The sequence below is a fragment of the Parasteatoda tepidariorum genome, chromosome 11, assembly GCF_982258835.1.
Source record: "Parasteatoda tepidariorum strain Cologne lab strain chromosome 11, Ptep-v5.0, whole genome shotgun sequence".
Taxonomy (NCBI): Eukaryota; Metazoa; Arthropoda; class Arachnida; order Araneae; family Theridiidae; genus Parasteatoda; species Parasteatoda tepidariorum.
In genome coordinates, this window is record NC_141765.1 from 72,639,246 (window position 1) to 72,783,424 (window position 144,179).

General features: G+C 27.2%; 2 protein-coding genes and 1 long non-coding RNA gene across 7 annotated transcripts; 1 reads left to right on the forward strand and 2 right to left on the reverse strand.

The window, feature by feature from the left end:
- Positions 1-19,118: 19,118 nt before the first annotated feature.
- Positions 19,119-26,990, reverse strand: LOC107455469 (thioredoxin). The gene is made up of 5 exons (XM_016073043.4): positions 26,679-26,990; positions 24,351-24,455; positions 24,210-24,269; positions 23,450-23,515; positions 19,119-22,211 (listed from the first exon to the last, which is right to left on the reverse strand). Exons 1-5 carry the CDS (start codon positions 26,700-26,702, stop codon positions 22,149-22,151), a joined length of 318 nt encoding a protein of 105 aa, XP_015928529.1. The 5' UTR covers positions 26,703-26,990; the 3' UTR covers positions 19,119-22,148.
- Positions 26,991-31,270: 4,280 nt separating this feature from the next.
- Positions 31,271-61,191, forward strand: LOC107455470 (tetraspanin-13). 5 transcript variants are annotated; one of them, XM_016073045.5, is made up of 8 exons: positions 31,271-31,410; positions 39,288-39,354; positions 39,454-39,575; positions 43,258-43,425; positions 45,685-45,906; positions 49,575-49,694; positions 52,514-52,604; positions 60,751-61,191. In XM_016073045.5, exons 3-7 carry the CDS (start codon positions 39,516-39,518, stop codon positions 52,586-52,588), a joined length of 645 nt encoding a protein of 214 aa, XP_015928531.1. In that variant the 5' UTR covers positions 31,271-31,410; positions 39,288-39,354; positions 39,454-39,515; the 3' UTR covers positions 52,589-52,604; positions 60,751-61,191. The 5 variants fall into 5 exon arrangements, with proteins under 5 accessions (XP_015928531.1, XP_015928530.1, XP_071043753.1 ...); XM_071187652.2 differs by having other exon boundaries at positions 31,279-31,413; XM_016073044.5 differs by lacking the exon at positions 52,514-52,604.
- A 14,464-nt stretch (positions 61,192-75,655) lies between these two features.
- Positions 75,656-80,052, reverse strand: LOC147801830 (uncharacterized). The gene is made up of 2 exons (XR_015430437.1): positions 79,825-80,052; positions 75,656-76,462 (listed from the first exon to the last, which is right to left on the reverse strand). It is a non-coding gene; the product is annotated as an uncharacterized LOC147801830 (long non-coding RNA).
- Between the last annotated feature and the right edge of the window lie 64,127 nt (positions 80,053-144,179).

Here is a 144,179-nt window from a genome sequence, read left to right on the forward strand (position 1 = left end):
TTATTTTTATAGTAAATCATAACAAGAAAATTTCATTTTTCAAAATAATCATACATTCTTGAAATTCAATCTTCAGTATTTTTTCTAATTTTGTGCAATTACAATTTAGTGTAGCTAATTTAAATAATCTTATATAATGAACCCTCTGCTGTATTTTATTTCTCAATACTTTGATGGTTCTTTATAACTGAGTTTATTTGTAAACTAATCGTGATGTACAATACATGTGGCCCTGTTATTCACATTGATAATAGATTTAAATGTCATACAAATTCTATTATGCATAAATTAATAACGTTTTTAAACAATGCAATTTAAAGCACTTCATTGTATAAAAATTTACTTCTAGGGTTAATACACATGATAACATTAATATTAAAAAAATATTAAATTCATATTGAAGGGCTAATATTAATAAAAATAAAATTTTTTCCTAGAAAGCCCGGATTTTTTTTCCATTAGAAAAGTACAACTAAGTGCCCTTTTGCTGACTTTAATTTTATTTATAGATTTCTGCGATCCCTACCGTTTGTAAAATTAGAATCTTTGTTAAAAATGAAATGGAAAAGAGGGCTAATCTGGGCTTAGAACTAATGTGAAGAGATACAAAAAAAATTCTGTTATTTATTAACACTAGAGAGACTGAAATACATATGTTGCCCAAAAGCAGTCAAAATGACTGTATTGTGAAAGAATAACTAAGGCATAAAAAAATTTGTTTAAAATTACTTTTTAATATTTTTGATATTATTTTCAGTTATAAAACAAGTTATTAGTAAATATTAACAATAAAAAAAATTATATGTTGAATAAGAAGCCACAAAATCCTAAGAAATTGTGTCATTGTTTTTCTAATTGAAATTAAAAAGCAGTCAAAATGACTTCCTTAGGCAATCTAGTGTTAATCAAAATTTCTCTAAAAAGTTTGACAGATTCATAAAAATGATTCACATTTACCTGCTCAATTTTAGTACAACACATTTAGTTCTTAACTAGTTAATAATGAAGCAAAGTTTTTATGGTGGAATGAAAATTCCTAATTTGGTCTTGAAAGCTACTTCAGATTATTCTTATTCATTGATTTAAATAATAGAATGATATGATATTCAAGATAATGGTTATTACATATTTAAATAATCTCTCTAGTCTTTGATTTTTTTAATTAATTCATAATAGGTTAAATCGAACTTTTTAGGGAGAATTCTGACTCGTGAGGATCATATATCTAAACTGATGCCACCTCTTTAACATTTTCACTTATATTTAATTTAATGGGGAAAGATTTTTATTTATTTTATTTGAGTTGAGAAAAAAAAAATACATGAAAACCCCTTTATTATTTATTTACTTAAAAAATCCCATTTCATAGCCTCATTTTTTTATAAATAAACTAAAAAATTAAAAAAATATATAAATATATTTTTTATTGAATCTACTAAAAAGCATAAAACTTGATTTTGCATGTTACATCGCCCATAAACTGTGGTCCCCAAAATATTTTCAGATGACCTGTTAAAAATTTCGTGGTACTTTTAGAAATATTATTACCTATTTCTAATTTTTATCATCGAAATCACTTATATACTAAGGTAAAACCACGGTGAAATTGATTAAATGCACTCTACTTAACAAAGCATTTACTTAAAATAGATGTTAGAGATAGTTCGTAATTTATCAAGAGGTTGGTAACAAATTGTGGCTTTAAACCAATTACTGGGTTGATATCCATTATAAGATTCATGCAAATTCATGGTTCATGTACCTTTATGAAGGAAATATAATATCAAAATATAATATCACGTTCATAATGTAATCCCAATTCAAGTTTAAATAATTAAAATTATAATTTTCACAATTATTTAAAATTATTTTGTGTATGTATATATATATATATATATATATATATATATATATATATATATATATATATATATATATATATATATATATATATATATATATATATATATATATATATATATATATATATATATATATATATATATATATATATATATATATATATATATATATATATATATATATATATATATATATATATATATATATATATATATATACATATAGTATTTTGGCGAATGATTTTTTGATTTTTTCCACTGGAAAGAAAAATATATATTCCTCAAAATTACGCCAAAATGAATTTTTCTGAACAAATCAGTATTTTTTATTCAATTACAGTAATTTTCGTTAGATGAGCCAGAATTCGGTAGATGCGGTAGAATTGGGTCCAAATAATATAAGCCTGAAACAAATTAAAATAAAATACAGATTTAACCCCGCTAAATAATTTAATGGGGGGAAAAATTAATCTTAAAAAATTGTTAAGATTTGCATTTGGCGAAAAGTTTAAGGAATTAAATATCTCGTATATATATATATACACCGAAGAGCCATTACATTATGACCACCCTGCTAATAACAAGTAGGGCCACCTTTAACCCTCAAAACTGCTAACACCCACCGTGGCATTGATTCCACAAGGTGCTGATGGGTAGTCTGAGGTATCCGGTACCAAGCGCTCACCAACTGGTCCTGCAAATCCCTCACATTGCGAGGGCGTAGCGTGGCAGCACGAATTTGGTTTTCCAAGTAGGACCACAAATGCTCTATTGTATTAAGGTCAGGTGAATTTGGGGGTCAAGACATGACATGAAAGTCTCTGGAATGTTCCTCGACGATTCGACCCTTATGACATGGTGCATTATCCTGTTGGTAAACACCATCCCCCGCAGGAAAAACTGTTGCCATGAATGGGTAAACCTGGTCTGCAACTATGTTCAAGTAGCTTACAGACGTCAGGGATTGTTCTATGAGGATTATGGGTCCTAATGTACCCCATGAAAACATTGTTCCTTGGCGAGAAACCATGAAAACCTGGGCGAGTCCATTGTTCTAGATGGACTCGCCCAGGGAAGGTCATAATGTAATGGCTCTTCGGTGTATATATACGAGATATAATAATAAAAATAGAAATAACAAGAAACCGGAAAAAAATCCGAAAAATAGGAAAAAAATTAATAAAAATCCGGAAAAAAAATTTCTAATCTTTTCATCGGCTTACACAATTATATCCGCCAAAAGGAGTGCTTTTTGCTGACACCCAATACCCAATAATTTATATTTTATAAAACGATCTTGCTTTTTGATGTAACAGATTAAATTTTTTTAATTTTTTTCACAGGAATTGTATTTGCGAAGAAATAAAAATATTTTATTAATGAACCAATCACAAAAAATAACGTAACATTTTAAGACCATGTTTTATTGGAACGCTATTTTGAAGAATTAATTCTATTTAACTTTTATTGTAAGAAAACATAACCTGTTTTATTTTAGAGATATTCTCTATTAAATCAATCTTGATAAAAGAATAATGTAAACTTTTTTATGAAGATTGTTTTTAGAAATTAACAAAGACATTATTTACTAGAAAAAAATTAGATTATTCAAAAATGTTATCACGCTTAAATTATCACGCAAAAATTAGATTATTCAAAAATGTTATCACGCTAAATTAATAATTTCTTGCAAATGAAATAATCAATATTTTTAAAATTTAAATGTAATCGGAAATTCGCTAGTGCCAAAAGAAGTATATGTGCAATTGATTTCAAGAGGGAAGAAATGTACAAATGAAAGGATTTTTATTTAATGACCTATGTCACTAGTTTTAAACTCTAAATGATATTTATTTATCTTAAACTTAATCTGAATTTATCAAAATATCTGATTTCATATAAATGATATCTAATTTTATCTGATTTAATGAGAATTGATTAAAAGTAAATTAAGAAATCAATTGTAAATTATTATGTGAGTTTTGACTGTGTTTTTTATTTTATCTGTTCAGACTGAAAACCTGGAGTTTATCTGAGTCTTAAAAAATATTTTTTAAAAATATTTATTAAATTACCTTTTTTGCAATGAGATGAGATCTTAAACTTCGTGAAATTTTGATTCAGTTCCTTAATATATATAAAAGTCCGCAAATACTTCATTTATTATGGAGGTCATAGATACCTCTTTCAATATTAGAATAATAAATGCAATTAATAAAAAATGCACAGTTTTAAAAATATATTTTATTTACATATATTGCGTACAGATTATTCTGCAACAATCATACGTAATATATATTTATAGATTCCTAAATACTGTTAAATGAATTAAGTAATTAAAAACATAATTAATATATATATATATATATATATATATATATATAAGCTAAAAAATTGAGAAAATATGGAAAAAAATAAAAAATAATGACAAGAGAAGAAAATTATAAACAATAATTTTTTAAAAGTATTTAAAAAACATAATTTTCAATACCTTAAAAAAAATTTTTTTTTTAAATATTTAATTAAAATTTGGAAAACAAAACTAAGAAAAGATATAATCTCTTCATCAGCTCACACGATTATATCCGCAAAAGGAGTGCTTTCTAATATTGTATTAATATAGCCAAAGCAAAATATATCAATACAACAGTGTGAGGAGCACTCAAAAAAATTTAAACGAAATTAGAACACATTAAGTAAAAAATATGTACGGAAAAACAAACAAATATATAAAGCAAAAAACTGAAAATAAAATGTCAAGAGATTAGAGAACAGTACACGAAAAGAAATCTACATAGTGAGGAGCGAATTAAATGAACTTACGCGTACCGGAATCTTTCAAGAATGATTTATAATATTTTCGTAATAAGATTGCCAGATTACAATATATGAAAACAGAAGCATAAATAAAGTGATATCTTATGGCACGTTCTTACTGCAAAACTGAAGAGCGTCTAATTTGTTAGTTACCTTGGGTGGGCCCGAAAATGGATGCACGCACGCAAGGTAATATAATACAGGATAATTTAAAGTTTGTAATTAAAAAGTTTGATAATTAAAACAATTATTTAAAAAAAAAAACAGGATTTACTCGTTTTGAATTGATTTTCAGCAGGAGCCAAATTATTATTGCTGCTGAAATCCAAAAATTAGGCTCAAAGAGCAATGTCCTAAACACACGAAATTAGAAGACGAACTAAAAACGGAAACGGAAGTAAGGTAATAGTAGATAATATTATATATATATATATATATATATATATATATATATATATATATATATATATATATATATATATATATATATATATATATATATATATATATATATATATATAAGATGCGATGTTGCGTTACCTTGATTTTTTCTCGCATTTTCAGTGAGATTTCTTTTTCTTTTTTTCCTTGAGTGTTTCTCATGAACTGGTGGACGCCCAGAGGGTAACCTCTTGCTGCCCCTGGTAATTCAAACTCTTATTCTGCTTATTAAAGAAGGTTGGACTTTAATTTTACCTAGAAACAAATACGCAGGTTCATATATGTTATCAGAAATTGAAAAACTACTGTATTTAACTGTCATATGCAATTTTAAACGTAAGTATTCTCATTTTTATTCGTCCAAACGGCATTTCAATCTCGAAACTTTTTAAGTTAACACTAATAACGAACCTTATTGTTGTCAAATATTAATAATAATTATAATTTTTAACAACTTTTTTAAACACATATTTTTAATTCGCGAACTTTATACTCTCCTTCATATGAAAATATCAGAAAATTTATTTAAAAAAAACTATATTTCAAAATTGAGCTATTGGCGAACAGAGGCTAGATGTATGTACTGAACTTGAATAAATTATATGTTACAGAACTCACATTTAAGACTCAGATCAATTTAATTTCAACTACTGTGTCTAAACATTAAGAAAAGAAAAACTTTTTTAATTACAATAAATCCTTTGTCTAAGCATTAAAATAGTTAAACAAACCTAATTGATAATTATAAGTAAACATTTTAATTACCAATAAAACATAGCTGTGAAAACTGATTTTTACTTTTTAAAGTAGATATTTATTTTACTTGGTAATTTTGTTTCTAAATTCTTCAACAATGCAAAGCAAATGATTATTATCAGCAAGATAAATTATTATTATTTGATTAATAATGTTATTATCAACAATTATGATTATTATCAACAAGTTAAATGATTATTATTATTATTTGATTAAATGTTTTAGATCCAAGTGTTCTCTTAACATTGCATCGCTTTCCTGGCCAAACTATTGGGACAAAATTTCCCTAATTGCGGCTATCCCTATATACTGGGAATCAAAAATCCGAATCCGCCGAAAAAAAAGTTTCTCAGAGTAAGCGCGTTTTAGTGTCTAATTTCATAACTTAAAATATATTGTCTGCTATAATTAATTGGCATATTTGAGGTCACCCTCTCGAAAAATTAAGATTGAGTCCTAGCACGTAAGTATCTGATCATTAGATCAAAAGTTAGTTTTAGACTTTTTGTTTACTGTTCACTGTACACTAAAACTTGATTTTTTTTTTCTTTTAAAATTTCGATTTTAATGCCATTACTTCAACCTCCTTCGGGTTGCGCGTAATTTATAAATTTACTACGTATAAATTTACTACTTTATTTTTCTCTTCACTCTTAAACTGTAAAAGACTTTTTCTCCATTTGTAAATTATGAAAAAAGTTATTAATCTGATGACGCAAACAGTTAATTCATAAAAATTGGACATTCTCAATTAATTTCTTTTAATAGTCATTTATATAATTATTAATGATTATTTACACAAAATAATAATAAGGGAAAGCTTGATTAGAAATTTAAAAGTTTTTGCTGCAATAATTAGGGAATTTCTATTGACAAAATCCAAAAACATGACAGAATTCAAGTAATTTTTTTTTTCGGAGCAAAAAGCATTTTCATATAAAAGGGAACAATATTGACCTAATATTTATAAGATGAAAGACTCTCTAATCGCTAACACCAATGACAGGAAAAAATTTCTTTTTTTTTTTTCTCTTCCACAAAAAGTTTAAAACTTAAATTGTTGTTCTTTCATTATAAAGCAATCGCATAATATTCTCGTATCATGTAAAACTTTATGACGAAGTAACTTATCTACCATTTTACAATTATAAAATGAAATAATTATTAAATTCCACTTGCATTTTAAAATGTAATACTCAATTGTTCAATGAATTTTACGATTATTATTATAAAACTGTGTGTAATGAACATTTCAACTAAAATAATTAGTGTAAAATAGCTGCTAAAAATTCTCTTAAACATTTATAAATATTATACATTTATAAATTTCAGCTTTTCACATTATTGCTAAATAATCTCTACGTCGAAAAATATGTAAAAAATTTCATAATAACTGAAAATTAATAAAATTTTTAAAAAATTGTAAGTGGTTATCGAGCAGAATCATTAAGTTTAATTAATGAATATGGAATTGGAAACAAAGTCTCCGCTAAACAATAAAAAAAAATTTGAAATCTTTTAAGTGAACAAACTTTATTGTAATAATCATTTCATTATTAAGGATTAAAAGTTATTGCGAAATTATAAATTTTAATTAGTGGGGGAGTAGGAAAAGAAGTTCACTACTTGAAATACATTTGATGAAAGTTATGAAAATATAGAAGTGGTTATGGAGGTAATAATATATAATTTTTTTATCTCAGTTTTATCACGACCTTTTAAAAAACGCTTATAAACACAATTTAGTTAACAGATACAAACGATTATGTCGGAGCTATAACAAAAAAATAAGCTTTATATTTCATTTAATGCAAAATTTGACATTAAATCAGAAATAATGAATGAATTAATAAAAATTTACCTTCACAAATTTATCTTTGCTTTTTGTAGTTGCAGTTGATTGCTTGATGGCTATATAAATGCATACAGAGCACTGGCCGTCTTTGGTCTTTCTAATAGCAGGGAAACTTTTATTACGACTGCTGTGATGGTACACATAGTCTTTTCTAAGAGGATAAGAAAAGCATAATTTAGTAACAAATTATTCAAATATGTATATTAAAAATTATAATACAGTTAAAGAACACGTACCTGCAAATAAGTTTTTTTTTTTTTGTCTCATTTGGTCGAGATCTGCGTGAAATCCTTGAAGTGCAGATATTAACGCTGAATGCGTCAACCCAAGCTTAGATGTCATTATATAACTTAATAGAAAAGCGGATTTCCATTATTTTCCCACCATTTTTGGTAATGACATTCGAAAATTTTTTAGGAAGATCCGCTTCATTGAAACTATGAAATGCCTCATCCATAACTAACATGGTGAATGATAGTTACGCGATACCGAAAACAAAACAAAAACATAAGCGCACATCTGTTTGGCGATTGTCGAGAACGCTCCTTTAACGCCAATAGAAATTTCCGCCAACCGTTTCCAATCCGTGGTATGGTCTGCTTTTACGCTTCCGGTAAAGATCTGGTCGAAATTGCCAAATATTTGGTTACGGGAATCTTCAACGACGGTTTCATGGGAATTGCTAGCATGATGGATGCCTTGAGTATTCGAATCGGCGATACGACGATCGAGTTTTGCAAAAAGCGTAACGCAGATATGTCTCATACTTTCAGAGCACCGTGCGTCTATCACCAGCAAAGAAGAAAGATCTGCTGCTCGGGAGGAAGCAATGTACGACAACGATATGTATTCGAGGTTCGAGGACAACATACTGTTGATCCAGACATTGCCGATTGCAAAGTCCCACGAAACTGACGAAAAACGCTATAAATACTTTAAACTCGATTTCACAAAAAATCTTTCTTTTTTTTTCGTGAGGGAGCTGTTTGGATTGTAGAAAAACTGCTCAATCGGTTTTGATGTCGCTTTGACTGTCTTGCTCCCCACCTCCACCGCATTGGTATTTTCACGAGTCTGAATTGCCCACGCTGTAGGAAATTCGAAGTAATGGATAAGAAGCACTTGATGGGAAGTTCGGCTGTACACGGAAACTCCAAAGTGAAAAGATATTGATCTGCTAATGAGTCATTGACTTTTTTCTCTTATCTATTTCATTTGCATACATTCTTCTTGTTAAGAGTTTATCAATTTCTGCAAAATTGGAAATAAAATTAAAATAAAATAAAAAAAGTTTTGATGTGACTTTGGAAATTTGTAAACAATTGATATGGCATTAATTACAACCAACAGAAATCGAAAATTTTCAAAAATTTAAATTTTTTATGTACGCTATAATGCCAACAAGAAAAAAAAAAATTTTCAAATGACCACCATTTTATGAAAAAATGGCATGTTTTCAGATATTTTTTTTTTCTTTTTTTGGTTCTAACTATAGATACACTCATACATAATAATTAACTTTTGGTATTGTCTGTTTCGAATTATACTGTATGGAGATCAAGCAATGCCTGATCATCCGTGCTCGGCGTGCACTGCCATCTTTTATATGTTAATCTATAATTATCTCGAGCTAGAAAAAAAATTTAAATTTGGCTGAAATTAGCCAAAATAAAACCATGAAATCATTATATAACTTACCTTCAATTTCACTCAAAAAAAATTTAAAAATGGCTTAAATCGGACCTTAATTAGAGCAGAAAACTCCCCCTTCAGTATACCACTCGATATGGAATTTACTGCTCTTAAATTTTGATGTTTTCAAAATTTTTGTGTCCGAAGCATCATTTAACTGTTATAAGGCAAAAACTGAAGAAAAAAAATGTCTTAAATTTCCAAGTTTTTCAGCCCTCAAGAGTTTAACTCACCCCAGAAACCGTCGCAAACTCATAATTTTTTTTCTTCTTTTTTTGAGATAACCTAAGCTAAGTGAAATAAAATTATTTCCAGCTCTCAGGGAATTAGTTCGAGAATAGGAGCTTTTTAACAGAGCTAACGTGACAACCACACAAAATGATGAAACTTCTTTATTTGTGCAGGTGAATGAGTAGAGAGGTCCACTCTTTTAAAAATTAACAGAATTTGTAGAAATGGAGCATAAAATAAAAAATAGATTACCTTAACAACTTTAGTACTAATGATCAATTTTTTATTAACTAAGATGCAGTCTTAATGGCTAGAAGAGCCAATTTTAAATATGCTAATTTTTTTTGCGCAAACGATAGTTTTGGTTACAAAATACGACACAAAATTTCCTTATAAATTTATTTAGTTAATTATTTATATTTCTTTTTTATTTTTATTTATTTATTTATTTGACGAATTTGGATTTTTAAATCTCAAAATATTGGGTCTGAAAATAAGGTCCTGGTAGCTTATAATGGATCTTGAAAATTTTAGTCCTCTTAAATTCGTTTTTTGTGAACTTCGCCATATTTCTTTAGCCGTTAATACAAGTCCAAACACGTTTGTATACAATTAAACTAGTTGATCAAAATATAACAATTAAACTAGTTGATCAAAATAAGATTTTATTATAATTTTTTAACTTTTAATTCAATAATAATGTAAAAAATTTTCGGTTGTTACTTATACAAATTTTTACGTCATTTTAAACGGTGTTATTTTAAATGACACAATTCACCTTTTAAAGCAGAATCGGTAAGATAATTTCTGGAAAATAAAAATTTATTAAAATACAATTTTTCGAAATTTTACTACTAAAAAACTGTTTAATCGATTTCGTCCAATTTTAGTATTTTATAGAGCTACGATATTCTTTTCATCGTTTATTAAAACTACATAGTAAAAAATGAGTTAAAAGTTTGTACGTATTACAATTCAAGATTTTTCGACGATTATTAAACTAAATACTAAAAAATAATAAATATTACAAAAAAATATATTTTGCATGAATTTATCTTTGCAAAAAAGTGTTTCATAATTATATTCAAATATTTTTTTGACTCATTTAAAAAGTTACTGAGAAAAGCAAAATATGTAAGAAGTACATGTGGTCAATTTTTTTTTTTTAATTTATCATTTAAAACTATAGTTAAAAATGATGTTAAAATTTGTAATCATTGCAACTCAATTCAGTTCAATGTTTTTTTTTTTAACGCTTACTAAACTAAATACAGTAGATTGCTGTTTATTCGATTATTAACGAGCCGATCTGGACAATGAAAAATCCAGATAATTGGACAATTTTTAAAAAACAAATAGGCAAATTATCTCTGACAAGTGATCTGTCTATCTAAAGAACTTCAGCAAAGTCTTCTATGAGGCTCACTCTCTCTAACCCAGTGGTGGATCCAGGGGGGGGGCATAGGGGTCATGACCCCTCCCCAAAGTGAAGAAAAAATAATAATAATTTTTTTAATAGTTTTCAAAAGAAATAAATATTTTTAAAAATTATTTAAGGGAGCATATACACCTAGGTAGGTCGAAAAATCGCTTTTTTCCCCCCATCTAATTATGCTCTTCACTGTTTCAGGAATCATAATCCAAAAGATTAAAACGAAATTCGTCATAGTTTCATTGTAAACATTAATAATGTTGAAGTGCGCCGAGCGCTCCAAGCGTCATTCATTGACAGATTTGCCAAAGTTTCTAAAAAACGCACTACATTTATTATTTAAAGATGTTGAATATTTGAATTATTTATGTATTGTTCTATTGCTCATTATGAAAAAAATAAATGAGAAGACTTGCATTAAAAACCAAAGTTTTTTTTTCAATAAAAAATATTTAAAAAAAATTTTTTTGTTATTAAAAAAAATTTATTGTGGGGGGGGGATCTGAGTCTATGACCCCCCCCCCCCCGGAAAAATTTCTGGATCCGCCCCTGCTCTAACCTCTTATTTACACTACTTGAAATAATTATCGTAACCATGGACTGGTCTCCGACAAGCTTCAATCAAACGAGGGAAGTTCTTTACATAGACCAACGTTTTTCTTGGAATATTGAACTCGAAATTTTTGGATTCGATCAAATTTCCGAAGTGGATTTCACACCTTCGACCCTCTCTTCAAGGGACAGATGGAGTAATCTTTTTTCGCCCTTTAGAAAATAAGGACTGAATGAGAAGTCCTCAATCGATTTGATTTAAGATTGAATCTTAGTTCATAAAAAACTGACAAAAAATTTTACTTTTTATATGAACAAAAAATTTATTTTCTCTCAGACAGTTAAGAAAATTGATCATTCGCAGATATCCATAAGAGTAAGCTTTTTGAATACTTCGTTATAGTGTTGACAATAGCAACATTACAGCTTTTAAATGAAAAGAGTTTATGAATTGAATCTGTTGATGGGGAGGGGCCATTACAAAATATAATTTAAGCCCTGTTGTTCTTTAACATGAAAAGAGTTTTCTTTACATGGGGGTATGTACAGTGAGCAAAAAAGAAATAAAAAAGACCACCTTGAATAACTTTTGATCCTAATGATCGGATTTTCACGTTCTGGAACTCAATCTCAATGACTTCAAGGGGTGACTTCAAATATTCCTTGCAATAAGAGCAAACGATATTTTAAGTTACGAAATCAGACACAAAAACGTACTTTCTCTGAATAAACATACCTTTTTTTTATCTGATTTGGATTTCTGACCCCCAAAATATAGGGGGTAGCCGCAATCTGGGAAATATGGTTCCAACAGCTTGGATTAATGCTGATTTTACCTTTTGCGTATTTCTATATATCTCGAGAACATATTAAGCAGATTGAAAAATTTTGCACACGATTAATAAAGCCGTTTATCCATAGACAATTCCGTGCAAAAAAATAACTTTTAATAAATATTTATTATTCTTTATTATTTTACTTAAATTATAAAGAATAATAAATATTTATTAAAAGCTACTTTTTAAATTATTAAAAGTTTATTAAAAGTCAAAAAAATTTTTAATTGTACGATATACTATTTTTTGTATTATTTAAAAGAATGTAATTTGATATAACAAAATTTGATGGAAATCGGTCGAATAATTTCTGAGAAATTGAATTTCAAAGAAGTCAGATACTTAAAATTCGATTTCTCAGTAACTATCCGACCGATTTGGATCCCATTTTGTATTTTGCCATGGAAAATTACATTCTTTAAAATGATTCAAATAATTGTATACCTTACAATTCAAAAAAATTTTTGACCATTCTTAAATAAATTAATAAAAAATTATAAATATTTACTAAAAGTTTATTTTACATTGAATTACCTTTGGATAAACGATTTTTATAATTGTATGCAAAAAAAAAAATTTTTAATTCGCTTAAAATGTTCTCGAGATATAACGAAATGCGCAAAAAATAAAACTAACATTAAGGGGTCCACACTGGAGGTACTCTCCTGACCAAACTGTTGAAACCATATTTTGGGGGTAAAAAATTTGAAGGTATTTTTATTCAAAAAAAAGTACGTTTTTGTGTCTGATTTCGTAACTTAAAATACTGTCTGCACTTATCAATTATCATATTTGAGATAAGATTGAGTCCTAAAAAGTGAAAATCTGATCATTAGACCAAAAGTTATTCAAGGTGGCCGTTTTTTTTTTTTTTTTTTTTTTTGCGCACTGTACATGGACATGAGGGTGAATGTAAAGAGGCATGTTTTCCTGAAATATGACCACCCATACTGATCCATTGCTCAATATAAGTAGTCATCATTTCTCCCACATTCATAGATTTTTCAAAGAATTTAATATTGCTGAAGACGTGTTTAGCTAAAATGTTTCTCAAATTTCACTAGCGAATACTTTTATTCATTTTCCTGAGATGGACGCTTACGAAATAATTTAAACTCTGTTCATTCTTTTATAATATGAAATAAAAATTCGAATCCCTTTTTCGGATACAGTTGAAGACTTTTGAAAAGCATGTGCAAATAAGAAACCAAAACAGAGAGCTATCACCGATTTTTTTTGTCAGTAATAGTCTTTAATTTGAGTAATAAATCAGTTTACACCTATTAGTTAATTTCTTAGCAGTAACTTTTTATTTGTTTCTACAGAATTTTTTTTAAAAAATAAAGCAACGAAAGTAAGTATACTTTTTGATTTTCGCCTAAACTATAATATTTTAAAGTAATTGGTTGTATTTATTATCAGATGTATAAATTTTAATTATTTAATATGAAATGCGAAATAAAAACATTTATTGAAATGTACAATTTAAATATTATATTAATTTATTAAATTAAATAATATATTAATTTAAATATTCATAATGTAAATTTAATATTAGAAAACACAAATAGATAACAGAAAAGATAAAAGAATATTATAGATTGTTATCGATGCCGATAAGATAATAAAACATGTCAGCGTATTGCACGATTTTCATCAAAAAAATTTCTGAACCAATAACATGAACAAATTTTCCACCCTCCTTCCAGTTAACGTTTGACTGTATACCGTTTTCCATTTTGCGACTTGCACGTTGCTTGTTTTGTACATTTTCCTCAAAAAATAAATAAAAACTTAAAATTCATTATTTGTATCTTCCAGACGCCTACACTCATAAAAGGATATCAGATGTAACATAAAGCAGTTTCTCATTTTTCTTGATTGATTTCCCAATATTTGATTGCATCGGAACACAGTAATGTGAAAAATTGTTATAAATATATCTAACGATGCTTTTTAAAAATTTTCATTAAGTAATGATTGTTAAAAGTTTATGTAATGTGTTATGGCAGTAAATATCATTTATGATATGTTTTGGGGTTTTTTTTATAATTATTTTATAATAATTATTTTTAAATACGGACTAATATTTTTTGATAATTTTTAAGTTTATTTTTAATATGTTATTGGATTATAAAACAACTTTCCAATACCACAATTAAAAATCTAACGTAACAAAATATCGTTCAGTCTTTGTGAATAATTTCAATTTATTATATTTATTTATATAAAAAATAAATATAATTTATTATATATATTTTTTTTCATTATTGATTTCACATAGTTTTATTGAACTGAAACACAAGTAATGGTAACAAATTATATTAAATACAGAGAGAAATACTTTAAAAAATTTTTATCAAAAAAGGATTTTTTTTTTAGTATGTGTAATGCTTGGAGGCAATACATCTCATTTTAATATGCTACGCGTTCTTTATATCAATTATAATATATTTTTAAATATGCTTTATTATTATTTTTATCTTTAATATGTTACTAGATAATAAAACAACTTTTAGGATTTAAATTTTCAAATAACGGAGTCAAAATTTTTTAGCAGGAAAACATCGTTCAGATTTTATAAATAATTTTGATTATTTAATTCTCTTTTATACATTTCCTTTCATTAACTACTGTTATTTTAATTATTTATTAGAATGATAAAAAGAAAAAAAGTCGAAAAATCATAAATTTAATTTGTTAAGATGTTTTTTGTACTGTCGGCATATTTTTATATTCGTATATGCTTTAAACCTTCTAGAAAATTGAGTAATTTTATCAGCCACTTTCCTCTCGAATAAAGATAACTGTTTATTTCTACACTAGATGACAGCACCAATTTCATTTAGGTTTTCTGTATTTAAACTTCTTATCAGTAGTTAGTGTTCGGAATTGTTGTTTTTTCACAATCTAATTATATTAACTATATAATTTTACTATTTCAAATTTTCTAAAAAATTATGAATTATAATTTCTTGAAGTATCTTGTGTTGTAAAGTAGGAAGCAAATAATAGTTACAAAATGAAAATACAATAGCTTGTTAAAATATAACCAATGTAAATACATTTATTTATCAAAAGAATAAATTAAAATCATGGTACACGCTGTGACATCCTTTTTAGTGTTGCAAAAATATGTAAATATTTTCCTTGTTTTTGATATTTAAATATTAGAGATAAAGATTTTGCTTAGACCAGAGGTCGCCAAAGTGGTCTATATAGACCCCCAAGGGTCTATTTAACGAAAGCAGGGGTCGATCTGAGACAGGGGGCCGAATGGGGGTCGATCCGAATCGGAAGGGTCAATTGTGGGTTGAAAAAAGAAACAGTTCTCAATACGCAAATCACACATACCTAATTAAGTATGTAAAATTTGTGAATTTTTTTTAATAATTTACTCAATATCCAGTTTCTTTATAAAACATAAATTAATAAACGTATATTTATTGGGGTGAAACAAGTATGTACGTACCACCGCGCAGTGGCACGAACTCAGCGCAGTTTATAAGTCATATGCATACGTGCGCTTGTCCAAATGTCACGTGTGACGAGCATTGACGTTACAAATGCAAATATCATACGCAGTTTCAACTATCTTTGCAAAATGTGTTGAATATTTGCAGTGTCATTATTAAAACTTTTATAGTTTTGGATAATTAGTTATTGTTTCGATAAAACCATTCGTTTGGTTTAGATATCAATTTTAATTATCAGTGCACAAAAAAGAAGGTAAGCATTAATGATATGGATTAGTACAGCCCGCGACAAAACTATAGCACACTTTGTATTTTTTTTACGAAAATTACAAAATTGACCAATTTTGACGAAAATTAAAATTGACCAATTTTGAACCCAATATAGCGAACCTTGCAAAAAAACACCAGGCCCACCCATCTTATTGATCAAGAAGCAGTAAATCTTTAGTTACTTTACTTATTATATCTACTTATGCATAATTACTTATTAATAATATTATTAATAATACTAATAATATTAATAATAAGGTATTTAAATTTCAATATTAATATATTTTTCATAAAACTATTGTTACATAATGTACTATTACTTTAATAAATGTTTAAAATCATAAAATAAATGTACAAACACAGTATCTAATAAGAGTTTTATTTTAATTAACAGAAAATTACTTTTGCGGGGGTCGATGGAGATTTCGAAAAATTATATAGGGGTCGATAATCAAAAAAGTTTGGCGACCCCTGGCTTAGACGGACATTTATGGGAACTTCGTGCTCCCATTTCCTCAATCCAGTTGGAACAGAAAATAGACCATTTCTTAAAAATATGTTAATTGAAAAAAATTATATTTAGTATGGGATTTTATAAGCAGTTAGTTCAAGAACTAACTGCTAACGTCACTTTTTTTCTATCTTCAATGTTTCTTTATTGTTTTTCAAAGAATTAGAGCGCGGAAAATAAGTTTTTTTTTTCCATTGTAGTAATAAAAACAAGCTACTATATTTTACGGAAATAAAGAATTGGTTTTTTAAATTTTTCACGTAATATAAATTAGCTCTTAATTTTTAAAAATTCCACTGAATTACTGAGCAATATTTCTATACTTTAAAACATCATCTGAGTTTCGAACCCATGACCTTTCTGGTAAGGTCAGCTCCCTGACCACTACAAAGTGTGATCGGCAATATGGTTAACTCATCTAAATGAAATTGTAGATCAAATTAGGCTTTAAATTTTTCACTTAATTGAATTTGCTTGTATAGTTCGTTCACCAGGAGTTGGCACTTGGCTCCACCTATTCGGTAGAAGAGTTCATATCGGTGCGGCAGAGGGGAGAAAATTATCCGCGCTTGAAATTGAGACAACCCTTAATGCGCGCCTAACGCAAACAGTGAATTCTATTATACCTTTCGTTACTCAAGTTGATTAAATACATTTTTAATTTAAAACTGCTGTTTCCTCTGAAAAATGTCTTAAAAACGACAAACTATTCACTCAAAAGAGAGAAATATCAGCAAATTTATAAAATATTTAATGTTAACAACTGCTAGTGAACGAAGAATAATCGAACACTATATAGTTATTTATTCATTTTTTTAATTTCCTAATAGAAAATAGTTTGGTTAGACAGATGTTGATTGCAAACATCTCAAAAATATAGTGTTAACTATTTAAAAAAAGTAGATTTGGGTTATAGGTAATTACAGCATGATTTTTCTATGTGATTTAATGAGCTAAAGATATCGTAACTTACTTTAAAGTACAGAGACTAGTTAATAAAATATCGGTTCTTGAAATTATCAGTTAATATTGTGTCATCAACTAAATTGCTGAAAGTTGAAAAAATTACTTAATTTTCAATGATAATTTTTTACTCAAAATTCGTGAAATTTTTATTTGATTTGATAACTTTAGGTGAAAAACGCCCCCCCCCCCCGCAAAATCCTTTTTCTTAAGCTTTAGAAACAAAAAGAGGAAATTAAAATAATGCTGACCTGGCCACAAACAAACAGTATCCTCAGACAGAAATTTTGATGAGAATAATTTTATTTTGATACAAGATAACGGACGGAAAACGACCTGCAAAACATTATATAACTTTCAAAACCAAGTTTTTTTGGGGGAAAGAAAATTTCATTTCAACCAGCATAAAAAAAATTAAAAGAAAAAAAAAAAAAAAAACAGAAATGGTTTTGCCAAAATAAAGACAACAAAATAAATTAACAATAGGTATAAACAGGGGTGATTATGTTTAGCCCTGGTGATTGTGAGCCCAAGTCAAAATTCAGGAAAATTTCTTAAGTTACAAAAAAAAAGTTTAAATTTAAAAAAAATTTAAACAGGGTTTTTTTTCCTTTTTCTCAATATTTCTTAGTTTACTTAAAATATATTTAAAATTTTACACATACCTATGATAACCTGGAGAAGTAATTAAATTTTACAAATATGTCCTTTCTTGAGTTTATGATTATAACAACTATTTGCTGATAAAAAATGAATATTAATCATGAATATAAGCTTATTAAGTATCTCTCTGGCTCTCCCTTACAAACAAATAAAGTAAATTGTGTTTTTAAGTTCCACCTTTGAAAATTTGATTTCCGGAAACTTCTGTGATCAATGATTTTTTAAAACTTCCGGATCACTGTTAGCGAAAAATCCGGAATTTTTCCGGAGCGCAATCAGCCCTGTATAAATAAGTCAAAGCAACAAATTTATCCTCATCAAACAAATTAGCACTAGATAAATGATAAAAAAAGAAGAGATTTGAGTTAAATTATCACTTCAACCAAATTGAAAAATACCATCAAGCATAGACATAATTAATTCCTGGCTATCACAGTTGCAAATTCTGTGGTTTGCTACAACAGAAGAACCTTTAGCCAATAATCATCCTTTCTATTTTTTTTTTTTTTTTTTTTAACTATACATGTTTGTGGAATGATGGGGAAGGGAACATTCACCTAAAAACTTGGCTTAGTATGCTAGTTTTGGGAGGAAACAATTGTTGCAATTGTTTTGCTGGAAATTGAATCATCTTACTATTTTTCAGCAACCAGGGTTTAATATACCAGCCTTTGGTATGGGATCTAGGTATCTGCATAATTAACATGAGATGAGTTCAAATATCACTGTGTTAGGAAATTCATAAAATAAAAACAATCAACTCAGCATGTATGCACAGTTTTATTGCTCAAAAACTTTGAAATGAGTGTGTAGCTTATTAAAGTCAATATTGTTAATCTGGTTTAAAAAACATTGTGAAGATTTATTCAAAAGTCACAGAAAAATAAGTAGCAAAATATTAAAGAACAAATTAAAATTAACTTCTATAACACTTAAGTTTAACAACTAAATAATTACAGTAAAACAAGAATTTAGCATCACCTGTAAATAACTATTTCCTACTTTTAACGTCTTTTCAGCTTAGTATTCTTTCCTATATATCGATATTTTAAAAAATCTCTGTATTTAGAGCATCCTCAAATATTATTTTCTGGAAATACCAATGAGTTAGTCTTGTATAACTTCCAATACACAAAAAAAACAGCTTTTGAATTTTTAAATTTATTATAGTCTGCTTGAAAAAAAAATGTGTTTCAAGACTATCATAAATGGTTTCAGAAAAGGTAGTCCTACACCAGTATATTTCAAAATCATATTGATAGCATTTCAGGAGTGATGAAGACTGCATCTTCAGATCCACAATAATTTATTAAAACAGCAGTTATGTTGCACAGACTGAAAAGTTTCTTTTAAGGACATGAATAACAAGAGAAAAAAATTGATGCCTTGGAATGGTTCAAAAATTTATTAAGTACTTAAAGACAACAAAAAAAGATTTATCAAGCAAAAATGTTAGATTTTTATTTTCTTTAAAATAATTATTTTTCTCTTTACTAAATAAATTACATTCAAGTTTCTAATTGTATTTAGGTTTTAACAAAAAATAAACTTTCATTTATATTTTATTTTTCATGGAAATTTTCCCGCCCTTTTATTTACGACATTTTTGTCCAGTCTAGGGAGAGTCGTTAAATTGAGGTTCGGCTATATTAGCATAAAATATATGGTCCCTAAAAATAATTATGAATAAAATTAAACAATCAAAATATCTAATTGAATATTTAATTTCTATCCATATAAAATTTTCAAAAAGGGAGAAAAAAAAATAAGCAGCCTAATTACACACACAAATCAACATAACTAGCCATTCATAAATGAAATGAAAAATCTTTCTAGAAATAATAAATTTTAAGTTGATGTTGTCTAATTCAAAAATTGGAGTATTGCTGAATTTTCAACCCCTTAACGAATTTGGTGTCTTGACGTGGGCAAAAATTGCCCGCAAATTTGCACATGCTCGTGTCTCACACGGACAATCTTACTTTATTTCTAATGCCCGTCTGAGATTTGTTTTACTAAAAATAAATAGGCTAGATTATAACTAAATTTATTTACCATAGATGACACCATTATGCAGCACTTTTCTTGTGTAAGCCACGTGGTGCATTTTGATAAGCTATAAGGTTGTTAGAAATTCTGTTATAAGGCAGTTATTTAGTGTGGAAAAGGTAATATACCCATTTTTATTGCGTTAAATATCATAAAAGAAACCATAAGTTGATGTTTACTAAGAGTTTATTAACTTGTTTTGAAAAAATGAATGTGCCAATTTATCAGAAAGTCTGAGCAATGAAAATGATGATCCCTTGAGTTGATTTAATTTTATTTTAATATATTGAAATTCAAAATAAACTTGTAATAAAATTGTTTAAACTTTGTTTGTACAGTAATTTTTTTATAGCTTTTACACCAACACCCGCTCCCTAGTTACCAACACAACTGAAATTGCAAAAAATAACACACTATACCTATATATTTATTTTCCGTTAAAAAAAAAATTTAAAAACTATCACGTTTTTACCAGTATTTCCGGGGAAAAAAACTCTTGCTTTAAGGGGTTAAACTAATAAAGTTTATATGCAGTCATGATATAATACAACTACTAATGACAGACTGGGGGGGGGGAACGCTCTAAAGCATGTCATTAAATTGCTGAAGCAGAAAATCTATTAAAGCATTTTACTATAGAATGAACTTATATTAACTTCTTTTAAAATTCACATTAATGCAGGAAATATTGCTATTTCAACAGTTCACAATTATTATATATGCTACATCAACAATGTTCTATTTATCAAAAACTGCAAGCTTTACAAGAAAACAGTTTAATTTACTCAATTAAGACAGAATTACTCAAGGCACATAAAGGCAAATATTAAAGCTGGAAATCAATAAAGGCACTGAAATGCATAAATCATAAAAGCATGAAATAACCTAAGGAACAAATTCTTATGTAATTAAAATTAATCCAGATAACCATTATTAAACAGAAAATAATTCAGAAAATATCACATGAAAACTATAAAAACATAGCAATTTGAGAAATTAGGAATCGTCAATGTGCATTCTCAATTCATTAACAGTAAGATAAATTTGCATTGACTTAATAACCAAACTTATGATTGATTTCAAAACATTAATAATATCCAACTCAACTGTTATTTTACGATAAAATTCATGCTACGGAAAGATGTACATATATTTACAAAAAACTAAGCTGTAAATAGGATATCTACCTGCAACATGATCATTGTTTTTAAAAACTTCAATTGAAAATATGAAATAATTTTTTGATTATAAGTCGAAAACGTGTAAAAAAGTTAACAATTTAAGTGCTTTTTAATGTTAAGATATTAATTTTAAAAAAGAACTTAAAATTAATAAATAAAATTCTTTAAAAATTAAGAAATACTATCCTTCTAATCACTCATTCACATGTTAGTTTCAAAAGGTCAAGTAGACTACTGCATGGCTATTAATAGAGAAAAATTTACATTTTAAACTGAATTAAAAAAAAAAAAAAAGTTAAACAAAGCACCACATTACTAGAAGACAGTTGTCACACTGGAATAACTATAACCACAGCAATAACATATTATATATTTTTTAAGCAACTTTAAACATTTCATGTCTCTATATAGAAATAGTAGCAAGAATATATATAAAATCTTTACTAGAATTATGTGCAAAAATATAAACTTACAATATGAAACAAATTTTAAAAAATAAATAGTAATGAAGGCTTTTAGTTGTGCATAAAGCCTAAGCATACATAAGACCAGCAGTAAAAATTATTTATGCTGTGTAACCAAGGCTTTTAATTTGTCTTGATTAGCTCCCAACATTTCATCAACCTAAAAAGAAAAATATAATCACAGATTGTCATCAGAAAACAATGGTATAAACTAATAAAAGAATGATATACAGAGTTTAAAAAAAAGTTAGAAAACTCAAATATCTCAAAAAATATACATTGAATCAGAAAAGTGAAAATAAACATACTAAATATATTTTTTAAAAGCTATCCAATGATACTAAATCGATACTAGATATTAAAATCTTGTGAATAAGAATTGGTCCAGTTCCAAATATTCGAAATGGCGAAATTCCACCAAATCAAAATAATCAAATTGGTAGAATAATATGTATGCCAACTTCGTGTTAACAAAATTTAGCAAGAATTTTAAAATTTCGTTGAATTATAAGCTTATGATTCGTGGAAGTGTGCAATTTCTAATACAAAATCCTCAGCTGCTGATGTATCATTACTCAGTTTTTGGCATTTGAGAATTATTTGGTAAATATTCTACTTCAGTATGAATCACCATAACCATCCACTTGAAGCATTGAAAATGCGGGTTAGTTCTATCAAAAAGCCAAATTTTTCTCAACATTTGATCCAGCAGTTTCCTTGTCTTCTGATTGGGTTCAAAATTACAAGGGTATGGAATTGAACATCATAAAATAGTTCAAATGTATCCTGGTATTATGCATATTAGTTTAAATGCTCAAGATTTTCGTAGACAATGATTTTAAAACTTAAAACAAATTAATAGTAAGATAAGTTTTCTGTAAAATTATGTTAATTTATACTTACAAAATTGTTTGTTGCTTTAAAATTGAATAACTGTTAGAGAATTACACTTATATATTTACACATTAGTCTAATAAACTAATTATTCAATGAAATTTATAACTTAAAACAAAGAAAAAACAGAATTTTGATTAAAATTTACTTTAACTTACTATTACATGAAACGTTCACTCCAAAAGTTTCCTTAAAATTAAAAATACTATTTTTAAATAATTTTCAAATTCTAGATAAAAATAGAGAAACATTTTTGATGAGTATAAAAAATAACAGAAAAATTAGAGGTATTCTTTTAAAACTTAAAACTAATTATTAAACATTCTTTAGAAGGAGAAAAAATATTTATAACATTTGATAGAACAAATATTCTCACACTCAACTCCTAAACATTGACATCCTAAAGCCATACAAAATTAAATAAAAACCAGCAAAATAAGAAAATTGCTGAAATAAGAAAATTCAATATCAAAATAAATATGCAACAAATTTTTGAAAGTTTACTTTTTCTTTGTTTTTCAGAAATACAAATTTAGGAATGCTTGACACATCATATAAGGTAGCAACATCCTGCAAGTTAGAAATTCAAACAGATTATTAGATAATGTAATAACAATATACTATCTAATATACATATAAAAAATTCCTCACAGCTATATTCTATCATGTAAGCATTATTAGTGACAGAAATGAAGAATACATATCACATTCATTCTCTCAAAAAGTAGAAACAAAAATGGCTTAACTCAATTAAATATTTTATATTTATTGCAAAAACTTCATGGCAGAATTTCTTTTTTTATAAAAATTAAACCTTGTTTCCTAGCTTAATCACTCATCCCATTTAAAATAAATATTTTTGATAGCTTCATTGAAAGCAAATTTTGAGTTTAAGAAACAATGCTTCAAGCACAAAATCAAAAATTGTTGCAAAAGTGTAAATTCATTTACAATAAAAGCACATGTGACCAACTTTAAACAAGACTTTATCATTGACCCTCTACAGGCTTTAAAAATTAAATTTAAATTTTAACTTCAAATAATTAATCAAAATTCTCATTAAATGCATAATTGCATCTTTAGAAATTATTTGATTTATTAGTAAATAAAACTTCAATATTATGATTAAAAATTTGTAGGAAGTTGTTTTAGCAAAAAAAAAATTTTTGGTTCATGAAATTATTACTTGAATATTAAGTAATTAATGTTTGTATATTTAATTATTTGGTTTTTTGAATATTTGAAGAGAAAAAAAAATACTCACTTCTACTTCATCTACATCAACTTTTAAAAATACAACATCTGTGAATTCCTCAGCCAACCCCTGAAATAAATATAAAAATAAAGTCAAAGAGAAAAAAATTAAATTTATAAGATTGTATTCTAATTTATAAAAAAAATTTACAGCAAAAAATGGAGCTATTTGCTTGCAAGGCCCACACCATGTAGCATGGAAATCAACAACAACCAATTTATCACCGGCTGCAGAGAGTTTGGTGTCAAAATCATCCTAAAAGGAAAGTAATACACAAAAGTTAATGCTTTAAATGAAAACTCTGATGTCAACACTTTACTTAAAAACTACTATATAAGGACGTGCTTAGGGTTTTAGTGGCCATGGATGAAACATCGAAGCATTTTATCATGGTTTATAAAAATCAGGTTTTATTAAATAAAGTATATAATATACATATGCATTTTTTTTATTTCAATTATTATTTATTCTTTTAAATTGTTTTTGCATGTAACATTCAAAACTCTAACTAGATGTATAAATACTTAATATTATTTAACAATAGAAGTGCAACTAAAATTCTTAATATCACAAATGATAAAAAAGGTTAATATTATTCAATCATTACAAACTAATTACTGAATAAATTAGTTTACTCAAAGAACCAACAGAACACAGAGAACCAACTTGTTGAATGAAAAGTAACTTAATTTAGATGGAAAAACATTTTTAAAAATAAAATATTCTTGGCAGAACAAGTCTTTATTCTTTATTTAGAAGTAGATACCATAACTACATATTCAATAATAAAGTTTAAAATAACTTGAATTTAAATAAATGTAAAATTAAATGGGCATAAAATATATTTATTGCTAATAAAACAGCAAATTATTTTACATGCTACAATGAGTACTTTGAAATATGAAAATTATACATAAAATTAGTAATGAAAATTTATTATCTAAAAGTTGCATTCTTATTTACATTTACGCTCATGCTCCTAAACAAGAAAAAAAAAATTCTTATTTTATTTAACTTATACCTTAATTTTAGGAATGAGACATTTATTAATGAGATTTAATAGGAATGATTTCTTATCACAGTCTTTAGGCACGCAAATACCCTTATATGAATGTCCGTCCTTTTTCTAGACACTATTTAACAATCAAAATTAACACTCTTCCCTTTTCAAAAAAAATAAATTCTTTTACATTTGAGAATTGTAAAAAAAAAGTATGCAGGGATGAGAATCCTCTGCTGTACTGCTTCTTATGATTTTTTACCAGATTTTTTTTTATTTTTACAAAAGGTCTTTTCGAGCAGGAAAATTAATAATTTAATAACGTTATTTATTACCAGCATAAAATTAAACAATCGTTTTGTACGGTTCTCACAATTTATTGTATTTGATGTTTCAAAGCAAAGGATATTAATCAATATAACTTTTACTTGCATTTAGTGGTAAAGCTAGAGGGGACCAAGAAAATGCATGCCTCCCCCCCTCCATATAGATGAAAAATAATTTAAAATGGATTCCTGAAAAAAAAAATCTCTTCTTTTAATACTCCCTTTAGTTCCATTTGCCAATTACAGGCCCCAAAAACTACTAATAACTTCTATCCCATTTACCGAAAATTAAACAGGATGTATATAATATTTATAGTTTGCTATGCATGTAAGTTAATTATTTTTAAAATTTTTTGCAAATTGGTGAAACAGTAAGGCACAATAAACACTAATCTTTCAATCATAAAGCTAACATCGAATGTAATAGAATCTACATACTTTAGTAACGTATTCTGTTCAATTTTAACCAAAATTGAATTAATGTTTTTACAATGAGTTGCGTTTATTTTAAGTTTCAAAATCTAATTCAATGTAAAATCTAATTAATGAATTTAGTTTTACAGAATCTAAACTTATAACAGTACTAAATATAGTTCCTTTAAGTTTAAGTCTAACATGTAGGTATGTAATCACATATCAGGGTGTGCAAAAACTGAGTTCATATGATACTTTATAGCTGTTTAAAAACATTTTCTTCGATTCTTTTTTAATTGACTAAATGGCGAACTGTTTCCTTTTTCCATAGTTGTATGAGTCAGAAAAAAAAAGTTAAGAAATATTTGCAGTCTGTTCAGCTCCACGTGAGATTGATGCCGCCAAGTGACGTATCTTTGTTTACATCTAGTCTATCTTTCCGCTAAACGGACTATAGTTTCCTTTAAAAGTTTGAAACCCCCGCCCCTCCCCAAAATGTGCTAAAAACCAGGCAGCAAAATTTTCAACCCACCCATTATGTTGGGGATGCGTAAAAGAATCAGCGTAAAAGAAGGGGTAATTTTGCCGCTACTTTCAAAAACGAATCATACTTAGAACAGTAATAAGAAAGCATTTATACATATGATAAGAATAAACACCCTCAAAGAAAATATTTTGTAAGTGCTTGGGAAAGAAAAAATTTCGTACATTAATCTAAAACTAAGTTAATACACATACCTTATCTTCAACAGCGTGAACCATTTTATAAGAAAGGTATGTTCGAGTTAAAAAAAACAGTAAAAAAATTTACATAGGCAAAAACGACCACTTGTGACCGGTGAAGAAATTGTTATCAGATTGTCTGATATATATTTGTGTTATTAGATAACGTTTGTTATGATGTCAAGGTGACGCGTTTTCTCTATGAATGCCTGATAATTTGTATAAAAAATCTGCAACCTGTAACCGCAGACTAATGTCTCCACTCACAACGGCTGCGAAAAATGCGCATGCGCTAACGACGAAAGGCAAGTTCAAATAACACTTGGCGATCGAAATGGTCAAGATTTGGCGTAAAACAAAACTCTCTAACTATGGCAACAATTCACCAGAGTTGCCATACGTAGAATTTTTAATACTACAGTACTTTTTCACCAAAAAATAGGGATGTGGTATTTTTCGTAGTATTTTTTTTAAAAGTGGTATTATTATGTTTTTTTTTCCTTTTATCAATTTTAAAATGAAAGAGAAGTGTCACTCTAGTTTCTTAAAGTAAAAAGCAACAATTCTTATCAACAATTACTAAGCCAACCAGATACATCTTAAACTAAATACGAATTATTCTGGCTTGGCGTTACTCTTGGCTTCGTTTCAAATGGTAATAGCCATGGAAATCAAGATGCATAAGCAGCTGCATAAAGAGGCTGATAATGTTGAAAAAAATTACAATATAAACTTGAAATCGGGTTTTATTTAATTCTGATAATATTCTAAGAAGTAAAAACAATCTGCTTAGTAAATAATTAACATGGGTAAATTACAAAATAATAACATTCAGTGAAAAATTACAGCTCTGTGATCAAACATGAAAAAGTGAGCTAGTACAGTTATCAGTTTTCAATTATCAAATATCAAGCAAACTATTGTTATCAACAATTACATAAATTCAGTAGTTTATTATATGTGAAATTACTTTTTTCTTCTGTCCAAACGCTCAGACGGCGCTGTTGTTTTCTATATCTCTTGTTATTTTTTAATTAAATTTGTTTGTTACAAAAAGCGTAGTCATGCTTATGATTCATCTTATACCTAACGCCAACCTCCACACACACACACTCACATGTATATATATATATATATATACCAAAAGGAAAATTAAAAAAAATCAATGAAACCTTAATCAGGACCTTAGTCAACCAAACCTTCCTCAACGAAAACCTCAATAAAGAACTCTGCGTATGGAAGGGTTGTAAATACTTCCTTTCGTTCCCTCACCTTGATGGAACACGAGATCACTGTCCGCTGATCAGCTCCTAAAATCTAGATGTACTAATTGCCAGACTCATAACTAAATCTCTTCTGGCAAATGCGATTTCACACAAGTGCAAACTGATACAAAACCCAAACTGACTGTACTGCGCTGAAGTGTCGACACGAACAATCATCCTCCTGGAATGTCTGTCATTCCAGAATGCTCATAAAGAACTTAATCTGTCCTTATCTCTTCAAAATTCAGTATTTACCGATATCGTTAACTTGTTTTTCGATCCTCGGACATAACTCCAATACCTCTCTGAATTCTTCTCAGCCACAAACAGTTTCTGACTTTTTACTGCAACCTCATGTTATAGATCATCCCGTAGTGGACTGATAGCAAAGGCACGGTTCCCAATAGAAGACCGAAGTCAAGCATCAGTGACTCTTGTTAGTGAGCTGGTGGTGATTACTTTGATTAACCTGCGTAGGAACCGAGGGCGTACGGTATCGGTCTTTGTTAAACTGCTCTACGGTGAAAAGCTTGACTTCGCGAGCAGGTTGTTGGACAACCAAAGCATGGGAGCCATCCCCTCTGCAGAGAATCAAAATCGCTATGGCATGTCTTCGGATCATCCTTAGGAATGTTTCCCTCACAGTCGATAATTCGCGATCGCAACTCTTGAGTATGCCCTCTAGCGGATAGATATTTTCATGCTTTTATTTATTAAGTTTTGATTAAGTCTATCAGAATCGTTAGCAGAATAGGACGCCACTTTTTTTTAGCACCAAATAAAAAGCAGAATTTCCCTAAGGAAGAGGTAGAAGAATTTGAAAAAACTACCCAGAACATTGATAAATCTTTCTGAAATAGAGCGCACTCAACATGTGAAGAGTTTCTCATAGTTTTTACCTTTCTATTATCAACAACATAACTTCCGATTTCGTGATCGCATGCTGTTACAGATGGGTGTAAAACGATAAAATAAATTTCTTTTGTCTATAATGCATTACAAATTAAAGTGAAGTCAACATTGCTCATTTTATTCCGCTGAATGAATATGATTTCAGAGCGTAGAGAACTGTAATAGTTATAGAATATTCTTCTTCTTTATAGAATAGTATATATTTCTGAATCTATATAATTCGGAAAACAACAATAAACAATCATCCGAATTACTTGAAATAATATCATTTTTGTTGATTATTAATACTAGAATTCAGCTATTCTGTTTCTAAGTTACATACTAAAATTCATATTGAGATCTTGCAATAATAATAAAATTTTATTACGATAATAATAAAATTTATTTATATTTCCATCTTAAAGTAATGAATGGATAATCTATGTATACATAATTTGAGAATAAAGTTTTCAAACGAAGAACATATCATTTTGGAATTCTCCAGATTATTAAAGCAAGTAAGTGTTATGATTTTTATAATAAAAAATTTCACTTGTAAATAATTTCTCTTCTTATTTGATGATAATTTTCTATAGAATGGTTTTCTATAGAAAATTATCATCAATTATTAGAATTAAGAAAAAAAGGAAAAACATGAATGTTCTTTATTTTAATGTGAGGAGTTTTCAGAATCGCTTTTTTTTTTCGTAAGCATTCTTTATTTTACATTTTTTAGTTTATAAATAATAATTTTTATTGAAACTTAAAAATTTTTTGATAAAAATTGTTCTCAAAAAACCTTTTTTTGCAAAATTAAATTATATAAAATTATGAGCTTATGTATACTTTTTGCATATTTTAATGTTTGAAGTAATATGATTCTTAAAACTATGGAATGTAAAGTAAATAGGCCTTTCATAATTTATCATTAAATTTAGTAAAACGATTTCGCAGGCATTAGATTTTAGCTCGAATATGGTGTGTTTTGGATGTTTCTTCTCTAAAAAAAAGATATACCATTTTGTTTTTGCTTGCTGTTGTTGCACCCTCGCTTGGATAGCCCGACGACCTGCGCGCGAAGTCGAGCACTTTACGGTTACACAGTTTAACGAGGACCAATACCGGACACCCTCGGACCCTACGCAGACTGATCCAAGTGGTCACCCACCCGCACACTGACCGCTGCCAGTGATGCTTGACTTCGGTGATCTGCTGTTTTCGCTTGCATAAGAAAGAATATCAAACAATTTTCTCTCTTAACTTTAGTAAGCCACGATAAAGAAGGAACGTTACAATGCTACACGATACATTAAAGACGTCTCCAGAGCAACTGAATGACTGTTCATATGGAAATCGCAGGAATTCGTCTCATACAACAGCGCCTCCTATAGTTCGTTGCGATCGCGAGTAGCCCATTGTGCAGCTCTAGTACGACGTAAATAAAGCCCCGCAGTGGACTGATCGGTTCCCAGCCGAAATCAAGCACCACTGGCTGTGGTCAGTGTGCTAGATTTCGGTGATCCTACGCAGACTAATCCAAGTGGATGACCACTTGGATTAGTCTGCGTAGGAACCGAAGATGTGCAGTATTGGTTCTCGTTAAACTGTTCTACCGTAAAGTGCGAGACTTCGGGTGAAGGTTATCGGGCTACTGAAGCGGGGTGCCACCCCCTCTGCAGAGGATTAAAATTGTGATGGAATGTCTTCGGATCATCCTCAGAGATGTTTCCCAGACCGTCGCCAATAGCCCATTGTGCAGCTCTAGTGCGACGTAAATGAACATGGATCCTTTTGTTTATTTCCTTTTGTAAATCAACAACAACGACCATCAACAACAAGTATCAAGCATGCATTAATGGATATGGATGGGTGATCTAATGTAAACAATAACAAGCGTCCTTAAACCGGAAGAAATTTAGAAAATTTCCGGTGTATCCCTCCGCTTATGTTATGACTACGAGGCGATGTGTGAACAAGCCTAATATTCTATGCAGTTTTGTTATTGTAATTTGGGTTCAAATCTGAACATAATTGTACCATTCATAAGAGCTTTCAGAAATGTATTGATTCTCAGAGGTCGTAAGGCAAAAAAAATTTTTGGAAAGTTAACATCTCATTGTGAATAATTCTTAAGGCTACATTTGAATAAAATGTCGCCAAAAATATCTTTAAAAATATCTTTTTAAGTTAGCCTAATTAGAAAATATTCTAATGATTATAATATTAATATGTTGAAGTTTAAAGGCTGAAAGAAGGATCTCGGTACAGGTGAAATACTGCAAAAGATATGATGCAATAATATGATGGCGCGTTTTTTCAATCTGCGGCGTAAAAATATATCGGAAGCAGTAACCCGGAAGTCATGAAAGAGCAATTTTACCACTAGCGCCACCACCCTTAGCTTTACACGATCACCCATCCATACAGAGCTATAAGCTAATGCAAAAAACTCGTCGCACTCTCCTTTAGTCTACAATCTACAAATCAGCATCTGGAAATTTTTCGAATGTGTATTCATTGTTAATAATTGAAATAAAATAAGAAATAAGTTATAAAATTATGTTAAGTGCCATGATTGTTGTTTTAATCAGGTAGTTTGTATTTTGGCCCCTGTATGACACAATCTTTTTATGTACTTAACATGTTAGACGTATATACAACAAGCAATGCTCTGAATGAAATGCTTACTTTTAAAAGGTTTTATGGTCCAGGTTTTATTGTTTTTATTTTAATAGACCTGTGAATAGGCATTCAGGGAATATTTTAGTTGACTCAGCTCTTTATTAAGGATATTTTTGCGGGGCCTAGGGAATGTAAAAGATCATGTATAAATGTATATTTATTATATATAAATATATTATATAAATTGTATACTATACATATATATATATATATATGTAATTTATATATGTATTATATATATTATGTATTATATATATGTTACATATATTACATATGTTATATATCTATTACATATGTTATATATATATTATATATATTATCCATGTTATATATGTTATATATATTATATATATTATATATGTTGTCGTTGGCCATTAAGGCAAGGTGTGCAATTGTAGTTTTCCAGTGGCACCATATATGGCCAAGAATTTGACTTCTGCCACACCCATACATCAGACCTGTTTATAGGATGGACCCATTTATTCATCAACAGATCATAATTTTTTGTATTGAACCAGAGAATGATCTATCTCCAGTTCAGTACCCCCAGAAGTATTATTTGTTTTGGGAACATAGAGGACTTAGTGACCCGACAGATTTAATGTGTACCAGTCACCATTTACTACATGGGGAGTCTTAGGCCGGCTGGATTCAAACTCCCGTTTTCACGAATGCAAGTCTAGCACCCTGCCAACCAAGTCCTTCCCAGCCCCCTTATATAATATACGTATATATATAAATTTTTTGTTTATTTTCCTTTATAATGGCTTAAGTAACTAGTAAAAGTTATGAAATAAGTAAAAATGCGTATAATGCTAACAGAATTTAATCTATAAGGAAAGGAAGAAAAAATTCAAAGATGTGACTAAAACATTGTTTTTCAAAAAATAAATGTTTCAATTATAATCACATTTAAGTTTAAATTTGCATGGTTAAATTATTGGAACTAAGATGTTCTATTGATTCTTTTTTTTTTTTCATGTTTGTTAGTCTGAAATAAAACAAAAGTTTTAAAATTAAAGAAATAATTTAAAACCGAAGCTTTAAAAAAAATTAAAATTAATTGCACTTAAAAACATTTGAGAAAGACATAATTAAGAAAAGATAACTGTTCTCCTTAAGTATTTTTAAAAGGACGAACCACCCTATCTGCCCTTTGATCCCTTTAAAGCGCTCTCTTTGCCATTTCATATAAATACTGTCTTTTTACTCACATTCCATTAAAAAAAATAATAAATTTCTCACTGTTTAAATAATAATTACACACTGGCAAAACTATCAGTGCTTATAAATTAAATTCTGATTTTCTATTAAAAAATATTTACGTTGTTAAGATTATTCTCTACTGGTTAAATTCTTATAAGTTTTTCTTTTTTACAGGAAGGAGGATATGTTAGTGAATTTTTGAAATGATTTTAATTTTTTAAATAAATACCATTTTTTTAAAAAATGTACCGTTAAATGTATATTTTTTCACAATTTTCTATTTAAATTATTCAAAAAAAGCTGTCAAGTTTATCAGCTAATAATTTTTTGTTAGTTTACTTTTTTTCGAAAAAAAAAATTATGTTAAGAAATTGTCTTTTAGCTTGCCTTTAATATATTTTTTTATTAACTACAAATATTTCTCTTGTTTCGATAATGTGTTAAGAATTACTTTTTGAAATATATGCATGAAATGTAATGAAAGGGTTATTTAAAAAATGTTGATCAAATTCAGTTATTACATAATATTACTCAATTTGATGAATTTCTATATTGTTGAGTGCCTTTTTCTGTGAGGAAGTGCCCTGCCCTTTTTTATTCCTAGGAAGAGTTCTGCAGATAATAACAGCTAGAGAAATGATTTTATTGCTGATCAATGTATTTCAGAAAATATTAAAATGTTTTATAAAAGAAAATATTTCTTAAAAGGACATCTTCTCTACTTTTAAAACTTAAACAAAAACATTACAAAAATATATTTTTAATTTGTTGTTTATTTGTAAATTAATTATAATTTTATTTAAGTGACCTTTGAAAATGATTAATAAATGATATTATTTCTTATTAATAAATTTGGAAAACTTACTGCTTTACTTGGAAGACAGATTGATTAAAAATTAAACTATATACACTAACTTTCCAGTTAACTAGGCAAGCTCTTTATCTTTAAGCTGCTTTGAGTAAGGAAGAAAATGATGTAAATTCTAGTTGCTTGGATTTTAGTTATCACAATCTCTTGTTTTTTTAGAACGGGATAACACCATCAGTGCTCACTGAGATCAAACTTTGGTATTCAGATTCGGGACTAAGAAATATCAATGTATATGCCTTATCCCACCTCCAGCGGTATTCTTAACTTTCTTTTCAATTTACGTCTGTCAATGTACGTCTCCAAATTACTCAGTCCATGAAGATTACTTAAATGTTTTCTTTCTATGTTTTCCAATTTGATGAATTTAGTAACTTTATCTATAAATTTCACAATTGCATGACGAAAAAATGAAAGAACTATAATTCAACAATTTTAAGAACAAGATCTAAAGTTAAAGAGTATCTTCGCTCTATCCATGCTAAATTCAAACCTTCATATACCTTAGTGGTTGCCATTAAAGAATGGTGTGATGATTCAGTTTCCAAACTAAAGTTCTTTTAGAAAATATGTACTATTAGCTTTGCCAACTTTAGTAAATCCTTTAGAAGAGTTTTTGGTTTAAATTGTAATCGCAGAAAATAGCACCTTTAGAAATCGACAGCGTTTTGAAGTGAATTCTAATAACGAGCTTCAGTCTAAAGTTGACAATCAACTTAGCAAATGTCAGGCGGGAACAGCCCTCAAAAAATTCTCTATACAAAGTTGATGATCAGAAGTACCAGCTAAATCCAAGTTAATGCACACTTGAAATTCATGACAATGGTAATAAATTTTGGCTATTTCTAAGACGCGACCCACAACCTTGACAGCTGAAAAAGTCACAAGAATGTCACTGCAAATAAATATTAATTTTATTAAAACAAAAACAAGGTTTCCATGGAAAAACTATTTATTTTAAAACATGTTAAACTTGAAATAAACAGACACATTGCACTCTGGACACATTGCATTCTCATGAACAAAGTAACAGAGCAGCAAAAAGAATGGAATACAACATAACCATATTCTAAAATACAGTGTCATGTCTTTGTTAAAGCAAGCCAATGGGATGTTTGAAGCAGCCAGATGTTTTATATGTCTCTTATCCTATAGCATTCCATTCTCCTTCTTTAAAAAAACTATTAAAAAAATTATACAGTAACAGGTCATGCAGGATTAGTGTGGTTAAAAAATTTATGAGGAAGATTATTCCACTGGTTTTTACAATTTAGTATATTTGATTATAGCATATAATATAGAAAAGGCTCCTCAAACATATCATTACCAATGTTATTATCAAACATGTTATTACCAATATTAGAATATACCAAGATAACTTGTTGACATGTTATCTTGGTATATTCTAAAAACAATTACAATTATAGCAATATAAATATTGAAATGGAAACCATTTTTCACATCTTTTGCAATTCATAATTGCATCCATTTAACTTTAATAATTGATCATTACATTCCATATATGTGGTCTTTTGCTTCTAAATCAATAACAAAAACTTATGAACTTTTTACACCAAATTTTTCTAATTCCCAAAAGTATTTTGAGTGATCGAAATGCAGCATTTACTTCTTATTTTATAAAATTTCTAAAACATTGTAAAATTTAACAATTGTTAACTGCGGCCCTGAGACTAGAAACTAACGTAAAAGTTGAACATTTGTTGCTATATATTTGAAACAGGGTTGGGTTTTTGATGTCAAAAAGTGGTTTTTGACATGACAAGGGTATAATACTGGTTTAAACCGTCAAAAACTGAAGTTTGCCAAGAAAATATATAAACTTCAAAACTACCAACAGTTGCCATGCATTATATTGAAATTTAATTATACTATAGGTAATCAGCAGGTTTTAAAATATTTTTTAATTAAAATTAAGGTAAAATAACAGATTTAAAATCTCAGAAATTTATATTCAAATGCATGTGCAGAAAAATTTTCCACAAAAATTTTTAAATATTTATATTTAAAAAATTTTTTTTTTCTTTTTGACTTACTTACTTAAGAAAATTAAAAGTTTATTACTATGCATTTTTGACATATAAGGAACATATAACTAATATTTATAAGGAGCTTACAAGTTATGTTGTATAAATACAAACTTGATACAAGATACAAGTGTATAAAAAATTTTTCTTAATGTTATACCGAACATCTTTATTATCCAATATGTTAATTTGAATTTAAAAGTAGTTATATTTATGAATAATGATAAATATGATTCATATTGTTTATTATATTTATTTATAATTATTACACTTATCATTTTAAAACAATTTTTATCTCTTAATTTTTTTTTCTCCACTTGTATTAAGAATATAAATAATGCATATCTTGAAAGCAAGAAGTAAATATTCAACAGCTGAATATTTAGATATTCAACAAAACTATATCGTATTCAGCAAAATGAAATTCACAAGTATTTAGATAAACTAAATTTTCAGCATAGTAAATGAATAGGCTGAATATACTGTAAATCGACACTAACTACTCTGTGTATTTAACAGAAAGCACTTAAATTTGTATTGTCTTATGTTAAAAAGATTATTAAGAAGATTTAAAAGAATATTAAAAAAAAAAAATTTCTTTAAAAGAAGATGTCTAATGTTCAAAACTGCTAATGTTTATCTTTAAAAATGTCTAATTTTTAGTATAATCTATACTATACACTAAATTTGGTTATAAATAAATTTCTTAATAATATCACTGCAGATTTTCAATAACACATGAAAATGAATACATAGTATTACAAAAGATGCGAGTTTTCAAAAGTACAAGATTTTGGTTACTATTCAAAATATAAGTGTTTCTTCAAAATTTTAAATTTATTTTTTCTAGAGCATATTTAGAAACACTATCCTTTAAAAAATATATAAATTTTATGTATTAATTAAATTTCACATATGAATATAGGTTTTTGACATTTTCGACATTTTTGACAAAGAGGTTTTTGACGTGACGGTTTAAACCATGGTTTAAACTGTCAAAAACTGTCACATGTCAAAAACCTGCCAACCCTGATTTGAAATGTAAAATTCATGATTCTTCTAAAAAAAAATTTATGTTTAAATTATTAAGGGAAGTAACTGAAGAATGTAGTTTTACTCCACACTCTGTAACTAAATTTCCACCAGCCTATTTAATGTTTGGCACTCTCCCGTTTGCACACCCTTTATCAGAAGAAATTTACCCACTAATGGTAGAAGCTAGAAAATTGCTGTTAGGAACCAAAGAATAATATGATGCTAGATTCATTTATATCGAATTTTACCCTAACGATACAATTAATGTATGAAGATTTAAAATACCCCAAAGCTAGAAAACCTACTCCTAATTTTAGTGGACCATACATAATTTTTGATAAAATTTCTGATGTTTTTTATAAAAAGATTACTCATAATAATAATAATAATAAAAAACAAACAAATAGTTCATGCATTGAATTTGCAAAGATACCACTTACCTGAAAAAAATCAAATGTCATGAATAATAATAATGAGTGTTATCATTTAAATATTTATATGGTTTAATAATATCTATGGTAGAATTAATTTGAAACTTATTTTAACTTAAATATTAAATTTAATTCTTTAATTTTTGATTGTCATTTGAAAAATTTAGATAACTTTCAAAAATAATACAAAACATGACCTATCATAACATGGCTCCTATGAACAAGTTGTCCCCTTTTTCTGGAACATCCGACTCTAAGAATATTTTAAGAGTACAGCGTTTACCCATATCTGATTGAGATATGTAGGTGAAGTTTTTTCTTTGTTAGTGGTCAACAACGTAAATAAATATATTTTTTTTATAATATTTGTCTGATATTTGAAACTAGGATCTCACAGCTTAAGATAGTTGAAATTAGAGATTGTTTTCCTCCTTTTGAGAATTACAGCCACTTATCAAATATGACCCTAAAAAATACTGAATTCCTAAACTTCAGAATAAAGACCAATGTGCAAATTTTTTTTTTTTTTAAATAAAATAATACTGAAGTCTTTAACTTCAGATTGAAACTTTTTTTCATAAAAGAAGTGTGAACTGTTTTTTTTTTTTTTTAATATAATAATTAATATTTTTTTAATATTTTCATGTGTTTGAATATTTATATTTTTAAAGTAAAATTTTTTTCATTCAAAATGAAAAATTTGTTTGAAAGGAGTAATATTAGAATAAAATAAAATTAGAAAAGAATAAAATAAAATATTTCTTGGTAAAAACATTGATGCACTTTAAGAAAACGGCTTGAATAATTTAGAAAATTATAAATACTACTGTAAAAAAAGAATTTGAAAACTTTAATTGAAAAGTGGGCCTAAAAATATTTGTCTGCAACATTTCTATTGTGTTAAATTTTTATCATTTTTACAAAAGTCAGGTTTTTTTTTTTTTTTACATTCTATATTACTTTTATATATTGCTTGTCTGTTAAAATTTCAAATTTTTAGTCTTTTCATGTTACTTGTGCTTGGAAAATTTTGCAAGTAAATTAAAAATTTTTAAATTTCTTAGAAGGTAATACACTACTTTTTGGGGAGGGAGATGCAATATAAAAAGCTTAAAATTTTTTTAAACATTATTTCTTTGTTTAAATTCTCTTTCAGAATTCATTATTCAATATGAAACTGATTCACCTAATTAATAATTCACATCCTCTTCTAAAAATCGATTGAAGAATGCAGTAATTATCATTTGAAGTTTTTCCCTTAAGCAAGTGTGAATAATCCCTTGTTATATTTTATAAAGGAATTACAATTGATAATTTTTCTCCTTTTTTTTTTTTATGTCATAACAATGGGGAATGCTTGCAAGGCTTTTCTGTAACATTAATAGTGAACCATATCAGTTTTTTAGATAAGTTGATCCACAAAATAATATAACCTCTCTTAATATAAACTTCCCGCCCTGCCTGATTTTTTGCATACCAGAATGTTGGACTTTGATTACCTTGATATATGTGTATATGTACTGCATGATTACAAACGATCTTGCTGAAATATGATCCCTTGGCAAGCATACTTTTTTTAAGTGAAAGAATGAAATTTTGTATGATGGTATCAGGTACATGCTCAAGATTTAAAAAATTATTTTCAAGCTCTCATTGTTACAAATGAGTACAAATTTCACTCTTACAATAATTGATGGAATTACAAATTTTTAAATGGCAATGCTTGCTTACTTTCTTTCATTAAAGCTGGGTCCTCAAGGTAAAAAACTTAAAATGAAGTTGGAATGCTAGTTTTGATTAGGTAGAGATGAGGAAAATAACAAGAACGCAATACGCCTCTCGCAAATTACTGTACCTTCATCTTCCATCAGAAAGTATTCAATTGTGCTTAATAGCAAAAACTTATAAAATACTTCTTTTTTTATCTCTGCTGAGAGCTGCTATCATTCATGTTAGAAATATTGAACCAGCATCATTTTATGCCATAATGAAAAAAAAAAAAAAGGTTTTTCTGTTTGAAATTCTGCTCCTTCTGTTGATAACCTAACTTCTGATAACTGGAATTTTAAATATTTCCAATTCTTCTCTCCCTTCAAGTTTAAGACATTAAGGGTTGATTGTATATATTTTCATTTTATCACCATTTTGCAATAAGTAAACTCTATTAACTGTTAAAAATATTCTGAATTAATTTATTTCAGGTACAATCTATCGCTGAACTAATATCTAAAGATGGAGACTGGTACTTTTTAAAGAAGAAGTTTAATTGTAAATATATATATATTTTTTTTATAGTGTTAAGTTTTCCTTCTCTTATTGTTACATGTATTCTGCAAATATGTATGTTTACCAATTGTTTAATTTTAGGATCGCTGTTAATTTTCATATTACATCCTGTGTAAAGATTTGTACCATTTGATTTTTGCATCATGTGTGGAAGTTTTACTTGCTCAAAAAATGCTCTTATTGCATTGAATCTGATTTACATTGTAAGTATAATTATCTATGTAGCTAATGTGTAGACTGTTCTCATCTTCCCCTTCAATTTAAGACTGTGAGAAATATAAAGGAAAGCAATTGAAGTTTTAAAGAATCTTTTCCTCTTTTTTTTTATTTTTGATTATTATTTTTGCAATTATTATTTCCAGTGACGTTTCTAAGGTATTACAACTGGGACTTTTGCCATTGGTGCATAATCTGGAATAAAAAAGGCCAAATTGACAGTTTTTATTAATTGGTTTTTGTTATTTTTTTTCTTCTGAAAATCAAAATAAATCTAAATTTTGTGATGATGATTTTTGTTATTTATTTTATGACATAAAGATTGCAGTTTTACATACAGCTGTTCAACGTTTTTTTTGTTGTTGCTTATATTGCACGTAGTTAAAAGGATTATAACTTTTTTATTATTTTTTTACCATTTAAGTTTATATAATGTTAAAAATTTAAACTTCATGTTAAGGAAATTGATTGAAAATTTCCTGAAATTGAATTAAAATGAATTGATTTGAATTAAGGAATTGATTGGAAATTGATTGAATATAATTGAAAATTTCCAATAACACGTATAAAAATACTTTTTGAATTAAAAAAATAAATAAATAAAAATTGATTTTTTAAACATTTTTAAGATTTTCTTTCATTTGCATGTTTGCACCCCCCTCTGAAAAAAATTTCTGAGGATACTAGTACATTATCTATGTTGTGATTTTAATCATTAATTTAGCTTAAAAATTTTATCCCAACAAGCCATTAGTTTTATGACAAATTAAATTATTAGATTTGAACAAATCAAGAGTTAATAATTTGTAAGTAAATAATAGTCATTGTATTATCATTAAAATTAATAACATAAAAAAACAAGTACAGTAGAGAACCGATTATCCGGAACGATCGGGACCATCGCGATTCCGGATAACTGATTTTTCCGGTTTTCTGAATCGCTACAAAATGCCGTTTTTTTAATGTTTATAAAACGAAATTAAAAAATTATTTTGAAAGTTTTAGAAATAATAAAAAATGATAAATAATAATACACTTAAGTTTAAATAAGGAAAGAAATTATGAAATGAAAATTATATACAGGCTTATATATGTTATTAATGTTATTATTAACATTAATAACATATATAAGCTATTTGTGCTTATTTGAGATTCGTCTACAAACGGCTTTTGATCCGTCCTCTAAATCAGTTCTTTCGTCAACTCAATACGCCGTACACTCTAAATAACAAAATGGGCTCAAAATCTTGCAAGAAAAAAAATTTTTTTTAATGGAAGAAAATTAATTTCCGGTTCCGAATTTCATTCCGGTTATCTGGTTTTCCGGTTTTCTGATTTCCGGATAAGAGGTTCTGCACTGTATTAAAATTTCAAATGTTGAGGACCAAGCTGTGAAATTTCTTGAGAGAAAATTGTAATTGGTAGTTTTCTATTGTTTACATGGAGTGCTAAAAGGTGCTATTAATAGTGCTAACAAAAAGTTTTCTTTCCATTAATTAAAATATAAAAATCAAAATTGCGAGTAATCAAAAACCAAAACATCTTTCAAAGTTTCATGAGAATTAACTTTCAAATCCATGTAGTTAATCCTATATAATTCTATAAGCCTTTGTAATTTCCTTTTTTTGTAAGTTTACACTCTACCAACATTTTATTTTAATCTTTTAAAATATTTGCCAGCCAATTAAAAAATTTAAATAATGTGATTTAAAATGTTTGTTTTTGAAACATAAGCTTTCTTCAGTTTAATTTCTTAATGAGAGATATTTATTTCTAAAGTGTGCTCAACTCAAATAACCACTTTCTAACTATAACATCTTTGTAAAATTTTAAAATTTATTTGTGCTTAGTTAAATTAGTTGTTTTTACTTTTGTTTAAAATCATCTGTTGAAGAAGTTTTCAAATCTGGTCATTAGTTAATTTTTAAAAAATTAAAAACCACTATGAGCAGAAGACACCTTGAAAAACGAGTTACTATGCATTAACGTCATTTATGTGTTAGCAAGTTTCGCTGGAAAAGCAAAAGAAAGCCTTGCCCATTCATTTCTGCATGAAGATTTTAGTATTGCATTGAATAGTAAAGAAAATAAGATATTGCATCTGTATCGCATTGTTAATTATTAACAATAATGTGTAAGCATTTCTGTAAAATGTTTAATATTCCTAAAAAAAAGGATGAGCTTTAGAAAATTTCAATTTTCGTCTGAAGAAGAAAGTCCATACTGCTTATTTATTGCTGCATTTCATTCTTCTTCCTCTACAGTTTTATAATTTAAATTTTTTTTTTTTTTTGAGGAGAAAGCATTTTTTTAGGTGATAAAGCTTTTCATACGCTGTACATTTGAAGCAACTAAATAAAGAATACATTTTCACGAAAAGGTAGATGTGAGGAAAAGAGTTTTTCATGTGATTCTGAAACTGAAAATGCTTTTATAATACTCTTGTACTTCTCTGATAATATTCAAGTCCCCTCAAAATTCTTTCCTTATCTTCTAGAAAGGAGAAAATAGGCTGTTCAGACTAACTGCAGTCAAATTTAAAAATTGAACATGTTGATGACTGAAAAAAATGATTCAACTGTTTCTAAATGACGCTTAAACTCATTTCATAATAATTATATACCAAACTGTCTTTAATCATTTTTAAATAATTGATAATATGCAGTGCATTTCTTATAGTTTTTCATTATTTCCAAAATTTGCTTTCTGAAAGAGGTGTGAGAAAAAGCAAAAAAATTGGTTGCTAAAAGCACATTCTAATAAATTTTTGTACCAAGCAAAATATTCCAGATTTTGTACGTTAAATCCGAAATCTTGTTAAATGTGAGCTTGTTATAAGTGGGTCTGTATGTCTATATATATTAGTTTCTGTTTACAGGTAATATTCAAAACAACATTGGGTAATTTAGCATGAATCTGAGCCCTAAAATGGGGCTTAAATCAACACATACTTCTCACCATCTCAATTACACTCAACTACAGCTTTTCCCTGTACCTAAATCATACTTTTCATTTTGAATGGCCACCTAATGTTAAATTAACTTTGAATAATTAAATTTCTCATAAAATAAAGAATACATGCAAATTAATTTTGCACTCAAGTATTATAATGACCAATACATGAAGTCCTGTTTACTGTGACATGGACACCATGTCATTTTAACACACTAGAACTTCCAAAGTGAACTATTAATTCCAAAAAAGCAACCCTAATTTTTTTCTCTTTTAATTCTTAGAGAATCACTCCAAAAACAAGTGTGAAACATTTTTCCATTGACAGTGAATCAATGGGTAACAAAAGTCTACAGGAAATTATTCAAACCTATATTTCTTTGGCTGTAACTGCTCAATAAACGTAAATTTCTATGAATGAAGAAAGAGTGACAGGATCACCTATTTTTATTTTAGGAGAACCTGGTCATATTCAGTAAAAAAGATAGTGATATGTATTAAGAGATTAATTACTGTAGTTCTGTATTTAAATGTTTATATTATCATGACGAAGGTCTAAATATTTTGGCTGGTATACTTTTAAATTTATGCTGCATTTTTTTTTTTTATGCTTCCATTTTAAATACTGTTTTATGAAAAAACTTTTAAAATTACATTTACTATAAGACTAAGTGATAATTTATTTTTGAACTGATTATTATTCTTTTTATTTTACAGCTTGTTTCTTTTATTCTGATTGGTGTTGCAGCTTATAGTAGGGTCGCCAGTATCATCACAAATTTAGCAATTGTTGGTGGCATTATAGCATGTGGTGTATTTTTATTTCTGCTATCGCTGATGGGCCTTATTGGTGCTGTGAAACATCACCAAGTTTTATTATTTTTTGTATCCTTTTAGAAGTATTCAATTTATTATTAATCTAGATGTAGCATTGCACTTTTGTGAAAGTGTACGAGGCAGAGTAGCAAAAAAATGTGTTTACAAACTTCATAAATAAAATTCATTTCAGTGTTTTTACAAAAAACTGGCTTAATTGTGCTTTATTTTTTTAAAATTCACTTTTGTTTCTCAATTTTCGTTATCCTTGATGTCTGATTGTTTTATAATATCAGATAATGCGTTAATTTATTATGAACAAAACGTTTTTCAATCGTCTGCTATGTTTATTTTATATCAATTAAAGAAAAAATATTTTAAATTTATTTCTGATTATTCAAAGGTGCTGCATTCTACATCTTGCCAGATGTAGAATCACATCTGCTTTTGTTAAAAATTGTCTTTTATATTTTTTTTTTGTGTAAAAGAAATAAAAGCAGAACGTACTTTGTACATAAATATTCTAATAACATTATTTATTACTAAAAGCGGATGATTTTTCATGAAACAGATCGCAGCTTTACTATCGTTTTTATTTGCTAATTTTTAGGCGTTTTTATTAAACTTTCCTTGTATTTTATTATTTTCTGTCCCTTAAAATTAGGTATGAAATATGTTGCGTTTTTTAACCATTAATTTTATTTTATGTTAGTTAAATTGATGATGTAATAAATCCTTAGTTTATTATAATTTGGTTTTATTTAATTTATTATAATTTGGTACATTATAATAATTGAATTAAATGAATGACATCAATTAACTTATATATTTATTAGTTTCTGTTTGTGTTGGTTAAGTATTTATCTTTAAAATAAGTTTTTTTGTAATTTCCCTATTTCACCATCGTTGTTTTTATTTTCTCTCATATTTTTCCATCTTATTTATAATTCTTTTTTTTTTAAATAGAAAATTTTAATATATTGCAATTTTATAGTTTTTACTTCTTTTTTTTCCCTTACCGTTAAAAACGTTAGTCAGTTGCTTGAATATGATTTATTTTCAATTAAATACGGAATTTTTTGTTTAATATTTTTATTTATAATTTTTTTAAGATGACTTAGTTGTTGAGCAGTTGTTCTTTCATTTTGTTGATTAATAAGTTAAACTTCTATTTTTTGTTCTCTTGCTGCTTTGTTTCATATTTTCAGATAATTGAATTACTAATTAATTCACAACTAAGGATTATGAATATTACATTTTTATCACTGATTTATATACTTTTTGCTTGTGTGTTGATTAAGAGCATTGTTTAATTTTTATTTTATTTGATTTAATGAATATGGATTAATTTATTAAATATAAATTTTGTTGAAATTTTTTTTTTAAAATCTTGAAAGTTTACGTAAATCTACCTTGAAAAGTCAGGAAAAAAATTTCTTTTTAAGTATGAAGCCTGTTTAACCTTTTATGTTAATGCATTATCCGCCTCTGTATCAAATTATTTTTTTTAAAACCCTTTTTAGAATTATTGAGTTAATTAATATGCATCGAAAGCAAAACAAAACATTTTGTATAAAAGACAGTAATTGTATTTTTATGGCTTGTTCTTGAAATGGGTGATTTGGTGACGAGCGCTTGATAAACAGAGAAGCACCTAACCTTTCCGACTCTTCAACTGAGGATCAAAATCCTCCTACCTTTTTCTAACATTAGACATTTCAATATTTAAACTATTGTTCAATATTGTTCTATATTGTTGACATTTCAAATATTTTGTATACATAGAGTTAAATTACCATAAGCTTTAATTTAATAAAAAGCTCTAATCCAAGTTCTATTCTGAATATAGTTCCAAAGCAATATGTAAACCATTCAGCAAGTTTAAATTTATTCAGCATAGTACAAGAAGTCCCATATATGCAAATGTCCATTTTCTGATATTTTTTTATTTTCCAGACACTTTTCAATGATCAGAAAAGAGAATTCTCTTTTCCTCCCTCCTCCCTTAAGAATCCATTTTTCTTTTATTCTTGAGATTTGTATATATTGAGACCTTATGTATTGGAAAATCTTTATAAAATAATCTTATGTAAATCTTATATATTATTTTGCTTCATTTAGAACAGGATAGCTTTGCTTCTATCTTAAGTCCTTAAAAGTAAAAATAATTTGGAGAACTTAAATTAATTAAGATAGATAATTAAAAGTAATGACACGTTTTTAAATTTCTCTGGTTTTTAATTCTTTCAAATGTTTTGTTATCTTTATTATATAGTGTTCTAAGATGCTTTTTCAATTTGTGTATATTAATCCTTGATAATTTTTCAGTACATGCTGATACTCTTTTTATTGTTCATAATTCAGTTCAGTATAGCATGCGCCTGCTTAGCTGTTAGTGCAGAACAACAGCACCAAATCGCCATGGAAGGCTGGCGCAAAGCAAAGCTACCTATAAAGATTAAAGCGCAAACCTTTTTCCGCTGCTATGGATTTGAGAATCAAAGCTTGCCACCAGATGCACCACTTGGTGGAGGAGTATATTATCAAAATGTATAAATTTTTTTTTATTACTTTGACATTTTTACTGTTGGTTCTTTTTTAGTTAGAAATATTGAGTAATTAATTCATATTAACATTGATTCTCTTAGGCTTCCCTATTGACTACAATTTGAAAGTTTTATTAATCAGTTTTCCGAATTTTTTCCCATTTTTTGATTATTTCAAAATAAAATGTTGAGGAAATCCTGATTTCTGAACTTAAGATTGAGATAGTGACATATTAAAGCGGTTGAAATAAGATATAACTTTTCACCTACCTTCATCAGGATTACAATAACTGATAATAGGGCTATTTTAGTCTATTTTTTTAAAAATAATTTTTTATAAAATTCGGCCTGTGAAAAAATGTTTTTAATAGACCTTTTAGATTATTATTAGTCATAAATGTGGGTTAAAGTAACTCTTGCTAGGGACTATAATACTCATGCCTTAAACAAAGGTTATTATGTTCAATGATAAAATCATGTTCAATATATTGTTTCAAAATTTTCGTTTTTATTAGTACTGTTTGATGTGCCCCCCCCCCCCCAGAATTTTTTCAGGGTTCCATTATAAAAGAGTTAACTTTTCCTGTTGTGTTACCAATTAAATTCAGTGGTAAAAGTGAATAATTAATATTTTTTAAAATTTATTTAACCAATAGAAAGAAAGCTATTAATTTTAAATTGAATTATGAATGTTTTATTGCATGTAAAAAATTTCCTGTTACTTAAATTTGAAATAATGTTTCTCCGAATTGAAATAAATTTTAAAACATTTTAAAATGTTTTTTTTTTCTACTTAATTATGCAAATGCATAATTAAATAAATTTTGAAATTAATGATTCAATATAATCATTTTTTATTTTATTTAATTATTAGTAAAAATATTGTCCTAACAGGCTAAGAATCTTTAGAACTAAAACATTGTTACAAAAATTTTGCAAAAAGTGGGGAAATATTGTAATTACGTAATAACTCTATGGTTTAAAAAAAGTGGTATCAATTTTATCATAGACCAATTACAAATTTACTATTATAATAGCCTTCTCATTTATATTAAAATCTCAAAACCAGAAATAATTTTGACAAGCTCAATATTCAGTTCAGACAAACAATGACTAAGTTACTTCAAAATTCTATTATTTTGATTCTTTTTATTTGTGTTTTCATTTAGAAATTATTAAAAATAATAATTTGATTTAATATGTACTGAACTGAATTCAAAATTCGGACTACTTTCTAAGTTGCTCAAATTTTATTTAGAGCTCTATGCCGGATGACAATACAAGTTTCAATCGTTTTTTCACATCCACAACCAGAATTTATAATGATATTAATGCCGAAAGTATTTATTGTCAATCAAAATTCTGACTACTTTTCAAGTAGTTAGAGCACCCTAATTTTACTCAAAATTCAGCATCGGTTGATAAACCAAGTTTCAATAATTTGTTTCAACCAAAATTTTGACCACTTTCCGACTAACTATAGTTTTATAACTTCAGCTGGAGCTCTGCTATTAGTTGACAATGCAAGTTAGAATTGTTTCCTTAGTGTTTAATGCAAAATTTATCTTCAGTCAAAACCACTTTCAGACAAACAAATTTGAAAAATTGCAAAACTAAAAGAACTGTCTGAAAAACTTAGCAATGCACTTAGCTAAGCAAAAACTTATTAAGGTTAAAAACTCTTTAATATATTAGTGGCTAAAAGTTTTGAGTTAATTTTTGGAATTGAACAAAGTTATAAACAAATGCATTTAATATTTTTTTAAATGTGTGTGTTTAATATGCTTCATGAATTTCTTATTACAAAGCAATTGTCACTTTGGTTATGTTTTGATTTAATCTCATTAATCATGTTGCATTTTTATTTTAGCTAAGTATTTTGTAAAGCTCATATTAAAAATCATATACTTGATTAAATTGAATTTTTTTTTCTGACTCTTCTATTTTTTCCTCTTTTTGTTTCCTTAACCCTCCTAATTTTGTTACTATTTTCTGAAAAATTTGGCTGTTAACCCTAAAAATGTTATTTTTGTACATGTATAATTAATTATAATAATATTTCTAAGATAGTTAAAAATTTATTTGTTTTCTCTACAGTCATCTTAAATAAAATAAAATCTCTAATAAACTTATATTTTAATTTCACTGAATCAATGTTTTGCTTTTATTATCATTATGTTTGATTTAAAATTATTTTAAAAATAATAGATAATCGAAATTGTTTATGACTTGATCACTGTAAGAAAACTTTATAGGTTAAATAGAAAGTTTTTTTTTATTAATACTTGCTCCTTTAATATATTTCTTTATATTTTACCTTATGTTACCTTAGGATGTTTGTTTTTGTTTTTTCCTTTTCACCCCCTCTGCATGCTTATTGTCAAAAGTAAAAAGAGCAATTGTTAAATTGAAAAATAAAATAGTAAAGCATGCACCTAGGAATCATGAAGGTTAAAGTTTTTCAATTTCGTGACCAATGAAGTTTTATTGTATTTTCCTTTATCATTAATAAATAAGCAATTGTCTTTTAACAGTATAAATTGAACTATGCTTTATGAAGAATTAATTAAATTAGAGAATCTATCCCATTTTATGAGATAGTGTGTGTCTAACATTTTAATATCAAGAGTATTTCTAGTAGCTAAAACAATATAATTTTTTGTGAATTATTATTTTTAGCTGATGTTTTCTAAAAACATGACCACTCAGTAAATTAAGTTAAAACTAATAAAACATAAAATTTATATTAATTTAATGTGCCTGCTTGAAGTGTCATATAAATTAAAATATTATAATGAAATGGTGACTTTTTCTCTTAAAAAATTGGTGTAATTTGGTTTAAAACTTGCAAGGGAAAAAAACTTTAACAAAGCTATCAATGGCTACCTTGTAAGACCCTTAACAAAGCTACCTTGTTCACGCTAAAATTTGATGTGTTTCCAATAATGCCTGATGAAGTTTAATCTAAAATGAATTGCAAATTCTTCATAAAGTGTGATTGCCAGTTTGAAAACATACTTTATAAGAAATGTCTAAGTCCTAATACAAGAATTTTTTTTTGAAAGTACAGTACAGAACCCGTTATCCGGAAATCAGAAAACCGGAAAACCAAAAAACCGGAACAAAATTCTATAATTTTTCCCGCCATTTTTTAAAAAATTTTTTTTTTCCTCATAAGATTTTAGGATTTTTCTTTCTTCTTTTTAAGATGTTTACCTTACCATCATTTTGGAAATAATCATTAGTGTATTACTTCATCGTTTTTTCTTCCTTTTAAGATTATTTTCAAATATTTTTTTTTTTTTAGTTGGGTTTAACAATAAAAAAACGGCTTTTTGTAGTGATTCAGAAAACCGGAAAAATCAGTTATCCGCAATAGTGATGGTCCCGATCGTTACGGATAATCGGTTCCCTACTGTATTACTCTAAAGACTGCTTCATGCATCAAGTTCTGAAAGTTTTATCAAACGTCATAAATATACTAAGAGTTCATAATGGAGTAAATAGACTTAATTGGTTTCTTGGTCCTTTGAATGTAAAATATAAAAAATTGATAACTTACTACTTAGTATTTAAAACATAGATATGGTCTCTACTTATCCAGAACTCTATGACTAGCTTGGTTATATTTTTCAGGTATTTAATTATTTTTAATTACTTTGAATGTTTTAGATCTCTTCGTGTGCTGGGGAAGTTAACCGGTGTCCTCCTTGTTGGAAAATACTTAGGAATGCAATTAATAACAGCTTGAAAATCTGTGGAGGGATCGGACTGTTTTTTAGCTTCACTGAGGTAAAATATTTTGTTATTCAGCCCCTTTATTTTCAGATGGTTATAGTCAAGCTCTTTTATTGTAAATACTATTTAGTGGTAAAAAGCTTACATTTATTCAGTAATTTATACTTTTAATGAAATTTGGAATTATTGTATTATTTTTGAGAATTACTTTTAATTAAAAGTTATTCTTTATAATAAAACCATGATGTACAGTGTCCCTCCCCCTAAAAAAAGCAAAACACATGGAATAACCTTTTGACACTTGTTGGAACTTGATAGTTTTAAAGGATGACCTCACATATGCTAATTAATTAGTGTAGATGATATCTACAGGTACAGAATCAGACATAAAAACGTGTTTTATCTGAATAAACATTTTTTTACCAATTATGATTTCTGAACCCAAAATATTGTCCCTGTAATTTGATCAGGAGAACAGTTGAAAGTTTGGATCCCTTAATGCAAAAACTAAAATCTAATAAACTAAATCTAATAATTTAATAATCTAATAAACTCCATAGCAAAAACTTTTTTCAGCAAATTGTGAAAATTTTTGCGCGCAAGTATAAAGTTTATTAAAAAATAATTCTATGCCAAAAACAATTTTTAACAATTATAATTTTTTATTATTTTATTTAAAAATAAAGAAATTTAAATTGCTAGGTATACCAATTTTTACATGATTTTAAAGAATATAATTTTATATGGAGAAATACAAAATTTGAACAAAATCGGTCAAATAGTTCCTGAGAAATTGCATTTTAATCATCTGATTTCTTTTAAAATTTGATTTCTCAGGAACAATTAGACTGATTTTGTTCACATTTTTATTTTGTGATATAAAATTGCCTTTAAAATGATAAAATTTCTGTACCTTACAGTTCAAAATTTTTGACTATTGCTAAATAAAATAGTAGAAAAAGAATTTTTTTTTTGCTATCTTTTGACAAACTAATTTTATATCTGTGTGCAAAAAAAATTATGTTCACTGAAAAAGCTATTAAGATATGGTGAAATATGCAAAGTAAAATTAAGATTTAGGGGCTCAAAATTTCGACCATATTTCCTAGATTGCGGCTACTCTTATATTTTGGGGGTTCAGAAATTCAAATCCGTGGGAAAAAAAGTATGTTATAGAGAGAAACTGCCTTCTTGTGTCTGATTTTGTAACTTTAAATATAGTCTGAATTAATATATTAGAGGTTACCCCCTCAAACCATTAAAATTGAGTCCTAGTATGTGAAAATCCAACCTTTAAATCGAAAAGTTTTTATAGTGTATTGTTTATTTTTTGCTCACTGTACAAAGATTACAGCATAAAAGTAAAGGAATTCAACCTTATTTCCTAAATTTTAGTAAAAATACTGCTATTATTATATGGGTCATTCTCACAAAAACAGTCATTTTCATGTCCCCAGTATATTTTATGTTTGTTTTACAACTTACGAGAAAAAAATTTTCAGGGAAAGTGTCCTTCAGAATGCAAGCTAACAAAGGAATAAAAATAAAATTATCAATTTTTATTTTTTATTAATTTTAGGTAATAAAAATATACCAATATGTCATTCCCTCACTTGTCCCCACTGCTGATTTAAAAAAAGAAAAAAAAAATTTATGAAATAAAAAATTATTTTTTACAAATTTGTGTTTTTTATTTGAGAATATTGAAATATAGAATTCAGAAAATAAATTTTAAATTTAATTTCTGATAAAAATATTAACACAGCACTATTTTAAACTTTGTCCCCAGTGTTTCGCGTCATTCCCTCACAACAATGTTCTTATCACCTGCAATCATCTTAGAATAAAAATATTTTAATAAAAACTTCAGAAGTTAACAACTGGCATCATAGAACAAAATTGCAGTATGTTTCCATCTTCAACTTAAAGAAGCTTTGCTGTGGAATAAATTTGAATGAATCAAACCAGGTAAAATTTTTTACATTTGTCATTCCCTCATGTCGTTTTTTAGAGTAAAATAAAATACAACTTCATCGAGAAAGTGGATAATTATATGTTGCTTTCTTGTATGAATATAATTGTATGTGATTGACTTCAGAAATTAATAAAGCCTAACTGTTATTTTTAAATTTTATTGAATTCGTCATTCCCTCACTAGTGTATAAAGTGAGGGAATGATTCAAGATGAGTATATTATTAAATTTTTTTTTTGTTCAATCGTGCCAGCCAATTTTATTTCCCAAACCTGTAAAAACTATTAAATATATAAGACTAAATTATAATAAATATTAGATATACTTAGTATGTTATCATTTTCAAACTTTAGGTAGATGTAACTTAGATAAAAACATGTATTAAAATAAAATATCATTCCCTCACTATTAGTGTCAGTCCCTCACTTTTTAAATAGTGAAAATAATTAATTTACTTATTAATTAAGTTGAAAAACAAATTAAAAAATTAATAAATTGATTTATTAAACTAATTAATTTATTTATTAAATTAATTATTAATTATTATAAATTAATTATTATAAATTAATAATTATAAATTAATTATTAATTATTATAAATTAATTATTATAAATTAATAATTATAAATTAATTATTTAAAAAATTAATTAATTTAAATATTAAGTATAATTTATAGGATATATACTTTCTTTATAATGCCATTACATATTTCTATTAATATAGAAAGTTTCAGAGCTTTTTATTCACTTTACTTTTTTGGGATTTTATGAACTGAAAAATGACAGTTTTCGTGAGAATGACCCATATACTTTAATGAATCAAATGTTTTGTTACTGGGGAAAATGTAAGTTAAGATTTGAGTACTAATTAAAACCTGTTTAATTCATGTACTTTCTTTAGTTTGTGGGAGTATGGCTGACTGTTCGCTATCGTAACCAGAGAGATCCTCGAGCTAACCCTAGTGCTTTTCTCTAATACTAATATATTACAGGTATTATGCATGTGAACTAACTATTTTATTAATACCTTTGCTAACAACTATTTCTTTTCCTTTTCATTCTTTATAAAATTCTTAACAACACTTTTAACAAAATATTTTTATTTTCAATAGCATATTTTTACATTTTATTGTCAATCATATTTGATACATAGAATAAAACAATTTTATTTATCTCTAAATAAACTTCTTTAATTTAAGGCAAAATAAGTAATGTTTTTTTAAGCTCTAAAGTATTCATTATGCACAACTAAAAAAAAATAATATGTAAAAGCACTAAAATGGTAAAGGGTAAAGTTAGAAATGGTAAAGGGGTGAGGTCTATATAGAATTCTATTGGTGAACCGAAAACAAAAACTTCGAATTTTTTCAAACTCCATACTATGGCATATGCTTCTCTCTCTGTAGTAGACCATGCTTGCTGACTATCACTTAGTTTCTGGCTAGCATATGCAATAGGGTGTATCTTGTTGTCCACTTTTTTGTGACAAACACACAGCCACCACAATCTGGGATGCATCGGCATGAATAATGGAAGGTAAGTTACTAATTGGCATGTGTAAAGAAAAAGCTTTGACCAAAGATCTTTTTAGTTTAAGAAAAGCCACGTCATGTTCTTGTGACCAAGGAATATTGTCTGCCTCTCTCTTTATAAGTTAAGTTAATGGAAACACAAGAACTAGGAATGTAGTCAGGATAATAGTTGCACAAACCAAGAACACTATGTCGATCTTTTTTAGTTTTAGGACATGAGATAGTAGGTTCAGGCTGATATCAGCCTGAACCTACTATAATATTTAATTTCAGTCTTTGCAAAAGACCACTTTTCGAAATTCATAGTGAAGTTTTGTTCTAGCTTGGATAAAAGGATTCTTAAATGAATTGTTTGTTCCTGAAGTGTTTGTTCATATTTCCCAAAAATATGGCAATATTATTGATGTAGGCGTGTGAAAAAGCTCAGTACTGCAACAGGATGTTTTCTTCTCTCTGAAAAGTTACTGATGCATTTTTTCAGACCAAAACTCATGACCTTAAACTGACACTGTTGTTGAGGAGATTTAAAAACGGTCAGTTCTGTGCACTTTGGTTCCATGGGTACTGCATAATAACTCTTCAGTAGGTCTAGAGTACATATTATATTTGCCCTACCCATGATGTTAATTCTGCTGCTTCTTCCATTAGGAAATTGTCTGAAACAATCACTGCATTTAGAGTTTTATAATTGACACATAGCTGCAGACCAACATCCTTCTTATCAACACACACTATTGGATATGCTATCTCTGCATTAATTTCTTCGATGAAACCCTGTTACACCAGCTCTTCTATTTGTTTGTCTACTTTGCATTTTAGCGCTTCTGGAATCCGACAAACGAATGGTTTCTTTCTCACCGAATTGGGTTTGAGTCGTATATGGTGAGGTCCTTCTTTAGCGATTTTCATTTTGCCAGTGAATAGCTGTTCATATTCAATTCACAGCTGTTTAAGTTCTCCTTTTTCCTGGTCTAAATTGGTCAATCAACACTGTTAAAGGATTCATTGAGTTTTATATTCAGTGTAGCTGGACACGAATGAATCTCGCCAAAGTGACTGTCTTAAAAAATCACTCCCACAGCAAGAGATCGAGAATTATACTTCCGAATTTTATCCACGTGGACATGTTTTACGTTTCTGTCAGGCAATTTTCACTTTGATTGAGTAGGGAGGATGTTGCCGAACTATCATTCTTGGACCCGTTCATCTTGCATATATCTTGTTATTGGAATCCGAAATTCAAAGACAACTTGATCTCCTATGTTGAATTTTCTAATTGGAGATCTTTTGTTAAATTAGTCGTTGTAGGATTTTTGCTTATCAGCTACTACTAATGAAGCATTTTCAGTTGTAAGTTCTAATTTTATTTTCATCTCTTGCAAGTAGTCATCTCACCTGCCCAAGAAAATTTAAGAATGGAAAATGGCCCTTTTGCTTCTTTGCCATACAGTGACTTGGAACAGCAACTTGGAACGTTGTGTTTGAGACTTCCTATTAGCAAAAAGTAAAAATAGGAGCTGTTGATCCTATGCAGAGCCATGGTCGCTCAGGGGATAGAGCGCTTGCCCACCAATGAGGTGACCCACCTCGAATCCTTGCGATTGCTGGTTGATACGAATTCCGCATTGACCAACCGCAGTGCTGACGTAAAATATCCTCAGTGGTAAGCAGATCATGGGTTAGTCTCCTTGCCGTTAGATTAACTGTGAGAAATTCTCATGGTTTTCCTGTCCATGTAATGCTAATGCAGGTTAGTTCCATCAAAAAGTCCTCCACAATGACAAATTTCTCACAATACTTGATAAAAGAGTTTCCTTGTCTTCCGGATTAAGTTCAAAATTATAAGGCTATGGACTTGAACGTTGGAAGTTGTAAACTCATAAATTGATACACTGTTCAACGGCGGTTATAAAGTAAAACAAAAATATAATGTAGCATATCTTTTAAAACTTAATTTCAGCTTTCTACCAAACCGTTGCTAGAAAGATATCTAGGACTAGATTCAATTCTTTTTATAAACTCCTGCATCAGCGATGTTGTAAAATTAGTACCTTGATCTCTAGCTATGATATTTGGAATCCCCATCCTTGAAAATATCTTTAAAATCACCTTAGTATAAAGTGACCACATGTCCCGATTTTGGTGGGACAGTCTCGCTTTTTGGTGGACTGTCCCGCGTCCCGCCGATTTTTAAAAATGTCCCGCTTTTTAGAAAATATCTGCATTTCTTATTTTAAATGTACTGTAAAAATATATTCCTATTATTTATTAAGTATTATGGTGAATATAAAGAAATAAAAAATACATAAAAAACACATAAAATGCGTGCAGAGTAAACTAAATTAGGCAATGTACCAAGTTAGATTTACTCGGTGGTGTGCTATCATTGTCTTTACGTCTCGGCTTAATTCAGATAAGTGCGGACTACCGTTAGACAGTGCGGTTTGTTGTTTTCAATTTGACGTTCGGTTTGACTCATTATTTGATTGACAAAGGTTGAGCAATAGTCGCCACAAAGTAACAGTCAGTTAGGTAAAATTTAATACTCTTTTTTAGCCTTTGTAGTAATTTTTTTATTTATTTCTAGTATTTACCCACAAAATAAAAGATGAGTAAAAAAAGAGGATGCAAATTTTATGAAGAGCTAAGCAGAGAATTTCCATTTATTAAAAGTACCAAAATAGACTATATGGTACGGTGTGATAAACGCAATGCTGAATTTTCGGTCTCACATGGTGGAAAAAACGATATTACTAAACATCTAGCGACAAAGAGGCACAGAAGATTTTTTAATAATGCCGCTTCCTCATCTAAAATGAAATTTTCGCAGTGCTAGCTTTAGCAACACGGAAAAACAGCTAGCATTAGCGGAAGGGCTATTTGCTTTCTGCCCCATAAACCACAATCAAAGTTTCAGATCAATGGATTGTACGTCGCAAGTGATTAAAACATTATACGACAAAAAATATGCATGTGCAGGGACAAAAACCGAAGCAATTATTTGTAATGTTTTTTCACCATATTCGTTTTCACAATTGCAGAAAGAATTAGAAAAATGCGCATTTATATCCATATATTCTGATGCTTCCAACCACAAAGATTTAAAATTATTTCCCACAGGTTTTAGATTTTTTGATCCAGAAGCAGGAATTAAAATTAGAATATTAGATTTTGTTTCATTGCCTGATGAAACTTCACAAATAATTTTTGATTTAATAAGTACTATTTTAAAAAAGAATAATTTAAACAATAAAATTATTGCCCATTGTGCTGATAACACTAACGTAAATTTTGGTGGAAAAGCTAGAAGAGGCATCAATAACGTTTTTACGAAACTTAACGAACATTTGAAGCAAAAAAATATTGGAGTTGGTTGTGCAGCGCATATTCTATACCTATACTATTCAAACAGCATCTGACTTACTTCCAGTTGATGTTGAAAATATTTTTGCAAACATTTATTCATATTTATATATATATATATATACACAGTCCAGTCACATTAATGTGACCACCTGTCAAAATCCAGAATAACCACCTTTGGCACTGCGAGACGTGCAGGAAGAGAGTCAATTAGGTTTCTGAAGATGTTCACTGGGATGTTGAGCCATGCCGACTCTAGTGCCGTGACCAGCTGCGCTAGATTACGCGGTTGAGGATCCATGGCGTGAACAACCCGATCGAGGTGGTCCCACAGATTCTCGATTGGGTTTGAATCCGGTGAGTTTGCTGGCCAGGGGAGTATGGTAAATTCATCCTGGTGCTCTTCGAACCACGCACATACACTGCGAGCTGTATGACACCTCGCATTGTCCTGCTGGTAGATGCCATCATTCTGAGGAAAAATCATTCGCATGTAGGGGTGGACATGGTCCGCAAGGACAGATGCGTACTTGTGCTGATCCATCGTGCCCTCCACAATGATGAATGCACCCAGTGAATACCAGGAAAAATTTCCCCAAACCTTAATGCTCCCTCCTCCAGCCTGCAGCTTTCCGACAATTGTTACAGGATGTTTGCTTTCAGACGTTTCATGCCATATACTCCAACGTCCATCTGTGCGATGGAGCATAAAACGTGATTCATTGGAAAAAACCACCTGTTGCCACTCTGTGGGCGTCCAGTTGTGGTACTGGCTTGCTATTTCCAGCCTTCGTCGCCGATGAACAGTAGTCAGTATAGGTGCATTAACCAGGCGTCTGCTACGGAGGCCCATGCGCAACAACGTTCGCTGAACAGTGGTTGAAGATACACTCTTGTTAGCCCCTTGATTCATCTGGGTGGTCAGTTGCTCAACAGTTGCACGTCTATTCGCCTGAATGCATCTCCGTAGCCTTCGTTCGCCTCTGTCCTCTATGGCTCGCGGTGCACCACATGTGCCACGCCACTTGTTTTGTATAGTGCCATTTTGCCATGCACGGTATACTTTTACCACCGAAATGCTTTCACCCTTGGCCCGAAAGCCAATAATCAAGCCCTTTTAGACATCGGATAAATCGCTATGTTTCTGCATTACGCCAACGATTGAAATGCTTTTAGATGCCTTAGGACATCCTACATATACAGTCCACTGTAATGTGCTGCCACCTGCCTTCTGTGATTGGTTATTTCGCGTTGACATCGAAAGTAGGTAGTGGTCACATTAATGTGACTGGACTGTGTATATTGTGCGTGTTGAAAGTTTGACTAAATTGTAATTCTCATTTCATCCCATTTGTCCCGCTTTGTCTCAATAAAAATGTGGTCACTTTACCTTAGTAGTCAATTGCAGAGAGTAACCAAAGGGGTACTGCTTCGGGTCAACGAGTCATTTGGTCCATTAAACAAAAGGTATTTATGCCCACCACCAAGGGTTCCAGATCAAGCTTAGCCTTTTTTGAATCTAGTTTCGTCTTTTCTGATACTTGAAGTAGCTTTTCGTAATTATAACTCTGTATTTTCTTTTCATTCCCATTCATTTTCTTTTCATTTCCATTCTTCATTTTCTTTATGCCTTCCAATTAATAAATTTAACATTTCTCTCACAAAATTTTCTTTATAATTAGTGTTTTCAGCAATTGCTGTTTTTAATTCATGTAGTTTTCAGTCTTGGATGTTCTCAACACCTAATTCAGCGGCATAAAATTGCAAGTCTTCTTTCCTATCTTTAACAGCCATTTTCCACAATAATATGAAAAGAGTTACATGATTTTTCCATGGAAGTAAGTGCGTATTTTGGCGCTTACTGCTCTGATGTGACGAGCATTACTATGTTTGAAATAAATCCAAGAATAATAACAGCTACAAAAGGTTTATTAATTAACATTTAAAAACAATAAACAAAACAATTGGCAAAATTAAAAGGCCTTCAGTGGCCAAAATGCAGAAATATAAGAAAAATATGCAATAATAGAGGAAAAACCACCCTACTTTTTCATCTACTTCTCCTTCCTTAATTAATTAATTAGGTGGGGGATAAACTTGTCCTCTACTATCACTACAGTTATATTTTAGAAGCTCAACCTGCTAATGAATGTTAAGGATTGGGATACTATTTGTTAATTAGATATGTAATGAAGATTAGATTAGTTTAGATATGAAAACATTGAAAAAAAAACTATTTTAAATTACTTTGGTTTGAATAGACTTGATGTACGTGAGCTACATGTAAAAACTGCATTTAAATAAGCATAAAACTAAATGGGTATAATTGAAATATGTTTTTTGTCTACAAGCTATTTTATATACATTTAATGGAAAATTATGATACAAAAGTTTAGTGGCACTCTTGCATTTAGTCTAGATTTTTAAAGCCTATTTTAAAATATAATAATTTACTTGCATATCCCTTTCATTATTTTTTAGTAAATAGCCATTAGCAATGAATAAAATTTTAGAAAAATCAGACCCTAAATAATGTATTTATTAATTATATTGTTAAAACTATTTTATACTTGAAATAATAATATTTCTTAAAAAAATCAATTCATTAATGTATGGATCTTCTTTTAAATTCACTTTTTATTTAAATCAATGTTTTTATTAAAAAAAATAATGAAAGGAACTTGCATGTTAATACAGAAATTTGCGTGCATATTCTTCTTATTATTTCTTGGTGAAAACCTTCATAATCAATGAAATTGAGCATTAAAAAATGTCACACCTTAAAATTTAGTTCATTAATTATATTGTTTAAAATTAATTTATACTTAAATTAAAGATAGGTTTCTTTTTAAAAAAAATATCTTGATTTATATCAATGTTTTTTTCCAATGAAAAAATGGAATGGACTGGCATGTGAATATAATAATTTACATGCATATCCCTTCTATTATTTTGTAGTGAAATACCGTCATTATCACTGAAATGAGATATTTAAAAAAAATCATATCCTAAAGAATTCATTTTTTAATTAAATGATTGTATGTATGCAAATATTTTTACAATTAAATTTAAAAAAAAAAAAAAATTCCGTTTGTTTTAATTAACAGCTTTTGAAAAACCACAGTGGTTTCTTTATATATATCAAAACAAACAAACAGTGATTTAAATCTTAATTTTAATCATGATTTAAATCGTGCCAACCTTAATGAATTCTGAATATTTTTCGTTAGAAGTGCTTTTATATGAATACGCAATGAATAAAATCATAATACATTACAAATTTGTTTACATTGATAACAGAATTTCTTTTTAAACATGAACCGAAGAGTAATGTATAAAATTTAAACATTTCATTTCCATTTATGCTTTTGAGTGTAACAAGCATAAAGTGTCTTTAACAAGATAAAAAATAAGTTTCTCTAACTCTATTTTAATTTGTTCAATTATTACATTATTTAACTTATTTTAAAAGGAATCAGAAAATGAATTTAGTAATGCTGTATTTTTTATTAACCATTTTGCTCACATAAATTTATTTTTCCAGATATATTTGCAGGAAACCTATATCTAAACATTTCAAAATTATATATTTATGTTTATATAAAGAAATACAGATTCCCATTAAACTTAAAAGTGGAAAATTTTTTATGAAAAAATACTTTTGCATTTGGTTTTATGCAAACTAAAACTATTTATATAAATAATAAAAATTGAACTTTTATAAAGATTATTTTTTAAAAAAAACAGGTTTGGTTTTTTTGAAAATACCATTTGGTTTAAACCAACCCACCCTGGTTATGACTAACTTAAGTGCTGCACTATGTTCCTCCCACTAGGATCGCTGGAAGCTTATTGAATCACGACTTGCATGATATGATGACTGCACTCACCCTCATACCCCACCATGTCAGAGATTAAGTTCCTGATCATTGTGTCATTCCATAAGAAATATATTGTTTCATTCCATACAAAAGTTATGAGATTTTCTTACTGATTTAATTATGTAAAAATATAACTTAATGTTGCATGTTTAAATTAATACTTAATTACATTGATTCAATATGAAACTAGTTTCTTTTTTTTTTTTTTTTTTTAAATAATAAAGTGTGAGACAAGCTAATACAAAAACTAAGCAATTCAAAAAGTTTTTTCACATTCCCTTCTAATTGCTTGTAACTTAAGAAATTGGATATTTTTTATGCATTTAATATTTTATTCATTATATTTTTCTTTTCTTTTTCAGCTTTTAGCTGTGTTTTTGACCCACAGATATCGTCAGTTATGGTTGCCCTTTAAAGAGAGATTATTCTTTTTATGAATACAGAAAATTCATTTTATGCTCTATTTTATGTATCTCATGTTATTTATTTCATTATCACTTCATTTTATTTTATTTTGCCATTGTGATACATACATGTGCCATAAAATGTATTATTAATGCAAATTGTACTATGCAGGTATTTTTATTGTTATTATTAATAATTTAAAAACCCTTAATTATTGCTTTTTATTATTTAAATTAAGAATTTGCTTATTTAAAAATGTGAAACTTATTCAAATGATAAAAAGGATACTAATATTTTTTTCTTTAAATATTTTTTTTTGTTTGTTACTATGCAGTTTATTACTTATTGTATTCAGGGGTCTGTCCAGACATTTTGTGAAAGGTCCTGTTTTTGTAAAATTGTGAAAAAAACTATTTATAATTTGTGAATATAAAATAAGTGTTAAGTCACATTCTTTTAACCAGGATCCTGTTTTTCTGAATTTGTGCAAATAGGGTCCTGTTATTGCAAAAATTGCTAAAAACCTTTTCAAAATGTTTTTAAATTGTAAATAGATAAAGGATTCTGCTCAACAATTGTTGCTACTAAATTAGAGATGCAACATACCTATATTTGGCATTTAGCCTAAACTGCCCAGCATAGAATATTCATTTCGGACGAATAATCAATACATAATTACTCACATTTTTAATAATTTCAATTGACGTATTTTAAATAACACAACTTAGTAATGTATCACTTTTAATGTGTTACGCATTAGATAAACTTAAGCAATTCTTAAATTTGGAATATTTTGTTTAAAAAATTGCCAGAAATTAATTGTTATTTACATAATATTCTATTAATTAATTTTATGAATAAATATAAATTGATCAATTAATTATTTACAAAAAAATATGGTTTAATATTAATAAGAATGTGCACATGATGTTTTATAAAAGTAGAAATATTTTCTTAGAATACTATATTTGAAATTTAAACTTAGGGAAACTTAGTTTGTCTCAAACCGTCTTTTCCCCCACCCTCTGGAAGGGTTTATTCCATTAACAAAACAATAATGAAGATAAGCAAATTTGTGAAGGGTCCGATTAAAAGATAAATTATTATGTGAAGGATCCGTATTTATGAAAAGATATTTTGTTAAGGATCCGTTAACGGACTCAAATTTCTTCTAAACAGACCCCTGGTATTATATACAGTATATTTCATAAGTAAGCTGCGAGTTTTATCAATTAAAGTGTTTAATTTTCCGTTGCTAGTAAGTATAAGCCAATTTTAATCTCTATTAGTAAAATATTATATTAGTTATGTTTTTAGAAATTTTTTTCTAAGTGTGTGCGCAATATATATATATATAGTCTATGCTCTTTAATAACACCTCCTCCTCCTGTTAGTGTAGCCCTTTCATCATAACCATTGCTACCTGAAGTACCGTTTGCTGTTCTATAAATGCAATGTTATTTTAATACTCATTAGAGTGTCCTTACTGAACTGTTAAAATTTTATTTAATTCCCTGAAAAATAACTCCAAATACAGGCGTTAGACATTTTTGCTCTTTTCAAACTGAAATTTTTCCAATGACAATGAATCAATCGATAACAAAAGTCTCGAGAATGTAATTCAAACCACAATTTATTTTGATCTCACCGCTCAATATACATGAAACATCTTGAATTCTCTAAACATGAAAAAAAGAGTGATAGGACCACCTATTATCAATCTAGGATATCTTGGACGAAATCTATGTCAAAAGAACTGTGAAATATCGATTGCTCACCATGATTGATGATTAGAAATGTGTATTGCACTATCATTTAGAGATAGTAGTTTCCCGCATAATCATAATGTTTCAAAATTTATTTTGAAAGGGTTCAATATATTTATCAATCATATTTTTCTTGTTTGAAAATTAAAATAAATGTTGCACAATTAAATAAAAATTCAAATTCTTCCCTAAGAAGAGCCTTCTTTCCTATTCATGTATAGTAAAAAATTTCTTTTTCCATAAGACTTGGTTACCAAAAGGTTTATGCATTTAATTATTGAAATAAATTTAATTAGTAATTCTATGTGTATAATTAGTGAAAATATATATATATATATATATGTATGATTTTAATAATAGTGTTTGTTTTCACAGGGTTCCCATGGTCATTGAAAGTCCTTAAATTTTATTTTAGAAAATTAAGGCCCTTAAAGGATACTTATTTTTGTTAGAAGGTTTTTAAAAGTTCTAAATTTCAAGCATCACTAGTTGATTAAGACAATTTTTTAGTCTTACAAAAATGTTTAAAACTAAGATTTCAGTTCTCCTTTGTCTAAAATGAGATTCTGCATTTAGGGTAGAGCATTTTAAGAGACAAGAATACAGGCAAAGGTAAGAAAACATGCCCTTGTTGTAGTTCTTTTATTAAAATATTCTTCCTTTTGCCTAGAATGAGGCCCCATGTGGAGCTTTCTGAAAGAATAGAATAGGGTGTGGGTGAGCGAGATATTGCATGCGAAAAAGAAATTGTACCTTTTTTTTGTCAGTATCGAGGTACCCACATTGATCTACCATATCGACAGAGTCCAAAAAATTCAATTCTATTGGTAGTGCATGCGTTTATAGAAAAGAAGTAACCAAAATTTTTGAACTACAGTTCGTAAAGGAAGCAATTATTTCTAAAAAATTTGACGAATTAAATGTGTATGATATTTTAAAGTGTAATAAGTAGCTGCAAATTTTTTAAAAGCAGAAATATTTTTAAAATGCCCAACTGTACTGAAAAATAAACAGTTCCATAATAAATACAATTTTATCAGTACTTGCAATATAATGAAATTTTTTTTAAAAAGGTAGATAACTGTTACTGTGGGTATATGTATATTTGATAATAAATAATTATTATATTATTGTTACGTCTTTTAAAAAAGTACTTAATTTTTTTCAACAGAAAAGTTTCTAAAACTCATTAAGTTTGGCTTTGATAAAAGAGTGGGAACCCTGTTTCAGTATTATAAACATTTAGATGTTAAAATTAATTTTACTTTGTGGATATGCTCCTATATACATTGGAACAGCATTAAATACTCGCAGCTACTAATACCCACTAATTCCCTGATATCCCCATTAATTGTTTTTATCTTAAATAAAAAGGTAAAATTTGGAAAATTAGTTTTTAATATGTAATAGTTTGAATTTATGCTAATATATTAGGATGAGTAAAAAGTCATAGCGTTTCTAAATAAAGGTTAAAGGTCAATCAATCATGTATGTTCTCTTATGTTCAAATACCTTTTGCCATCCTTCGGTGAGCTTCATAATTCCTGGTTCATTGAAAGACCTGTCTTTATTTGCTAAAACTGAACAAAGTGCTGATTTACAGCCTCATCTTAATTTAAGGTTATTCCACTCAAGGAGTTTTGATCAAATCAAAACTAGTGGAAGTCTGACAGCCCAATGTCTAGTGAGTATGCTGGGTGGAACAATACATCCCACCCAAGCTCCTATATTTTTTGACGGGTCACAAAAGACGTGAGTTGGTCTCGCGTTGTTGTGAAGGAATACTACTCCTTTATGTTTGACTAGTTCCGGACATTTCTGGATGATAGCTATGTTCAAACTGCTCAATTGTCTACAGTACATATCGGAAACTATTACACCGTTTTTTTCTTGCAGCTCATAAAAAACACTACAAATTCCACCAAATTGAGAGCATAACATTCTTTTAATGAAGTTCTGCTGTTGAATTCATTGAGGATGATTTATCACTTCCAGACAAAAACAGTTTGCACGCCATATTGTAAACAATCTACTTCTAACCACCAGTTATCACTCTCTTCAAAAAATGATATTTTCTTCACGTTTCATGAACCTATCACTGATCTTTATTTGAGTCACCAATTAAACTTCTTTGAGTTCATGATGAATCCAAATATCGAGCTTGCTTGCGTATTCCAGTTTCCTTAGATTGACACAAAAACTTTTTTGATGAATCTTCAATATCTGTGCAATCTCTTGTGTCGTGTAATGTGGGCTTGACTGAACCAATGTCTTTAATATGTCATCAATCTTGGTAAACCTTCCTGATTGAAGAAAATCTTTCAAATCAAAATCATCAGCATGGAATTTCCTGAACCAATTTTGGCCTTGACGTTCTTGTAGAGCATTGTTGCTGTAAACTTTATGAATTTCTCACAAGTTTGAAGCACGTTTTTCCCCTTTTTGAAACAAATCAGAAAAATAGGGTAAAAATGAACAGTTAGATCATAATGATATAGCAGCAAATATATCAAATGCTTTAATAATTTCAGAAACTGCATTATTGTAATCTGTTGCCAAAAAAAAAGAAATGCAATGATTTTTTACTCAACCCAATATATATATATATATATATATATATATATATATATATATATATATATATATATATATATATATATATATATATATATATATATATATATATATGACGTAATTGTATTTCTTAGTGAAAAATTCTATCATTAAAAAGATATCGTGTCTGATGAATTTAAAAAACTATGCTCCTAGAACCAAAAAGTTTCTGATAAACAGAGGAAAATTAGAAATAGTTTTGTATTTGTTTCCCTAATATAGAATTCATATAGAAATAAAAAAATTATTGCTACCTGAAATGTATTTTGTAAAAGCTATTGCTGAAAATTTATTTTTTACATTACTCTTTTTAAAAAAATATCTCTTCATTTCAGACACATAATTCTTACAACTTATATTTCTCATTAATAGGAATATTAAAATTATAATGTTTTGATTTTTATCTGTAAAATGGGTGTTTTTTATAAAAACCAATTTTAATTTTGTTCTTATCTTTTTCTCCAAAATGTATAAATTTTTTTTTATTTAATATATGTGAATATTTTTTTTCTTTACTGTTTAATGGGAATTGAAATAAATTCAAAATCATTTTTTTTCATTTAATTTTTAGTGATTATAATTTTCTTACATCTGTTAAATACTTAGATATTTTTGCTGTAATGAGCAGTTTTTTAATTAAGGTTACATATTTTTGATTGTACCAGTTAGTTATTAGCTGTATTTATTTCTTACTGAGTTCAGGAATTATAATGAGATTTTTATTTACTTGATTAAAATTAGTTACAGTTTTAACTTCTTGATGCTGAACAATATCAATTAAGAACAAATAATTTTTCAAAACTGAATCTTAAAAATGTTTATCGTTTCTATTCTCTAAAATTTATGCTAATTATTATTATTTTTTTTTTAGCAAAAAATTATTTTGAAAACGTAAAGGTTTTTAAGGAGTAGCTGGTGTTCATGGTTATGTATCCTATTTTTTTAAAAATTTTAAACCTATTGATTTCAAATTTTTATCTAGTTTTTTTCTCATAAAAATGTTTTAAATCACTTAATTTGTATTTAAAATAAAGCTTTTCATTGACTTCCAAGTGTTTATCTTATTTAAAATATTACAATGTTTTTTTTAAGTAAGGGCTGCTTTGCTGTGTAAACAAATAGGTGACACGCGCGCGTACGTGACGTGCTTGTGTCTTGTTCCAGAATTCCTTAATAACAACTGTGCTCAGCGACATGGAATTTTGCTACTCTATGACAGCGACACTGAGTGATTTTCATCTTTTCTGATATTTCAAACATCATTTTGACTTCATTCACTACAATGATGACAAATACGAAAAAACCAATGTGACCTCTAGGTTAACAGAGCCGGCGATAAGTTTTCATGAAGAGGGTATTCTAAATCTAGTTGTAAGGTATGGTAAGTGTTTAAACAAACTTGGCAAATATGCTGAAAAAAAAAGAGATACGTAAATAGAATCTGAAAACAAATTTGCTTCTTGAAAATTTTCTTTCATTTCGTTTTTATTTCCTAGTGGAATTTAATTAAAAAACTACCCTCATAGTTTTTTGATGTCTCACCTACTCAAATGTTAAAACAAAAAAAATGAATCCTTTATGGCCCTTAATGAAATTTGAACACCTAAATACAGACACTTCACATTCCCTTTTTTGTTTTTACAACTCTATAGATAATTTTTTTAAAGTAAAATTAATTATTTTTGTTTAAATGAATGACAAAAACATGTTTAAGACAGTTGGACCAGAGGAGTATGGTCATATTCTAGCAATAAAGGAATTAGATAATAAGCAGTGTATAGCATTTGCAACAGTTAAATACATTTCGATGATATGGCTAGTAATATTTTTATGTTTTGTTTTTATATTTGTCCATTTGTTTTTATATGGTCCATGAGCGCCAAAAATCTAAATTTTTAATATCCTATTTTTTGGGCAAATAATTCAATGCCATGATAAAAAAAAAAAAATTATGGCTTATGAAAATAATTATGATTAGAGAAAAATTAAGTAGCTGTCTATAAAAATTATTATGGATAAAGAAAAAGAACAAAAAAATCTTAGTTTATTATCATCTCTTTTATCAACTTGTATATTTATATATTTTTTATCAGTTGCCAATATAATACTGAAATTCCTGCTACTTTATATTATTGATTTTACCAGGCAAAGATGTGATAAAAACGAAAATTAATAATAACAATAATAAAAAAAAAAAAAAAAAAAAAAAATGCCACAAAGAAAAAATATATCAGAATCTTTGATTATAGAAAATAATGATATATAAATAAAAAGACTTATTAATAGCTACTAAAAAAAGAATTAAAACAAAGCTAAACTGAAGAACTCATTTTTCTATATTGTATTTTTAGGATAAAGTGACAATAAAAAGAAATCATCAGAAGTTCTCTTAAAATTGCAGTGCCATTAAAAAGAAATTGAAAAATACTGTTTTTAATTGTTAAAACTAAACTTTAAGCAGATGATCTTATTACTGTATTTTCAGAAAAAAAAATTGACTATAAAGACTATCAGAAACACTCCTAAAAAGTGAGTCATAATAAAAACAGTTTATATATATACAATCATTCTATATTAATTTAAAACAAAACTAATGCTGAAAATCTTAGTTCGTCATATTTTTACATATTTCGGAAAAAAGGATTTTCTTTTACAGAAACCGTCTGCATTTAATCCAAATCTACTTAATATTCATTATTCCTGCTCTTGTTTTATTTTTCTAATATATATCAAAGATTGTATAAGTTTAATTCAAAGAAACTAAAAAGGCACAAATCAAAAAACCATTAAATACAATCCTCTCAATTTCTCCTTTTCTTTATTTTCCCATTATCTTACGTTTATAAAGACAAAAGAATTTCCGAACCCCTGAAATTTACTGGTATTATACAGTGGATTTTGAGCACTTAATTGATCTTTTGAAAAAAAAAAAATGAAGCAAGTGTTTTTGCATAAATTTCCAAAAATTCTGGTTATTTGAAGTTTTAGGTTAGTCAGGATTTTACTGTATTACAAAATATATGTAGCTGCTTTTTTAAAAATTTCATTGTTATAAATTAGAAGAAAAAATAAATTTCCTGCTTCATTTTGTGACTAAATCCATTTTTACGAAATACAACATTGAAATTGGTTACTTACACATAATTTGTTTTTGATATATATATATATATATATATATAAAAAAAAACCGAGACAGACAAAAGTTTTTTTAATGGGAACAAAACATTAATCAATATTTTATTAATTAAATTTAAACTCAGTTAAGTCACACTTGACAATTTATAAATGCAACTACATTCCTATCATAAAATGCAAGGCATTTAAGTATTATGAAAATTTCAATTTTGCATTTTCTATACTCCTTTCAACTAACTTTATAAAATTATACATATTGTTAAAATAAATGTACTAGAACCTTTTATAATGAAAAAATATTTATTGAAAAAAATTCATGCTTAACATAGGTAAAAGTTTCAATCACATCATCAAACAAAAGAGTCTGCTTTATTGATTTTAAGGCAAAATTACTAAGCCTTTCTTTTAAAATTATTAATCTCCAAAATAATCTGACTAATTTAGGTTATAAAAAGGATCTTGTCAGATCAACAGTTTGTTATTGATAATACAAGTCTAAAAATTGGTGTTTATAATAAGTAATTTTCAAACATGTATTCGATAATTTATAAAATCATTAAATACAATAACTTAACTTTATAAATGTGGTCCCATATACATACCTGTTAACTTTAAAAATTTTATATCTGTATTTAAAGCGGTAGTAAAATTTATGCTTTCTATATATTCCTTGCATTTATATAAACTTAATTTATAATCTTTTTGATTAACCACAATTTTTTAAAAAAAATAAGCATATAAATTAATATGTAATGCTGTTGTGATAGTCCGCATAAGCTTGTTCAAAATACAGCGTATGTTTCAGCCTGAAATTGTAATTTAAATTCCATTTTACTACCACTGGGAAAAATCATCCTTGAAAGGATTAAATGTTGGCAGGTATGCATATAGTTAGACCTAATCTGAAACAAGCTAATTAGGTACAGCATCTTTAGTAAAGTATTTTTATAATGGAATGAGTATAAGATTGAACCTAGTTGCTTTGCACCTTCTCTCGACAAATTTTTTTCCCCAAGTAGCTTGCTAATTAAAGGGTTTAACAGTTACACTAGAACATTTATTTCAAAATTGTTAAATTATCTTTGATATTTTTAAAATCGGAAGCAGATTTTTTTTTAAAAATCTTAATGAAGAATTTTGTCAAATTTATACAGTAATTTTCAAATAAACCTTGTCCTGAGAAATGCTAATTTTTTCTAAAGTTATAAATAGGTATGTTATAAATAAATTGAACAGCTTATACATTATGAAAATTTTCAGAGTGTTATGATAAATATCAATTGATTGCAATAAGTTTAAATGTCACTTGCATCATAACGCAAAATACTGCTAAAATTATTTTAAAAATAAACAAAATTTAAATCCATGAATTGTAAAATAAAATAAGTTAAAACTAATAGCTTATTATGTTCTTGGTTATTTCAGAACTTCTATTATAAATTATATTTATATCGTTTATATATATCAGAATCTTCAATATAATTGATAAATTATAAGATACATAAAGTTTTAAGTTGTCTCACGGAAATGTTCAATGTTTCATTAATTATGTTAAAAGTTATTGAAATTGCAAAGTTGGCTAAATAAAATTATTGAAATGCTTGATCAAAGCATAGTACTAGAATAAAATGTTAAAAAAAACACACAAAAAAGAAAACAAAAGCTTTATAAAAATGGAAGCAAGGAAAAAAATACAATATGAAATTATTACTTCTAATGCAAATAAACTGCAATAGATTAAGAATTACTAAACAATTTAATATAAATTTCATAGATAAAATGATTTAAATTACTAGAAGTACTCATTTATTACAGGTTTTAAAAAGTACATAAAATGAAATCAAGATACATTGATTATGCAATAAATAACTGCAACAAGACTGCTAAAATACAGTTTCAGAAAAATGAAAAATTTTAGTTAATTTAACGCTTTAGTAACCTTGTTTAGTCATTCTATGTTAGGCATATTTAAAACTTTATTTGAATTTCAAACATCAAATATTTTTCCTATTGAATAAAAGAAAACAAGTTATGTATTTATTTTTACAGAAACATTCAGTTAAAATATCCATTTTTTTATAAGAAAAGTAACCCTTATAACGCAATTTTTTTTTTCTATATGCTCATCAGTTTAAAAAATATCCCTTTTAAAAAACTTAAGGACAATTTAGAAAACTTATAGATCAATTCACCTAATGCTCTCTTTTGTACTCTTTGGAACTTGGAATGCAAAAAAATTTACTTCATTTAATGAAGTGGTATATCAAATAAAAAAAATGTGTAAAACAAATTATTAGAATGTTGTTGACTTTTGTAACAGTTCAACAAAAATAATTTCAGAACTTTTAAAACTTCTGTTATACTTACAGTATTTTAAAATAAGTTTTTTTAAATGATTTTTACGAAACTGAACAATTACAACTCCTGAAAAATAAATTATACAAAATTATTCCTAGACAAATTTTTTAAAATTAAAACAGTATCGACATTGCACACGAATTTCATGTTATAAAATCTGAGATATACAGTACCAGACATGTAGAAGACAATCTTCATGCCACAAGTTTTAAATTAATAGTACAATGTGTACACAGTAATAAGGATTTTCTACACAACAGAGCTTAAAAAGAATCATACATAAGATATATGAAATCGAACATTTATAAACATTACGATATTAACAGGAAGCAAGTAATGTTTGTATAAGTACAAGATTTTGATTGGTTAGCATAATTTTAATTATATTTCTTGCAAGCAAAAAGATTATTCTTAGCGTAATGTTGGGTTTAAAATTAGAGGCATTATTTAAAAACAAACATTGAATCTTTAGAAAGATTCAAGAAATGAAAACAAAACTTTTTTAGTCATTCAAATTTCAAGGCGCAAAATATATATTATCTTTCATACAAAAAAAAAGCTGCCACCATAAAAGTGACTGAAATGAAAGTAATTCAAACATCTTTATTTTTTTTAATTGGGTGTTCTTTTTATACATGTTTTGTTTCAACAATTCGTATCAGTTTGTTTTAATAATTCAGGGAGCATTTAGTTTTTATTAGGGATATAGAGGATTCCTACATTCATGCATGCAATTTTGCTGCATTTTAGAGACTCCGGATTTCAGGCTTTATCTTTCGCCTTTTGAAATCAATCCAAAAACCTGACTTATTTTTTGCTGATCACAAAGACAAACTAAACATTAGTTAATATTTCCTCAATAACAAAAATAAATTTTGTTTTAGTTCTCGATAATTTCTTTGCTGATGTAATGCCATAGTTTACATTAAAACCAACAGCATTCTCTCTCTGGTCTACTTGTAGAACAGTACCAAAATCCTTGAACTTAACTTGAGGATTGTTCACTAATTTACTAATTACATATGGTTCCAGTGCTTCATCAATTCAAATTTTTTTTTCTCTCCATTTAATTCAATAAAGAATTAATTACGGTTTTATAATCTTGGGAGTTCATATCTGAGAGACTGTTCTCCAATTGTATAAAGTATTTAGGTTTTATATTGTAATCTTATTTCGCTGGATTTGTTCTTACTCTAGTTATTGATAAAATTTCAATAATTTCTAAAGACAGGATTTCAGATAAGTAAGATTTTAGGTTTTGTTTTTACTTTTTTTAAACATTTATAGCAAATGCAGTAAGGAATCTTATGTGATTCAGATTTGTCATTTCTAAAATATTTAATTAATCTCTTTATCATCTGATTTAAAAATAACTAAAATTAACTATAAATGTATCTCAGATTTGTTAAATAATATTGAATATAAGGATCTTCGGACAAAAATGCTTAGCTACAATACTCACTATATTTTAATTTCAAAATTATTGAAACTATTTTTTTATCATTTGATTAAAGAAGTATTAAACAATATTAAAATTTTTTATAAAAGTATAATAGGGGTACAGTCACTTAATTTACATTAGTAATTAGAATTTATTTCGATTTTTTTTAGTTTACTTTATTCTCTACACATCTTTATTAATTCGGCATGATTAATTAATCTTATGAGTATTTTTTTTAACATATATTTTATAAATTTTTTTTTATTTAAATATTTAAAAAAAAACATTCCCAATATTTTTTTTAAATGAAGTGTAACTAATTGTAATTTAAAATTATTTTTTTTACATAATTGAATAAAGTAGTTATTATTTTAAAGAATAGAATAAGCAATAGCATATTGAATAAATTTATAACTATGCATTTAAGTTTTAATGGTGGCTAAAAAATTTCAGAACAGTTTTCAGCTAGAAACAACTTATTTTATCATGATTATTTAAACATGCTTTTACTTCTTTTTCTTTTTTTACAAAAAATTGCTTCTAAGTATTTCTTTTAGTGCTTTAAAAATGCTTTTTTTTTTTAAAAATTTTTTTAGCTATATATATACTCCATATGTGGCTTATACCAAGATTCAAATTAATACAATTTTGTGTCGAATTCTAAAAGTTTCACATTGGTTGACCTAGCTGTTAAAAGTCAGAAATGATTAATTCATTGCATTATCTATCACCAAGTATTGATATTTGTTGTTTTTAATATTAAACCACAGCATTGAGTTTCTGTAAAATATTATTAAGAAAACATTTTCTTATTTCTAAGAAGAAAAATGATGTAGAAATATTATTTATATTTTATATGCTTGGTAAAAACATGATGCATAGGATACAATTCATAAGATTTAACTTTTTCTATAAAGTTTCAAAGTGAATTATATATTTTTTTCAATTATAATTCAATTTAATTTATTTTCAATACTGATTCAATTTCAAATAAATTTAACAATAATTCAATTCAGGACTACCATTGTAACCTTTTCTAATATTTCAGTTCTCTTTTTTAACATTCATTATTTTTAAAATAAAAATCTGAAAAAGGTAAGATTTTTTGATGAAAGATTAATTCCAAATTTAGTTAAAGCATAATTTTAATGAGAAAAATTATAACCACTTAATCAATAAACTTTTAATTAAAGTTTTTATAATGATTATATTTTTGAATATAATTTTTTATAGTTTTAGCTATTTGCCCTTTGATACCGGTTATTGTACTGCATACCACAAAATAAATAATTGCATTTTATAGCATGCCAAAAGTAAATTATTAAGTAGATATGTAAAAAAGATCTTCAAGCAATTCAAATATGAAGAATATGTTGAATATTGTTTCTTTTTATTTAAAAAACTCATTTTTAAAAAATGTCAAGAACACAAAGTTCTTAACAAAAATTTTACAATGCTGAAATATTTTTATATGAAAACATGGCAGAATAAATTAGCTGATACAACAATATGCTTTCACATAGGCAGGGTTGATTGTGAGCCCAAGTCAAAATTCCGGAAAATTTCTTAAGTAAAAAAAAAAAAAAAGTTGAAATCGAATAACTAGAAAAAAAATTTAAACAAGGTTTTTTCTTTTTTCTCAATATTTCTTAGTTTACTTAAAATATATTTAAAATTTTTTACATACCTATGAAAGACCAGGAGAAGTAATTGAAATTTACAAATATGTCTTTCTTTCTTGAGTTTATGATTGTAACTATTTACTGATAAGAAATAAATATTAATTTTGAATATAAGCTTATAAAGCATCTGGCTCTCCCTTAAAAAATAAAATAAACTGTGTTTTGAAGTTCCACCTTTGAAAATTTGATTTCTGGAAACTTTTGTGATCAATGATTTTTTGAAATGTTTGAACCTTCGACCTCCGGATCACGGTTAGCGAAAAACCCGGAAATCCGGATTTTTTCCGGAGCACAATCAGTCCTGCATAGGTGCAATGAATATATTAAAAATGGTTATTGGTTAATGCTTTATACTTACAGCTGTGCTCTTAAAATTTAGATGTTTTTTAAAATGCCACTTAACTGAATGCCCTAACTGTTTGCAAATCACACTGGTTTTTCTATATGTTATTTAAGGAAAAACAGATACACAAGGAGAAGATTTCTATACTATAATACAGTGTTTAGAGGGTTAATGTGTTCTTTCACTAAGCTCTTCTTTTTATCCTACCATTCCTAGTTGGGTATAAAAACTAAAAAAATGCCATGGCATGCTTAACATAATAAAAATATATGAATCACAGCATAAATTTGTAGAGTCTTTAAAGATCAGACCCACCTCCCAAATTATGGTTGAAGACTATAAAGAAGCATATTACTTCCTTTGACTGACTGAGCATTTGCAATGCAAAAAGATGTCCTTTTCACTATTTGTTTTTTCCTGCTGTAAAACTAGATTTCTTTGACATTACTTTATGAGAAAAACCTGTATATACAAACTCACTTTTTTTGTTTTGACAAAAAACGGTTGATCAATCGAATAGAATTAAAAAAAAAAACAAAAAAAAAAAAACATAAAAATATATATAAACCTAAAAATAATCAGCATCAAAAGCGCATTTAATTTGTAATTAAATTATTTATCTAAAATAAGCTCATTAGGCAATGATTAATGCATATATGATGGCTAGTAGATGAATTAAAAATAATAGCAATTATTAAAAGTAAAAAAAAAGTTAAATAAATTAAAGATTTTAAGAAATTTTAATAATAAATAACTTCAATAATTACAAAGAAAATGTAAACAATATATTTTTTTAAAGAAAAAATAGTAATTTTATTAACTTAATTATCAAGCACAAATTTACTTGAAAATGTTATTTGGAAATTGGTGTTGATATTTTTTTTTTTTCATTTTATGAACATTGCATACATTTATTAATATTAAAATTATAATTCATTTGCTAGGTAGCTAAACATTTTAGAGTAAAAAATGAGAAAAAAAAAATCTTACTTATTCTAATCTTTGTTGTATGATTTTTTTTTTTTATCAGTATGCTGGAAAATAATTTAAAACAATCTCCTTTTGCTAATTTTATAGAAACAAAAATGTTCAACACAAAAGTGTAATAAAAGTCTAATAAAATTAATAAACCTTATACCATGCATATATATATATATATATATATATATATATATATATATATATATATATATATATATATATATATATATAACTAAATTAGCTACACTTTTATGTAAGGGAATTGAAAAGACAAGTCTATTTTTAGAAATGAATATTCAATTTGCATTAGCATAATAAAAAATAGACAATCAGAAATAATCAAAGTTTGTAATAACTAATGAAACGAACTAAACTAAACTTTTTTCTAAACATAAAATTAATATAAAATTATAGCTTTGAAAAATAATTACATAAACCCTTAATGACATAAAACATCACTGCTAACTAGTTATTTCACTTGTATTAACAACCATAAGTTATAAACATATTTTTATCCATTACAAAATATATATTAATACATTGTTAAGCATTCATAAAATTTTATTGATTAAAGAATCACAATACAAAAATAAATTACACAATAAAATTGATTAAGAAGTGTATGATAAATTCTATCAATTCATTTTCTCTCTAAAAATCCATAGATACTGGATTTGCTTTTAATAGTCAAATACAAACATAATTGAGTAAGCTGTAATAAAAAAAATTATATAATAAAATAATGCATTTATCGCTTGAAAAAACTTGATTTAATTTTTAATTTAAGCAAATAAGCTTTCAAATGAATTTTTAAATGTGAATGTTTTTGAATTGTGAATTTTGTATAGTATAAAAATTTTATTTTAAACTTGATATTGAGACTAAAGTATTGGAAGTTATTCATGACTTATACATACATTACGACTAAAAAATGCAGTTCTTGCACATTACGCATATTTGATGCACATATTATATTAAATAATGAAAATAAATAAAACTGCATCATAAAACTTCTAAGATTACAAACTTAATCATCATTTTCACTCATCAACATATAAACATTTTGAAAAATAAATACATCAATTTATATAAATGTAATATCAAAAAAATTCCTCAATCATTTTTTGCACGTCTTATTTCAGCCATGTTAGCATTTTTCTTCGATTTTTTTATTTTTCTTCGTTCTTCTGCTTCAATATGTTTAGCTAATCTCCATGACAAAATTGTGCTGGCAAGGAAGAAAGGTGATAGTCCAAGCAGAACATAGTAAATAAACTCCCAGGGATTTTCGGCAGCCCATTTCATAATTTCATCTACCCATTCTTTCCAACTTGACATAGTGGCAGATATCTACAAAAGATATAAAATTATTTTAAAAATTGTTTTGGCAACAAATTAGAATTTAATTTACATATATAACTGTATTTTTTCAAAATATTATAGAACAAACTCAAATATATAACAAAACTGAGACACAGTTCTACAATTTTAAACTTATTAGAATTATTTTATAAGTCGTTATAAAAAACCAAAACCAATGTTATGTGCAACAAAGCAGTAATCTACACTGGCAGATTTATATATATATATATATATATAAGCTTTACCCTGACCCGCAGGGTAAAGCTTATATTCATATATATATCAGGGATTAAAATTATTGAAGGTCCACTTGTCTAGGACCACTAAAATTTGATATAGACCACCACCATAAAATAATTATTACTGTTTCTCTGCACCAGCAATCAATGTGAAGGAATAGCATGCTTTTTTTCAGTTTTGGTTTGTGCTATTGTCATAAAATAGCATATTTCATCTTAACTCAGCAAACTTCTTTGTAATGTAATTTTTCATTTAAACTAGTAACTTCTAAAAAATACAAGTAAAAAAGTCTAAAAAAATGTGTAAAAAGACCAGTAAAAATGCGAGCCGCAAGTTATTTCCTTTAGTTACTAGTTCTGTTAATCAGTGAAAAATTTTTATTAATTTTGACTCCTATATGCATATATAATCAGAAAGTTTCTTAAAGAAATTTTTCCCAGTTATAGAAGTTTATGCTTTAATTAATTTGTCTTAAAATCAAAAATTAAAAAAAAAAAAAAAATTTTATTACCCATCAAGCACCAAGATAAATCATAGGCATTGGTGAAAAAGCTTAATTTTTAAAAATATCTAATTTTATTATTACTTGTTAAAATCTTTCCCAATGATCATTCAAGTTGGTAGCAATATATTATTCTTATATTTCTTAGAAAAATTTACGGTTATAAACCTAATATTGTTATCTAAATGTAAAGTGTAAATACTTTAAAAAATAAAAAATATATTTTACAAACCCTGTTTTAAAGTCAGTTTAAGAATGTTTTAGTTTTACTGAAACAGTTACAATTGTTACAGGGATCTCCCAGGTCTTATAAAATTATAATAGTGGTAGAATTTTTTTTTAAAAAACTAAGAAGAATTTCCTTCTTTAAAAAACCACTTGCAGCACACCTTTCTAAATTGGTACAATTGCTTGATGCTTGTTCAATCCAAAAACATGAAAATACAGAATTGAGAACGCACTGACTGTAGAGAAGCATGCCTGAATAGTGCTGCTGGAGGTCGGTTTAACTATGCAAATCAAAGCTTCAGACACTTACGTTAACTGGAATATTATTTTCTATTTCACTCAAATGATGAATAGGACACAGAGCATAAGGATCATGATGATATCAAAACCACTCTTAAACTCAGAATGACAATCACAGTGAAGACACATATTAGCATAAAACAATAAGTAGGTAACTAAAACAAAAGTATACTATACTGCCGTCCTTAGCATAAAAGGAGAATATCAAAAAACAGAAACTTTCGATATAACATTTTGGAAATGTTGATTGCGCATCTGCTGATTACTGTAGGAATTAATGTTTTTAAATTTTTTATTCACTATTTAATTATTATTTATTAGTTTAACAGGTTGCTACAGCAAAATTATTTAATACATATAATTTGACATTCAACTGAAATATGCTCTTTCTGCTGCCTAGCAAAAGTTATAAGATGTCAATTGGCAAAAGGTCGTATCTTAACAACATTACCAGACATAAATAATTCTTGTAATTAATATCCATTAATGGCATGAAATTGTAAAAAATACATTACCAACGTAATTTAAACTCGGAAAAGACATTGTTAAATACTGGCATTAATTGCAAAATAAGTATTATTAGATAAATAACAATATGAGCATTTGTGTTAAACGATAGCCCTCATTTATATGCAGCATGAAATTTAATAATGAATAACAAAGAGATTTAATAGTTAATTACAATATCAACATTCAAGAATTTACACCCAAAATTGCAATAGATTTTTTTCAAAGAGGTTGTCTAGGTTCTTGAGAATAATTTTTTATTAGCAGAAATTCCATTGGTTTTTCATGGCTTCCAGGACCTAGTAGATGGCATTCTTGGATACTTAGGAGTTTATAAAATTTAGCTTGATGAACTCATCAGTCCTTTATTCCAAGTTTAGAATAATTTTCTCATAAAAAAAAGTGTTTTAAGTATATGGCTTTAATGGGAAATTAAAAACAAAAATTTTGCAAAAAGGAATGATTTTATGTAGTTCAGAGAGTTGACTTAATTTTTCTTGTTCTATTTTAAGCATAAATATCTAAAAAAAAAACATAATATGTGAGCTTCAATCATTTTAATTTATGAATGATATATTTCTAAAAATCTCACCTTGAAGGAGTTCATGATTATTTTCAGATAAAAAGTATATAAGTTTCATGTTCTAGTGATCATCCCCCCCCCTTTTTTTTTTACCTCACTTCTTCTCCTTTCTGTTTTAAAGCGAGACATAGTTTCTAATACTGTTTAGTTTTGTTTTTTTGAGTAAATAATAACAAACGGTTAGTCTAAAGAGTCTTTATTTTCTTTCATAATTTATTTTTAATCACAAAAAAAGCAACTTGTAATTGAAAGATAAGATTTGCCCAAATAAATGCTTGAAATCCAAAATATTTACCATACAAAATAGATAAATAATAATGAAAAAAAAAAATAAACAACTGAAAGGAATGCAGTCAAACAAAAGCTTCCCACCATCTAACCACCCTTGGGCAAACCTTTTCATGCTTTCTTTGAAACATTTACAAGTTAAAAATTCCCTTGGCACTTAAGCATTGTAGTCTGGGAGAACAGATACCAATACCAGAATATCCACAAAATAAATGTACAATAAAACATTAATAGAACAATAAAATAAAACAAATCTCAGTGAAGTGACAAAAGAGATAAAGGAATTAAGACAGTCACAGCATGAAACATCTGGAAAATAATTAGGGACCAATTAAGACTGTGAAGTATGAATCATGTAGAAAATAGACAGACAGAAAACAGACAAAATATATGCAAAAATAAAAAACATTGTCATTTTTCAAATGAATATAGTAAGTTGAATAAAATGAAAAGTCATCGAAATAAAAATATCCCAATTCTGTAAAATGCATATTTCATTACCTTATATAAAATGTATTGTATATGAGTGAAAATTTTAAAAATAATCAACGCTAAGCTTCACTTGTATTCAATAACAAAACAATTACAAAAGTAATAATCTTTGTACGGACACCTATAGTAAAATTGTTTTAAAGCGTCTAAAATAAAATCAGTAAAGAATTAAGTAATATACAAACAAGAATAATATAACAATATAAAAACCTTAAAAATATGTAGTAGTTACAAAATGTACATAATTGTTTAACCGCTTAAAAATACAATTTTTCTTAAAAAAAGAAAAAAAAACTGTCCCAACTTATTATCTTATCATAACTTTTAAATTTTTGTTTACAATCTTTTGTAATAACAACATCCGTTAGAGTCTATTCGAATTGATAATAGCTTTAGATTAACGGAATGAAAAGCCTGTTCTTTTAAGATGGCAACGTTAAAGGGGTTACACACTTCAATAGATAGCGTCAAAAGATAAAAGGAACCCCTTAAAAGGAAGTGAAGATCCTATTTTTTCGGTGGCAGCAAATAAGTAGTTTTAGAGTTTACCTCATTTTGTCGTTTATCTTACTATTAGCGTAAAAGAGTTATATTTTTATTAATTATTTTATAGTAAGTGTTTAGTTATAACTGTTCTGAAATAGAATAAAACAATATAATAATATATAAAGATAAATATAAATTTTATTTTTACTTTTAAAACTAAGTAAACTGTTTACTTAATTTAGAAACATGTTTTAGCATGTAGAGCTGCCATCTGGTGATAGAATTAGTAAATCCTTACAGAAACAGAATATCAAAATATAATAAAATAAAAATGGAAAAGGAGCATATTAAAAATAATAATTATAATATTAATAATAATTCAGAGGGGATGTTATCTTCTACCATTTAAAAATGAGTAGTTTAGGAATTTGTACATTTAAAACATAGCTTGTCAACATAAATTTACCTGAGATTTCCACGAATTATAAAAAAATAAAATCAACTTATAAAGGTTAAAAAACAATTGCTAATATATTCGGAAGAGCAAATATTTCTGATTTTTGTGAAACAAGAAAGACTTGAATAAAGTGAAACTTTTACAATTTAAATATACATGTTGCTTTTTTTTTTGGTATTAAAATTCAAGACGAGGATCATTTTTACAAAATGGTTTATATTGAATAACAATATCTTAATGTTCGCTTACCTTTAAAAGTATTTAATTACGAAATACTATGCTTACGATTTTACTATGTTTAAAAGTTTATTTATTCCTTTTTATTTATTTAATCTTTTTCATATAAAATGAAATATTTAAATCATATTGAACTAATCGTATGATCATTATAGGTATTTTAATTTTCAATATAATTTGTCCTTTTCTACAGAAGAACGGAATTATTTCTTTTTCTACGACAACGAATTTCTTTCATCTCATAAAAATAAAAAAACAACATCCAAAGCCGTTTTTATGTTTATGGGGGCCCTGTCATTATCTGGGGGCCCTTTATGAGTAAATTTAGAGAAAAAAAATTAATTTTGAATAATTTTTAAAAATATTTTTCTTTTAAGAGTAAAAAAACATATAAATTAATTATTAAAGCTTATATACATTATTTTTATCAAAAATTTAAGGTAACAATACTTTTCGCGCTTTTTGAGAGGGGAATCTTCTATCACATCATCAAAATCAATTTCCTGTAAGACATCATGTTCAATGCTCATAATTGACAAATTACTCAATCTCTCTTGAGTAATACTGTTTCTTAACTCATTTTTTTATTAATTTTAGTCTGGAGAATGAAAGTTCACTACTACAATTAGTTATCATGAGTGACAAAAAATTCGAAGTGAAATGTCAATGTTTGCAAATGTATCTTCGAGATTATTGTTTCTCACTATTTTATACATGTCATTCATACCTAATTGTCCTAACCTATTCTCCTGGGCCAAATAATGCTTGAATTTTGTAATATTTAAATTTTGAATATGTGTTTATATTATTTGCAATTTTAAATGATTTTTTTGCAAACCTTCTTTTCGATTTTTTTTTTTTTTACATTACATTTTGCTTTGTAGCTCAAAATCTGTAAGACTTAGAAACATCAAATTATGAAGGTGTGTCGAAAATATGCAAGGAGTTAGAAAGAATACAAGAAAATACAATTTGATTATAAGTTTTTTTTAATAATCGCCGTTGAAAAACTGACTCAAAAATGATTAACTACTTAGCCTTGAAATTTTAAAACCTATCCAGAAGACAAGGAAACTCCTGGATCAGTACCCAGAGGTATTGAATTGTTATGAGAACTTGGAGGAGTTTATGACCCCGACAAATTTAACATGCACCAGTCACCATTTTATACATGGGTATTATTCGGACTCCCATTCTCACCAAGCTATCGTGGCCAAATTATTAGTTTATTTTATAACAGTCATTGAACAGCCCACCCAATTTCGAGTTTACGACTATTAATGTTCAACTCCGTAGCCTTGTAATTTTGAACCCAATCCGTTCAACCCAATTTGAACAGTTATCCTGACGGCAAAGGGACTCCGACCCATGATCCGCCTACCACTGAGGACATTTCACGTCAGCACTGTGGTCGGTAAAAGCCGGATGTGGAATTCATATCGACCAGCCATCACTGGGATTCGAACTAGGTCCATCTCATTCGGAGGAGAATGCTCTATCCCTTGAGCCCATCTTCATTGAATTATAATTCTGTGGTAGGTACCAATTTTCCAATTTAATTGATTGGTACCAATTTTATTGATTTGCCTAAATTTAGTCATCTTCAAAAAGAAAGTGGTAATTCAATCGTAATTTTTGTTGAAAAAAAAATGGAAATAAACCGGATGCAAGATATATATGTATAATATATAACTCTTAATCTACAATGAATGCAAAAGCAATCACGAGGGTTAGTGAACAAAATGAACAGGGAGCGGAGCCTTCTAGTTTTTTAAATAATTGTTAAATTATTAGTTTTTAACATGAATACTTAAAAAAAACAAGAAAAAAAATTTTCAGTATTAAGAAATAATAATTAAAAACTGTCATCAGCTGGAATAGAACCCACGACCCCAGTTTTGTGTTAGATTTCATAATCATCAGCCCCAAATATACCTGCCTTGCGGATATTTTTTAAAATTTTTTTAAAAAATTTAATGAATTAAGTCATTTGGATACTTGGCATTCTTGAAAAATGCTTTCCAAATTTCCATTTTTAACGTTTATAACAAGTATCTTCAGTTCATTTAGAAGCAAACCGTAATTCGACTGATCTTATTCATTTTCAGCTTATGTACATACACCAAAAATAAATTCAAAACTAGACTAGATATAGCACAAGGACTGCAAATTTAACTGTCGGATATAAAACTTTATTTAAGATTGATAATGATAAAACTATGAAAAATCTACATTCCTCTAATTAAATATTTTAAAAATAGTTTGTTTTTAGGTTCATAATTACATTAATAATGTTCATAATTACCTTAATAAACTTTAATCATAATGTCTGGGTTCAGCCGATGGAAGACATTTAATATATCAATGGAACACACTGAAGCTTTATATCAATTAGCAATAAAATTAGCAATAAATAATAATAATTTATCCATTGTTGCAGAAAAGTTTATCTTTCACGCAATTTTCATTTTATAAGCATTTTCGCGCTTTACTTGATGTCAAAAAAAAGGAAAACAAAATAAAAAAAGATAAAAAATAAGAGAGAATTTAAATATTGCCAGATATAAATGTTAACATTTACATCGAAATTTCTTAAAATACAACACTGAAGAGAGATTACCGACGAAAACTATTTTCAATGCGAACTATTAAGTCTTTGTTTGATATTGTTAACAAGCAAAATTACTTCTCATTTATTATGCATTCCCAAGTACAATTATTCTTCAAGTACTTTTGATTATTTATGAAGTTCAGCAATTATGAAAAAAATCAGCATCATATTACCAACAAATTATGGAGAGAAAAAATAGCATTTATAAAATATTGCATTAGTATTTCTTATCTCTTCTTTCAAATCAAATTAAAATATTTAAATTCTTTTTTAAAAAAATGCTTTCCAAATTATCATTCTTAACGCTCATGAAAGTTCTCTTAAATTCATTTCGAAGTGAACCATAATTCGGCTTATCTTATTAATTTTCAGCCTATGTATATACACCAAAAATAAATTCAAAGCTGGATTAGATATAGCACAAGGACTGCAAATTTAACTGTCGGATATAAAACCTTATTTAAGATTGATAATGATAAAACTATGAAAAATCTACATTCCTCTAATTAAATATTTTAAAAATAGTTTGTTTTTGGGTTCATAATTACATTAATAATGTTCATAATTACCTTAATAAACTTTAATCATAATGTCTGGGTTCAGCCGATGGAAGACATTTAATATATCAATGGAACACACTGAAGCTTTATATCAATTAGCAATAAAATTAGCAATAAATAATAATAATTTATCCATTGTTGTAGAAAAGTTTATCTTTCACGCAATTTTCATTTTAGAAGCATTTTCGCGCTTTACTTGATGTCAAAAAAAAAAATAAAAAATAAAAAAAAAGATAAAAAATAAGAGAGAATTTAAATATTGCCAGATATAAATGTTAACATTTACATCGAAATTTCTTAAAATACAACACTGAAGAGAGATTACCGACGAAAACTATTTTCAATGCGAACTATTAAGTTTTTGTTTGATATTGTTAACAAGCAAAATTACTTCTCATTTATTATGCATTCCCAAGTACAATTATTCTTCAAGTACTTTTGATTATTTATGAAGTTCAGCAATTATGAAAAAAATCAGCATCATATTACCAACAAATTATGGAGAAAAAAAATAGCATTTATAAAATATTGCATTAGTATTTCTTATCTCTCCTTTCAAATCAAATTAAAATATTTAAATTCTTTTTTTAAAAAATGCTTTCCAAATTATCATTCTTAACGCTCATGAAAGTTCTCTTAAATTCATTTCGAAGTGAACCATAATTCGGCTTATCTTATTAATTTTCAGCCTATGTATATACACCAAAAATAAATTCAAAGCTGGACTAGATATAGCACAAGGACTGCAAATTTAACTGTCGGTTATAAAACCTTATTTAAGATTGATAATGATAAAACGATGAAAAATCTATATTCCTGTAATCAAATATTTTGAAAATGGTTTGTTTTTAGGTTATAATGTTCGTAATTACCTTAATAAACTTTAATCGTAATGTCGGGGTTCGCCGCCGGTAGAAGTCGGTATCGGTCGGGCCGCCGATAGAAGACATTTAATGTATCAATGGAACACACTGAAGCTTTATATTAATTAGCAATTAGTTTTAGAATTACAATTATTGAATAATTATTTTTACTATAGAATGAAAGGTTTTAAAAGACAAATATTTGTTAATGTTTAATATTTAATCAAAGAAAAAACGTAACCCATATTGAAATCTAACTAATAGCTAAATTTTGTGACAAAAAAAAAAAAATTATTGATTTCCGGATTTTAGAAACACATTCAAGTTTTACTATTCAATCAAATTGGTTTCGATGTCTTTTTTCTCACCTGTCTCACTAGTGATTCAGCATATTTTGATATCATTTTTGTTTCGTTCTTACTTAATATTAATTTGCTTGCGACAATTATTTTATTACTACATTTTTGCGAGAAGTTTAAAAATATAATATTGAGGGCATTAACTGAAATGTTTTTTTTTGTATGTTTCTTTTATACTTATAACATCCAAACACACAAGCAACTGTCTGCTATAAATACTGCGATAATATAAAATGAGATAGCAAAACAAAACGCATGGAGTTATTTAAATTCATGTTCAAAAGTATTAATTGTTTTTTGAATTGACAATTTCAGTCATCCTTTAGGTATTTAAAATTGCAGCATATCACATGAAAGTATTAAATATATCATTTTTACAATATTAAAGTAAAATAAAAAAGAATTCTGATCCTTAGGAATAGATATTAAATAGTCGCATGATCGAATGATGGAGCATAATTACCTCTTAAGCAAATAAATTTTTTTTTAACCTTTTAAACTAAAAATTTGCTTATTTTTTAAATAATTTATTAATACTCAAATTGTTTAAAAGATGATATGACAACGAAGCTTTTTATTTTATTCAGTCATTTATTTATATTTTTTTCATTTTTAGATTTATTTTTATTTTATTAACTTAAATGCGCACATTTAAAATAAGAACAAAGCTGTCAAAATTTCATATATAGTTTCGATTTACAATTTTAAGAAATAGTTTCGACTTTGATTTGGAAATTTAAAAGCCTTATTAATTAAAAAATTGAGAATCCTTATTAACTTTAAACACAAAATAACAACAAAAATCAAGGAGTTAAAAATAGAAACAAATATGATCAATAAACAATAAAATCATAAGCTAACTAAATAAATTAATTTTGTGTACGAAATCTAATATTACAAATTAAACATATTTCCTATTTAGGGGAAACATGGAAAATTTGGTCATGCAGGAGGTTTAAACAATTTTTTCCTTATGTTTAAACATTTGTTTAGCTGATGATCATTTGATTTCAATGCTCTATTAAACCAAATCATATGTTGTTTCTGTCTATTAGCAGTAAGTAAAATTAAAATAAAATTACATTTGTTATCTCAATTTCACCCAGAACAGACCAAATCAAGAGTTTTGGCAGACCGGCCAGTCAAAGAGGGAATTGAATAGTGGCCAGCCATTTAAATAAATAAACAAAAAACCGTTACGTTAACACTTCGTACGCCAAAACGAAAGAGTTTGCCACTCGCCTTCCTTAACTCTTCACTTCAATATCTCATCCATCAAATATTCAGCTTCTTCGAGGGGTGAAATCTAGGTGCCTCTAAAATTGGATGAAACTACCAAGATACTTTCGGCGTGGGTATGATATTTAGCTCGAAAAGCGACACTGTGCCGCTTTCGATTCAGATTGGCTGTCGCTGATGACATGGGAAAACATTCGCCATTTTGGGTAATAGTTTTGATGGTGAAGTGCTCGATCTATTATTTCGATTTCCACTTTTTTTTAAATTTTGTTTTATTTGTGTTTTTAAAAGTGATAATTTTGGTTTTGTAGTTCTCAAAAGGGCTCATTTTTCTATTAAAAGAAATTGATGCGTTTACGAAGGAAATTTTATTCATTCAGTATAATTACGTATTATCAATAATGTTTATTACATTTTTTTATCATAACAAAATCTTATTTCTTAATTTTAAAAAAAATCACACCTTACTTATGTCCTTGTTATAATTCATTTATACGGAGTTAATTATGATTAAATATGTTTTTTTATGTACTTTACAATGTCCTTTTTATTTACTTAATACTATACATTCCATTTTTAGAGACGTATTTTTTTTCTATCTAATTGTCTCTATTTCAAATTGTTCATTATTTTGCTTCTTTTTGTGCAATTTTGCTGTTTCAGTTTTAAAGAAATGTCTCAATAACAAAATTGAGAATTAATTTGGTTTGTTTTATTGTATTTTGTGAAAGAATAATGTGTATATTTCCATAAACTAACAATTATGGCAAGTATTTTCCTCTTTAAAAATATGTAATTAACATTATAACTCATTAATAAGTAAAAATATTTATGTGCAATGTTTTTTGTTTCATTTGAATTTATAATTATTAGATAATCAAATTGAATGCAATTTAAATACTTTTGTAACAATTTAGTAGAATATATATTTATTTCTTCCTCTTACATGCCCAGCAGTTTTATTGTTTTACTTAAGTTTTAAATTTAAAGTGTATATTTGAAATATTTCAATGTTATAACTGAAAAAAGTGAATAAAATTGAAATGTTTTCCTGAAATTATTAAGAATCATTTATTAAAATAAAATATTTACCATATTGACAAATATTATAAATATCCAACTATTTTGTCTCAATCATAGTGAATTCATATGAATTAAATAGATTTAATTCTTATTTTTGTAATGGTAATAAGGTGATGATAAGACTAAATACTGGATTATGGTATCTTCACAAAATGTAAAATTAAAGATAATTAAAGACAAGATTATGGTATCTTGACAGAAAGTAAAATTCTTACAGAAAGATTATTATCGTTACTTGGGTTTATATTTATAACATATTTTATATAGCTTAAAAACACAGTTTTTAAATTTACTTTAGTATTTCAAAAATTAAGCAGTAATTTTAAAATATTTTTCAGCTTTGTTAATTGCACCTAAAATTTTTATTAACGTTTCTTTTTAAATTTAGCTAATTGTATCAAAGTTTCAGCATTCGTTTATTATGAAAGACTAAATAACAGTTGGTATTGATTAAGAAGAAAAATATTAGATTCTTTTCTTAAATCATTGTTAATAATGTCCATAATGATTTAAATCTTACCCTTACCACCTTTTGAGCCTCATAAAAAAAACTGACTGCAAAAAAATTCGAGGAATTTGTTAATAAAGGAAAAAAGTTTTAGCAGATTATAAAAGACGAATTGAGAAAGTTTTAATTTTTAGATAAGGTACTATTTTCACTGAACAGAATAAAAATAAAATATACAATTAATTTCAGTGAAAGGAAAAATAATTAAAGGAATAAATATACTAAATAGTAAAGATTTAAGTTATCTTCAAAAATATTAAACAATAAAATGTGGCTTTTAAAAAATAGAAACTTTGTATTTCTTTATAGCAGACATAAGAGAGCTGCAGTTTTCCCCAAAATGGCGGAGTGTCGTTATTTAAAAAGCCCTTCCTCTCCTGACTGCATTAAACAATCCTTACTACTACACGAACTGAAAAGAGTTTCGAAATTTAGAAGAGTGCAAAAAATGGGTAAAGGAATTTGATTAAAGCTAAATTATTTAAAAAGTTAAAATTATTTTGAAACGGAAAAATATCAAACAACTAATACTTTTCAAAAATGAATTATTTCCTTCTTATCAAAAAACAAATTTCTTGAAAAAAATATAAAGAAGGGAGCAAATTGATGGTTTTTTTAATCATATCACGTTATACGAAAGTTTATTTTAAAACAAATTAACTCTAATGTTCGTAAATGAAAGTAAAAAAAAAAGAAAAATATTTTATTGGACAAATGCAAATTTTATTTTAATTAAGGAAATTGTATGGGTTCTAAAATGACTTTAAATATAACTATCGCATTATAGCTCTAAATAAGATTCAACTTTCAGTTGGAATTCATTACATTATATTTATAGCTATCAGGACATTTATATTTAGTGAATTGTAAGAGAATTTATGAACGTTAAATCTTAAAACGGTTTTTTAAGCTCTTTTTTAAGTTACACAAAATTAGAAACGAAGTTCAAAAGCAGTAAACATTTTAAAAAACTCATGTTTGAGTTTCGCGTGTTACAATAATATTGTATTAAAAACATTTGCATTAAAAAAAAAAAAATGCGGAAATATCTAGTAGCAACTAAAAAAAAAAACGATTGGAAATTACGTGGATTGACGATGAAATTGGCACAAATAAAGCGCGTCAAAAATGAGAATTAAAATGCCTGATTCTAAAATTGCAAGTCGTTATAGTACTAATTTAAAAATATGAAGATTTTCGAAATCCCATGCAAAAACGTAGCAATAACTGTTGAAAAAAATATTTAAAAAAGAAATCTTAAATTTGTGAAACCTCTTAGACTTGTGTGCCCTTTATTTGCGAAACAAACAAAGGCCATATTTAAATGGGCGATTCCAGTATCGTATTTATATATATTGAAAATATAGGGATTTACAAAATCATATCGAAATCCGTAGCAATAAGTGCTGAAAAAACAATAGAAAAAAAAAAAAGACTTAAGGATACGATGCTTAGAAAAGCGAGTACAAGTCAAAACTTTGTTACGAGTTAACTTAGATAAACGTACTTAGAGAAACAATACAGAAATAGTACCTAGAGAAATAGAGTGCTTAGACAAAGAGAGTACTTAGAAAATAGTACGATAATATTGACACTACCAAAGCACATTAAAATCGATTACTATTTGCACAGTTCGAAACTCGCGAGTGATTATAATGTATAAATTAAAAAGATCGGGATTTTAAAAAACATGTGGATAATTACCTCCTAAAACACGACTGAAAAGTCACTTAGATTAATTATTAACTGCACACAAATAAAGACCTTTAAAACTGATTGCTGAAATTCAAAATTCATGTATAATTTTGTCGCAATAAAAATAGTGGAATTCATAAAACTTTGGAAATATGTTATGATAACCATCGAAAAAAGCAAATGAAAAACTACATTGATTTAGATTTGGTTCGTTAAAATATGCGCAATTCAAAATTTCTATTTTTTATTTTTTGAAAAATTTTTCCAATTTTTTTTATTACACTCAGGAGTAGGACTGGGCGATATAAGAAACTTTATATCGTGATGCATCGTCAGTTTTGCATCGCGATATAGTGATGTATCGCGATATAGTATTTTTGAAATTCATTTACTTGTAAGGCGGAGAAAGTCGGATTTCTATCAAAACTTCATACTCAGATTGATTTAAATCAATTTATGAATTTGATGTATATGTTTTGCTTAAGAAAGATATTAATGTTATATTTTCTAAAAATGATCGCGCAAATAACGAAAGATTTCTTAGTTTAAAAATAAATAATAAAAAAATAAATGAAATTGAAATTTATCGATATAATTACCTAACAAAGAGAATTGAAAAATTAGTTCGTTAAAAATTATTTGTATGCTTAAAACAAAGTGCTAAATAAATTAAACAAAAAAAAAAAAGCACTTTTAAAACAACACTATTTTTTATCATTATTATTTCACATAAATAATAAATTTAAATTGAATAATTACCGAATCCTGAACGAAAAAACAAAGTAAGGTTTAATTTCTTAAAAATAAAAATAAAAGAATTATGATATTCGATAATATATTCAACTGACAATATCGAAAGAAAATTAAAAAACACGATTATACTCTTTAATAAAACGAAGTGCTAAATGATTTTAAAAAAAGAAGTCGCAATCACAAACATTACTAATTTTTTTGAATAAACAAAGTTGATTGACTTATGTCCAAATCCAAAAGAGAAAAAATAAGTTTTGTTATAATTTTATTTATAAAAATGAAAACAACTAAAGATTTATAAATTTAAAATCAGTAATAAAAACCCATTAAATTATTATTTTATCCAAAAAGTTTTTAATAAATTAAAATAAAGTAAAAAATAGCCTAACAAATTTAATCACTTTTTAATTTTATTCTTTATGGGCACCTTAAACTAAATTTCCGTTTGTAATAAATTCAATAATGTAAAATAATACTTAAACATATAATATCAAAATTAATTTTCACATTTAAAAATAAAAAAGAAAGTTTTGTTTCAAAAAAATTTACCTAATCAATTAAGAAACACTTCTTTATATATTCTTTTCAATAATAGATTACGTTCAGAACAAGGTAACGACGGCGATCACAAAGTCAGTCCCACTGAAAATAATCTACAAGAAACGATATCAAGTTGCGACAAAGAAGAAAAAAAAAATAAGATGTGCGGAAACGAACATGCCAGATCACGATATGTGTTCTCAAAACTGATTCAGATTCTACCTCTCATCAATCAAGGCCGTTTCAATATAACGATATGTACATCGTCTACCCCAGCGCGAGTTGGCATCGGAACGTAAGAGATCCTTGCGTGTCTTGTATCGCTATATCGTTCGTCTTCTTTACTCGACGGCTTTAATCAGATTTCTGATGCATCGCCTGGAACGAAAGTCGCTATATCGGCCTGCCGATACAGGCGTTAAATCGATATGTCGCGATATATTGATTTATAGCCCAGTCCTACTCAAGAGCTGTAAGACTGGGTGATTTGAATTTTCTAGAAAATAATAATTTAAAAAAAAGTTGTGACTATATGACTTCTAAGGAATATGCACAACTAAACAATGAATATCAATGATTAAATTTGAAAGTTTCTGAACAAAACAGTTTAGCTGAAACATACCTCCGAATCTTAGCTACCTGGTCTTACCCCAATTTCCCCTATCTTTTGTTCATCTGAAGCAAATATTCCAAAAAATAATTTTATTATGAAGGAAATAATTGCAATTAAAGAATGAACGTGGATTTCTCAAAGTTCCTTAAAATCGAGTTCTAGTTGTGATATACTAATTCTGAAAAGCGAAATAATTGTCTGCTTCTCTATTTCTAGAAGTCTTATGATGTTAATAATAATAATAATAAATCAATTGTTTGTATATATAAGATAAAGAAAACAGAGTTTATTTCCAAGGCGTGAGGTATTAAATATTGGAAATTTTCTCTCGATTTGTGTACATATTTGAACATTTAGAAACAATTGATTAAAATACTGCACGTTTACCTTCTGTTGGACGAAATTCTCTTTTCTGGTAAGTTTAATTTTTCTGTTATGGAATTATATGAACGAATTTGATGACTTTCAAAAATAACTTAAAAGTATAATTATTTAAACTGAGCCTGACTGATTTTGTATTTTAAATTTTTAATAAAAAAAAAACAGAATAATAAAAAAACATTTTTGTTACGCATAAGTTCAATATATTTATCAGCTTATAGCATATATTTTCAACTTTCATCAGTACTTTTCATCACAATTTTATAATTAAAGAGTTTTTTTCCTTTAATCTTTGACGTAACTAAAATTATTATGCTATAACAAACATAATTGATTTTGAGTATAAATATCCATCTTTTTAATATCTATTTAATTTTATTTATCTTAAGCATTATTTACTTATATTTTGTCAACATAACTGTTTTTAAATCATTTATACGATAATAACGCATACAATGAATACAAGAGTGGAAAATTTTGGATCTACCAAGAAACGAATAAACGTTAAACAATATATTGATAGTCAAGAAGTAAATTTTCTCCAAATATCCCCACATTAATCTTATTTCTCGTTAAAAATCTACGAACGAGTTGTTTTAGATTTTAAATTCAAAGTTGAAAAAGATCTGTTTCATTTCATGACAGGCTTTCTTTAAGAAGTCCTTTTGGAACATTTTTATTTGAGCTAAGAAAAACGTCGTTCCACGGTTCCAATCTCCCACGTTTCCAGGTTCTCAACTCAAGAAAATTAGATTGTTCATAACACCCATTTCAAGGGACATTTGCATGCGTACTTTACAGCACCAAAACCTGATGAATGGATATCACGTCGTTTGCGTAAAAATTCCGGTGTCGTTATACACTTTCGTGTCGACTTCGTATTACCAAGTAGCATAAATTTTGATACGGCAAACTATTTTATAGCCTTTCCAATAGATTATGTTCATGAATGGAATGTGACTGAGATTTTAATTTCTTCTATCACTTCTCTTAAAAGAGAAATTTAAATTAACGTAAATGTTATAAACTGGGATCAATTAACGATATTATGTTTAATGGTGACTTTCTATGAATTAATTTTCCTTTTTTTATTAATTTTTTATTTTTTTATTATTTCTTTTTCGAAAACAAACTTTATTATTGGGAACAAAAAACAAACGCATAACTACAAAGAATATATATTCATCGCCAAGAGGAAAATCCTGTCCAGGCGACAAAGAAAGGTAATAAAATAAATTTAAAATAGAAATTAAGCAAAAAAAAAAAAAAAAGAAAAAAAAGGAGGGGGATATTACAATCATAAATTGTTTTGCTCATCATAAGACATCATATATTTTTGAACACTGTAATAATTAGGAAAAAAAATACATGCTACTATATAAAGAAAATAAAGGTTACATAAGAAATTCATTTGGATTGGTACAAGACTGGTATAAAAAATCAAATGCTTCCTTTAAAGAGAAAAATCGAGCTCTAAATCATCAATGTTCATCACAAATTGAAATAAAGCATGCTTAAAAGAAGAATATATTTGGATATTTTTTGCAACTGAAATGGTAATTTATTATATAATTTAGGTGCTAAGTAAAAAAACTGTTTTCGTGAAATTTCTTTTGCAAAGCGGGGAATCTCATATATTTCAGTTGGTCTCCTTTCAGACACGTTAGTTTTTAATTTGCATATTAATTTATTGTTGTGTAAATAAAGTAAAATACGAAAAAATACATTATGGAGAAATGGTAATAGATTATATATTGGTATTCTTGTATATATATTAGTTGTAGTTATACATGAATTACTTACATTTAGAGAATTAATAATCTTGAAGCATTTATTCTGAACTGAGATTAAAGGAAGTATATTAGTTTTACATTCACCGCTATATATTATTGCACCATAATTAATTAAGGAATAACACTAAGAGTAATAGAGTGCTTTTGCAAAATTGAAATGAATTTTATTCTTAAGGTGATAATATTTAACTGAAACAAAACGCAATTTTTTTAACTAAATTGTTAATATGTGCTTTCCATTTCAAATTAGAATCGATATACAGTCCTAAATATTTGATATTATTTACAGACTGTAGAATGTAGCATTGACAATTTTCTTTAGTACTTTTACAGGAGAGAGAGAGAGTGAAATTTTAAATTTAAGTTAAATTCTGATTTTCTTAAACTGAAATAAATATATTTAGCTTCATTTAGATTTAAATTTAAGTCATTTATTGTAAACCATTTTGAAATTACCCGTAAATCAGATTCAATTTGAAAAATTGTTGATTTAAATCAGTGCAAGAATACAAAATTACGGAATCATCAGCATATGTAATTATCTTACCAAAAAGTTTGAGTTGACAAAAGTCATTGATGAATATAATAAACAATAAGGGTCCCAGAATAGATCCTTGAGGAACACCACGGTTTAAAAAAATGTAATTACTAAAATGACTTCGGATTTTAACTCTATCTTCTTTGTTTGAAAGATGTGAAATAAACCAATTTAAAATAATTCTTCTGGAACCAGCAAACTCTAATTTATTTGATGAAAAGATTGTAATTGATATTATCGAAAGGTTTTTGATATATCAAGAAATATAGCTACTGTTATCTTATTTTCAGCAATACTATTATGAATAAATTTTGAAAATTCCAAAGGAGCTTCTTCTGTACTTTTGCCTTAAATAAATCCATGTTGATTTTCAGAGAAAAAATATTTATAGTTTATTATTTATATTTTATTATTAGTATTATTTATAGTTTTCGATATTGAAACTAATTTGGTTTCTTTTTTCTTTTCTGAAGTTTGCATATTTAGGTAGAGATTTATATGTATTTGATTATATCATTAAATATGAAACGTTATCTTATGTAAATTTATAAAACATGTAAGAGTATAATGCTTCATTTGAGGTTTTAAAGTAAGTTAAGTCTTTAATGCCGTAAACGGCGTAAATGTAAACAATCGAAAACAGGCAGCTGTTTCATTGCTATAATTAAAAATAAATCTTCAAACTGTGGGTATGCTGGGAAAAAGTGATTTTTTTTTAAAAAAAAGGAGTTAATGTGCCTGAGCCATGTAATCTCCATCAACTTTGTTTTAGAAAAAAAAGGTTAAGTTAATTTATATAGCTAAGGTATACTGCCAAAAGCTACTTGGGGCTTTTTCTCCTCAAATAGGTATACACTCGATATATATTAAATATTGGTACATATTGAAGATATACGTATTGATACTTTACATATTGCAGAGAAATACAGAAGTATTCTAAAATTAATCCAAAAGTGGGGAAAATTGGTCAATGACAAGTCAAATTCTTATTTCAGTTGTTTTGATATTTTCTCTTTATGTGTTTTGGCAATGATACTGCTACTTGTTTATAATACTGAAACAACTATATTTGTCCTGTTTATGCTGTGTTAAATCACTTATTCCAACAAAAGAATGTGATAGATGTTTAGTTTTGTAAAATTTAAGCAATATTTATTTGCAAAGATTTCTTTAAAACGTATCTTACTTAAGGTATCCGACTAGTTTCGACTACTTTTTTTGAAATATTAATTTACAATTTAAAAAAAAAATAGTTTATTTGTTTTATTATTTGAAAAATTTATGAAACCAGAAGAAAAATTACCTTTATTATCATTTTCTTTTGATAGGGCAATATTTAGGTAAAAATAAGGCATTTTTTGCATATACGCTGAACTCTGTAAAAACATTTCTAGTCCGCCTAAACCAAAAAAGCCTTTGAGGATAGAAGGCTATTAGCCATGTTTTTAACTATTATCTTAAACGCAAGTGCATATACTACTGAATTAAGGGATCTCAATGTAGTTAAGGAAACAAAGTTTTAAAAATTTCACCACTTGTCTTCGCGAAAAAACAGGCATGAAAAATGAAAATTCTACTCTTTTTTTTTCTCTTAGTCTATAGTTTAAAACAAGTGTGCTATAATCATAAACACTTACGAAAAATTGCAAACAATTATTTTAAAATCGTGTTTAAGGTGGTGTAAAATGGAAAAAAAATTTGATTTTGATAAACGCATTTAAAGACTTAAATTCTTTAGTCTATCCACTGCTATCACCTTGCACAAAAACTGCTACACCTTTGTAAATAATTGTTGTACAAGCAAAAGTAAAGCTTTTTTAGAAAGCTTTGCGTACAGGGATTCTAAATTTACAATAAACTCTTTTTCTAAAATTTTGCCAAAAATCATGTTTTTGCACTAGTCATTCAAACATCACACAGACCCAATAAGCGGACTTTTAGTACCAGTGAAAATGTAACAGTAACGATGATCTAGTTATCCACGAAGGACCAATTTCTTTGATGGTCATCAGCATAAAATTAATAAAACTCATAAAGTTATTTCTTTACCTATAACTAAAAGGTATTTACTTTTGATTATAATTATTCTTCTAAATGAAAAAATCTAAAGTGATGTTTCTTTAAAGTAATCATATGATATTCGTCTCACTAAGCAACATCTTAGGACAAGCATATTTAAATTAGGTTATAATTCAATAACCGTTTTATAATTATTAAACAGAAGATAAGTTACAATTACTTTTTTTATAAACTTTGTGCAAAACCTTGTCCAATCAACAAATAATGCACTTGAGATATTGAATACAAAATTATAAAACATTACTGGGGAAAAACTTTTTGCATTATTTCTAAATACTTACTTTGGCGAAAAACTTTAACAAGCTTTGATAGTAATAAAAAACTAAATCGGAATAAAAAAGCAAAACAAAATTATAGATGAAAATGAAATTGCAAAAATCGCGCAAACTTGTTCTGAAAACAAAGTTTTAATTTGAAATGTTGTCTTAACAAAGTGAATACGAAGCAAAATTCCAAAATATGTCTTAACATAAGAGAAATGTTTGGACGTGGGAAGCATTAGCGTAATTAAACATAATTATTTTTAGCATTTAAAGTGAATAATTTTTACTTTTGGAGAAAAAAATATTTTGTGTCAAGAAACAAAAATTATTACGAAGCCAATTGGAGACAACAGGCGCTTTTTCATTTAGTTTTACAAAAAACTTTCATTAAACCACGCATTTGTTGTTTTTGCTTGTATATCTATAAAATAAGGTTCTTTTATGAAATGTCATTTAAGATAAACTGGTTAATTTCATATCTCCGCAATATTTGCATCACATAGAAAGGACAAGAAAATAGAATAGGAAAATCTGGACAAATTTATAGAACTGTCATTGAGGTTAACATATTTTAAACATAAAAGAAGAATATGAACAATGCAAAACAGAATGTAAAGTACAGAAAAGTAGAATATTTCTTTTAAAATGTTTGACACAACCTAAACGGACATATTTTCAGAAATTTTTGGACGTCAAAAAATAGTGTAGGTTGCCTAATGCGTTCTGATACGATTATCGAAGGAAAGCCTGCTGTTGGCGATGAAATCCGCATTTGGAAACCTTCGTTTGCATAATGTCCGTCCATGTGTTTCTCAAGGATTCGAAGGATAATTGATTTTTGTTGCTTCGATTCTTGAGAACATAGATTCTTTTCGACGTCTTTCTTTGCACCGATTTTAGGAGACTTTTCTTTATACCAATTTAATATAGATAAGATGCAATAAAGTGTATGTTAATATTAATTAAAAATTTATTATTTCCCATTATTTTCATTTTAAAATGTGGAATTTTTAAGTAGTTTTTTTTAAACATTTTAGTAAAAAATAATACGAACTATTATTTTTTTATTTATTACTTTTAGTTAAAAAAAGAAGATAATAAAAAAATGTTCAGCAATATTTTTTAACTTTTCATTTTATTGTTTTAATATCTCATTTCCAATTCTTGACTTTAATAACGAAGTATAATTTAAAAAAAACTCTCTTATTATTCGTATATTATATGCGCTTAATGTATTATTAAAAAGATTCTTTTATTTTGTATTCGTAACCTTTACTGTGTAGGCTTATCTTTATTGTATGTCAGCCATTAATCTTGATACTACTGTTTCTCAAAACTGATTTGAGCTCTAAGTTGACCATAAGGAAAGTAGTAAACCAAAAAGTAATGTTATCACGTTAGTTACAATTAATAAAAAATCTGACTTAAATCTAAAATGCAATTTAAGAAAAACTCTGAAAATAGAGTTTCGTAGAAGTTACATTAGGTTAAAAGAATAGTTAAATATATATCCATATATTTATCTTGTTATATTTTATTTTAATGCTCTGCCATCAAAAGAAGGGTTCCAATCATGACTAACATTTTTTTTGTATTAGCACTTATTTTTTCGGAAGTCACACAAATCTGTAACTTTTTTATAAAAACACGTCACTTGGCTACAATAGAATTCACCAAAAATAAACTTGATGTATTATTAAAAAGATTCTTTTTTTTGTATTCATAACCTTTACTGTGTAGGCTTATCTTCATTGTATGTCACCCATTAATCTTGATACTACTGTTTCTCAAAACTGATTTGAGCGCTAAGTTGACCATAAGGAAAGTAGTAACGAAAAAGTAATGTTATCATGCTAGTTACAATTAATAAAAAATCGGACCTAAATCTAAAATGTAATTTAAGAAAAACTCTGAAAATAAAGTTTCGTAGAAGTTACACTAGGTTAAAAGGATAGTTAAATATATATCTATATATTTATCTTGTTATATTTTATTTTTATGCTCTGTCATCAAAAGAAAAGCTCTAATCATGACTAAAATTTTTTTGTGTTAGTACTTATTTCTTCGGAAGTCACACAAATCTGTAATGTTTTTTTTTATAAAAACACGTCACTTGGCTACAATAAAATTCACCAAAAATTAACAGTTTCTGTAACTTGAACCGTATTGTTCGAATTTCTCAGCTGAACAGTAAAATATGCTTTAAACTGTTTCCTAACACCAAAAATAGAGACTATTATTTTACACCAAAGTGATTGAGTGTAATGCCCTCACTATAAAAAAAAGTAGTCACAAATTTTAGTGTTGAAATAAACAAAATTGCACGTAGTCACAGTTTTTGTTTACTCTTTCTCCAATTATAGTTCTTAAAAAAATTATTTATTTATTTTGTGCGTGTTTGCTTATTGACAACACATATTTTAATGCGCATTAGAATCAACAATTTTAGTAATATATTCGCACTAAATTTGTTAAACAATTGTTTTTTTTGCAATTTTATTTAACTTATTGAGTGATGACAACGGTTGGGCATTGTGGATTGGATTCGAAACAATGATTTTTTTATCTTCCTTTTCATGTTTCAAGGTTTCATAAAGATTTTGAAAATTGATTTCAATGTAAATTATTCATTTCCAAAATCTAAAATTATTAAATGCTATGTTTGTACTTATCTACAATGAACTAATGAATTTTTATTGTAGAACAATTACTTAACTGAAATTAACTTACTATAACTTACAAACTATGCTTAAATTTCAAACTATTGAAACAACAAATAATTTTGTAGTTATTTTTATTTATCTATTTTCCGACTAGTACATTGTTATGTTTCAATTTGATTATGTTCAAAATATTGTTATGTTAAAAAAAGCAAGCTGAAAAATCTTTACTTAGCAAAACAGCCTTATGTTTTCATTAGAGAGCAGTCTTATATACATCTTTTAAGAGATTTATGTATCTTTTTAAAGTAATAGGTATAAACAGCTACAGTCTGAAATAATTAATTGAAATATATTGACCAGATCACGTCACTGTGATTATTTTTATTTATCTTTTTTTACTACTAAAACCATTTATTGAATACTTTATTCAACTACAAATAAATATTTTTTTAGTAAGAACAGATGAGTAAAAATAGTTAGGAAAATATAAAATATTTTTGCAATCATTTTCATTCATCTGCTTTTTTCAATAATATCATTTATTGAGATTTACCACCATTTATACTTAAATACGTTATTCAAGTATAAATAAAGATTCTTATTAGAAAGAACAACTATTTTAACATAGTTATAATAATATTAAATTATTTTAGAATTATTTTTATTCATCTGCTTTTTCAAATAAAACTATTTATTGAATATTTTATTTTTAAGTATAAATAAACTGATTTATTTTAAAGAACTGGTAATTAAAAAATAATTATAAAAATACAAAATATTACTTACAATTATTTTAATTAACCTGCATCTTTTAATAAAACCAATTATTAAATTCTTTTATTCAAGTGTAAATAAATAGTTTTATTAATAAGAACAATTCCCTATAATTAATTATAAAAATTACTTACAAAAATATATTTTTTGAAGTATAAATTAATGGGTATTATTAAAAATAACAAATTAATGAAAATTATTACAAAAATATAAAATATTTTTATGATTATAAATCATTTGGATAGCTTTTTTTGCTTGAATTACTTATTGAATACTTTATTTAAAAATAAATAAATAAAAGGTTTTATTAGTAGCAAGGGATTAATAAAAATAATTATAAATTAATAATTAATAAAATCAATTAATATTTAATAAAACCAATTATTAATTACTTTTATTCCAGTGAAAATAAATAGTTTTATTAATAGGTAGAAATTCCTATAATTAATCATAAAAATTAATAATAAAATATTTTTATTATTATTTTTATTCATCTACTTTTGCTAATAAAACTATTTAGTAAATATTATATTCAAATACAAATAAATTTTTTATTCGTAAGAGCAGACTAATATAGGTAATTTTTAAAAGTACAAATTATTTTATAACTTTTTTTATTTTTCAGTTCTTACTAAAAACACCATCTTGTTAAGCATTTTTGAGCCGGATATATAATCTAAATACAATTGGCTTTGATGAATCAGCATTTTGAAAATTAAATTAAAAGAGGGAGCGTCCTTAAAACATCGGAAGCATTAATTAATGATAGAATTGAAGGTTGGAGATCAATTCTTTGAGGGTAAAAATAAAAAGGGGAATCTTTCCCGCAAACACACTTTATCACGTTCCGACAAACAACTTCCAAAATTCCACAGTCGAAATAGAAAAGTGTACTTAACGCCTTTCTTGACCTTATCTCAAAACACGTTATTAATATTCGCAATTAATTTCTACTCATTCGAAAAATGCAAATTAATTGCACCACTAAAGAATGGTCGCCTAACGATTGTCGAAAGGCGAGAATTTTCAACGCAATTGTACAATACAATAAATGCCTAAAATGCAATATAAAAAAAGAATCCTGCTTGGAGAAGCTACTAATCAGCAAAGTCCTCCGGGTTCGAACCTCCTTGCATTCTCGAGTGAATTTTCGATTCAAACTAAGTGATAATTAAGTTCTTCCGCTAGCTTATTGCTGAATTGCACTTTAATTAAACCTCTACATTCTAAGTGCTGAATGTTCTCTTAGCTCCTGTTTATCTAAAAATATATCAATTCCTTATTCCAATAATTTAATTAAAATTTTGAAATGTTATTAATGCAACTTATGTAGGGTTATAAGAATTATACAATTTTGCTTATCGATTGAAATATCTTTAAATAAAATAGTGCAAACTTTTCAAACTGTTTTTAAGCCGAAATTCGACGACCCAAAGGTTTATTTTATAATTAACAATGCGCAATAAATTTTGCATCAATGAGTAAAATTAACGAAAGGTTATATTTTTTGAGTGAGAGAACTAATGGATAAGCAAATAATTAAGAAGAAAAGTGTGAAACACGTGTAGGAATTGTCTCTAATAGTAGAATTTGTAAGCGAAATAATAATAGCATAATATACTAAATCTAAATGTCCCCATTTTAATTAAAATTTTGAATAATTATCAATGGAAGATAGATGGTGCAACAAAAATCATCAATGTTTGTTTATTGATTAAGAAATTATACAAAAATAAATAGAACAAAGTTTCTAAATTGTATTTAAGCGTGACTTGAAATTTAACGACCTGATCAATTTCACGACTCAATGATTTATTTTAAGATCAAAAGTGAGAAATAAATATTTTTTTAATGCGTAAATTTTAAGAAAGGTTTTCTGAATAAGAAAATAAAAAAATAGTTAAGATAGAAGATGTGAAACGCGTAGATTTTCAATATTAGGATTGATTGAATAAGATTGCAGATCTGGTCCAAAATAATTTATTTTGTTTTATAGTCATACATTTAAATTTCACTTTAATTGATTCTCTACATTCTTAGTGTTAAATATTCTCTTAGTTACCAAACTTAATCGTTAATCTAAAAATATACAAATCTCTTACGTAATCCTCTAATATTTTAATTAAAATTTTGAAATAAGAGTTAGGTAGTGCATGTACTGTCGTATAACTGAAAGAAAAATAACGCAAGTGCTTTACGGTAGATTTCGAGGAAAGCGGCTCGATTTGCTTTATCATGCTTTTGAAATTAACACAAAAATAAAATTTCAGATAACTGATAAAAAAAAATGATTTTTGAAATTTTTTTCCTTTGCAATATGTAACTTGTCATACAAAAATTACAAATGTCTAAAAATCTCAATTTGAATTTTTTGTCTCTTACGATGTCCCTTAAGTTTGAATTTTTTGTCGCTTATATATATAAACAAATAAACTGGTTTGCTTATTTTGTCTTAAATTTATTTTTCTTTGGTTTTCTGTTGGCATATCAGAAAACTAGAAAACGCTTCTACAGGTATAAAATCTGCTCCTTCAATTTGACCATGGGATAATATATTAAAGAATTACGAATAAGAGAATAATGACTATTCCACTGAAATGCCTCTCTCGGTATTTCACGGGAAAATAATTCATTGGAGTTTGACATTTAATAAACTTTGTTTTTCTTTAGATCCGAGGATTCATTTCAAAATGAATACTGTTTGATAATTATTTTTTATTGCGTAAAATGCAACCAAAGATTAGTTTTTGGAAAAGAGAAATATTGTGGATAATGGCACGGTCACATCATTACGTCGAAGATTGTTTGGAATGTAAAGATATTCACCGATGGTATTCACCGCATCAACACGAGTTACACTATAAAGAAAAAAATTTTTATTCGGACTTTCTCCATACATTTGACGGTATAAATCTCTTCTGTTGAAAAAGAAAAAAAAAAGTTTTTTTCATTGCTTTTCATTCAAATGATTAACGGATTATAACTGTTAGTTCAAATTATAGTTTTCTTTACTCAGTTTTGCTTACAGTTAGATAAATTTAACTTTTTTCAAATCAAATCAATTATTAATAATTTTCTATAGTTGCTCTTATTTTCATAAGGGTTGGCCACTATAGTTTTGAGCAATTTTAAATCCAAATAAGATTTCAATATGTAAGACTTTTAATGCGAAGACATTTCAATTTTTTCCCCTCAAAATGAAACACTAGAGCCGTGATGGCTCAGGGTACAAAGAGATAGTTTCCCATGAGGTGTCCTAAGTTCGAATCACAGCGATGACTGAATTCTACGCTCGGCTCGAACCAACTACAGCGCTGACAAAAAATTTCTATATCTGGTGCGAGGACATATTTACTTTCTGACTTTCTCAGAGAAAACTTGTTCCCATATGGTAAAAAAGCTGCTGTGAATACAAATTTATTTTGTAACTTTCACGGTTTGGAAAAGTTGATTTTGTATGCTAAAAACCGCTGTGATTACTGATTTTCTTCGTAACTTTTACAGAAAAACTTGCATTGGTATGACAAAAAAACTATCTTTCTGACTACAGATTTTCTTTGTAATTGTTACGGAGAAAGCTTGTTCTCTCATTAAAAAAGCCGTTATTACAATGGATTCATTTTGTAACTTTTACGGAAAAAACTTGATCTTGTATGGTTAAAAACAGTTGAGGATTTGCTTCTTAAGTCTTAAGGTTTTGCACAATCAACAAAATGTCATCTTTCAATATCAAAATGAGCATCTTTCAGCAAAATGTCTCGTTTCCATTTCATTCATTTTCAGATCAGATTCTGAAAAATGGTTGTGCCTTAATTTTTTGAGGCTGCAATTCAAACATAATTCCATGAAATTTACTACAACCTTAATTGCGTGTCAAGTTTAATCATATTGCTATACTAACTAATCCTTCCTTATTAGCATTTTTTAAAGAAAAAACTTAGACTATTTGAGATATTTAGTTTCAAAAATAGTTCGAACTACAAAAAAAGTCATGTATACATAAAAATACGGGATTGTTCTGAGAGAAATGAGCCCTTAAAAATGATAAGTGTACTATGTTTAAAATGAAATCAATCATTTAATATGGAGATAGGCATTTTTTTTTTGTTATAAATATAAAAGCTTATACATTGTCATTAGTTTTGGAACACGTTGTAGCATAATTTCATTCAATGTTGAAGAAACCTTAATACGGTGTCTTGTTGAACCATATTTTGGTACTAATTAATTTTTCTTGAACTTGATTTTATGATATTAATTTTATTAAGTTTGCAGAAACGTTGCGCGACATTGGTTTTAGATACTCATATTATGGTTCAGGATAATTTTTGCGAGAGTATTTTTATCATGTATATAAACAAAAGGGTTTTTAAAATTATAATAACTTGTTGAACTTTGCCACAAATACACCAGAATCAAAGAGTTTCAGTTAAATTCTTTTCAAAATACATTCGTATTAATATTCGAAGTATCACGTACAGTTTTTTACCTAGAGAAATTCAATCAGTTCTGAGTAGTTTTTATGTTGAAATGACGCAAATAGTTTATTTAAATAAATGTGCTATTTTTTGTAAAATTGATTATTCTTATTAGAAATGTATTGAAATATATAAAATTGTTGCTAATAAACGTTTTTTGAATTAAAGTAAATAAAAATTATTATTAATAACCGCTCTAAATTCTTTTTTCTAGGTTACAAACGTACAAACCGAGATTGTTGCAATCAATATCAGAAAGATAGTTTAGAAGCATTTGATGTCTTTGAAAATATTCCTTTGGCAAAGGATTTCGTAGAATGGTGTCACGCAAATCTCTGTGAACCCAAGCAAATAATTTTCCATTTGTCATTAATTCGGGACAGTTTTCCGAGTTCTCCTATTTCTGGAAGATTTTCCAACTGCTTTCACATCTGGTAACTTCACGCGGGACATCAATGCCCGCAAAATTCTAAAACAGGATCATCACGAACTTCTATCGACGTCAAAAGCGAAGAAATCAAACTTTTCATAAGACATTTTGAGTAAAAGTGTTTATTCTGAAACACAACCACAGCAGGTTTCATTCGGAAAGACAAGTTGGACAAGTTTGCCGGCTGTGATTTTGGCACTGACGTAAATATCATCGATTGTGGCTCTGTTTTCAATGTTCTGTAATTAGAAACAGTAAAAATTGGTAGCGGATTTGTTTTGAAAAATTTAGAATTCGTTCAAATATTCTAAATAATAAACAATTATCTACTTAATTTAAAATACTGAACAGTATTTTATAAGAGTTGAACGGTATACTTCCGTTAGTAAAATGGTAGTAAACAAAAATAATAGACAATAATGCGAAACTAAAAGTTCATAAATAGCTTACTAACTATATATATATATATATATATATATATATATAGGTATATATATATATATATATATATATATATATATATATATATATATATATATATATATATATATATATATATATATATATATATAGGTATATATATATATATATATATATATATATATATATATATATATATATATATATATATATATATATATATATATATATATATATATATATATATATATATATAGAATACAGAAATAAAAAAATACGTGTTTTACATGAAGCTCATATCCTGAAAATTTCAACAAAATCAAAAATGTCGCGTATTCAAGCCTGTCTGATTCTTAAAATCAAAATAATGTTACATTTGAAAAACACTTTTAAAAATTTTAGAAATTATACATGTGTTCGCATGAAAGGTTTTTTTTTATGACTTTTTATAGAATAAGTACAATACTGGAGAATTCAATAACGCCTAAAATACTTTAATATACTAAAAACGTCGTGTCTATTAAGACGGAATAGATCCATATTAACAACTAAAACACCTGCTTCTTCAAGAAAGAACTCAAGAAAATAAAGATCTTTAACAAAAGTAACTTTAATCTTTTAAAAGCTTCTTAGCTTATCTCGAGAGAATGATATTGAAAAAATCCACTCAAGAAGAAAATTTAACTATCCAAGTGAAAAATGAATAAGATCTTTTTAATAAATATTATGTTCCATCCGATGATTTCGATTATATTCTTAAACGAAATAATAAAGTTTATAACAGGTGGCTCTTAGTGGTCACTTTTCACATATTTATAAACCATCTTTTCCTAGTATTGTTTCAGAGTCTGTTTTTATAAGTTTTATCAAAAGTTATTTTGATACTTTATTTAATTCTTATTCTGTGAATCAAAGGGATTAATCTTGTTTCTTCAATATAGAGAGTTGCATTACTAGTGTTTATTTTCGGCATCTAACATTAAACATTTTTTTAATTTTTGGTAATACACATTAACCCTTTTCAGTCAGAATAATTTTTGCGATAAAAAAGCATTTGTGTTTACTCTTCCTGTTTTGTTTTGATAATAAATAATATATAAATGCAAATTTAAATAATTAAATAAATAATTCATTTACTTTTCAATTTTGCCTTTCATTTTTTTATAAGCAAAAGTTTTTTGCAGGAACAAAATTTCAAATTTTTCCTTAGGAAAATAAAAAATAAAAACATAAAATAAAATAGTAATGGGAAAAATCGATAAAAGCCTTAACTTCTGTTTAACCACCATTCAATCTCACTTTCTCTAAAATGGTGTAAAAAATGGAATAAAAAACGTATTTCAATTTTAAAATATAAATAATTCCTTTAAAGTTAAAAGTGGAATTAAGATACTTAGATATTTTGTTAAAAAGCAGTTAAATGGAAAAATATTAAATAATTCTTTCTTAAATTTTGTTTGCTTGCTTTGTTTGAAAATGTTGAAAAGTTTCCCCAATTTAGAGATGTTTATCTCCAGAAGTTTAAATTCTTAAATGATATGAATTTTTTTTTAAAAAATTCTTTCGTATATTATCATTAACTTAAATATTTCTTGAACACAAGTAAGCTAATTAAAAAAATGTTTTATTATTTCGACCTACCGATTTCGAGATTTTTGACGAAACTCTAATTATTAAATACTTGGCAGAATTATTCCCTCACTCGTGTGCATTCTGGGAGTTAATGTTGTTTTTTACTAGGTTCATCTCGTCTGTAAGGTAACTGTGAATTTTAATTTCACCAGTAGCTATTGATTTTTACAGTAAATTATACGGGAAAATTTTCCAAGATTAATGCCAATAGAAGGTTCTATCAGCTATCTTTTCAATCACTATGACACCATAACTGGTTTTTCAAGATTTTTTCTTATATGATTTAAAAATCTGTCTCCTGTGTTTCTCTTAGTCTAAATATATTAAAAATCGAACTAAAATTTTAATTTTCTATTTTGTGTAACAAAAATCATAAAATCCCCCCCCCCATATGCTCAATTCTGCATAATTATGCGAATTTTAAATTTTTAAGCAAATGTGCTCAAAGTCAATAAATACACAAAATTGTTTTAATGCAATAAATTTGTTTAATTGCATTAAAATATATTTATTTTTATGTTATATAAAACATTTTATTTCAATAAAAGTATATTTGCAATAATACCCAACTTTCACTTAATTTTTATCAGTTCTATACATTTTAATGAAGTCAGATTCTTTGAAAGTAAGTTCATTTGATAAATTCCTGTTGATTTGCATTTTACGATACAAAACTTGCGTTCTAAAGCACAATAATTTAATGATTTGATAGTCCTATGAGAGACCATGCATGCAATTGGTATCTAAACTATTCACTAGAGAGGATTTTCGTTTGGGGGAAAGTTATCTGGATTTCATAGGGGAGAAGCCTTCATTTTTAGCTTTTGTCTATTTATTTTACATAAAGAGTTGATAAAGGGGTTCCTTATCGCTTCTTTCACAGTAATCGGCGTTAACTCTAATAGCTGTAAGGAGATAAACGTTTCAATTCTCATGATCTATGCTTCATTTGGCACTTTTATGAAGGATATAACGAGATTTACGTGCTCAATACACCATCCAAGAAATGTAGAAAGAACAATTTAAATGTGTTCATCATATTAGGGAAAGATTGATACAATAATATAATTAAGTAAATCATAAAATTTCAAGATTACGAAGGATAAAAATAAAATAAAATAGATTTCAAGCCCTTTTCTGTCGATGATGGAAGGAAATTCAGATCGTTTTTTTTTCCTTGTTAACTATTGTAGATTAATAACCGCATCACAAAAAAGGGAAAATATTTAGATGCTTAAACTTAGTCAGATGTTTAAGCTTAAGCAAAATCTGAAGTTCTCCCCTTCCTCCGAGATGAATTTTAGCCGCCATTTTGAATTTATGAGGAATAAGAGGTGGTCAAATGAGGGAGAAACTTTAACTTTGCTATCCAGACAAATGAGGAATTGTTATTTATTTATTTACGCTACAGATATTTCGATCCTTGATTTTAGTTGCATAAAAAATTACATAGGAAACAATACTTTTGTCTAGATAGTGAAGTTTAAGTTACTCCTCTGTAAATTCAAAATGGTAGTAAAGCTTCGCTTGCTCGAAGAAAGAGGCAAATTTCAGATATCCATATTTTGCGGAAGAGTATTTGAGCATTTGGAAGTTTTAAGCTTTCTTTGCATTATTTTCTCTCTTAACTTACTAGGAACTCTGCCATTGCAGTTTTTATTTAAAAAAAAATATTTTGAATCTGTAATATATGTTTTTTTTATCAGGAAATAAAAAAAAATCAGTGACAAGTTGAACCAGGGTGATGTAACGCGCAGACAATTTATAAATATTTTCAGCTCTGTAACATCATTCTCCCACAACCTAGTGTTAATTTTTTATTTTCCTGGCAGTAACTTTCCTTTAAATTGATACCAGTATTTCTTTTCTTTAATTTATGCAACTATTCATTTTCAATTTTAAAGTTATTACACTCCTGTTTTTTTCTTCCTGTTTGTCTTTTTTTTTCCGGTTGCTTAGTTTTTAGTTTCTCTATTTCTCTCCTTTTTACTGCAAATTTGTGAAGTACTAACAATTGTTGCGTCACTTGACAAAACTATTATATAAAATTGCCTGCGTTACACCAAAAAAAAATTTTTTTTAAAGAAGAATATTGCAACTATGCCTACTTACTCCAGATGTCAGGTGAGTTGGAATACTGCTTGGGATATATCGTATTAGCATGATTGTTAATAGAATCTAAAGTATTCTAAGATTAAGTTAATAAGAAAGAATAGAAAAAATAGTTTTATGAAATTAAACACCTGTATCAACAAAAATGTGTATATTATTACACATTTATTGTAATTGAAATGCTTGAAAAGATGAAAAAACTCCCTTTCGATGCATGTTTGTTTCGCTATTTTTATTAAATCTCGGAAAAACAGTCTTCGAATATTTTTTCGCATATTCTACCCTCATAACCACCCAGAGAAAAAAAAAAGATGTTTTGTGGGAAGGGAAAAAAAATGGATGAAGGCTTAGACTAAACATTCTAATAGGAAAAAGATAGCTCTCAGCCAGGCTGTCAGACCAGGCGAATGTAAAAAGCGATGCAAATGATAGCAATGACAGCTGGACAAATTTGAATTAAAGATGCATTGAAGGAAAACAAAATTTTCCTTTCGAATCCCATGTTTCCTTTCTTCATATGTTGTTTTTTTTTCCCTAAGGCTTTCGCATCTTTGTTTCAAAAATGAAGATTTAAATCTCAATCTCGATAAAGAAATATGTAAAGCACTTTCAGCGTAAAAAATTATCGAGACACATATTTTTTCTGCAATGTTCTTATTAGACTTATTTTCGAGTTTCTCGAGAGGGAAGATAATATACATATTTTTTTGTTTTATTTTTCATTGCAAATGTTTTCGTGTACTGTCTCATTATTAGACAGCTTTTCTGACGCCGATTTTTGATGTCGATATTTTTATTTTTACACATCGCTGAAGTCGTCTATCAAATACATATTCATGTTTACGAAATGTAGTAACTGTTGCGTGAATTGTTTACTAGAATCTCAAATTAATGTACTAGCAAGAAACATTTTTAAAATATTGCATTTCTATAAATTATGTATTACATTATATGATAAAAAATACAATTTTCAGTAATAACATTTTTATTTACAATTTTTTCAGAATTATTTTTTGATATGAAGAATAATTTGCACAAGTGTTTCATATTATCATTTCATTTTCTTAATAATTATACTAAACTTTTTTTTTGCATATGTATTTAATCATATCTATTTAATCTATTAATTATTTGCATATCTATTTAAGTAAATAAGAATATTGATATTTGTTTATTTCATTATTTTGCTTGTTTCTATATTAAATTTCGGTCCAAGTTATTTTGCTTGTTTTGTACGGATTTATTGGACAGTTTAGCAGCTTAAGTTACAAAATTTTGCCTTATGATTTTGGTTAACTAGTGGTTTTCTTAGCTATTAATTCGAACTGTGTAAGTTTAATAAAGCAATTTATTAAGTACCTTAGGAATGCCATCATTGGAGGGTAATTTCAATAATTATTTTATTCATAAAACCTTTTAAAATAACTGACATTTTTACACTTCGAGTAGCTAACACAACACATGTCAAAAATGTAAAGTTAATGGATAATCTTTCAAAATACCGTATTCTAAATTACTAAAAGAAGCCGTTCAGGAATTTAATTTAACCTTCACTCTGTTACGAATTCTGCACATTTATTAATGGCATAGTTCAATATTAAAATTCGTTAAAAGAGAATATTTCAACTGAAGAAGCTAGAAAAATAATAATAGAATACACAAAACGATACCACGAGAAAAATAAAGTTTATTATGACTCCATATTCGTAGACTTTTCAGCAGGTGACATATCGATGTATGAAGAGTTTAAATGTACTAATACAAGAAAACCCTCACTAACTTTTAGTGGTCCTTATAACAACAGTAAAAGATGTGAAATAGATAAAGGAATACTAAAGGAATACCAAAGGAAAAAAAGAAATTCTTTCCAGACAAAGAAAATATTATGTACCAGAAAAGTAATCACGAATAATGTATATTTATTGAGTTTTGAAAATAATGAATGTTAAATATAAAGAAAAGAAGAATTTTTTTTTCGCATTTTATTACTTTCATTATAATATGTGGTTTTGGTGATTATGTTTCCCCTTTTTCACGGAAGATTTCTCAAACGGTTAAAAGTTTATCCGTATTCTGAACAGGTATGGTTACTCTTATCATAAACAAATTGAATTTCTCATTGATATTATTTTGATATTATTCATATTTTGATCTTCATTGCGAGACTGTTTTCCACCTCTTGGAGACCCGTATGCAGCAACGAATCATCAACCAACAAGAATATTAAATCCTAGATTAAAGACATACATGTGCCCTTTTTATTCACTTTAAGTAAAATGATTTCTATCGAAGGAATTTTTATTCTTTTCATTACTTTATGTTTTAATTTCATAATTATTAATATGATTGTCATTATAAACTTTATATAAGTTTTCATTTTAATATTCACTTCAATCATTACCACAGCGAAATTTCCAAGAACTGTACTGAAATAATATGTTCATGTGTGCATAAATATAGGTTATTTGCCTATACAAGATATGGTGAAGAAAAAATTACATCTTGTTATAGGTATTAGGTATGTTTATTTACGAAGAATTTTTCTTTACATTTTTGCTTTTGTTTTTCTTAAATGTTTTCTACTTGATAGTTTAAAGAGTATTTTGTAATTATTTTCATTAGAAATTCTGGTGAAAAGGGTAGCAAGTATTTAACCATAAATTACTTTTTCTTCCTCGGGACTAAATTTCATAATTTTTTTTTAAAAGTGGGTAAAAAAATTGCTAAATTTTGTTTTGGGAAGAGGGATGAAATATAGTATGTCTCATACGAATCTTTTTACATTAATTCATAGCTTAAATGATGATTTTAACAATTAAACTAGATTTTAAGAAATTTATTAACTGTATGATGCAAGAAAGCATTCATTCACAAAAGCAATAAAAACTTAATATTACAATTAAAAGATTATTTTCTGAAGTTAATGGGCAATAATTCTTGGAACTATACTCATTAAGAAAATCCCAAAATTTCTCTGGAGTCTAAATGGCTTCAAGGTTTTAAACAAATCAAAATCTCTAAACTTTCTCTTTCGTATAATGTTTCAATCATGCAAAGAAAAACATCTAGCCACCGATTTCCTTTCAAAATCCCAAGATAAAAAGGGGAACTCATTGAAAATGCGTGATTTTTTCATATATTTTCATTGTTATAATACTCTATACCGGATGCTAACATTCCTCTTGTGAAAACCCCCCCAAAAAACAAGAACTGTTTATTGGAAGAAAATATAACTAACACAAATAAATATAATCACAAATTGATGAGAATTTATGATATATTTTTACTATTGATTTTGTGGCACTAATAGCGTTCATTCTATTCTTAATATAGTCAATTTAATATGAACCACTCAAATTATGGAGCTAACACGTTTAAAAAAAGGAAAACTAGTGATTTGTAATGCAACAAATGGGGTACTTACTATTTTGCCACTCTTATTAATGCAACAAATGGGGTACTTACGTATTTTGTCACTCTTATATCTATTACAAACATGTTCAAAATATAAAAATAAATTATTAAATAAATAAGCTAATTTTTGTCCTGATAAGGTTTTTTTTGTGAAAAGAACTTTGTATTTTAAGCCATTTAATGACGATAAATAATGACCACTCATTGGCTAAGATAATTGTTTAAAAAATTGATTTTCGTGTGCTTCTTTGAAAAAGTGTATGGGGTTTATTCCAAATAAGCTTTTATTTATTTATGTTTTTTATAATTTTATTTCTCTGAGGTAGTCAAACTTAGAATATGGATTAATAATGATTAAACCTCATATTTTAAACTCATGGACTAACATTGAAAATCGTTGTGTCAAATAAGCTCTCATTTACTTATTTTTTAAAAAAAATATTCAGGGTATCCACTATTTTTTATCTATAAACATGTTTAAAAATAGGATTACAGAATTTTTTATTCAAAATTTGGCTCAGATTGAATAGTTAAACATAACCGCATGATTGGTCAAACATAAAATAAATGATTTTGAATTAAAAAAAAAGATCGCTATTTAGTTTTTTTTACTGCATAAAATAGAAACTAATGTGGCTGATGTAATAAATACATAGGGTGAGTTCAGGTCAAATTTTTAAAGAAATTTGCAGTTTCGGGCTTATTTAGCACCAAAAAGCTCCTGAATAATGGGAAAAGTCATGAGGCATTTTCTTTACACATTACAACTATTCATTTTAAAAATAATAGTGATAAAATTCATATCTATGCCATATATTATTTCACTGAATTGAAAATCTTTAAGAAACGTACAACATTACCCATAAATATTCAACAGTTTTAAAAGGAATGAAATAGACTCACTAAAACTTCTACCGTCAAACTTCGCTTCAAATCTTTCTAAATATTTTAGTTTCATACATGGCATTGAACAGTCAACCTAGTTTTGAGTTTAGGACTATCGATATTCTTTTTTGTAGATTTGCAATTTTAGATTAAATTCAGAAAACAGGGTAATTTCTGGATCCAGCATTGGGACAAACTAGCCTTCGTGAAGGCTTTTTTTGATCGAATTAATCCGCATTTGCGTTACGTGGAGAGAAAAACCTCCATGGTTCCCCTGACGGCAAGGGGATTCTAACACATGATCAGTCTGCCACTGAGGGTATTTAACGTCAGCACTGTGGTTGATGCAAGCCGTTGGCAGAATTCGCATCAACCAACCACCGCTGGAATTGGTCCCGGTCACCTCTTTGGGAAGCGAGCGCTCTATCCTCTGAGCAACCGCGCCCTCTCCAAAGTATTTGTATATTATAAACATCAATTTAGAGGAGACTGTTAATCAGCTTACTCAAAGGTATCAACTAAAATGTTTTTCCCTTGGCATGAAAGTTGTGAAATGTGTTTTTTTTTATATATCGCGAGTATACTTAAATGAAAACACCTAAATAATTAGCATAATCTCGACATTACTTTTGTTGTTTACATGCTTCACCTAGCTGAAAACTTATTTTTTTGTTTTTATTTAGGCATTGATTGAGATGTGACTGGAGCAAAAATAATGTTTCAACATTTTTTTTATATTTCTCTAAGGGAAAAAAATATGATAAAATAAAAAATTTTGATAAATTAGTATTTCATTATTCAAAACTCAAAATATGACTTCACGTCAGGTTTTTCAAACAGCTGTTTTTCTACAAATAATGACATTTCACAAGTAAATCCAAAATAAATCAAGTAAGTCAAAATAAAAATTTATATCAATGATTGTTCATTTATTTAAACAATTTTTCACTACTAATGTAATATTTCACTACTCATTAAAGGTTATAAGACTCATGAATTTTCTATGATTTCGAGCGAGGGTTTTCATTCATTTTTTCCCTCCATAACCTTCAATAAAGGAGTCATCTATTTTTCATCTATTCTTCATCAATTTTTCAACTCTGAAGAAAAGAAGCGTGAAATTGTTAAGCTCCATTCAGCTTTGAGAAATGATAGAATTATCCTTAAATAATCCCATCTATTTTGATGTTCCGCAAATCCCATATGACCACTCAGTTTCTAACCGTTTTGAATTACTTTAGGGTCCTTTTGCCCCTTTTCATCAAATATTAATTAAGACCACTCAAGGAAAGAAGTGTCACACCCAGAACTTACCACGCCCTTCTATTTATCACTTCACTTTTAACCATTTTTCTAAGACTGTAAAGATGATGACAGGGAACAACAGATGATTTATTTATTTCAGATTTTGTTCTTTAATAAAATTCGAATATGTATTACATACTCATAGTAAACTAAAAACTGCTGATAGAATATTACAAACTATCTTTGTTTTATATGAGTACATTATGGCTTGGCTATAGAGATTGTGGAAGTTCAACCACAGAAAACACTGAGTTATATAATCTAAAATTAGCTGAAATTACCATTTATCAAGAAACAATAAAGATTTTTTTTTAATTTCATAATAAAAATATGATAAAATTAAAGATTATTTTTGGGAAAAAAATCTAAATATTACTTTACACAATGCAAGCAATTAAAAATTTAATAAATCAATGAAATAGTTTGAGTACAATTCAATAAAATAGTTTAAAAAATAGTAAATATTAATTTTTTTTGATGAAATATCCACTAAAAATATTAATAACATTTGTAGTTGTTATTTTGTTGTAATAAAGCCTATTAAGTTCTTTTTACGCAATCTGTCTTCCCAGGATGTTATGCAAATAGGTAGGAGAGATTAATATTAACTACAATTAAATCGGTTAAAATCGCAATTGCGCTTTAATAAAATTTTGTAATTTTTTTTTATAAAAAATATCAGAAATGAATGTTTTAATTCATTAATTAAGGAACCACAAAAACAGAAGAAATTTCATTTTTGACATCTTTTAGTGTTTAGTTTTTCCGCAAACACACAACGACCGTTTGTGTGTTACCCAAAATCCAAAGGTTATGAGAAATCGTTTAACTTTCTGGCATTCTATATAAATTAAGAAAATCAGCTATCTTTTATCCTTGATTCCTTTGTGATGAAGCTTGCTCATTCAAGTACACACTGCTCTTTAATAGTAGTCTTTTCATCCAATCCTCTTCTAACTAATAATAGTGCCGTAGAAAACTGTTTTGAAATACACTGACGGAAAAAAAATCCTAACACCAAGAAGGAATTTGGTTAGATAAACTAAATTTGGCATGCTTGATTATACAACTAAAAGATGATGTCTATTCAAATTTCGCGCTAGTCTCATAAGTTTGGGGCTAGTGGCGTTGCTGTAAATATGCTGTGCTAATCAGGGTTGCTTTTAATACGTGTTCTACAGCTCGTAAGCGTAATTTTTCGTTAAATTATGACATAGCGAATTGCGACGAAAAAGTCATTATCAACAACTCAATGACTTACCCGTGGTCGTATAATAGGGCTGCGAGAAGGTAGATTTTCTTTCCGCGATATTGCAGAAAGACTGAGGAGAAATGTATCCACTGTGCATGTTTCTTGACAGCAGTGGTCAAGGGAAGGTACTACTTCAAGAAGATCAAGCTCTGAGCGGCCACGTGGTACTACTCAGAAAGAAGACCCAAGTGTACGGCGTATGGCTGTGGTGTACTGTACTGCGTATGCATCAGAAATTCGAGCTACAGTTGACACTGCAGTGACACAAAGAACTGTTATAAATCGTCTACTGCAAGTATAGTTCGAGCGAGACGCCCTGTAGCTTGCATTCCCCTCACTCCAAACCACTGCCTTTTGCGACGTGAGTGGTGTCGAGTCAGAGCTCACTGGAGGACAGATTGGAAATCTATTATGTTTTCTAAAGAAAGTCGGTTCTGCCTATGTGAGAGTGATAGCTGTATATTGGTTAGAAGGAGGCCAGGTGAGCCCCTGCTACCGACCTGTTTTCGACCTAGACACACTGGACCTACACCAAGAATTATGGTCTGGGGAGCAATTTCCTATGACAGAGAGAGAGAGAGTTATTCCACTGGCTTTGACTGCAAATTTGTACGTCAATGTGGTGATTCAACCTGTTTTGCTGCCATTCAAGAGCAGAATTCAGGGGGGGGGGTGTTTTCCAACAGGATAACGCTCGCCCTCATACTGCTGTTGTAACACAGCATACTCTACAGAATGTCGAAATAATGCCTTAGTCTGCTAGATCATCAGATCTTTCCCCAATTGAGCACGAAGGGGATATTATTGGATGGCAACTTTAGCGTTATCCACAATCAGCATCAACTATCCCCATATTGACTGATCAAGTGCAACAGGCGTGAAACTCCATCCCACAAAATGACATACAGCATCTGTATGACACAATGCATGCCATTTTGCATGTTAGTATTCAAAATTTTGGTGGTTACACCGGTTATTAATGTACCAGCATTTCACATTTGAAATGGTTTTCCCTTTAATTGCATTAACCTGTGATCTTGAAACTTTAATCAATTAAATATGTTACTCACACATATGCATTGCTAAAATTTCCTTACTCTGCAATAGTTTTGGTTTTGGGATTTTTTTTCTCCATCAGTTTTTATAGGTACATCATCGTCAGCGTACGCCAGTATAAAGTTTTTCTTTCAAGTTTTTAATTATAGTAGTTTTTTTCCGTCATAATAAAATGAATTGAAAGTGATTTAATATTTTGTAATTTTTGACACGATTTTTTTAAATAGTGTGTCCAAAAATGTTAATTCTTAAAATATTTTTTAAAAATTAATTTTTTGTTTTAATTTTTTTTAAATATGTACTGGTTAAAAAATATAACAATTTGGTGACACTTCTGCAGAATTTATAATCAACGGGATTTTACGGATGTACAAAAAATTATATTTATAAATTAATTCATTTCGTTGTTCTTAAAGATTGCATGTCCATAAAAATTGCATGTTTTGTGATTGGCAATTAAAAATGCATGTTACACAATGCTCAGCAAGAAAACTACTTTCTAGCATTAAAGTCATATGCATAAAAAGATTGCCTGTCAATATTTTATTGTTAAATACTCATACAGCCTGCTTTCAAAATTTTGTAAAAATTTTAAAAGCAATATAAAAATTTTAGTTTAAAGCATTAAAATTTAAATAAAATGAAACATGAACTAAAACACTCATGCGAGAACAGAATAGAAAAAGAGAAAGTCACTAATGAAATGCTAATTACTTTAATTGCATTTTTTTTAAGATTAAAATTAAATATTTAAAGTATAGAACAAATGTTGTGAATTACATAGATAGTAATTAAGTCTTTTCATTACATTATTTGTTATTAATTATGTGCCAATTGTTTATTAGGAAGTAGAATGTACGCTTCCTAATAAATTACCTATTAACTGAATGACCTATTTAAATTACTTATTAAATTATCTATTAAATTATCTATTAAATTATCTATTAAATTATCTATTAAATTATCTATTAACTAAAATTTCTCTTTGTTTGTCTGCGAATGATGTCTTTCCGTTCTTGTGAATGATGATGCTCAATCATAGAGTGTCCCTCAATTAATACATGAACAAACAATATTGATGCAATTGAATGCATTTAAATGCCATTTGTATGAACAAGTACAATGAATGTATTTGATAAATGCTTACTACAATACTTAAAAAAATAATTAAAAAATTATTTTAAGAAACAATTAGTCCACTAATCATTTATTCTTGGATTTAGTCGCAGATTTAACTAATTTATTGGTAAATCTACGGTTCAATGTAAGAATATACTGTTAATTGCTTAATTGTTGATTCAATTTTATTAATATTTAACATAAGAAATTTAATATTTAATTCAAAAAAATTAATTTAATCTTAATAGTTAAACCAGGGCGCAAAATTTTCACTCACCAGCTATTCGTGACCAAATAATTAGGACTGGCGAATAAGTGGTGTTTTGTAAAATATTGTGTTTCAAATAAACTACCCTATTTTCTCAAAAGTTTGCTGCAATAGTTGAAATTATTTTTGTATATGTTACTATGAATGCACGAAATTAGTGGTTGTTGACTTCTGACAACTACATAGTCGTTTTGGTAAATATCCGAAATTAATACGAGGTCTACCTAAGTGCCACTGCCCAGCACGCAATTAAACGGGACTCCGAACACTGATGTTTCTCCTAATCTATCCTCAACAGATATTAAAATATCGAATAAATATATAATATATACAAATAAATTAATATCAAATAGGATATAACAAATATTTCGGACATACACCAAAGTGATTATGTGATTGTTGACATTCACCTCTAAAAGTCGCCATTCCCTTGATTTTGGTCATTCACGATAGCATATTTATAAAACAAATATTAAAGATAGGTTGCGAGATATTCAGACTTTAAAAGAGAGATTGTGCAAAAATATACATCATATAAAGACTTGTGTACTTAGACGTGTTGCGTGTATTTGACACCTTATGTTGTCCCCTAAAGCAAAAAACTCCTGATGGAGGTTCTAAAGAAACTTTTCCGTTAACTAAATCCATTTCTCTTTAATAACAAAGTAGATCTTATGTTGGCTGTAAAAGCAGGTATATTCTTTTCACTAATATTGACCCAGATGCTGCAAAAGTTTAACAGTGAAGCAAGATTCCTATAATTAATAATATATTCAATACCGTGTAGTAAATGGTGACTGATGCACGTTAAATCTGTCGAGTCTCAAAGTCCTCCATGTTCCCATAACAAACCAAAACCTCTGGGGGTACTGATCCAGGAGTTTCCGCGTCTTCTGGATTGGTTCAAAATTACAAGGCTACGGCGTTCAGCATTAGTAGAAGTAAACCCAAAGATTGGGTCGGCTGCTCAACGGCGGTCATAAAATAAAAAAATATATAGATTCAGTAGTTCTTATTTCTACGTTTTTTATTGATTTTTGGCCACTAAATAGTTCTTTAAACTACATCTTAAAATTTTAAGAAGGGTTCATATTTTTCAAAAAAGTAGTTAAATTATAATTTCAATTTGACTAGCACCTTTAATGCTAAAATTTTACGCTATGGTTAATCGTTATTTCTCTATTTAAAACTAATAAAAAATTTAACGCGAGAACCTCAACAAAATTGCAGATTTGTTTTTTTTTTTAACAAGAAGAAATTCCAAGTAAGTATATACACACTCTATTGCTAATACATATCTTTTTATTTTGATTTGTGTGCAGTTGACACGATTTGTGCATAGTTGACAGGAAAAAAAACGCTTTAAATCGTTTATTTTGATATGAGTGATGTAGAATTAAAGAAGAGGTTAATAAACCAACCTATCATAGGTTGTCTGATGCATTAATAATTGGTGTTTAGTTCAAAACAAAAAAGCACAAAAGAGCATTATTGGTAAAGGAAGAAAAACAAGATAGTGTATTTCACGGAAAATACTTTAACACAAATATGCAGTTTATCTCTAACAGGGATTAAGAAAGAAAAAGGTTTTGCTAAAACCAGGCTTTATCAATCATTATTTTGGTTGGTTGAATAAATGACACTAGTGACAAAAATTGCAAATAAATGGTCATATAATTTATGAATGAATATACAACAGAATAGGAGCAACATATTAAACTTTTTTCCATTATTTTTAGAACTAGTATCAGTCTGTTGTAAGACTAACGTATAGAAACATTTAAAACTAAATGAAAAATAGTTTTCAAAATAAAAGAGTCATTGTAAGAAATTAAAAAAAAAATTTCTAACATGTTTAAAAATAAAAAACATGTTTACGTAATCAAACTGAATAAATTAGAAATTCTAATTAATAAATATAATATGTATATGTGTATAGAAAAACTCGATTTGTCTTAAACTTGAAAAGGTGCTTCTTCTCACAATTTTTTGGGTGGGTTGTTCAACATCAAATTCGGAGCGATATTACAGAATATAAATTTATTTTAATTTAAATTAAAGGTGTTAATAAAATGCCTGAAAGTGGGATATGAATTTTCACCATAGAAACAAAATCCTTCCGATCTTCTTCTCCTTTAACAATCTCGTTTTGATACTAATAATTTACTTATTTTTTAATCTTTCATTTTTACCTCATTATGAAAATCAGAGTTTTACAAGTCAATAACTATAAATTAGATCATCTTAACTTAATATGACGAATTGAATGACATTCCAAGAAGCAATTTATTATGTAAAAAATTATAAGTAATTTATCTCCTTTTCTGAATCCTCAATTCAATTTTAATAATACACATTGAATATAGCTATTTTTTGGGAAAAAATTAAATATTTATAATAAGTTATTACATAAATTTTCAGATTTTTTCAAATGTTGATTTTATAAAGCAATTGATCGTATAAGCCGGCATATCAATAATAAGGGAAAAATAGGTTTCTATGCCTAACTTCAAAAATACGCTAAAAGCTAAATCAATTACCACACTCTAATTTTATTTTAATTCTTTAAATTTACATTTGACATTTTGATTAAACAATCATATAAGAATTTTAAAATATTAGTTTGTTGTTGTTCAATTAGCAAAATTTGAAGTTAAATATTTAACATTATCTTAAAGTTTATGATGGGATTTTGTTTTTCGTTTTTTTCTAAATTTTTAGCAATACTTCGAATGCCCATCGAATACGTTTCGAATTTATGATATAGTACCCTTCAATAGATTTCCTTCAATTTTCCTAAGAAATGTATTCCATATGTATATAACTTTGTTTCTTTTCTTCTTGGGTTGACAAATTGGAATTCGTTATCTGTATACTACATATCTTTCAGATGAAATAAAATTCAAACCTTTCTTTTTAAAGCAGATTCTCCGCAAAGGTTTGCCTTTGATTTATATAACGGTGATAATTATTTTATTAATGGATGATTTTTACGTATTTTGGTATTGTTTTTGAAATATTGATTTTAAAAAGCGTTTGAATATATTAGTGGTGATTACTGTATATTGGAAATGAATTTATTTTTAAATTTATTTTTTCTTGACAAATTAATGTTTAGCATCTTGAAAAAACAAATTTTGATTTAAGAAAATATTGAAAACGAGACTATTTTCAGTAACTTTTTATTAGTTTATTTTAAATTAATTTATAAATAATTATCATAGTTGTTATTTGGGTTACTAAATTTAAATTTTGCCTTGTTGAAATTTATACGATTTTAATATCGATGCAGAGTAATAAAATTATAAAATCTAAGACAAAAAATTCTTTTCCACTGAACTTTGGAATTTGATTTACTATTAACGTTAAGAGATGTTAGACTTTATTTGCGTACATGATCAGACATTAAAGTAATGGGGCATGCATGATATAAAAGATAATGTGACTTGGGATTGACAGAAAGAGAATATTGTTTTGATATACAATAAAGTAACGTTTCTCAGGAAACCAATGTAATTTGATGTATAAATATAAAGTTGTTTTACGAAATCGGTTAAATAGTTTCTGAAAAATCAAATTTAAAAAAGTCGTTTATTGAAAGTTCAATTTCTCAGAAATTATTCGATCGGTTTTGCTCAAAATTTGCAATCTGTCATTTTATGTTGCATTATTTAAAATGATGTGAAAACTGTATACCTTACAATAAATTTTTTTTCGATTATTAATTAAAATAAATGAAAAATAATAAATATTTACTAAAAGTAATATCTCGCCTGGAACTATCTTTGGGTAAACGAATTTTATAATAGTGCGCAAAATGTTTTGACAAATTTCTTCCAAATTCCTTGGCAAATTTCTTGGATATGGTGTGATACAAAAAATAAAATTAACATTAAGGGCTCCAAATTTTGGTTCGCTTTTCCGACCAAACAATTGGAACCATACATCCCAGATTTCGGCTACTCCTATATTGCAGAAACTGAGTCCATAAAAAAAAGGCATGTCTGTTGAAAGAAAGTACGTTTTGTGTCTAATTTCGTAACTTAAAATATTGTCTGCACCAATTAATTAGTATATTTGAGGTCACTCCTTTATACATTTAAGATTGAGCCCTAGAACGTGAAGATAAAATCATTAGATCAGATGTTGTTCAGGGTTTTCTATTTTTTATTTTGCGCACTGTACATTGAAGGAGGCGCGTCCTCTTTTAGACGTTCTGAAAATAATTTTAAATATAAGATTATTTATTGAAATTTAATTATCTAATTAATGGCTTATATTTATTACAAAAACTTTTTAAAATTAAAATTTTTTTATATTATCTTGACTATAAAACGAAGAGAGAGATTTTTGAAGAATAAGATACCCTAAATTATTGTAAAAGTTGTAACTATTACAAAAAGAATTTTATTTTCCTCACTATTTGATATATTTGTTCTAGACAACTAAGGAGGAAACAACTTCTAACTATTTATTTTGCCTCCTGCCAAAGAGGAAGGTAACTATTTTTCGAAAAATTCTAAAAGGGCATTCTTTGACCTCCAAAAATCTTCCAATAAGGATCCAAAAGTATGGGGTACCCAAGGGATAATCTCCGACACTCTTTTCTACTCAAGCGAATTTGAGATGAGAGCATCGATCACTCATCTACCATCACGTCTCGATATCTTTAGATGAACACGATATGTTTCTCTATTTCCAACACTTTTACAACTTTTCACTTCAAAAAAATGATCATATTAAAATTGTTATTCTCTTGTGGTTTCATTCATTTTATTATGAAAAATATACGTTATGGGTTGCTCATCTTATACAAATATCGAAATAAAGTTATTCTCTAACATCTCTTAGTTTAATAATATTTAATAATTGAAAAATAAAATATACACATTAATTTACAAGCCACTCATTTTTGAAAGTATTTTTCATCATTATTTTTGAACTTTTCCACAACTGGAGCTGGGCTTATTTTTCTTTTTCTTACTTTCTTTTTATTTGATGTGATATTTTCAGTTCAACATAATGCCGTATATTATAATTCAAATGCTTTTTTCACCATAAAAGCTGTCATATACTCTTAGAAAAAGTATCGAATTAAAACAATAAATTCCAGGTGGTCTGAAAAAGCTGTTTACAAATCATAATTTTTCAAAAAATATGCTATAATTGCAGATTTATGATGATTTTTTAAGTTACTAATTATACACAACATATGAACTATTGAAAGAAAAATATGCAATTTATTCCAAAATATGCCTTATTTAAAAAAAATAATAATTATTGATTTAAAAATAAAACATTACTTTTAGCGAATTATTTTACAAATAGTCCTTTTCAAAATGCGTTTTTTACTATCTTTTTTTATTTTTTCAACAACCTGGAATATAATTTTTCGATATGATGTTTTTAGTTGAACTTATAATACCACACTGTATTTTTTATGTTTTGTCTACTTTTTCACAATACAAATTTTGATGTACTCTTAGATAAGTTATCGATTCAAAACAGTTTTCTTCCACAGGTTTGAAAAAATACAGTAATTTTTTATGAAAAAATTGTTAAAATATTTTTTTAAAATTAATTTTACTGATCTCGTACAATCTAAAAAGTATACTTTTTGAAAACCTAGAAAGATTAATCTCTTCGCTCTGTTTCTTCTTTTTATGTACTTACGTATAAATAGGTTTTCCTCCAGTGGTCGCAAAAGCTGCATAATTATATTTTTAAAAGAAATATGCTAAAATTACATTTTAAAATATTGAATAGTTTACATACAAACATACAAATGTATTTTTTATGCGCTTACTAATTTTACACAGCTAATGTATCTCTCTTTCTCTCTTTCTATATATATATATAAGTTCAAAATGAAGAATAAGAAAAGTTAGAAAAATTATAGACATATGAAGTATAGACAAAGAAAAATTATAGACATATGAAAAAAAAGGGGGGGTGGGAAATAACAAGTAAAAAATAACAAACAACATTTTATTAAAGAAAAAGAAAATGAAATGTTAATTAAAAAACCGGAAAAAAAGCCGGAAAAAAAAGATATAATCTTTTCTTAGCCCACACGATTATATCCGCTAAACAGAGTGCTTTCTGATATTGTATCAATAAAGCCAAAGCAAAATATATTAATACAATAGTGTTGTTTTTCTTAACTTTCTTAGTGTTTTCTTGTATTTATTATATATATATATATATATATATATATATATATATATATATATATATATATATATATATATATATATATATATATATATATATATATATATATATATATATATATATATATATATATATATATATATATATATATATATATATATATATATATATGCATATACAGAATAACCCGCAACACCATTTATTATATTTATATTTACTGAGAATAAGTAAATTTGAAAATTGGAATTAAAGAAAATATTGTACATTGTTTTCTAAGCTCTTTCTTTTATTTTTTTTAATTTTAAATCTCTAAGCCTTAATGCGTTTTTAAATGCGATTTAAAAATCAAATTGTTATATAATGATTAAATTCAACATGAATTTATTTTTCGAAATTTATTAAAATCCTTTTAAGATAAATATATATTTATCAAAGTGATTGCAGCAATTATTATCATCTTAGTTGTAATTTGAATTTTAAATTATCGCTGTTTGAAAATTTAAACGAGCCTTTTGATTTCATACTTGTATGAATAATTTTTGAATCGGAACTAGTCTGATAGCCTCGGTTCAATGATATATTATTCAACATAAAAGTTGGAAATATTTAAAAAACTTTTTTTTTATGAAACTTAATTTATTTTTTACATTATTCGCATGTGATAGTATCACAAATGATACCCAAATTATTACAGAAGGAAGAAATTTCGTAAAAAATATAAATGGAGTTCAATTATTGTTGAAACCATAGAGTACTATTTTTGAAAAGTATCTTTACAAATAATGTTATAAGATTGGAAATAATACTTTTACACTTGAGTTTAAAAAATTCTATTTCAGCTTGCAACGTTGTTGGGATGATTGAAATACATATATAATGCTATCAGTCTTTCAGGAATGTTGAACCATGTGCATTTTTTTTTACTAATACACAAACAATTCTATAGCTTATATTATTGGCATTTATTTCAGTTTTTCTAAGGGCTGTGGAAAAAAAACCCGGTCATTTTGCCCTCATTTTGTTGTTTAAAGATTTAACAGTTGCCATTAAATATATTTTATAAAAATTATGACTATTTCTATTTTCCATGAAGCACCATCTTGTAGAAAAAAATAAGCAAAATCTTTTAAAATATACTATTGAAAGCGAAAATGTTTTTAGTTATGTGTTGTAATCAAATATTAAAATTCTTTTAGATTACTGGGAAGAAATACTTCTAAAAGTGGAAATAAACGGGAAATATTATGAAAGAGTAGATAAGACATTTCATTATGTGCATATAGTTTCAATATCTGAGTTAAAAATAAGCATATTTGTTATTTGTTTTTTGCGCTTTTGTTCGTTTATATTTATTCCTTGTTATTTTTTTTTCATAATTGTTATTTGTTTTTACAGTGTTGACTAATTGATCAAAAAATAAATAAATAAATAAGTCCAAGCAATTACGTTATTAATTATAATATGTATTTTAAGTTACACAGATGGTTGAATTTAAATTCAAAAGTATATTTCATAATTAAGGGAAAAGCATAAGTTTTGTTTCATAAAATATATTTTATTTAAAAAACAACCTTTTATTACATTTAAAAATAAATACTTTTTTTCTAGGAGTCGAAACAATCCAACCGCTTAAAGCTAACACGACAATACCTACAACAAATCCTTAAAACTCATACCTCAGCTTTTTCTATTTTAAAATTTCAGACAATTATTTTTCAGAACGGCTGAAATCAGTCCGAAGAAAATGAGTGAATTTATTAAGTCTAGTAATTTCATAATGATTCTTTGAGTGTGAAAGTAATTTTGTCTTGCTAATTTTTCTTTTTTAATGAATGTGAATCTAATAAGAGCTATGATTTTGAAGATCAAAAATTCTTATAAACAGTCACCATAATAACATAATAAATGATTTAAAAAACATAAATTTTATTGTTTATCCCCAGAATTTTTAATTTTTATACGAGAAATGTCTTACCATATTGTATTTTTGGCAGAATTTTCTCTAAGAATTCAGAGAACTATTATTATTATTCAAACTATTATTTTTCAGACCGGCTAAAATCAATCCGAAGAAAGTGAAAGAATTAATTAAGTCTGGTGCAACAAAAAGGGCAAATGCAGCATAAAAAAGCAAGTTAATTTTATAATGATTCCTTAAGTGTGAAGGTAATTTTTTTGTTAATTTTACTTTTTTAAAAAATGTGAGGCTAATAAAAACTATAATTATGAAAATCAGAATTTCCTGTAAACAGTCACCATATTAGCATAATAAATGATTTAAAAAGCGTGAATTTTAATCTTCATCACCAGAATTTTTAATTTCTACAGGAGAAATGTCTTACCATATGGGATTTTTGGCAGAATTTTCTTTAAGAATCCGTAAAACTTTACTTTTAAATAAATTGATTATTGTTTCATCGATTATGCAGCTTCATCTAATGTTATTCAGATATCTATTGTTATTCATCAATTGTTGCCCATTTTTTGGGATTTAATTTAACTTAACAATAAAATCGTTAATATAATTATGTTAAGTACAGAATTTATTGAGCGAATTTGCAACACCATCTTCATAGATCAAAATTTGTTCTCAATCAAGTGGAGAATACTATTCTAAAAATTACGTTTGTTCAAAATTATAGTAAAACTTTAATTTACCATTAGAAGATAAAAACTAAATACAAGATATATATGTTTAAATGCTATACTGAAAAATAGAACAAAGTTGAAGCACCTAATTAACTGAAGAGAAAAAAATTGATTTCGAAATTTATACAATAAACGTCTCTAAGACACTTTAGATAAAACTTTTTCAGACTTTTTGGACATAGATATAGTGCAATTTGTACTTGCAAACATTGGATAGATGAAAAATCTACACGAAATGTATGCTTTTATTAAAATTTATTTAGAAACTTACTCAACAATACTTGAAAAAAAATGAAATAAATCCACAACTAAACATCAAATCAAGATTCTTTTAGATATAATATCAAATCTAAACTATATTTTTTTATTAAATAAAGGTATTATTTCTTGAATTTCTTCTTTCTCTTCTCCATAATATCTAAATAAAGAGCATTTTCGAGAGAACTCTTGACTGTTTTCTGCGTGCCTGAACACTCATCCATGGCTGTTATAATAAGACGAGCAGGATGGTGAATATTTTTGATCCGGTAAGGTAGGGTGGGAAATTTATGCTTCGCTGGGTGGTTGCCGTAGAGGGGCCTGCGTAAGATATGGAGAAAGGCAGTATGACTTTTCCTCCCTCCAGATAAATTTCTGAAGGAAAAAAAATGAAGCTGTGGTTGCCGATGAAGGAATTCCCATCTATCGCAATGATTCGTGAAAATGTGTGCCTTCTTATAATGTTAAGATTACTAACAATTTGTGTGTGTGTGTTTTTAGTGCAAAGAGTAGTAAAATGTGTGTTGTAACGTATGAAGGGGATTCCTCTTCATCGATCGTGAAGAGTGAGTGAAATATGTTTTCCAAGGGAAAACGATGTGGGAATTAGTGATGCGCTTTTCATCATCGTGACATAATAATCGTGACATTAATAGTGACATAATAATTTTCAGCATTTTTTTCTTAAAAAAAAAAAAAGGAAGTTTTGAAACAATTCTTCAAAGAACCAGTTTTTATCTAGTAATATTACCAATATATTTACTGTTACTGATTAAAAGTATTGATATTTCTTTTTCTGCTTTTGAAATTTCAAAATTTTGCAAGTACAGAGTTAATCTTCAAAGGTTCAAATTTTTGATCAATGTTTTGTATTATTGTTAATTTTTAAGCTATATAATCTTATAACATATGGAAAAATTTATTAATTTATACTAAATATTGTTTTATTAACGAAAATTGGTAAAAAATAAGTTTTATATTTCTGTCTATAATATTCCTTATTTTATTGGTAATATTATTATTTATTGCTACAAGTTATTTTCTTAATTACAATATTAATGTTAAATATATGCTGTACATAATATATTCAGGGGTAAAACTTTGGAATTTGTGAAATTTTTGTAGTTCTCATTTTAAAATCATTCCAAATTAAATATTTGACTTTTGTTTTCTTAAATAAAATATTTAATAACTGAAGTTTATTTTTAATGTTTGAATGTCGTTAAGGAGAGGCAAAAATATAAATTTAAAATGGAAAATAAGGAAAAGGATTTAACTGTCGAAAAATCATATACATATATGGAAGCCAGGGGCTTACATAGACTTAGGTGAGCCCCCTGCAAATGTTATAAATGAGCCCTATCTTCGACTTAGCATAATTGTTTAAAAATTATTATATGAGACAAGAACACTATGACGAGACATTCAGGAAGTTTTAATCATTTTTTTTTAAAATTTATATTAACTTATAGATTTTTATTTAAATTATTTTAATATGAATTGATAAAGAGTTAATAATTGCTATGAAAAGGCGGAAACGTAGAAAGAGTAGGTACTATATTGGAACATTGTTATACGCTTACTGAGTAACATTGAAATGAAATTTATCTTAATAATACAAGGAAATAACTCACTATCTTGTAATAATTATATTCAAAGTTTAGTTAGGGGTTTTGTTTACTTATAAAATAAATTAAGAAATATCTCATAAAATATAAAAATATTTTTATGGAAATTCATACAATAGGGTACGCAACCTTTTTGAATGAAGGGCTACGTGCCCAAGTATTTACATATGTTAACGGCAATTATGATAATTTTAATGTTAACAAAAGTGTCTTAGACATAGTTCTTTTCATCAATCAACTTAGTGATGAATTTCCATGAAATTAAATTTTTTTATACAATTATAATTCTTTTTTTCTTATTACCTTAATTCTTTTAATTAATTCTTTTCTTTCTTCGTATCAGTTAATTTAGCAATAAATATGCATAAAATTAAATTCTTTTAAACATTTACCTTAAAAACTTAGGAAATATTCCTCGATTAAAAAATATTCTCCTTTTATAAAAAAAGAAGATGATTTTAGAAAATATAACGATTGGGAAAAAGTGATAGTTTCTTATAACATCACGTAACCTAAAAGTGTATTTTAAAATAAATTAACTGTAATGTTCTTGATTGAAAGTAAAAAAGATAAAAGATAGACATTTTACAGAGCAACATAATTTTAAATTAAATATTTTAATTAAAGGAATCGTATGGGATCTAAAATGATATAAGCTACAACAAACGCACTATAACTCAAAATAAGAATCAACATTCAGTTAGGGATAAGTTCAATGTATTTCTCACCTAAGGGCATTGATATTTAGTGAATTATAAGAGACTTTATGAGAGCTAAATCTTAAAATGGTTTTTCTTAATTTATTTTTTAAGCTACAAAAAATTAGAAACAAAGCTCAAAAAATAGTAAGCAGTTTAAAACTCCTAGTCGAATTTCGCATTTTGTAATAATATTGTTGTATTAAAAAAATCGAGACAAAATATAAAAAAAAAGTGGAAATAAATAATGGTAACTGCAAAAATAATAATAATAAATAAATATGTAAGCAAAATAAAAAATGAATACAAATATTGAAAAATAACATAGATGGACACTGAAATCGACAGAAATAAAGCGCGTCAAAATTAATGATTAAAATGCCTGATTCGAAAATCGGATTAAAATAATACTGGAATACCGTATTAAAATTGTCAGGATTTTTGAAACTCTGTGGAAAAGTCTAGCAACAACTGTTATAAGAACGATAAGAAATTTCTTAGATCTGCGATGAATTTGAACTGAATTGAATTGATGATGAATTAAAGTGCAAATTTTATGCACGATTGTCGTATTGTTACGTATAAATCGCAATTAATGCACAGAAAGTTTAGAATTATTACACTCATAATCAGTTAGATAGTAAATTAATGCTTTGAGTTTCATTTTTTTCTGTGCATATATAATTAATTATGTTTTTATGTTTATGCTTATTTTCACGCTTTTAAATTAGCTCAAAGTGTTAATATTCATATTTTCAAAACTGGTTTTATCATGTTCAGTTTTGATGATATGTGAAATAATTTATACAGGCCAAATTCCATTTTTAATTTTGTGCTATAAAGATCTTCTATTGTAGTTATTTCTCACATTTCTCTTCTTTTATTTTAAATCTATGAAGATGATTAACAGTAATAAGATGTCAAAATTAATATTATTCATTTTGATAGGAAAATACTACCATTGAGGAGACAATTCCACAATCTACTGATTCATCAAGATTAATTGCGATTGGTATTGAAGAGATAACATGTTTATGCTATGTGACTGGCATCCCCATGTTTACAACGAATAAAGCTGACATTTTTATGATGGGGTCTTACAGGATTTTTGAAATAGAATTTCTCTCCTTCCTGTTACTAAGCAGTGTGTTGCTAAAGAAAAAGTTTTCGTTAAGAATTTTCAAAAATATGGTGCAGTTGTTGGATTGTTTAACTAAAATTATACACAAATTTCAATAAAAATAAAAATGAGACATTATATGCCTTATTCTCCTATGCATATCCTTGTTTTTGCATATTTTTTTAATTAAAAGAAATTCTTAATCCCTAAATGTGTCTCAAGAAATTATTAATCTACATTTAGAATGCCCTTTTTAATTTTCCACTCATGCCTGAATGACCTACTTTGTAAATAGTGTGTGTGTGTGTCCTTCTCGCAGCTTCTAATAAAATTAACTTATAATTCATGACTAATAAGCTGATGTTTCTAATTTTACTTCATGTTTAATATTTTTGAAAAATTATTTTGAATGAGGATCAAAACGTTCACAATTAATTTTGCCATGTAATGTGGGTGATAAATTCCCAAGCAATTTTGTAAGACTGGGGGATATTTTTATAGTAATTTTGCTTCAATTCAAGATCCCAAGCAGTCTAACTATGATACAGAAAATTTCGAACAGTACTGAGAAAATTATTTAATTTATTATTGGTTATAAATTGTGCTAATTGGCATATTTTTTAAACAAAGATAATTTTAAGACGTACAGTGCATAAAATAAAAAATGGACCACCATTACTAACTTTTGATCTAATCATCAGATCTTCACGCTGTAAAACTCAATTTTTAATTATTCGAAGAGGTAACTTCAAATAGGATTATTAATTAGTGTAGACGGTAATTTAAGTAACGAAATCAGACACGAAAACGTAGTTTTTTCAAATAAACACGTCTCTGTTTTGACTGATTCGGACTGCAATTCGGGAGAAATTGTCCCAATAGTTTAATCAGGACAACGGTTCAAAGCACCAAAGCTTGGACCCCTTAACGTTAATGTTTAATTTTAGCTTATTTCGCCACATCTCAAGAAATTTTTAAGCGAATTGATATTTTTTTCCTCACAATTATGAAATTCCTTTATCTAAAGATAAATCCATGCATAAAATAACTTTTAATAAATTTATGTTTTATTTTTGTTATTTTATTTAATATTAGTCGAAAAAATTTTGAATTCTAAGGTATAGAATTTTTTACATTATCTTAAAGAATATAATTTTACATGGCAATATGCAAAATATGAATGAAATCGATCAAATAGTTCCTGAGTAATCTAATTTTTAAAACACGACTTTTTTGAAATTCGATTTTTAATCTGAATTTTCTTGATTTCTGCCTAAAATTGATTCCCAGTGGCCTCCAGAAGGGGTCTGGAGATGCCTAAAATGGGTACATTGTGATAACTAAAACAGACATGGGCCATGATCCATTGTAGAATAAACACAAATCGGGTAACCTCATACCTAATTTTACAATTTTTTTTAATAAAACCAAATATAGGTTTTATTTTCTTTGGAAAATGGGTACACAGCGATAATCAAAACAGGCATGGGTCTTGGACCAAATTTAACAACCTCTCATACCTAACAATCTTTCAACCCAAATTAGGTCTTTTTTAACCCATATTAACTTTTTTTTTTGGTGTATTTATGCTTTAATTTCTTTCATATTTTGTAATCCAGCACACTAGTTATGATAATGTTTTTAGATAATTTTTACAAGATGTCAGTAAGCAAAAGAACGTTTGATTTCACTACTAGTTGCATTTGTGCTTCATTCTGTATCTTGAATCTTTGTTTTATTTTTCCTTTTTTGTGTTTTTTTGCATCATATGTTTAAATTTTATTTCGATTTTTTGGGGGCTCCTCATACTATTGTATTGATATATTTTACTTCGGCTATATTAATACAATATTCGAAAATCATGAGTATATATATATATATATATATATATGTATGGAATAAAAAGAAATCTAAACCATCTAATTCTTGATATTTGCCGGGTAAGTATCGGTTAAAATGACCAAAAGATGTCTGTCATATTTAAAAATTTTTAAAAGCATTTAATAATCCAATGCAATTCTGATTTCCTGTAATTTCACAAAGTTGAAATTTTGGATTACATATGTATAAATCAATGTAGATGTAATGATACAGTTTTTTCCTCTTTAGTCTTTTGATATCATTTAAAAATAATTTAAAATCTTAATGAAAATTACATCTCAATTTCTCTCAGTGTTTAATGTAGTTTAATGTTATAGGAAATTTTAAGATGGAAACTACTTTTAAGATTGAAATTCTTGCTGAATTTCAAGGGGACCATTTTTATATTTTAAGGCTATTTATGTTTCTAAGGATATATTTTGAAATTTTAAGTAATTTTTTAGATCATCAAAATCCAAGGTTTGAATTATGGCTGCAAAAAAAATCTTGGCATGTGTGACCTTTATGGATTCAGTGTTAAAAATACATAAAAAAAACACTAATTCGAAAAAAAACTAAATCATTGCACATTTTTGTAGTTTTTATGACTATAAATTAAAAATTAAACACATAAGAACTCAACTAACCTGTATACAGCAAGTATAATTTTCTTTCATGAAGGAGAAGAACAAAAATAAAAAAGCAAAATTATATGTCTACCAGTAGATTCAATTACCTGCCTCCTACAACAAACTTATCTGAGAGACTGAATTCAATTATGGCTTAATTCTGTTTAATTCTTCAATTTTCCAGGTTATCATCCATCATTATTTTTCTTTTAACTTGTCATAAAATGTTGGGTATTATTTGTTTCAGATTATTTCTTTTCAGGAGTTGCTAGGTTGTCCCGTAGAATAATTTTTTCTGACAGTAAACTGTCAGATTAGAGAAGACACTTAGAAAATAATATAGAGGTCTGCATCATTTCAGATAAAAGAAACTCTTGAACACGCAAGCTTAAAAACAAATGTTTCAGATCTTAAAGAAGCAAAGAACTTTAGTAAATCAAGTTAGATGGTTTCTTACTTACATGGCTGTGGTTGCACACTTAATTTTAATGAATTTGTAGAAATTAAAGATACTTTGATACGCAAAGCTGAATATTTTAATCTTATCATGTTATAAAAATTATTTGAAACTAAATTTTTGAAAAAAGTAAAAATGTAACTTTATTATTCAAGGATGAAATATTTCTAAAGACAAGTGACATTTAAATGGATTGCATTGAACAATTCATTCTTATTTAGTTGAAATTATCTAAAGCAACTTACATTTAAAAATGAATAAACTAAATAGATTGATAGAAAAAAGTGGGTTGAATTATTATTAAATTATTTTTACAGAGATCAAGTGGCTGATGGTTAGCAGTTTGCAATTTCTCATAAATTTGAAAGAAATAACAATTTCACTTCACAGTTTCTTCTTTTTTGTTGGAATATTTAAATATAAAATTTTCTATTAATAATATAAAGCAAAGTTATGAAAGTTATTCTACTGAAACTAAATTAATTGCGTTGGAGACCTCATAAGAAGGAAAATAGGAACAAATAAAAACGCTAAAATATCGATTACGTAAAAATAATATTTATTATTTTTGCAAAGCTTATTTTACAGATATTTGACAATTACATACTTACAATTAACTTTACAATACTAAGAATTTGGATTAGCAAATTGTTTCGACCAAAAATTTAAGATAAAAAATTTACAAACTTCGCAACATATTTAATCATATAATTAAAATTTTAAACGAAGGGAGTTTAAATAATAAATAAAAGTTAATATTATCTCATCATTTTAATTATGTTTTTTTTAAATATTACCTAATTATTAATAATTTATGACATATTAAGAAAAACATATTTATCACACAAATTTTCATTTTTCCTGAATTAAGAAAATTGTACTATTTGTGAAGTAAAATTATAAAATTTGTACCTACTATTTTTGATAAGAAATAGCAAACTTTATGACATATTTCATCTCACATTCGAAATCGAAGTGAGTAAATAAAGTGTAATACGATGTAAATAAATGTAAATGTAATGTAAAACTACATCAGTATAAAGTAGAATTAAAATTTAGCTAATTTTACAATTAATGCATATTACAATGGCAAAACAATTAATCTTTTTCTGTTAGATTTAATTGTATGCTTGAATTGGTGCTTAACACAGGCGTAGATTTGGTCTCAATGTTGGAAAGAAAAAGATTATATTCGTAATAATCAGATTGCATTATAACTCTAAACAATCAAAAATAAAAATAAAGATAATCGTTATAACGTATTTAGTTGGTAAAGCGTAATCATTGAAAAGTGACTAAATTAAAAAAAATGATATATATATATATATATATATATATATATATATATATATATATATATATATATATATGTGTGTGTGTGTGTGGTATATATATATATATATATTTTTAAATTTGCTGAAACAAGACTTATTAAAAATATCTTTTAATTTCCTAAACAAGCAATTTTCTCTAGTATAATTTGCGAACTGGAGCAAACACTTCAGCTAAAAATTAATTTGCATTACACCATAAAAATTTCTCTGATTTCCCTTTAAACATATTTAACAAATGTTATTAAGCAACAATACAAAATGTTTATTAAAATAAAAAGTGGTTTGTAAGCTGCGTGAAACCACCCATCTTGATTATGTATGAAGCTGTCGATGTGAATAAAAATTTTATAATGAAAAGAGAGAGCTAAATGTTACGTTTATATTCATAAATAGTTGCAAAACTGAAAGATCTTTACAAAATAGAAATAAGTGCTTAACTTTATCATATTTTAACTAATTAATTGACAATTACAAGGCTGCTGGGTCTAAAAACAAATTCCTTCGAATTGAAGAGTTGAGTCCGCCTTTGCTTTCTGGAGTAGATTAAAAATATGAATAAAAAAAGCAAATTGCACACTTAAAAATGTTGTAATCATTGTTGTAATACTAAAATTTTTATCACCAGAACGCGCGTCTCCGTGTTGAGATGATGAATGAGAAATTCAATATAAACTTTTGCTTACCGATAAAGGGAGGGGGTGAAATTCATAAAAAAGAATATATCTTATAATTATAATATAAATTAGCAGATAATATAATTATAATATAATGGAGCAGAAATTTTACAAACACATTAAAAAAAAATTACAAATTTACTTTGTCGGATTGAGCTTTTTTACCCCCACAAGTAGGCAGCACAATATTGGAAAGATGGCCTCCATCATAGTTTTGTTAGAAGAGTGATCCAAAGTTAGTACTCCTTAATGCTAATTTAAATTTTTGCGTTTATCACCATATCTCGAGAACTTTTTAAGCGAATTTTTAAAAAAGTTGCAATCAATTAAAAAATTCGCTTGTCCACAGATAATTCCATGCAAAAATTATTTTTTAGCAAATACTTATTATTTTTGTATGTTCTATATTAATTGTCGAAAAAATTTTGAATAGTATGGTATAAAATTTTTTACATCATTCTGAAGAACGCAATTTTACATGGCAAATACATAATCCGAACGAAATCAGTCTAATAGTTCCTAATAAATTGAATCTTAAATATACGACTTTTTTAAAATTCGATTTCTCAGGAATAATTCAACTGATTTCTCTCAAACTTCGTATTTTGCCATCTAAAATTACATTAATTAAAATGATGAAAAAGCTGAATACCTTACAATTAAAAATTTTTTTGACTATTGTTAAATGAAATCATAAGAAATAAGAAATATTTACTGAGCGTTATATTTTTCATAGAATTATCTTTGAATAAACGAATTTTAGAACTGCGTGCAAAACTTTTCTAATGCGCTATTAAAGTTCGCGAGATATGATGTAATACGCAAAAGACAAAAGGATACGAACTTTAGGTCGGTCTTCTGACCAAACTATTGAGAACATATTTCCTAAATTGCGGTTGCCCTCCATATTTTGGAGGCAAGAAATCCAAATACTAACGCGAAATCTCTACATCATAGTCAAACGAAAAAAAAAACTATTATCTTTTAAAAAATAATATTTCCTACAAATTTTCAATAATAAAATATCAAATTTAAAATTGATTCTTGCGTCATTTATTTCTGAGCGACTAATAAAACATTTTATTTTTAAAAATAAAAAAGTCATCTAATAATAAGTAGTATTATCAATAATGAACTAATAAAAATAATGCCGTTTTCAAATAATTTAAGTTTTTATTCCATTAGACAGCTCTATGGGAAATTTTATGAGTAAATCTTATTTTTATCAAACATTTTTTTCTGTAGTTCATTTTTCTTCTAATTATTGCATTTCTTCTAAGTTTATCAGTTGAATATGCACTAAGCATGCGACTCCCTAATTTTGGATACAAACTTTAAATATCGATATCTCAGTTAATTTAAGCTAGAATGACACGTTTTTTTACCATTTTTATCAAGTTTTTTTACGAGGAATATTCATTCTTCCTAGGAGCCGTGTAAAAATTTAAATTTGTAACTGTTGAAAGAAATTCGTCACATTACAAGGACTAACATGAAATGAATGATCGATTAAAATAAATAATTTCTTAAATTGGAAGCATATTTCTATAACCATTAGATTGAGAGATATTTAGGGGTGCAGTATTTATGAGACACCGTGTATTATCATTAAGTTACTGTTCTAGAATTACATATTTGTTTTTAAATTCTCAAAATATTGAATTGGCTGATGGAAAAATATTTCTTCATTAAGTTTTCATAAAATATCGTAAGGTACAAAGTAGACCAACATCTGCGTGGTACATATTAAGCAATGTTTATTTACGACGAAATGATCTACAGTTTTCAGGATGCTCTCTCTTTGCCATTGCTCTTCTCGGCATTTTCATCGAAATTCTATCATTTATTGACGCAATGTTGCTACTGAAAAATACGTATCGATAAGAGATCTCATTGAAGAAAAGGCCTTAATCCTTTATAAGAAAAATAATAAAAAATAATAACAGTTACTGGGCCAATTATACTTTCAGTATTAGAAATCTAAAGATTTAAATCTTTGCTTATTCAACTTGTCTATCCAGCAGAGCAGAAATTGTTTTGGTATCTCTGATAATGACAGAAAATTATCAAACCCGTTAATCCCTTGAGTATATCACAGATTAAAAAAATCTGCATCTTCGAGACAAACAATTCAAGAGTAATACCTCTGCAGAAGTCTTTAAACTCTATGTAAACCATTAGTTTAAGGCACCCAGAGTCCGAGTTGCTACAAGTTTATACGAATGGCTCCCACTTCGATGATCACAAGACTGCTGGTTCAAACTTCCTCTGGAAATTATTCTTTGTTTATGACTCTGCAGAAGCGTTTGTTGCAGATTTAAAGGTTGAAGCGTTTCAAATTGCCTTAAAACAGCTTTTGGATCTTGAAGATAGTGGTCTTATTTTCTGATGCCCTGGTAGCAATTAGGTCCCTTATTTCGGTTACACCCCCTTCTTCGGTTGAAATTAGTCAGTTCAAAAGTCTACTTTAAAAATGAAAAGTGTTGTGCTTCACTAGATACCTGGGTATTCTGGTATGTTTGGAAACGAGCAAGCTGAGACCAAATATGCTTCGATTAGAATTAGGCCCTGAAATCATTCTATGAAACTTAGTCTTAAACAGCTAATGAATAAAAATGATACTCTAAAGCTAGAAGACTGAATAAAAATCAAGCGGTAGAAAGACATTTTACAGATTCTCAAGGGACCACGTCGTGAAAATGTGGTCCAGATCAGTCTTCTGATGGACTGTTAGATGTCACTGTGCTGGAAAGACAGAGAAGCAATGGGGCAAAGACTTGGCCATAACGTTTCTATTGAGCTTTACTTGTTCTGTTTTTTGTTTTCGATCTATTACTTGCTTTTTCTCACGATAAACTTTATTTGCCTTACCATTGGAAATTAAAATTTTAAATAACGAAAAATATTCATAAACTAAAAAAAATAGTGGTTGTGATGCCACAATTGGCATTACATATTTATTTTCTATCCTTTTAAAATATCTTTCATTACTTAAGCTTATTTCTTTATTAATAGAAGAATTAAATTTAAAATAAATCAAAAACTTAATCTTTTTAAACGAACATAAAATATTTATTTCTTCTCTTCTAGATCAATGTAACGGATACTTTTTATTTCATTACTAATGCAGACTTATTAATTCACTGTCGCCTCTAATCGAAAACAAAAATCTATTAATGACTTTTATTCTAATTTCTAACCGCAAAGATGTTTCAGTTGCATGGTTGTAATAATTCTCATAAATTTGTTGGCGACTCGTGATCGCCAAGGTATTATTTTAAACCCAATATTGATATGCTGGTTGGCTTTGTTTTGGCTATGTTATAATTTATTAAATCGCCAATTTTGGATCTCCTACCCATGCTTCTGTGTCCGTTGGGAACAAATTACATGTACTCTTAATTTGGCTTTTGTTTAGGCAGGACATGGGGGATTTATCTCCCATGGCCTGTCCTTATTAATATTATTATGCAAAATTGATTCAACTGAAATTCTTATGGATTATATTTATATTTGGTACCTCGAGCTCTGTAAATATATAAAATAAAAGCTTTTTATTAATTCTGAGTTCAAGTATTATTTTCATCACCCTTCTGTTTTCATCGCAATCTTCAATTTGTCAATATTCTTCAACTTGGCCCAATATACCATGCAAACTCAAACCTCACCTGATATTCCATCATCTCAATATAAATTGGCACCCTGATAATCCATAGTGGTTGTTAAAAATAAATATGTTTTATAAAAAATTTCAAAATTGGACATTACGCAATGCCATAATTTTAACTTTTACTGAAAACAATCAAGTTTTTATAATTGTGCTTATTTAAAAATTATTCATAATAATGAACATAAATAAAAGAAAAATTATAAAAACTAAATTTGCATTTTAATGCACAAACAAACTAAAAGAGGCTATTAATTTATAAATAACAATAATTATTTTGTTTTTGTTTATTTTGAATGAAGAAAAAGAATAACAATAAGTGATGTGATGTCATGTTTAATTTACCGAATAAAATAAAGTACTCTGATATATTTAAAAAAAATGAACAACGTAATATTTGTCACGAATTGGTCTTTTGAAAAAAGAAATCAATATCTTTTCAAAATGAATTCAGTAACGGACTTTATAAGTTACAACGGTAATATCTATTCTTTCATCTTTAGAAAAACAATAGATCGAATTGAATTTTTCTGCTGTCTTAAAGTATTCAATAAAGTCATCTTTTATCGAAAGAATCTTGTCTAATCACTTTAATAGAGTACAAAGAAAAACGTCACAAAACGAGTGATGCGAGCGCCTTGTTTGCTGCAGCTGTTGTCACTAAGGCATCACGTGCTGGCGGCATTTTGTTTGCGACGCTGATGCGTTATTAATGAAGGCGATGAAAATTTCCGCTACTTGCGTTTTTCACACTACTGCGCTTCAAATGATTGGGCGATTGTCGTCTAGATCGAGATTGGGTCTTCAATTTGAATAGGAAAATCCATTGGGGGAAATAAATTGCGTATTTCTCTGTCGTCTGGAGCTAAACGTGTATTGTATTGAATTTCGTGAATGAGATCAATGCATTCCTCCTGAATAACAATACCAATTTGAGGTTTTACTATGCTAATAGTAGGTCTGGTTTCAAGTGAAAGAAAGTTCAAACTAGTAAGGTAAATAATTGTAATTATTGCCCAATATATAGTATTTGACAAGAAACATAGGTTTAAACAATGAGGTAAATTTCTCTCCTGGAAGATTGTTAATTAAAAACGAATATTTACTCTGTCAAAACTAAGTTGATTCATTAAAATTTAAGAGAAATTAAGAGGTATACCTCTTTTATTGACATTTTGAAATTTAAGCATAACACAAACCTGTTAAGTTATAATGTTGAAAATATAATTATCATGAAGCATTCATTATTAAATATAGGATTAAACAACGAGGTGAATTTCGTTTCCATCATTTCTTTGTAAGTCGTTGATTGAAAACGAATATACACTTTGTCAAAACTAATTTGAATGAGAAGTCACGATAATTGAGGTATACCACTTTCATTTGACAGAAAGTTAGGAATCACATAAACTTGTAAAGTAAATAAATGTTATACATGTAATTATTGAGAAACATGCATTATTTGATCTGAAACATAGGTTAAAACAATGAGGTGAATTTCATTTCCCTTATTTAACTGAACTTAATTTACAGAAACAAATGCTTACTTTGTCAAAACTAGGTGGAGGGACAAAATGCTGCAATAATTTTAAATGTGTACCCCTTTTATTTTACAGAAATTTAAGAATCACATGAATTTATAAAGTAAATGAATGTAATAAACAAATTTATTGGTAAAAACACAGTATTTGACCCGGAACATAGGTTTAAATAATGATGCAAATTCAATTCCTTTCTATCTCAAAAATCCTTAATTGAAAACTAATTACTTGTTAGTTTTCAATTAGTTATGATTTTAAAACACTCAGACAAAAACGAAGTTCAGTGAATGGAAAGTTAAGATAATTTATGAGGTTTTAAAGGTTTGAGGAGAGGTTTAAGAGATTTGAGGTTCACTTTTATTTAAAAGAAATTTTAGAGTTCTGCCAAATGTTTATTCAATCCAGATTTTTTTTAATTAGTGGGTAGCTTTGTAGTTGAAGAGTAATTTTGATAAAGAATAATTTTAAAATATTTCCTTTTAAAATATTCTTATACTAGACATTTTCCATTACAATAGTGGTTTTTCAGATGAAGACTTAACTGACAAAAATAAGCAAACGGAAAATAAAATAAAAAATAAATTTAAAAAAAATAAAAAATAGAGAGTATATAATCTAGCAGTAGTATTTTTTTTCAAGCTTAACTTCATACAAAAATAGAGTTGTGCTGAATTTCATATTTCAGATTAAACTATTAATTTAGCTGTATAGTAAGATGAAGTGAGGAAAGTTTTCAAATTCCAAATAGTTAAGTTTCTTATCAATTGAAAAAGAGGTGCGTGAACTGTTTTGTCCAAAAAATAATATATCTTGCTACGCAAAGAGATAAATTTTTGCTTTTTTGAGCAAATGGGAAACATTTTAAAGTTTTTCTATTTGTTCCAGATAGAAAAAAAGTTTGGTAAATAAAGAAAGACACGATGATTGTTATCAAATTTGTTAGTAAAATAAGTAAGAAGTAACTTCTTGAACAACTCCTTCTTGTTAGTATTTTTAATTTCATGCTGAGTTGTCTTCAGAGGCTAATAAACTGGACGCTCTTAATAAGATTGAAATTGCCTTAAGCAAAAGTAAATAAGTAAATAAATAAAGAAAGAAAATAAAAATAAATAAATAAATAAATAAACTTTTGATATAATCTAAAATAAAAAAAGAATACTTTGATTTTACTAATTTAATACCCCTGCCAAAAATCTGTTCTTCCTTATTATGTATTAAACATTTCAAAAACGCTCGTCTTTGCTCAAAATAGTAATAGTTTTATCTTTAAGAGATTTGGAAATAAAGACATTATTAAACTTTTAACAAATCATTAGACTTTTAATGAACTTTTTAATAAATAACTATTTGGCTTTAAAGAGTATGAACAAACATACAAATTCGTAAAATGTTTAAAAAATTTTAATTTTTGCTAGATACAGTTCGAAATATTGAGAAACAAATCAATAAGAATAAATATTTATATATTACGTATTTAATATGCAAATATATCTAATATTTATAAAATAATATCTATATAGCATTCTCACCGAATGCGGCTCCGTACTTCCGATCGCTGAAGAAAGAAAAAAAAGAACCTGCTAGGTAAGTTTTTGGCGGGAAAATATATTTCACCAATCAGGCTCTTAAATTTCCACGACCGCGATCGAAAGTGCAGCAACCGCATTTGATGAGAATGCTCCTACGTATGTATTTATTACGATTCTATCATTTGACGTTGTAGTTCATTTATGTCACACTAGAGTTGCACAATGGGCTATTAGCGACGATCTGGGAAGCATCCCTGAATATGATTCAAAGACATGCCATCATAATTTTGGTCCTCTGCAGAGGGGATGGCACCCCCGCTTCGGTAGCCCGACGACCTGCACGCGAAGATTATCCTTTATGTATTATACAGTGTGTGACTCAATTCTCTTCGGGGTTTGGAACAAACAAAATATTACCAATACATTAACAAAAATTCTGTTTTCCCCCGTAAATAAACATCGCAATTTTTGTTACGAATCTTTGGTGATGTGGCAGACTTTAAGTCTGAAGTCAAATCTTTGCCACATTGGCTGCATCATGTTACGATCAATGGCTAGCGAATGCTGCAGTGATCCTTGTCGAAATTCTGTTAAATCACGTGGGATAGAGGGTACGAGTACATAATCTGCGATGTAAATCCATAAAAAAAATCACGTAAAGTTGAGTAAGTTTGGAGAGCACAATAGCCATGGAAGAAATCGTCATCTAACCCACGTTCAATCCAATGATGAGGAAGCTCTTTATTTAGGAAATTACGAACGGGTGCACTATCTTGCTGAAAAATGAATGGCGTACAATTTTATTACGGCATTAATCACAGATGCAGCATATAGAGGTAAACAACGCTGCAAATTAACCTTAAGTCTGCCGCATCGCAAAAAATTCACAATATTTATGGCAAAGTAAATTATGTTGATGTATTAGTAATATTTTGCTTGTTCTCCCCCCCCCCCCGGAGGAAATTGCGGCGTAATAATATATCTATATATAGCGTAAATGTTTCGAGTTTTATTAAAACGAAATATTTTCTTCTTATCCTTTAACAAAGTGAGTTTTACGGATGTCAGAGATATCTTAAAGATGTTTATACATTTTTATTTCCTTGCAAAATAGGGTTGCTTGACTACGATTGATCTCCATAACGAACATGAATCATATATATCGGATACATTCAACAAGTTTCTCGAAAAAGTAGAGCAGTCTGACAGTACTGATGGATCACCTATTAAAAGAAATGGCTCCTCGTAAATCTCAGTGTCTTTTAAATGGTATTTCTTGGACCAAAAGAGAACAAGAAATATGATGGATAATAGAAATTTGTTGTTATTATTACGTCTCTCTTTCTGTCTCGTTTTTAGCTTTTCTTTGTAAAGTATCGTTGTCTTCAAACTGAAAAGAGGCTAGAAATCGATTTTTTTCGAAAGTTATACTTATTTAATAATAATTATTAATTAAACTTCAGGCATGTTATTCTAAAAAA

Excerpts from the sequence above, each read along its gene's own strand:
- LOC107455469 (XM_016073043.4), bottom strand. The coding sequence starts at position 26,702 with ATGGTTCACGCTGTTGAAGATAAG. Across the intron at positions 24,456-26,678 it reads TTCACGCTGTTGAAGATAAG|GATGATTTTGACACCAAACT; the intron begins GTATGTGTATTA and ends CTTTCCTTTTAG. Across the intron at positions 22,212-23,449 it reads TTCTGAAAAACAAAGAAAAA|GTTGATGAAATGTTGGGAGC; the intron begins GTAAACTTTCAA and ends TTTTCTTTTTAG.
- LOC107455470 (XM_016073045.5), top strand. The coding sequence starts at position 39,516 with ATGTGTGGAAGTTTTACTTGCTCAAAAAATGCTCTTATTGCATTGAAT. Across the intron at positions 45,907-49,574 it reads GAGGAGTATATTATCAAAAT|ATCTCTTCGTGTGCTGGGGA; the intron begins GTATAAATTTTT and ends TGAATGTTTTAG. Across the intron at positions 49,695-52,513 it reads TGTTTTTTAGCTTCACTGAG|TTTGTGGGAGTATGGCTGAC; the intron begins GTAAAATATTTT and ends TACTTTCTTTAG.